The sequence below is a fragment of the Pelodiscus sinensis genome, chromosome 20, assembly GCF_049634645.1.
Source record: "Pelodiscus sinensis isolate JC-2024 chromosome 20, ASM4963464v1, whole genome shotgun sequence".
In the NCBI taxonomy this organism is placed as follows: Eukaryota; Metazoa; Chordata; order Testudines; family Trionychidae; genus Pelodiscus; species Pelodiscus sinensis.
The window spans coordinates 4,178,423-4,322,601 of record NC_134730.1 but is presented as its reverse complement, the minus strand read 5'-3'; the positions used below and the strand labels follow the sequence as shown (position 1 = coordinate 4,322,601).

General features: G+C 47.9%; 1 protein-coding gene across 1 annotated transcript; it reads right to left on the bottom strand.

Annotated features, from left to right (window-relative positions):
• Positions 1-39,092: 39,092 nt before the first annotated feature.
• LOC102446034 (heparan sulfate glucosamine 3-O-sulfotransferase 3A1) lies at positions 39,093-138,460 on the bottom strand. The gene is made up of 2 exons (XM_075903519.1): positions 137,515-138,460; positions 39,093-47,848 (listed from the first exon to the last, which is right to left on the bottom strand). Exons 1-2 carry the CDS (start codon positions 137,937-137,939, stop codon positions 47,230-47,232), a joined length of 1,044 nt encoding a protein of 347 aa, XP_075759634.1. The 5' UTR covers positions 137,940-138,460; the 3' UTR covers positions 39,093-47,229.
• Between the last annotated feature and the right edge of the window lie 5,719 nt (positions 138,461-144,179).

Below are 144,179 nucleotides of genomic sequence, written 5' to 3'. Positions count from 1 at the left end.
CTTTCTACGGCTATGTCTTCACTGCTGGGTCTTTTTCAGAAAAAGACACTCAAATTGTGACCCTTTTTCCAATTCTTTTTTGGGTAGAGGCTTTTCCAACATTTGGCCCGTCTATATAGATATATAAGATATTTCTTCCAAACTTTTCATTATTATATATATATAATAATGAAAAGTTTGGAAGAAATATCTTCAGTCACCTCTAGTTCAGAACGTTATAACTTTGTTACATTGCCTCGCCTGAGACATTCGGACTCCAAGGCTGTTCCAGCTGCCCCAGCCAATGTGCATTCTTTGCCTTTCTAGAGGAAGCGCAACACAATAAAACTTTTTGCGTGATTGGAAGAAAGACAGACAGTCGCTGGGAAATTTAAAGAAATGGGAACGTCTCTCTGCTCTGAGCGAGCCCTGCAGCAGGAGTGCTTGCAGTAAGCTAACGCCCATAAACTCTCTTTACATCCGTTAATAAATTAAAGGATGCGAGCAGAGAGGGAGAGTCTATATTTATACCATCTTTGGAGAGGGTTTGGAATGCCCTGGAGAGGGAAGGGTTGTTTGGCTTCTGCTGGGGTCATGTTTGAAACTGTCTTTCACTCAATCTCTTAAAATCTCACCAGCTCTCAAGTATGATGCTACTATTACCAAGGCAAATAATTTTCTATTCACTAGTGTACTGTACGTCAAAGGCACCAGCTGTCGCCTTCTGTCACTGACTCAGTTGCAAACTACAGAATGGGAAACATATGCAACTTGTATTAAACATTTGTAATTCCAGTAGAGGAGTGCCATTTGCAGAGCGCATATAATTAACAATAATAGTGTCAGTGGTGACAGAAATATTTACTTTTGCTTACACACAGATTTCCTTACTGGCACATTCATGGGTGTCATCTGTTAATGCCCTTCCTCCTGCGTAACATTTCAGGAGGCCCTTCTAGCTTGTGAAAGGTCCATTTAGCTTAGTTTCGTCTTCCGACAGCGGTCAGTGTTGGGTGCCTTAGAGGGAGTGAACAGAACAGGGAATCGTCGAATGATCCACCCCTGTTATCTATTCCCAGCTTCTAACAACAGAAGCTAGGGACACCATCCTTGCCCAGCTTGACTAATAGCCATTAATGGACCTCTCCTCTATGAATGTGTCTAGCTATTTTTTGAACCCTGTTAAAGAGCTGGCCTTCACAACATCCTGTGGCAAGGAGTTCTACAGGTTGACTGTGTATTGTGTGAAGAAATACTTCCTTTTGTCGTTTTAAACCTGCTATCTATTAAATTCATTTGGGGGCCTCTATTTCTTTTGTTAGGAGAATAATAAGTAACATTGGGTATGTCTACACTACCACCCTAGTTCGAACTAGGGTGGTAATGTAGGCAACCGGAGTTGCAAATGAAGCCCGGGATTTGAATTTCCCGGGCTTCATTTGCATATTGCCGGGCGCCGCCATTTTTAAATGTCCGCTAGTGCGGACTCCGTGCCCCGCAGCTACACGCGGCACGGACTAGGTAGTTCAGATTAGGGACGAGGAGTAACGGTAGTTCGGAATAGGAAGCCTAATCCAAACTACCTAGTCCGTGCCGCGTGTAGCCGCGGGGCACGGAGTCCGTACTAGCGGACATTTAAAAATGGCGGTGCCCGGCAATATGCAAATGAAGCCCGGGAAATTCAAATCCCGGGCTTCATTTGCAACTCTGGTTGCCTACATTACCACCCTAGTTCGAACTAGAGTGGTAGTGTAGACATACCCTTACTTATTTACTTTCTCCACACCAGTCATGATTTTATAAATCTCTATTATATTCCCCCCTTAGTTGTCTCTTTTCCAAAAGGAAAAGTCCCAGTTTTATTAATCTCTCCTTATCTGGCAGCCATTCCATACCCCTAATTATTTTTGTTCACAGTGAATAATAGCATTGTCTTCTTTCTGGCCACTTTCAGACTCAGGGTCAGTGAGTTTTACAGCATTCTTCCAAAACTCTCAGCTGTGGTCCTGGCTTTCCTGCAAATAATAGAATCATTGAAGACTAGGGTTGGAAGAGAATTCAGCCGGTCATCTAATTCAACCCCCGGCTCAAAGCAAGACCAAAACCAAATAAATCTTTCCAGCCAGGGCTTTGTCGGGCCTGACCTTAAAACCTCTAGGGACGGAGATTCCACCGCCTCTCTAAGCAACCCATTCCAGTGCTTCACCACCCCCTTAGTAGGGGGCCCAACACTGGGTGCTGTTCTCTAGGGGTATGTCTACACTACCCTCCTAGTTCGAACTAGCAGGGTAATGTATGCATACCGCACTTGCTAATGAAGCCCGGGATTTGAATTTCCCGGGCTTCATTAGCATAAGCGGGGAGCCGCCATTTTTAAATCCCCGCTGCTTCGAACCCTGTGCAGCGCGGCTACACGGGGCTCGAACTAGGTAGTTCGGACTAGGTTCCTATTCCGAACTACCGTTACTCCTCGTGAAACGAGGTGTACCGGTAGTTCGGAATAGGCACCCTAGTCCGAACTACCTAGTTCGAGCCCCATGTAGCCGCGCTGCACGGGGTTCGAAGCAGCGGGGATTTAAAAATGGCGGCTCCCCGCTTATGCTAATGAAGCCCGGGAAATTCAAATCCCGGGCTTCATTAGCAAGTGCGGTATGCATACATTACCCTCCTAGTTCGAACTAGGAGGGTAGTGTAGACATACCCTAGATGTGGTGCCCAACAGAGGACAATAATCACTTCCCTAAATCTGCTGGCAGCACTCCTACAAATGCACCCCCATATGCCGTTAGACTTCTTGGCTACAAGGGCAGAGCTTCTTGTCCACTCTAATGCCCAGGTCCTTTTCTTCAAAACTGCTGCTTAGCCAGTCAGTCCCCAGCCTGTAACAATGCTTGGGATTCTTCCGTCCCAAGTGCAGGACTTTGCATTGAATCTCATCAGATTGGTTTTGGCCCAATCCTCCAATCTGTCTAGGTCATGCTGGACTCTATCCCTGCCCTCCAACGTATCTACTTCTGCTCCTGGTTTAGTGTCATCTGCAGACTTGCTGAGAATACAATCCAGCCCCTCATCCAGGTCATTAATGATAATTTAACAAAGCCAGATGCAGGACTGCCCCGGCACACTCTGCGATACATTGATCACTATGAGGTGACCCCACAGTATATCCAGCTTTCTATCCAGCTTATTATTTTTGCATCCAAGTCATACAGGTTGGACCTCTCAGGTCTTCCACCCTCAGGACCTGACTGGTCCCGGATGAGGGATTTTGCTGAACCAGGGGAGGTCATTTCTGGACCCCTGCCACTGGCCCCACAGCTGGCTACGCTGCCCTGCTGGGCAACCATCACTGCTACGGCCGTGGGACCTGCTGGGCAGATGTCCATGCCGTGATGGGGCTCTGAGACCTGCCGGGCAGCTGCATGCACCTGTGACAGACCGGGCCGTGTCTGGGCACAGCTGAGGGCATCCGCTCAGGGCGAATTGCTCAAACCGTGGCTCCCTGCCCCACTGAGCTACCACGGCTCCCAGCCCCACTGGGCAGCCACACACCAGGTCTCCCGATCCTGCAGGGCAGCTCCACTGCCCTGCCAGCCCTGCAGGGATCCTTACTGCTGGCCCTCCACTGGGACTCTCTGGTCCTGAAACATCCGTGCCAGACCATGGATGTTGCCGGACCAGAGAATTCCGATTCAGAGAGTTTCAACCTGTCCTACTTTAACTTACTGGCAAGTGAGAGCCCGCATCAAAAGCTTTGCTAAAGTCAAGGTATGTCACATCCCCCACTTCCCCATGTCCACAGAGCCAGTTACCTTGTCATAGAAGGCCATCAGGTTGGTCAGGCATGACTAGCCCTTGGTGAATCCATGTTGACTGTTCCTGATCGCCTCCCTGTTCTCCAGCTATTTCAAAATGGATTCTTTGGGGCTCTGCTCCATAATTTGTCCAGGGACTGTAGTTCTCTGGATTCTCTTTCTTCCCTTTTTAAAGATGGGCACTACATTTGTCCTATTCCAATCATCTGGAGCCTCACCCGATCACCACAAGTTTTCAAAGACAATGGCCAATTGTCTCTGCTATCGCATTAACCAACTCTCTCACCATCCACGGACGCATCCGATCTGGCCCCATGGACATGTCCAACTTTTCAAAATAGTCTTTTACCTGTTCTTTCACTACTGAGGGCTTCTCCTCTCCTCCCCCTACTGTGCCACCCAGTGCAGCAGATTACAAGTAGACTTTGTGAAGAATGAAGCAAAACAAGCACTGAGTACTTCAACTTATCCCACATCGTCTGCTGCTAGATTGCCTTCCCCATTTAATAAGTGTTCCACACCGTCCCTCGCCTTCTTTCTTCTTGTTGTTAACATGACTGTAGAAACCCTTCTTGTGATCCTTCACAGCCCTAGCTGCTCCTTCCCGATTAGGACTCTGCATGCTTGAGCATAATAGCTTGAGAGCAACACAAGTCCAACTTATAGGTGGAGAGGCCGTGGAAATGTCCGTAATTCAAGGAGCAGATTGGGCTTGGTGAGGAGCAGAGAGAAGAGGACGGGCTCAGGCCAGGAAGAAAGAGAGTTCGCTGCTGTTGCCACAGAAGAAGCAGCCAAACAAAGTCACCACATTAGAGAAACCCACTTGGCCGGTCAGCAGCTGAAATGAGCAAAGAGCAGAAACAATCGTCTTGGACTATCTGAAGGTGAATTTTAATGCAATCACGTTAGCAATCCTTCTGGGAGCCTTTGGACACTTGTGATGCTCTCAGCGTTGCCCTAATTCTGCTCCTTTTGAAATCAGGAGTCAAATGACCTTTCGATTTCAGTGGTCGCAGAGATGGGCCAACTCTGAGCGCTGCTGAAAATCCCACCCTGGAGATTTATCAGCACAAACCCTGGTGAAAACGGAACTATGGAAGGCAAGTCTCTGGATATTTGCCAGAATGGTTTTCAAGATTATATATGATTGTAAGAACGCCATCAAAATTGGTCTCCATCTGGTTGAAAAAAAAGAGCCTGGAGTCAGTTCTTTGGCCACCTGTAAAACTTTTCCAAAGAAATCCATGACATGAATCCTTTAGGGTGCTGCTCTCAAGCTATTGTCCCCCTGGGTGTCCCACTGGCTTCCACGACTCCACTTATTCCACCAGAGGAGGCTGTACACTTGGCAACAGGCCCGTGAGTGGGCCCACAACTCTGGCACAAAACTTGCCTCCTGAGGGAGACATGGCTGACTGCTGGCATAGCCCTTTATTCTGTGAGCCTCTTACCCTCGGATCCCGCTAGCTCTGTGGTTTGTGCCCACCGATCTCTTTGAGCGAGGTGGGTGAGGGGAAGGATAACTCATCCAGTCTTCCCCTTGCTGGCGCCACAGAGAAATGGATGATTAATTCATTTATAATTTCACAGAGGATAATACATGCTGTGTATTCCTCCCATGTGCCTGGGGCTCAGAAACCGAACCCTCAGCCAAAGCCTGGGTCTGTAATTCCTTTAAAGCATGATGGCATGTAGTTGGTTTTGATTACACCTTATTTTAACCTTGATTAAACCATGGCTCGATTATTCATGTGTCTGGGTATTCATGTGATGTACTAAGTGATTATTCTACTGGCATAGTAAGCACTGCCCAGTATGATCACTATTAGCTGGCTTCAGGCTAAAATAAATAGTAGAAAGAAAGAAAGAAAGAAAGAAAGAAAGAAAGAAAGAAAGAAAGAAAGAAAGAAAGAAAGAAAGAAAGAAAGAAAGAAAGAAAGAAAGAAAGAAAGAAAGAAAGAAAGAAAGAAAGAAGCTCCCTGTGCCAAAACCATAATAACGAATCGAGTTGTTTGTTTTGTTAATTTCAGTAAAGATACGAGTTTGGGGATTTAAACAGTCCGCTTCAGGGGTTGAAGCCAAGCACAACAATCTTGCATTAGCATGTGAGAAGAAGAAATTGCAACTGACAAAAAACAAATGTGAAACCGAGCAGCATAGTTTTCCTGTCTAGTAACAATCACCTGGTTTACATTTCTGTCGTGTAAGCTCCCAAAGCGATGTGAAATGCAGCCATCTCTGGGGTGGAGGGCAGGAAGCAGCTAAATGGTGCCTAGAACTCTTCTCAAAATATGACGAGCAATCCTTTTGGCCAGGAACAATGGGGAACCCTCCTGCTGTCAGGACCAGCACCACAGCATGTTTAGTATGTTGGCAGAGACTCGGCGTCAGATCATGAAGGCTTTGGATTTGGACTTGGTTTATCACCAGCAGAAGGATGGAGGCATGTGATGCGTAGAACACAATGGAACAGAATGAATGGGGACCTATTTATTCTAATCATGTGAGTTTTATGTTGACAGCATCCCCTTGTACCAGGAATAAATATGGAGATTCCAAATTGATTCCGCTCAACATATTCTTACTGTGTACGCAGACTGCTTCAGACACAGGTTCCTGGGGTAATTCAATCACAGAAACACCATGGAGATTTGCAATCTGCTTTGGATAATTGCATCAGATCAAAGGGCTCTCTTTGCATATGTTCACAGGCAGGACTCATTTGCTAGGCAAATTGTGTGGTTAGGGGCAGTAATAGGAGGAAAGAACAAACATCATGCCTGGCTTGCGTGTGGCTCATGTTTGTCATGGAGCCCACTAGTTCCTGGCTTTATGCAAAGCTGGTATGGTGGGCAGGCAGGCTGGCTCCTGACGGGCCACAGCGCTGGAGAAGCTAGGAATTGGCAGCAAACAGACACTGGGCTCAAGGGAAGAAAGAGAAAGCAGTGCTCCTACTTGTGTTAAAAAGAAATTCCTCAGTGCATTGGAATTCAGAAACCTGAGTATTCACCAGGGCTGGTCAGCAAACGAGAATTTCTATGAAAATTTAGACTCTTCTGTGAAACATTTAAAATTTTCAGTGAAACTTCGAAATCTAAATGTTTCTGGTTTTGACCAAAACATTTTAGCATTCAAAATTCTGCTGAAGCACCTTATGGGAGCTGTTGTTTGAGTCCCTCATGCTCCCATTCCCCTCTATAGACTAGGATCCGTGGTTGGACTACATTTATCAGGGTAAACAATGGACTCCCCCCCAAACCTTGTTGAGACGTGGAGCATCATGGGAATATCTGGTTTATGCTGTATCATGGGAAATGTAGTTTGGTGCCATTTCAGGAGGGGGGAGGAGGGGGAGAGCAGCAGCCATGCATACCAGGGCACTGCTTGCTTTTCTTCCTATTTCCCAATCAGGGAGCAAGGAGAAAATACACAAAGTGTGCGAATTACTCCTCTGCCCCCTCCTTCACCAGCCTGGAGTGAGGCATGCACAGAAGCCGTGTACTTTCCCCTTGCTCCCAGACAGGGGAATGGGAAGACAAGCAAGCAGTGTCCCAATGCACATGGCTGCTTACCCCCCCTCCCTACCCCCAGCCTCCCGCCCTCGCGAAATGATACCCTTGGACATTGAGCAACCAAATTATAGCTCCCAGGGGACACTGCGGCAATATATTGAAACTGAATATTTTGAGTTTGGCCAAACACCAAAAGTTTTTTGATTTTCAGAACTTGTGTTTTTTAAAGAAAAATCTAAGTTTTCCAACGAAAACAGATATTTTTTAGAAAAAAAATCTTCAGAGACAGTTTTTATGGAGGGCTTTTAACCAGTCCTAATTAAATGTGATTCTAAGCATTAGAAGGAACCAAAATTTGCCAGGTGACCCGTGTGTTCAATTAATTCAGAGTATTTGAAATGCAGAGTTTTGAGTGTATTCATTCTACAGTTGAATGCACAGCCAGGGGAGGAATGCATGACACACACATAGACACACTTTCTGAAATACAGAGATCTGTCCCTTTGTCCACCCCTGCCCCCTGCTGGACCAATGAGGTTATAGGTGTCCCGGTCCCATCTTTGTCCCCTTGCTGCCCCACTGTGGTCATTCTGCAGTATAACTCTCTCCTGCCAGACCCCTCCCTTCCCATTATATGCGAAAGAGTTGAATTCCTCACACACTCCATTATCCTGGCACAACCAAACACTGACATTGCTTTCAATTAGGATAAGAGGAACTTGTGTACCGAATTTGGTGGTCCTAGCCCTTATCGTTTAGAAGGAGTTATTGAACATACAGACTCATGGATGGACAAACAGACAAGCAGGCAGATGCGCATGTCTAAAATCTATAGATAGAAGAAGATTACAGTGGTGCCTAGAGGCACCAAGCAGAAATGGTTCCCCATTGTGCTAGGCACAGTACAGATCCATAGTGTGAAACAGTGAGCTTACACAAGACAGACAATGGGTGAAGAAAGCAGCTATTTAGAAGATTGGGAACTGAGACATAGGGTGATTAAGTGCTTCTCACTGAGGTTTTGTGACTTCTATCGATCTTAGGAATTTATACGGCCTCCATCACTAGTAGTCAAGTACCAAACAAATTTTATTGTGTTTCCTCTCCCACAATAGCTCCTGGAAAACATGGGTAGTGGTCTGATTCTCATTTCGTAGATAAGGAACTGAGGCATAGAGAGATGGTAACACTCACCCAGTGTTACATGGGAAGTCTATAACAGAGAAGGAATTGAATACAGTGCTCTCAAGTATCAGACTAGCCCACTAACCACAGGACCAGCGGGGGGAACGGAACCATTATCACCTGCACCCATGTCCGGATTAACTCTTCTGGGGGATGAGGGCCTATTAAATTTTGTGGGGCCTGCTAGGCTCTGGGGTATGGCTAAAAATGAGAGTATCAGAGTGCAGGGGGGGCCTGTGGGTTGGGTGTGTGAAGGATCTCAGGGCAAGACTCGGGGATGCAAAGAGAGAGGGAGTAGGAAAATGGAAGGGGGCTGAGGGCAAGAGGTGGAGGTGTTGTGTCTGGGTAGGATTTATCATCTGGGAGGGAGCTCAGGGCAGGAGGTGAGTGTGGGGGTGTTCATCTCCCCCCCCATGTCTGGTGGGGCTCTTTCCTCCCATTCAGCAGAGGCCTTTTCTCTTCCTCCCCATCCAGCAGGGGCCTTTTCTGCCTCCTTCCCTGCCATCCTGCAGGGGCCTTTTCTGCCTCCTCCCCTGCCATCCTGCAGGGGCCTTTTCTGCCTCCTCCCCTGCCATCCTGCAGGGGCCTTTTCTCCCCTGGACAATCTCTTGGGGGGGGGGGGGTGGCTGCCCGCAGTAGTCATTGTGCATTGTAGCTCTCTCTGGTGCTCACTGCCCCCAGTGGACACTCTGCAGTATAGCATCCCTCCAATCTGCCCTTTCCATGTTACGGAAAACAATCCCATTCCAGGCACTTCCTGTTTTTCCTGGCACAACCAAACCCAGACCTTGCTTTAAGTTAGGGGGAGAGGAATCAGCACATCAAACGTGGTGGTCTTAGCTCTTCTCATTTAGGAGGAGTTCTTGAACAAACCGACTGACAGATGGACAAACAGACAGATGCACTGTTCCAAAATAGATAGACAGACTACGCTGATGGACAAAGCACTGTCTGTCGGTGTAGGAACTGTGTTCACTACAGGTGCTCCTTAACGGCCAAACCATGCTCTTCGTTCCATGGAGTCAAGGGACACCGGCTTCCCCAGAGCCGTGAGCTCAAGCCCCGCCCCCCCCCCTCCCCAGGAGCAGCCAAACAGCCGACACAGGCTGTGTCTGAGCTGGAGTTGGTTCTAGTACTCAGAAGGCAGGGTAAGGGACACCAGCATATTGGTGCCAGCTTTTCCCCTTGCCACATTTACTTTGCTCACCGACTGGTTCTTCTCATGAGCTCTTAAAACAGTTTCCCTCCCCCGCGCTCTGGCTCGAAGCAAGGGGCCACACATGAATTATTGATCCTCCTTTTGCAGGATTTCAAACTTAGCCCCATCCCCGTGGCCCCCTGCCCCTACGTGCATTCAGTGGGGGTGAAACTTTTGATCCCAGACCTACACCATGCATGCAGACAGCAGCGGCCTTAGTTCCTGGGGACTTGGATGCAGGTTACAAACCCCAGCTTTTTCCTCCAGTCCATGCTGGTAGGGAAGGCACTCCCGAAGAGGAGGAAGTTAACTCAGCTACTGTACAAACGAGCATAATATGAATGGTGCCCAGGGAGGCATTTGGTCCTCATTAACAGGAGCTCAGTAGCTGTTTTGTCATTTTTCTTGTTTGTCATAAAAAATAAATACAGTTTAATAGATGATCTACCAGAGCAGGTTTTGGCAACAAAACTGGCCATGTCCCATTATAAGCTTGATGTGTGTAATTTAAAGCAAGATGGAATATAAAACCATTTCCAGCTCATAGAGGGGAGAGTGACAGAGATTTAGCTTTTGATTGTGCAGAAATGAAAAACAGCACATTCTTGAGGAGTGTATTAAATCATGCAGCATGTTTTATGGAGTTCGGGCAATAAGCAGCCTATTTCAGAATAATTAATCATGCCCTTTTTTAGCAATTGAAAAGTTTGCATTGTTTTAAAAAAAGATGTTTTATGGGGAAAGAGCAGCTTAAGCACCTTAATAGATTGTATGGAGGCCAGCAAGGAATTTGAAGGGCACTTCCTGTTCACGTGTAGGTCAAAATTACCATCAGTTAGTGAAGATTTAAGAAATGCCCCCCAAAACCCAAGGGAAATGCAATGGCTGATGGGAAAAGACAGGGCTTCAGACCCATGGCATGTACAGATCTGGAGCAAGGTTGGGAAGGTGAGTTAAAGGGGCATTTGGATTTGATAAGCCTCTCCACTTTCACAAAACAGCATTAGGGACTGATTAGCTGGAGCCCAGTGGACTGATCTGAACATTTGTTAGAAGAATTACCACCCCTCTGATTTCCTCATGGTAGCAGCCCGGTGGAATGCTCGTGTTTCATCCTGATTCGTCGGCAGGCTGATTGCTCTTATTTGAATTTCATCTTTAGAACTTACTGTGATTTAAAAAGACAGCACAGAGTTCTGCCATGGAGGAATCTATATGCTGCTACCACAACAACGGAGGCAGCATGTGTATAACTGAAAGCAGAGGGCCAGCCCCAGTTTTTGCTGGTGTAAACCAGAAAAGCTCTGTTGAAGACAGGAGCATCACAACTGATTTATACCAGTTGAGAATACAACCCAGAACGGGGCCCAAAAGAAATTTCACAAATCCTCAACAAGTATAAATCAGTGTCGCTCCATTGACTTCAATGAACCTGGGCTGATTTGTATTACCTGTGTGTCTAGTTCGGAGTGTTACATTCTAATGTGAGGTCGACCAGCAAAGTAGCAGAATAACTCCATGGAAGTCATGGAGTTACTCCAGAACTGAATGGCTTAAGGATATGTCTACACTAGGAAATTATTTCAAAATAACTCAGTTTGAAATAATGACTCCCAAAATAATAATTTCAAAATAGCATGTTCACACTACAGGGAAGCCGCGAAATTAGTCTGAGGCAGGCTCCCTTTATGTGGATCCGTTCCCTCAGCTTAGAGCCCCAGGAAACACTGGGAAGTAAATGAAAAAAAGAAAAATAAGAATGGTCCTGCAGCACTTTGGGGTACATCTAGACTACACGCCTCTTTCGAAAGAGAGCGTCTAGACTACAGCCAGTACTTTTGAAAAAGCGAGCCACTTTTTTGAAAAAGAGCACCCAGGCAGACTGGATGCTCTCTTTCGAAAAAGCACAGTTTGCATTACATAGCGCCTTTTTTCGAAAGAGCACTTTCAAAAAAAGGCGTTATTCCTCATAAAATGAGGTTTTCCGCGGTCAAAAACCTGCTGCGTACTTTCGATTTACTTTCAAAAGAATGAAGCAGCAGTCTAGACACGGGATGTTTTTTTGAAAAAAAGAGACTTACAAAAAATATGAATGGTATCAAGAGATGGTATCATGCGCTTACGTGGGCACAACGTGCTTCTTCGGATGAATAGAGCAAGGGGTTCGGAGTTACAAATAAATAGCAGAAAAAGAGGAGATGGGGAGTGAAAGAGAAGGGGAAAAATCTTGTCACTTTTGAGGAGTAATTAGTTTGAATTACTCTGGGGAGCGGTTACTTCGAAATAGAGGCACCGGAGCGTCCACACCACCGCTATTTCAAAATAACTTTTTCAAAATTAGCATGATTCCTTGTGGAAATCAGGCGTTATTATTTCGAAATAACCGGCTTGGCAGTGTGGACACTCCGCTTGTTATTTCGAAATAACTCCCTAGTGTAGACCAGGTTTCTGTGAGCTAGGAAACTGATTTCTAGTGCACAGTACATAATAATAATAATGGCATCCCAGTTTTGAGGATGAGATGGAAAATCACAGTTCATACCAAAGGATCTTTGCACAGCTCTGTAGGCCAATTTGGGTAGAGCAACATTTCTCACGCTGACCATAGCCCCGTTTATCTGAATCGGGGTCCCCATTATCTACAGATCTGGGTGAATATTGCAGAAATGAATTTATAGCCTGGCTGAGGTACTATCAGCTATTATTAAGGTTGATGACCTCTTCCCATTTTAAGACCCTACTTTCAATTGCTTATAACGTTGCCAACCATTTAAGCATTTGCTGAGGTTTTCCATGCTAGGTATCTGCCTCAACCTGAGATACGTACATATGACAATTTCATCCAAAATAGTTCATCCAGCTCTGATTACGAGAGTAGGGGGAAAACCTGTTGCTTGCCCACTTAAAAAAATTCTAGCACCCCCATCTCTAGGAGAGGGATTTGGAATTTGGCAGAAGGAGGGTGGCCATTGTGGTAGGGATGTGCCTTTCGCTGCCCCTGTGAAAAACTGGCCAAATGTGGCCAAATTCTCAGCCCTTAGAAAATCACAGCTCGCACATGTCCAGCAGAGACTTGCTAGAGCTTAGTAGCTGAAAACGCTGAGGGTTCCATCGTCACTGAGCATGCTCTGTCCCTTCAACAGCGCCATGTGTGACCAGACTGTGTATGCACCATCTCCACAGAACAACTGAGCATGCTCCATCCCCTCACGGCACCTCGTGCTGATCGGTCTATGCATGCGCCATGCCCATGGAAACTGTGCGGTCTCCAGCCCAGGGCTACAGGGGCCACGCCAGACTGGAATGTGTTCCTAGGTCCTCTGAGCCAGGCACCAAAACCAGTGATTGGGACTGGTGGTGGATGGAGGAGAAACTGTGGGCGGGAGGGCAGGGCAAAGAGATTGGGACTGGGAAGTAAGAGGAGAAGGGAGGTGTGGTAGGGGCGTGGACCTGCGAAGGTAAAGGCTGTGGGTGGGGGAGGGGAGGAGTGGCTGGCACGGATTGGGCAAGAAGCCAGGGAGGTGGGAGACTGGAGCAAGGATCTGGGAAGGGATGTGGGGAACATGAGATGGGATGAGAGTGTCTGGGAGGAAGAGGGTGTCTGGGAGCCAGGAAGTGGGGAAGAAACAGGAACTAGCTGGTTGAAGAGACTGAAACTGGCAGGAGAAGCCTGAGGACTGGAGATGGGGAGAAGGCAGACAAAGAGAATTGGACTAGGATGGGGGGAGGTCACAGAGCACAGGGCGGGAGTCACGCTTGGGGCACAGGGGGGGTCAAAAGAATCTGCACTCACTGCCACTCGCACCCCACCAGAGCCTGGTGTTTCACCATCCTCTGCTGTCAGAAGATATCTGTGATACCCACTGGTGGACTGTGTCTTATACCCTTCTGGGGCGCTCCACATAGAGGGTAACAACCTACTAGTGCTGTCAGCTATGGCTGAGATCTATGCAGGGGATCTAAAGATGCTAACCCTGCTAATGACCCATGTGGCATCAATATGAAGTCATGTAGTGGAATTTCAGGATGGGTTTCAAGTTTACATTTTTTTTAAAAGCGAGGAAATGACAAAAAAAAATGTATATTAAAACCATTATTAAGGCTGCAAGTCCAAGAAGTCAAAAGCAGGGAAATTCCAGAATGAAGAGTGACAGTGAAATCTTAATTCATCCCCTTTCTGTCTATGTATTAGGAGACAGTCTTTTATTTCATGATCACTTTGCTACTTTTTTCCTCAGGACCCCTGCCTCATTCAGTGCCCAAGACGGACCTGCTTGGGGGATGAATCAGAGTCGGGTGTAAAGGAGACTGGTGTCAATTGATCCCTGCCTCATTTGCTGCGGAGCTGGACCTGATGAGGCAGAGGCATGTACGAAGAGAAGATGGTGCCATAGCTGAGGCACCTGGATGCTGTCCTGGTGAACGGGATCCTACCCTTGCCTCAGCCAAACAGCTCCTATGTGATGCTGGGGCAATTCTCTTAAACACAAGATTTCACAGGGGGTCATTACTTGAGTGTTCCTCGTTTTCTGGACTTGCAACCCTGGGGTCTGATTGGCAGCAGGGCTGAGGTCAATGGGAGTTGTACTTTGAGCAGCTAAAGTGCAATATAATGCTAACAACTCTGAAAAGTCAGGGTCCCAAACTGGATACCCCAAATCAGGGGGTTCTTTTGAACATCATGCTGCTGTGTCTCAGCTCCCCGTTTGTAAAACAGGGATAGCAGTGCGGCCTCGACTCAGGGGTGTTAGCACAACGCGTCCTCCTTGAGCCGGGCTCTCTTGCCTAACTAACGCAGGGAATATTTTGCCAATGTTTTGAAATCAGAGAACACGACTGATTGCAATTGACAGCCATGTTTTCACCATATTCCGTGTGGTCGGCTGCACCCGTATTTAACCCTGCGTGCGACAGCCATTCCTCTAGCTTGCTGGTCAGATGAATGCACAGGGGAACTGAGGGGACTGATGCTTCCAAAAATCCTCTCCTAAAGCCAAAAGGCTCCCTCAACACCTTGCCTGACTGGCAGCTCAGTCACCTGGAAAGCCATGTGTCACAGGGTGTGGGGGCGTCACCGGGCCCTGCACCCCCTCCGCAGCCAGACAGGACTTTCGGCCGGCAAGTAGAACAGAAGGGTTATTGGTTCCCAGGGACACAGCGTAGCTCAGACTTCTTGTTACAGGAACCAGGAGCCGTCAGTACAGCCCATCTTGGGGAGGGGGGCCCCCAAGCTAGCTAGGCTCCCTTCTCCCCCAGCCAGCAGAATACTAACTCCCTCTCCCAGCCAATACTCCCAGCCCCCCAGGCAGCCCCGCCTCCCGCTTTGTCCTGCTTCCAGGCCCAAGGTGTTATCTGCTGTCACCTGGTCCTTAGGAGGTGAGAGACTGAACATACTTCCACCGTGAGTCGTGCCCAGCTTCCCCCTCCTCATGCAGATCGTGCTGCAGTGCCCAGGGAAACTGAGGCACACACACAGAGTTACTCCAGAACAGCTCGGGACAGTAGAATCACATAAAGCACAACAAAGCAGACAGTGAATGCAAAACCAGAGTGAACACAGCGGACTACAAGAGTGGACAAAACCCTCACTACATCGCACCAAGGCTACGTCTAGACTGCATCCCTTTTTCGTAAAAGGGGTGCAAATTAGACATATCGCAATTGCTAATGAAGCGGGGATTTAAATCCCTTAGGGATAAGGGATCTTTCGGAAAAGGCTTTATTTTCCGAAAGATCCGCGTCTAGACTGGCGCTTTTTTCCAGCAAAGCTCCGTGCCGAAAAAAAGCGGCAGCCATTTTTATGCTAATGAAGCGGGGGAGATTTAAATCCCCGCTTCATTAGCAATTGCGATACGTCTAATTTGCAACCCTTTTACGAAAAAGGGATGCAGTCTAGACGTAGCCCGTGTCTTTCCCAAAGGCCTGAGCAATTAGCGGGGTGGCCCAGGCTACCCGGAAGGTTAATGAATTCAGACTCCTTGGAGCAAAGGAGTTCCAAAGTCAAGGACTCTCCATGGGAAATGGCCTGTCAGCACGCCTGCCATGTTTATAAGGAAGGTGCTCAGTTTCAAGCATGTCTCCTGATGACAGCTGTGGCAGTCCACGCTGGCTCTCCGGAGTCCGCTTCCAAACCATGGAGGGCTTCCAAACTCCACCTGCAAACACGCTGGCAGCCAGTGCAGTGCTCAGGGCCCCGGTGGAGTCTGCTTCCCATGCAGAGAGGCCAGCGCAAGGGTTCTGCTCACTGCACGTCCTCACAAGACCTTATTCAGGACCTTGGAGCTGCCTAGACTCAGTGCTGGGCACTCTAGCTGCATTTTCCACATGGATAAAGTGATGTGCTGTTCTGTGAGCTGCTGTTACAATAGTATGAAGCATCATGCTCATTAAAATACATATCAGGACAAAACACAGTTTGGGGTGTATTTCCCAGTTCTCCTAGGCAGACCCATGCTCCACGTCTCACCTGTGGCACTGGGCCAGGATATTTGAACGGAAGGAAATTGGTTTTCTGTTGAAGTATTTCAGCTTTGGGTGTTTGCTTTTGTTTGATTTGAGGGTTTTTTTATGATGAAAAGTCCATATTTTTGATAGCAAGCACATCACTTCTTGGGAAAAGCTTAGGTCCTTCAAAACCTTCATTTTCCATTGCAAACCAGTATTGATGGCTAATTTTCAGCCAGGCTCAACAGTGCAGTGACATACCCATTCTGCAGTGACAGCTAGGCTATGTCTAGACGGCAGAGCTCTGCCGTGTCCAAGGACAGCATCAGCTTTTTCAGAACAGTTTCCAAAAAAGCAGAAACAAAATACAGGACTATGTAGCACTATAAAGACTAACAAGATGGTTTATTAGATGATGAGCTTTTGTGGGCCAGACCCACTTCCTCAGATCAAATAGTGGAAGAAAATAGTCACTATCATATATACCAAAGGATACAATTTAAAAAAATGAACACATATGAAAAGGACAAATCACATTTCAGAACAGAAGGGGGATGCGGGGGTGGGGGGGAAGGAAGGTGAATGCCTGTGAGTTAATGATATTAGAGGTGGGGAAGGGTAGATGTCTGTGAGTTAATGGTATTAGCGGTGATAATTGGGGAAGCTATCTTTGTAATGGGTAAGGTAGTTGGGGTCTTTGTTCAGCCCCCTGCGGAGAGTGTTGAATTTTAGCATGAATGCCAGTTCACAGGAAAAAGCAGACATGTTCTTTCCGCATCCCTGTATTCCTCATTGTATGAGGTAGAAGGGATGTTCCAAAAGAAGAGTTTTTTTTCTGAAATTTGGCCCTGTGTAGACGGGCCAAATTTAGGAAAAGCCTCTTTTGGGGAAAAAAGTCAGAAAAAGATTCACAAAATGCGAATTGCAATTTGCGTATCTTTTTCTGACTTTTCTCAGCAGTCTAGCCATAGCCCTAGAGAACTCCAAAGGCAATTTGCATTGCCACAGGCCACCCATACAAATCTTACTACACTAGGCTTCTGACGTACCCATGCAATGGGCTTGTGTTTTCAATGTGGTCTCTCTAATGTGGCCATTCATGAAATGATGAGGTTAAATTTCTGAGCAGCAAGCTGAAAATACCTCACTACACTTTCTTTGCGAGTTAAAAGTGGGTAATGGCATCATGCTAGGATGACTGGGGGTGGGGGTGGGGGTTTGGCCCTGGGGATGTTAAAAGATGAGTTCACCTCCAGAGCTATTTATACACAGACATGTACTTTGGTACATTAGGCAATAGATACAGTATCAATTCAGAATAAAACCTTGGACTTTTTTAGTTAAAACTTCCTAAAAAAGCTGCCCTCTAATGGGCTTGTATGGGCCTTCTCACACGGTACATAGCAAGGGCCCGATTCCTTCCTCAGAGTCATAGGCATTGACTCAGTGGGGGCTTTGGAGCTGAAGCACCCACAGAAAAATTAGTGGGTGCCAAGCACCATAGGCAGTCCCAGAGTAGCTCCTGCCTCATCTCCCTCAGTGCGTCCCACCATTGGTGATCAGCTATTCAGTGGCGGTCAGGAGGGGCTAGGAGGAACGAGAACAGGAAGAGGCAGGAGCGGGCAGGAAAAGGTGTAGCAGGGATGGGGGCTGGAGGAAAGGGTAGAGTGGGGGCGGAGCCTCGGATGGAGCAGCCCCCAGGAACTCAAGAAGTTGGCACTTCTGCTCAGATGCATCCAGGGCCGACTGGTGTTCTGGAAGCTGCAGAGCCTTATACTTGGTCCATCGTGGGAACAAGAGGGCAGGAGCCTGAGGCTGGGTCATTAGAAGAGCTTAGGTTCTGGGGCACAGGACTGGGGCTCAGGAGACCTTGACGGCTCTGGCATTACACTGATTGACACCAAGGGAGGAACAGGTCTTGCCTTCATACTAGAATAACTTATGTTCTGCTCTGCTGGGTTTCCAGTACCACACAGTACCTCTGATACGTCTGCAGCCCAATTGGCAAAATGGAAACTTTTTGGGTAACTACAGGGACAAATCCGCAACTGGTGTAAATCACCATCAGAAAATCCCCTGCAGACCTGACTCTATAGTCCGGCCTTCTGCTATGGATTCGTTAGGCTCCTTTCGGAAGGAGGTCGGGCTGACATGCTTTTGTCCTGTAAACAGTTAATCACCACCTCAGTGCTTGCTCCTGCCTGGCTGACTTGGAAATGTGCAATCACAGCTCGTTATGTATGGAGGTGATTAAGTGTGACAGGTCGGGGATCTGGACTTGGCTCTACTAGCTGTCTCTTGCCAAATACCAATCAGATGCTGCATTTTTCCAAAGTCATCTCCTTCCAATGGGTTGGAGGGGGATTTACCTTCATACAAAGACAGGGCATCTCCCCCTCCCCCTTGTCTTGTATTTTATTAATGAGCCAAAAGACTATTTCACAGAAATTGTTGTGCTTTTGATGCTATTCCAGCTGGGGGAAGGGGCTATCTGTGAGAAGGGGAGCACGCCTTCCAAACATCCGCCAGGTCGGGTTGCTTTCCTTCCTCCAACTATAAGAGGAAAAACAGAAAGCAATTTTAAAGAGGTACGTGCATGAAGGATTTCTTCTTCCCCTTCCCCCCAGTCCCTTGCTGATTTGGTTCAAGCCAACAGATGAGTGATCAATAAGATTGGATACACAAAAACGGAAACTGAGCCCAACCCTGGGCCTTTAGTTCTCTAGGGATATGTTTTGTGGATTAAAGGTTAACTTTGCTGCTCAGGGAAACTATCTAAAACACTTCCCCTGTCATGTGGCCCATGGCTATTTTCCTTGTGCCAGGGATAATTATGGCAGGCTAAGAAATGAGACCTTTCTCCTTTGATTCTTTCCTCTGTCTGTCTTGGTCTGGCTTTTGCTTGGATAATAAGTGGTCATAATGCTCTGTGTATTAGCAGCAGAATGCCTGCCACTGGTTTTAAAGGTCTCTCTGAATTATTATTATCCTCCTCTCTGCTATTGTCACTGGTTGGGTGAATGCAGTAGAAAGTATCTGCTGATCATATTTGTGTAAAGATGCAAAATTTCATTCATAAGAATGTTTGTGGAAAAGGAGCAGCACCGTGAATATACACGAGCATTCGTGCAAATATGTACCCACACAAGTATTCCCCTCTGAATACTGCTCTGGGAGCCATGCACATAAGTATTGTACACGGTAGCCTGTATTAATTGCATGGCCGCTTTATTACGTGGCACCCAGAGAAAAGCAAGGAGGCTTTCTGCTAAGTTCAAATTCATGTATTTCAGCATGACAGTGGGGAGTCTAATTTAGACATCAAGGGCCAAAGTGTGACTTCACCAGGACTTTGAGATTAAATTCTCTCCAGGGCGCAGGGCCTGTGTATGAGGGTCCATTCAAACCCTTCTGTGCACTAGGACGCAAGTGATGCATAAACCAGGGCAGCTGCCTCTGCATAGAAGGAAAAGGGTTTCCCCCCAAATGTATATAAATGAATACTCCAGCCAGTGGACGACAGCCTCGGTGGATGTGACGTGCCACGGCTCCACTGAAGCTCAGGATTGGGTTAGTAATACTGCATCATTTTTCTCAATTGTTATTTGTATTCCTGGGCCTCCAGCTAGTCATGGCCCAAGACCAAAAGACACTCTCTGCCCCCCAAAGCCCTTATAATCAAAGTTCGTGTAAGTAAGTAAATGTTTCATATTTACAATTAAAGCTTGAACTTGTTGACAGATGCTATCCATATTCTGCAAAAAATAAATCGACTAAAATGAAATTCCTGTTTCGTGTGAAAGTTTCCATGTATTTTTGTTCAGTTTTTCAATTAAACAAATTAAAATAGCTTGGGGAAGAGGAGAAGGCTGGTTGCCAAAACCCTAGAAAATTTTGAGAAAAAAAAAGTCCATTTTGGTCAAATACCCAATTCTCATCCAAAAAGATTTTGACAAAAGAATGAGGCTCCGCTTCAGACAAATAGCTGCTGCTTTGCTTTGTCTTAACATGTGTTAGGTCTGTTATGACTTCAGATTTTATACCGGTGGGAGCCTCCTGGTGCCTTTGAAATGGTGCCTTTGTGTGTGAAACCAGCAGGGGTTATGCAGAGGTGAGACCTGAATCAGAGGCAGGCCAGCATCTTGTTAAGTAAAAAGGAGTAAAACAGACCAGGAAGTCGATTGGAATAATAGACTCTGCTGGTATAAATAACTGAATCAAAACCATTCCTGTCTGAGTGGCTCATCTGACAGGCAGCATATACAGATCTACTTGTGACATGCAAGAATCCAACTGGGCAGTGTATTGTGCCTCCAGGCAACTAAAAGGGGACAGGAATGGGTGACGCACAGCCTGGCTGTGGTAGGCAGCTCTGTTTTCCTCTGCTGCCTGGCTTCGCCTTTAATTTACTTCCCACACTTAGGGTACATCTAGACTATATGGCTGCGTCTAGACTGGCATGATTTTGCGGAAATACTTTTATCGGAAAAGTTTTTCCGTTAAAAGTATTTCCGCAAAAGAGCGTCTAGATTGGCAAGGATGCTTTTGCGCAAAAGCATCCGTACCAATTTAGACGCGCTTTTGCACAAGAAAGCTCCGATGGCCATTTTAGCCATCGGGCTTTCTTGCGCAAAAAATTAAGGTGCCTGTCTACACTGGCCCTCTTGCGCAAGTATTCTTGCACAAGAGGGCTTATCCATGAGTGGGAGCGTGAAAGTATTTGCGCAAGAAGCACTGATTTTGTACATTACAAAGCCAGTGCGCTTGCGCAAATTCAAGCTTCCAGTGTAGACAGCTGGCAAGTTTTTGCGCAAAAGCAGTTGCTTGTGTGCAAAATCTTGCCAGTCTAGACGCATCCAGTCTGTTTGTCGGAAAAAGCTACTCAAAATGCGCTCCGCATTTTGCGTAGCTTTTTCCGATACTTTTGGCAGAAGAGGCTTTTCCAACATATGGCCCATCTAGACTGGGCCAAATGTTGGGAAAAAAACCCTTTTTCAGAAGCCCCGAAATGAGGAAATGTAGAATGAGGAATACCGGGGCTTCCGAAAGAGTGAGTTTGTTCTTCTGCAAAAAAAAGTGGAAGAGCAAATGCGTTCCCTTGACATGGAAGAGTTTTTCCGGGATTGGTATCCTGGAAAAACTGTATAGTCTAGACATAGCCCTAGTGTGGTTCACTGTCCCATGTGGTGGCACTTAGACAACTTACAGTGAGAGATAAGAACAAGGGAGCTTTACAGCCTCATTTGAGAGGCTTTATAGGTCAAGCTGTAGAGACTCCTAGCCTACACTCTAGGGCTACGTCTAGACTGGCATGATTTTCCAGAAATGCTTTTAACGGCAACGTTTTCTGTTAAAAGCATTTTTGGAACAGAGCGTCTAGATTGGCACGGATGCTTTTCCGCAAAACCACTTTTTGCGGAAAAGCGTCCGTGCCAATCTAGACACAGTTTTCTGCAAAAAAGCCCCAATTGCCATTTTTGCAATCGGGGCTTTTTTGCGGAAAACAAATCTGAGCTGTCTACACTGGCCCTTTTGCGCAAAACTTTTGCGCAAAAGGACTTTTGCCCGAACGGGAGCAGCATAGTATTTCCGCAAGAAGCACTGATTTCTTACAGTAGGAAGTCAGTGCTTTTGCGGAAATTTAAGCGGCCAGTGTAGACAGCTGGCAAGTTTTTCCGCAAAAGCGGCTGATTTTCCGGAAAAACTGGCCAGTCTAGACACAGCCTAGAGGTCCCAAGTTCAAATCCATCAGGTGGTAGTTACACCTCCATGAATGGTGTGGGCTGGTCAGTGGGGCATACCAATGGCCCAAATGAGCAGGCAGAGAAGCCCAGGGTGGCCCAATGGGAGTTGAGAAGAAAGGCGACTAAACTGAGTGAACACAGGGACAATCTAGGCTGGAGAGCAGGAAAAGTGTCCTAATGGTGCACTCTGGCAGAACCCCCATTGATTTGAGCCAACAGAAAGGAGATTGGACAAACCACTGAAGCTTACGCTCCAGGGAACAATCCTGAGGCGGCCAAATAGGTCTACACCCACTCTGCCCTCTCTGAGTCTCATGATGGACCCTTAGTTGAGGAGCCATAGGCACCTTGAGTGAAACGGCCCCACGGAAATGAAAGCTTCCAGCAAATGGCAATCGTCTAGACACAGGGGCTGTGTCTACACTGGGCCACTTATTCCGGAAAATCAGCCGCTTTTCCGGAATAAGCTGCGAGCTGTCTACACTGGCCCTTGAATTTCCGGAAAAGCAACGATGCTCTACTGTACAAAATCAGCCGCTATTCCGGAAAAACTATTCTGCTCCCACTCGGGCATAAGCCTTATTCCGGAACACTGTTCTGGAAAAGGGCCAGTGTAGACAGCCCAGTAGTCTTTTCCGGAAAAAAGCCCCGATCGCAAAAATGGCGATCTGGGCTTTTTTCCAGAAAAGCGCGTCTACATTGGCCACAGACGCTTTTCCAGAAAAAGGGCTTTTCCGGAAAAGCAGCCTGCCAATGTAGATGCTCCTTTTCCGGAAAAACTGAAAACGGAATAGTATTCCGTTTTAAGCAGTTCCAGAAAAGGGTACCAGTGTAGACGTAGCCAGGGTGAAATTCACTCATGGGCTATGGGCTGGCATTGGGCTTATAGGCTGCAAGGCCGATATCTCCCAGTCACACGAAGAGGTGCTGGCCCTTCATCCAGAGGTGACTTGCACCTTCCTGGAAACACAAGCACATTTACACTTGAGCTGGGATTTTGATCTGTTTGGACCCATCATAATTTAGCAATTTCATGGTAAGCCAGGTACCTGGCTGGCATAAGGAAATTCAGCTCCCTTGACTTCAGTGGTGAACTTGGCCTCTGGCGAGGAAGAAGTTGTATCACAATCTCCAGGGACACATTTGGATTCAGAAATTAAACCGCTCCCATGTCATAAACACAAATAAAACCAGCTCTGTTCTTGGCTAGTCTACTAAGAGACCGTTTGTTGGCAAAATGTCTCTGAGGGGTCCTCACAGGGTTCCCAAGATGATCTATAGTTGTGCACTCAGTTCCCTTCCAGTAACAAAATCCAGTACTCCAGTCACTCAGATTGTAAAGTGGCTGAGAGAGGCCACATGCAAAATTAATTCTCTCCTGTGCCAGTGGAATGGAGTGCTACCGCCTGCTCCCTCCCCGCATGCTGCTGTTGCAGGCTCACTGCAGGGGAGGAATTTCCTCACACAGCTCTTTCATTTTTCTCTGCTTTAGTAACCTTCTCAGTTGATGAGACGGGGGTGAAGAGGGGAGCAGAGGGCAAAACCCCTGAGCTTCCCAGGCCCCAAAGTCCAATGGGAGGCAGAGCTTTGGCTTACATGACCTGGCATGTCACCCCTAGGACACACTGTGGTTCTGTACTAACATGCCCTCCTGCAGGCTTTCCCTGCTGCCTTGGAGCACTGCCACAGGTAGGAAGCATCCAGAGGCTTAAGTTGCAGCACATCCCTAAGCTGCATGAAGGCGCAATGGGTCAATAAGTTGCTTCCCCACCTGATCCAGCCGCTGGGTCAGCTCACAAGTAGGCAGGTTTGCAGGGACTCTTCGAAACCAGAAGGCCCAAAGCAGCCTCCTGCTCCAGAACGCCGGATGTCAGCCTGGAGCAGTAAAACAAAGGGATCCAATTATGAAGCATCACACTTGCTTCCAAGAACGGACACATCTGTGTAGCACGGCCTGACTTGACAGGTCAACCCCATATGCAGCGGGTCTTGCCAGTGGGACTGGAGTCCTTAATTCCTGGTGAAAAAGCTGAAGGTTGAATTGAGGCCATAATATTCCTCACAGGACCTTGCGGGTTCTGGTTTCCGCACGTGGGCCTTTAAGGAGCTTTTGATGAGAATTTTGCTCTTCATTGTACTTCAGGGCACCACACAGATGTCCAAAGTCTGGCGAGGCGGCCTTTCTCTTTTTAAAAAGCAAAGCGGGATCTTCTAACGGCATGGTGGCCGCCAAGTACAGAACCACAGGCTAAGTCTACACCGGCATGATTTTCCGAAAATGCTTTTAACGGAAAACTTTTCCGTTAAAAGCATTTTTGGAAAAGAGCGTCTAGATTGGCAGGATGCTTTTCCGCAAAAGCACTTTTTGTGGAAAAGCGTCCATGGCCAATCTAGACGCGGTTTTCTGCAAAAAAACCCCGATCGCCATTTTTGCGATCGGGGCTTTTTTGCAGAAAACAGTACTGTGCTGTCTTGCCTGAACGGGAGCAGCATAGTATTTCTGGAAAAGCACTGACAATCTTACATGAGATCGTCAGTGCTTTTCCGGAAATTCAAGCGGCCAGTGTAGACAGCTGGCAAGTTTTTCCGCAAAAGCAGATGATTTTGTGGAAAAACTTGCCAGTCTAGACACAGCCACAGTGTGTCCTAGGGCTGACATGCCAGGTCTTCAGGGGGTATAAGCCAAAGCTCTGCCTCCCAGTGGACTTTGGGGCCTGGGAAGCTCAGGGGTTTTGTCCTCCGCTCCCCTCTCCACCCCCGTCTCATCAACCCTTTTCAACGTGAAGGCTAATCTCGGCTTTTTGTTAAGAAAAAATGGTGCCCATTTCTGACTCTTTCCCAATGGAAATGGAATCATGAGAATATGACCTAATTTGCCATGATGTGTCGCTGAAAATCACAGGCCCCATCAGACTCACGCAAGAGCAAACAAAAACCCAAACCCAAAACAAAACAAAAAAATCCGTCACTGACGTGGCCCCTGATTGAGAAGGAAAACGACACGTCCCACATTCCCCTCACACACCATAAGATTTTGTGGGCTCCAGCCCTAGAGGGGAGGGATGGCAGCGCTGGAGCACCATAGAGGGCTCCCCAATGCTGAGGAGGAGCTCTGAGCCTTGGGGCTGGATCCAGGCAAACCGGAGGCTGCATCCAGTCCGCAGGCCTGAGGTTCCCCACCCCTGTCGTAAAGCCCATGACCGTAGGTTCTCTGATTTTCTGCAGTGCTTGTGGGAACCTGAATCAAGGTATGGCTGTGGAGTGGCAAGAAATCATCTCCCTTGCCCTCCCCCGGGTCCTAAGGCCTCAGCCAGTGTAAACTGATGCTGCCTCACTGAAACCTACAGAGTTCTGCCCCATTACACCAGGACTGTGTCTAGACTGGCCAGTTTTTCCGGAAAATCAGCTGCTTTTCTGGAAAAACTTGCCATCTGTCTACACTGGCCGCTTGAATTTCTGCAAAAGCACTGACTTCCTACTGTAAGAAATCAGTGCTTTTTGCGGAAATACTATGCTGCTCCCGTTCAGGCAAAAGTCCTTTTGCACAAAACTTCTGCGCAAAAGGGCCAGTGTAGACAGCTCAGATTTGTTTTCCGCAAAAAAAGCCCCGATCGCGAAAATGGCGATCGGGGCTTTTTTGCGGAAAAGCGCGTCTAGATTGGCCACGGACGCTTTTCCGCAAAAAGTGCTTTTGTGGAAAAGCGTCCATGCCAATCTAGACTCTCTGTTCCGAAAATGCTTTTAACGGAAAACTTTTCCATTAAAAGCATTTCCGGAAAATCATACTGGTCTAGACACAGCCCAGTTGAAGATCTAGAGCAGTGGCTTCAAATCCGGACGCAGCATTCGATCCCATTAGCCTACAAGCCAGAGCAATGCTCTTCGAGCAACACCGTCACCATGTAGTAACTCCACCACCGAGACCACCAGAGTCATGTCTTTAAAAGCTAGAAAAATGCCTGTATCTTGAGGGAGGTGATTCTGTAGAGATGCAGAGTGTGAGGGGCTGGCTAGCAACACAACCGTGAGGCGTGTATATTCTATTTCGATACCCCGGAAGGTAGGCCGTTGATTACAAACACAGAGGCTTTTCAAAGTGGAAAGCAGCCCCTGATATTCCAATACATGCGCTAGACACCCACTTCCCAACAACACAAAACACGCAGGCCGCTTCCCTCCACAGCCCCGTTTCCACCCCTTGTAGCTAGTTAAAGGAGAGGACTGTAAAACGGGGCCCTGTGCGTTTAAAGAGGATGAAGCCGGTTGGTTGGTTGGTTTTTTTCATTATCCTTATTAGCAAGCTGTGTTTAGCTCCAGACACACAGAGGCAAACAGCTGGCCGGAGTCTGAGCGGAGCCAGTGAAGTACTGACACTCCTTGGTGTATGCGCTCTGAGGAGTCCCTCTGTGCTCGCTCTCTGCCACAGGCAGAATGGATAAATAAAAGGCTCCTCATTTATTTATGATGCAAATAGCTATTGTGCATTCAGCTTTAAGACTCGATTATTTATTTAAAGCCGCTTGTCTCAGGGGCACTGACTTTTTGTGTACACAAGACATCTGTCTGGTGTTATTACCCGTAAACGGCCATTTTGTTTCGCTGCTTGTTGCTGTGACTATTTTCAAAAGCCTGCAGTGAGAAGGGAAAGCTTCGCCGGGGCAAGGGGGGATTCACTGAGGCCCTACTACGTTGTGCGAATAGCCCGGCCAGCCCCACTACCGATTATAATGCTGGCATCACGGCCCATCCTGTGCCACTCGCTGCACTGCCCTACACGTCCGTGAGGTAAGAGAATGGGAGGCTCTGAGAACAATCAGCTTGGAATTCCAGTCATGGACCAGGCCCCTCTTGTGCTAGGTGCTGCACAAACACAGGACAGATGGGCACCTCCCCCACAAGCTAATCTACGCATAAGACAAGAGGAGGCTAGCGAGAGGCAAGGAAACAATGAGACAGAATTGTGTACAGCATAGTGCTGATGTTTTCACCCAGGGAGCCCATTAGTTCTGTACCTGTGTAACCCACACACCTAGTGTGGTTCACTGTCCCATGCAGTGGCATTTAGACCACTTACAGCAACAGCTAAGAGCAAGAGACCTCTACAGCAGTGTTTCTTAAACTTTTTAAGATGGAGGAACACCAAACAACATATCTATTTTTTATGAGGAACACAAGGATTTCTGTTGAGAAAAAAAAAGGTCGCAGGGAAAAAGGGCCAGGGGAAAGTTATTGAGAAAAAAGTGTTGGGGGAAAGTTATTGAGGAAAAAAAAATGGTCACCTGGCTCTTTAAGGGTGGCCATTTTGAATTCTGTTGTTCTCCGCGACACACCTCGGACTGCCTTGCGACACACCTGTGTGCCGCGGAACACAGTTTAAGGATCACTGCTCTACAGCAGAGGCTGAAAGGCAGCTGGCGTTTAGCTCAAACAGTAGAGACTCCACGGGGTGGCAGTTACACCTGCCCTTTCGGGGTAGCTGGATGATGCTGTTAGCAGGGCCTCTTGGGCTGTGTCCAGACTCAGGGGTTTTTTCGGAAAAAGTAGCCTTTTTCCGAAAAAACTTCCCCTGCGTCCAGACTCAAGCCGCGTTCTTTCGAAATTAAATCGAAAGAACGCGGCTTTTCTTTCGATGGCGGTAAACCTCATTTCACGAGGAAGAACGCCTTCTTTCAAAAGTTCCTCTTTCGAAAGAAGGCGTTCTTCAATGTAAATAGGGCTTCTTCGAAAGAGAGCATCCAGACTCACTGGATGCTTTCTTTCGAAAAAGCAAGCTGCTTTTTCGAAAGTTCAACGTGCAGTCTAGACGCTCTCTTTCGAAAGAGGCTCTTTCGAAAGTATCTTTCGAAAGAGCCTCTTTCGAAAGAGGCTTGCAGTCTAGACATAGCCTTGGGCTTGCCTTATTCTTAGCTGGTGGTGAACAGAACCATGGCTGGTTGGTAAGTGGGCTATGAAAAAGCTCCTTTGTTTCCCTAGTAAAGTAAAAGGGACAGTTGCTGTGGTCATCCAGTCTGATGTCCTGCCTAACACAGGCCAGATGACTTCTCTGAATTAATTCTTGCTTCATGTCCCACAGCTGTGGTAGAACTAAAGGGGCCTTTTAGAAAAATATCTCACCTTGATTTTGAAATGTCCAGTGATAGAGAGTCCACCACAGACTTAGGTAGGTTAATTACCTCACTCATAAAGTTTTGCCTCTTTATTTCTAGCCTGAGTTTGTCTAGCTTCACCTGCTAGATATTGGAGCTTCTTATATCTTTGTCTGCTAGATTGAAAAGACTTCTACTATCAAATCTCTCATCTTTTCATCATTCTCATGGCTCTTTTCTGACCTTCTCCAATTTATTAACCATTCTTCTAGTATTAAAGTAGTGCTCACAGCAATGCTAAAACAGAGGGAGGTAAAATAACTTCCCAATTACTACTCTATGTCCTCCAGGTTATACATCTTAATATCTGTTTAGCCCTCATTGTCCATTATGAACATCAATTTATTTTCAGAAACTGAAATAACTTTCAGGAATTTATTTTCATGGGATAGTCCCTCGTTCTATGAGTGTGGCCTTCATTCTTTGCTTCTAGACATATGGTGTTACATTCAGCCATATTGAAACACTTAGGCTATGTCTAAACTGGTGGATTCTTGTGCAAGAACATCTTGAGAAAGAGTTCATAGAATCATAGAATACTAGGACTGGAAGGGACCTCGAGAGGTCATCGAGTCCAGTCCCCTGCCCTCACAGCAGAACCCAGCACTGTCTAGACCATCCCTGATAGACATTTATCTAACCTACTCTTAAATATCTCCAGAGATGGAGATTCCACAACCACCCTAGGCAATTTATTCCAGTGTTTTACCACCCTGACAGGTAGAAACTTCTTCCTAATGTCCAACCTAAAACTCCCGTGCTGCAGTTTAAGCCCATTGCTTCTTGTTCTGTCCTCTGAGGCCAGGAATAATAAGTTTTCTCCCTCCTCCTTGTGACACCCTGTTAGATACCTGAAAACTGCTCTCATGTCCCCCCTCAATCTTCTCTTTTCCAAACTAAACAAGCCCAATTCTTTCAGCCTTCCTTCATAGGTCATGTTCTCTAGACCTTTAATCATTCTTGTTGCTCTTCTCTGGACCTTCTCCATTTTCTCCACATCTTTCTTGAAATGTGGTGCCCAGAACTGGACACAATACTCCAACTGAGGCCTAATTAGTGCAGAGTAGAGCGGAAGAATGACTTCTCGTGTCTTGCTCACAACACACCTGTTAATGCATCCTAGAATCATGTTGGCTTTTTTTGCAACAGCATCACACTGTTTAGCTTGTGGTCCATTATAACCCCTAGATCCCTTTCTGCCGTACTCATCCATAGACAGTCGCTTCCCATTCTGTACGTGTGAACCTGATTGTTCCTTCCTAAGTGGAGCACTTTGCATTTGTCCTTATTAAACTTCATCCTGTTTACCTCAGACCATTTCTCCAATTTGTCCAACTTGCACAAGAACATGTCCACACAGCCATGGGCTTTTGCGCAAGAGCATCCATGGCAGTGTGGACGCTCTCTTGCGTAAGAATGCTCTGATGGCTATTTTAGCTCTAGGCCTTTCTTGTGCAAGAAATCCCTACCGTGCATCCACACTGCCTTCTTGTGCAAGAGCTCTTGTGCAAGAGAGCTACACTTGTTAGAAAAGAGTGTAGCTCTTGCACAAGAATCCCTCTCTTACCACGCTTTACTGTAAATCTTCTTGCGCAAGAGCGGGCGGGCAGTGTGGATGCTCTGCAGAAGAATGGCCATTCTTCAGCAAGAACCCGCGCCAGTGTAGACATAGCCTTAGGCTAAGTCTAGCCTGTCCCCTCTTGCGCAAAAGAGTATGCAAATGAGGCAAAGCCGTGAATATCGCCATGCCTCATTTTCATATTTAATGAGCTGCCATTTTGCGCAAGGGGCTTTTGCCGTCTACATGCCTCCTTTTTGCGCAAAAAACCCTCTTGTGCAAGAACTGTTCTTCCTGAAAAAAAGCAGCAGAACGGCTCTTGCACAAGAGGGTTTTTTTGCGCAAAATGGCGACTCATTAAGTATGCAAATGAGGCACGGCGATATTCACCGCTTCGCCTCAGTTGCATATTCTCTTGCACAAGAGGGGGCAGTCTAGACGTAGCCATATTGTATGCTTATGCCTCGCTTAGGAACGAACCAGACTGCTGTGTATCAGCTGGCAAGTCTGCAAAACATCATGTGGACAATTTAAGAAGCAAACAAAACATCTCCCTGCTGCCGCCCCTAGATTCCCACTTGTGACAGATGTAATCAGCTGCAAACCAATCTCTTGACCTTCAGTACGATCTCCCTGCCAGAAGGAAAAAAAGGCTTTTTAAGCTGGGAAAGCCAAGACACAAGAAACCAGAAGGTGTCTTGGGGCTTCTGGGGAGAGGCAAGGGCTTTGGGATCTGAAGGAAGTTTCTGGAGCTCCCATTCAAAATAGTCAGCGGCCGTCATGTCTGCACTAAGAGCACCAGCTACAGACAAACCCCATAGGAATAACCAGCATGTCTCCTGAGTGAGTTAATGTTGACGCCCAACAAACCCACAGGAGACTAGGACAGTGGTGGGCGCCTGACAGTGCCCAATCTAAAACATAATGCCAACTAAAATAAAACAGAGGGGGTGTGGCAGGGCTGGGCCCCTCACTAAGGCTACCAGGAGGAGCACAAAGACTCCCATTGTCTAACACAGGCCGCTTTGATGTGCAATCAGGAAACCCCTTTAGCCAAACAAACCGTGGCCTGTGTCAGCCTCTGGGGACACGGGGATACATTCTCCAGGCCCTTTGGTCTGTGTGTTTAGACTCATGCCGCACTGAATCTCGTCTAGGGAGAAGGGCCGTTGCGCGAGGCTATGAATAGTGGCTTTCATCGGCTGTCATGTCCCATTATGGCCGGCATGACATGGAAATGCACTTGCAGTGGCCTTGCGGCTTGGGAGTTCGGCTGGGCCCTGGGAAGGGGAATTTCCTCTGCATCCCGCGGCACAGAGATATCGATCCACGCTCTTCTTTTACTCCATTGAGCCTCTCAGATTTGAACCTGGAAGCGTGACTCCCCTGGAGCTTGAGGGCCACTGAAACCCACTGGCTGTGTCTAGACTGGCAAGTTTTTCCACAAAAGCAGCTGCTTTTGCAGAAAAACTTGTCAGCTGTCTACACTGGCCGCTTGAATTTCCTCAAGAACACTGACGATCTCATGTAAGAAATCAGTGCTTCTTGCGGAAATACTACGCTGCTCCCGTTTGGGCAAAAGTCCTTTGCGCAAAAGCTTTTGTGCAAAAGGCCAGTGTAGACAGCTCAGATTTGTATTGCTCAAAAAAACCCCGATTGCAAAGCACTTTTTGCGGAAAAGCGTCCGTGACAATCTAGACGCTCTTTTCTGCAAATGCTTTTAATGGAAAACTTTTCTGTTAAAAGCATTTGCAGAAAATCATGCCAGTCTAGTCGTAGCCACTGAGTTCAGGGCAACAGCTGAAGGCCTGGAGGGGCTTGCAGAAAACCCCCGGCCTCTGTGGGTTTTAGGCTGTTTGATATGGGCAGTTCCCAGGGGTTGACACAGTTCTGCAACTTTCTGAGGTGGAGGCTGGGATCGCGAGCACAGCGGTTCTGAGATCTGCTCAAAGTCTAGGCTGTTCTGCATTTCAAAGAGAACAGTCCCCCTGTTCGCCAGTGCCACCCTACATGTGGCTGAGTTTCAGTGGTTGGGTGCGTGTCGCTTGTACCGAACGGCAGAATCTCGGAGGAGAACACAGGAGTGCCCCAGTAGCATCAGAGAACCCTAGGGTCAGAAGAGTGCTCAGTAGGTCATAGAGGCTTCTCCCTAGCCAAAGTAGTGGGGCAGGCACTCACCCCACAGCACCTCCTGCTGGTCACTTGGGGACTAGCTCATTCAGCCCCCTTTTGGCCAATGTCTCACCCACAGTTACCTATTTTTCTCCACCACTGTGTTAGGACCCATGTCCTTCCCAGGCCATGGCGTCCTCCCATCTGGGTACCTCCCTGTCACAGTGCCCCCACAGTCTGGGGTCCTCCCCCTCTGGGAGCCCCCAACCCTCACCGCAATCGTCAGCTAGCCCCTTACCTTAAGGGCACACTGCAGTCTGACATGGCCGCTCATCGTTGGCAAGGTGTGGACCTGCTGCCGTTGCCTATCCTGGCTGCCTCCTTGCAGCCCTAGTAGCCTCGGACCTTGCTTCAGGCCCTGAAGCTTGGGACTTTGTCTGGCCACAACGCCCCAGTTCTGCCTGCCTTTCCCCAGCTCTGCTCTGCTCTGTGTCAGGCAGGCATCAGCTTCCCTGACAGCTTCCCTCCACAGCAAGAGTGAGTCTGTCTCCATGCCTCCCGGAGCCTTTATTTATTCTCAGCTGGGCCCTAACTGGCTCATACCAGCCACAGCTGCTGGCTCCAGCCCTCTCCTGGGCTGGGTTTTTACCCCTCAAGGGGCCCGTGTGGGGCAGACGCCCCATCAGATGGACCAATCCCAACTAAATCATCCCAGCCAGGGATGTAAACAGGCGGTGCTCAGTGCAGAGCAGTTTGAAATACTCTTACTTGGGAGCCTAAATGGGATTTAAGGGCATTACAAATCTGCCCTCCTCACCACACCATGGATGGACCAGAGATCATTATGATTTTAAATACCAGAAAAAGACACCCCTTGTCATTCAGCATGGAAGGCTAGCCCTAGACTTAGACACACAGCCCATGGGAGAGCAGCGAGGGCAACCCCTACAGCCTGTTGTAACTGTGTCTGTCAGGTCAGTTTCAGAAGGCCAGGGAATCCCATGAGACTAGGGCCAGGGTCGACCACATTGGTTTGCATATACAACAGTAAATTCCTTATCGGTACGAGATCACATCCTAGACAGAGGCAGTGTTGGCTAGTCGATAGGGCACTGCATGGGGATGGAGGAACTGGCTCTGCTACTGTGGCTGTAGGTAAGTTGCCTCTTTGTGCCTCAGTTTCCCCAACTGTGAAATGGGAATCAATGTGCTTGTCTCCCATGCTAAGCACGTGGAAGTTCCTGTGTGGAAAACAAGGAGCATTGTTGCTTTTCTTACAATACTGAATCAACCCATTTTTTTACACAGAAATTTTAGTGCTGTCTTGAAAATTCTCAGCTGGAAATCAACATGGCAAGAGTCAGTGTTAGCATGATGGGTGGTGGTGATGTATTGTCTGATGCTGTGGCAGACAACTGTCAGAGAACAGGGAGTGAGATCACTCCTTGGTCTCTACAGCATCTCACCAGTGCAAAGCCACAAACCACCCCACCCATGTCTCAACCCACAGCACACAAACACTCACATCAGAAAGTCACCTGATTGTGTGGCAAGGAGACAACCAGCAAAGCCACACACACACATACCCCCCACAGCGCTGTGCACTGGGGAGCTTTTAAAATGAATTGTGCCAAGCTCATCAAATCCCATTTCAAATCTGTCGTTACTTTCATGTCTGCCAGACATAAATGTTAATGTCGCCTGTCTACTTTCTTGCTGGAGACGAGCGATCTGCTGTGGGAAGACACAGGGCTGCGGCTACACACGTGAGATGAATTTTCTGCATGGGGGGCCACCAAAGGAAGCAGATGGGGTTTAGGATAACAAATTGGACAAGAGATAAAAGGTAGATGGGAGATTCTTGGATTATGATGCTCAGCAATTTTTTTTTATTCTGGTGTTGGGTTATTGGGACTTTTTTTTTTGGACGAGGGAAGAACATTGCTCTATTTCATCTATAAAAACTCGTGAGCGACGGAGAGGGTGAGCAGCCGGCAGGGCCTGGTTTTGCAGCCCTGGCCCTGGCATAGGGTCTAATTGCAGTACCAAGGGCAAGTCCTGACATAAAGGCAAAGTCGGGGAGCTCTGCAAGACTGTAAGGCAGCAGACTACACGGAGGAAGGAAAATAGGTGGGGCTCCATTGATGCTGCAGGCTGGAATTGAGCCGGGAGGGAAATGGGGAGCAGTTGGAGGTTCCCATAATGGGAATGGGTAAGCAACATCAGTCACGGCTAGGGGACAAGGAAAGACAGGCTATCAAGGACTCCCGTAAGGCTGGGGCCAGCAGGCAAGTGAGCCCTACTGAATCAGCCCTCGTTTGCCTGGTCTTGACCCCACCCATCTATTAGCGGAAGCCAGAGACCCATCCAAGATGAATGCAGTGATTCCCAGCCCCACATGATGGCTTGCAAAGGGCCTGATGCCAAGCCAAGTGATGCCAAAGGGAATCTTTCCGTTGCATTCAATGGACTTCAGATCGGTGTAGACCCTGTCTCTCCGTCCCGTCTCTTCCGTCCCCATTCCCCTCTAGTGGATGCTACGGCATGGCATTTCTACTTCTTAGGGGTACTCGGTCTCCTGGTCTTCTATTCAACTACTTTCTCCAGCACTGGATCATTAATCGCTGGGAACTGGGAAGTAACACAGCTGCTCCAATGCTCAAAGAAAATCCAGATCCACATATATTTCCCAGAATAAAAATTCTGTAAACACGTCAATTGCCAAACAGTGAACAACTCCTGAGAATATGAATGACTCCCCAACGGCTGATGAATTCTAGCAGAGACACTTATTCATCTGGAAGTTCACACTGAAGAATGCATTATTTACTACTTTACTTCTGTTTAAAAGATTTTTGGGGTCCAGAAGCAATGTCCAGAAGCAATACCCTGAGACCTGGTTGACTAATCGCTACCGATAGTTGGAATGACTAGGTCCCAAACTGCAAATTGTTTGTCCAAACATCCCGGCATATTGCAACAGATGGGCTCTGCATTTGAGGAGTTCAAGAGCAATCAGCAACGCAAAAAGGAGGCTGATGCCAGCACTTGAAGCAGGTTGGTCTCTATACCTTTGGAAAAAAAATCAAGTGAGAGGTAAAATACCAATTGCATTGTCACAGCAGAACCATAAAGGCAGCTGTTTTTTCAATGATGGTGGATCGTTCCTAACGACCTCCGAGGAGCAGAGGAAATGAAGGGACTGATTTTCCACTCTTGCTGGTTCCTAGGCATCTGTTTTGGTAAGTACAGTGGGGCGCCTGACAGAGATGAACATATGATGCAATCAAAGGAGGGCCCTGGTGAAGCAGAGTTCAGCAGTGACACACAATGGCTAAGACTGCGTGAAGCCTTTAGAAGAGGGGTGACATGCAGGCACGCCGCACAGGCATGGCCTGGCTCTTTTTGGGCAGAGCTAGTCTTCCAAGCTGAGGTTTGACTGCAATTCGGGGGAAAATACCTGTGCTGCCTTTACTTGGCCCAGCATTTCTAAACGTGCCAGTGCAGCTGCAGCAGCGCGGTGTTAGCACAGGCTAGCAATGCCACTAGGTACACAGATTCAGGCCAGGCTGCTGCAATTTTACTGCTGCCTTCAGCCACACATGTGCTGGGACATCCAGCCAAGTTGCAAGCACACCGCTGGTAAACGTGTAGCAAAAGCCTGTGTTAGAATGGGACCAAGCTACAGAACAATTTTGCTGTTTGAGCCTGGAGGAAAGGCTCAAGGTCTTGTGTGTAGCATTATCCCCCAGAGATCAAATAACTACAGTGAAAAGTATCTGGACAAGTCGAGTGTTCTCATGATTGGCTTTTCGTGTCAACAGGAGCTGAGCACATGCTGCCCAGATGGAGTTAGGATGCTACTGCTGGGGGCAGCTATCGGCACACTTCGTCTGGCCTCGCAGCTCAAATGAGGCACGGCCTCGCTTAAATCATTGGTATGGAAGGGGCGCACTCCATGGCTGACTGCAGGGAGCCCAAGGGGCTTGCTCGGGTGGCGTTCTTACTGCTGGAGAGCCCCGGGGTGCGCTGGGCCATCCAAGTCCACAGGCCCCTCACACGCTTCCCTCATAGGGTCTGGAAGAAGGATAGGCCGGGCTATCGCCTGTGACTGTGGCCGGATAGTGCCTCCTTTCTTTTCCTTTTGCTCCCAGAGAACTGGTGGCAAACCTTGGACCAGATGGATTTCCCAGGGTGTTGCCAAGGAATTGCTTGTCTGGCCAGTAGTTTGGCCCAGAGAGTTCTATGGGGGGGGGGGGGGCTAATCTGTGACACCCCCTCCCATTTCCCTTGTGGTGCCATCAGTGCATGGTTTATACCTAGCACTAGGCCGCTTTCACTAAGAACCCAGGCCATGCAACATCCTTGCCTTTACCCAGGTGGCCAGGCCCCATTCCAGGCAGGCACGGGGAAAGCAAACCGGCTGACATTCGATCCAAACAAAGCAAAGCCAGGCTGGCAAACTCTGACAGAAATATGTCGGGATGGGGGCACATGATCCTGCATTCCCCCTCCCTCCTAGGGTTGCCAGATGGTTTAACCAAAAATACTGATCCCCCCCCCCCCCAAAAAAAAAAAACCACCAGGGAAAAAATTCTGTTGAGAGAGGAAAAAAGGGGGAGACCAAAGTAGTTGAGAAAAAAAACCAGCATTAAAACAGCATGACCCCTTTCAGAGTGTGTGCAGAATCAGAATAGGGATAGGAACAGGGGAGTGGTTGAGCACTAAGACCCAGGGAAGGCATTACTTCTCCTTGGTCTTTAGGCTTTTTGCTGGTGGCCATTTTGTTTTCTTGATCAAGCCAGAATGCATCTTCCCTATGGAACCAGGTAAGCAGGGGTTTTGGGGGAGGGGGTCGGGGGGGGGGAGAGGCCAGGGGCTGGGCCCAGTTGCTGAGTGTGTGTACGATTGTCCAATCCTAAGCATTCAAAAATCATGAGTCAGGCCCATGAAAAATCATGAGATTGGCCCCAAAATTATGAGATTTTCAAAAAATAATAGAGTTTGAGCTCCGTTTGTGCTTTGTTTTTTGGATACTTTAAATCAAGATTTCAAGCATTTCTCTACAACTATGAGGGCTAGAAATTTGCTTTTTAAAATGGAAAGTTCAGGTTCTTATTTATTCACATGAGTTCAGAAGCAGCATCCAGGCGAGTCACAATCAACTCTTAAGATATGGTGGCACGGAAAAGCTTTGGGCATTATTTTAGTTAGAAAGCTGGTTTGATGTCATGTCAATAGGGCGGGTTAAAAATTTTCTGTCCAAAAAAGCCCAAAAACTTGGACAGAAAATTGGGTTCTTGATTAAATGAAAATGTTCATTGAAATTATCTGATTTAATCAAACATGTTTTTTTGTCAAAAAATTTCAAAATGTTCAAAATTTTCTGTGTGGCGCTGAAAACATTTTGTTTTCATGCTTGGGGTTTTTTTGGTCTGTTTGTATCTTTTGCCATTTTCCAACTGGTGCTACACAGGACCAAGATTTTCAAACTTGGTGCCTACAAATGCATTTAGATAACTAAAGCCTAGATTCACAAAAGTACCTCAGGCCTGGTCTACACTGAAAAATTAGGCTAATCTAGCTACTTCAGTCAGGGGTGTGAAAAATCCACACCCCCGAGCAACAGAATCAAGCTCACCGCGCTCTCAGTACAGAGCTGCACAAACAGAAAAATTTCTCTTTTAACCTCATGGGCAGGTGGATTGCCTGGACTGACCAGAGAATTCCTCCCATCAGCGTGGATTATGTCTACACTGAAGCAGTGGAAAGGCTGCAGCACTCTAGCATTCCAGGTGTAGACAATCGCTAACTCCCAGCAAATGGTTTTTCAAACATGAAGATTGCTCGTTGGTGGTAAAATGGCCTTAAACGCTGGTGAAATAATGGCGCCTGGGAACATGCAAATGAAGCCTGGGATATTTAAATCCTGGGCTTCATTTGCAAGTTTGAATGCCTACGGCCGTGTCCAGACTCAGGGGTTTTTTCGGGAAAAGTAGCCTTTTCCCGAAAAAACTTCCCCTGCGTCCAGACTCAAGCCGCGTTCTTTCGAAATTATTTTGAAAGAACGCGGCTTTTCTTTCGATGGCGGTAAACCTCATTTCACGAGGAAGAACGCCTTCTTTCGAAAGCTCCTCTTTCGAAAGAAGGCGTTCTTCAATGTAAAGAGGCCGTCTTCGAAAGAGAGCATCCAGACTCGCTGGGTGCTCTCTTTCGAAAAAGCGGATTTCTCTTTCGAAAGATCCGCCTGCAGTCTAGACGCGATCTTTCGAAAGAGGCTCTTTCGAAAGATGCTTTCGAAAGAGCCTCTTTCGAAAGAAGCCTGCAGTCTAGACATAGCCTACATTAGCCACCCTAGTTTGAACTAGGGTAGCAGTGTAGACATACCCCTAAAGAGTTGGGCTAGGGATGAATAAAGAAGAATTCCATGCCCTTGGGAGGTACAAATTTCAAGTGTCGAATTTCTTAAAACCAGGCGACGGCGGCATTTCCAATGTCTTTTTTTTAAAAAAAGAACTAAGAAACTATATCTATGCTATAATATATAACTATGTACAGCAGGAGGGACCATAGGAATAAACTGGGTACGAGCGGGCGAGGAGAAGCTCTGAGGTATTTACAGTTATTTTTAAAGTAGGAGGAATACTCAAGGGAAGTAAAAACGAGGAAGAATGACAACTTTCAACAATGGAGATCTCACGATAAGGAGGGAAGTTGAAGAGATGTAGTTCACTCCGTCTGCAGCCTGAGGCAGTTGAGAGGAACTGGAGGGGGCCGGACTGCACGCTCACTGAAAATGGCGCGAACACCGTGAGATGCCACCGCACATGCGTGGTCCGGCCGGGTACGGCTACTGAAAAAGTCTCCGTTATGTGGCGCCGGGGCAGCCCAGCACCTACAGTGGAGCACCCATGGGGACATCACTCGAAGAAGAACACAGGAGTTCTGGAACTACCTTCCCTGTGCTAATCATGCAGTAGCCGTGTCTCGCATTTGCAATGTCACACCCATTGAAAACTCAGGAAGCCAAGCCTGTTCGCATACAAATATCTTGGGTAATAAAGCAAATGAAGTGAGCTATGGGTAGGCAGATTATTATTTCAAGTCTAAGCACAACTATTTCTTTATATTGTGCTTGCCCTGTGGCATGTGAGCCTTCCGAACACAGCACAATTATTTCTTTATTTAAACTAAATTCCCCACTTACAATCTGGGGAGTCTTATTTGGGTGGAGTGCAGAACCCACATTGTTAACTCCGGATAACAATAATTAAACGAAAATGAAATCAAAGCAGCTTAGGAAATCAATGGAACATTTTTCTGTTAAAGCCAAAAGATTATATTAAACTTCTGTGGTTTAATAAACTATTATGAAGTTTGGGAGAATATTTTTCCTGGGACTTAATCTGTTTATACATCTAAAAAAAAGTAAACAGAATATCACTTTACTTGACCACACAGAGAACCTGATACATCATGGCTGTGCTGCCGCATATGTTTCTTGGTGAAAAGTTTCCACCTTGGGTTTCGCTTAATGGACCTAAAGTGGTGTATGTTCAACTTCTTATGCCATGTGTGAAACCCTGGCTCCACTGAAGTAGGCTTCAGAAGGCCAGAGCTCATCCCTTTGTGTCTTCAGAGGAGCTGCACTGATTTACACCCACTGGACCCTGACCTCCACGCTGTAGTTTGTCATTTGGCGGACTTCCCTAAATCAAAGACGTGTGAGGTAGACCGATTGCTTAAGAAGTGTGAGGCATTCAGGGCCAGATTTTTCAAAGGTACTTAGTTGCCTAACAAGCAATTTTTCATTTGGGTGAACTGAAACAATTTGTGCATTTGGGTCGGTTTTGGTCAATTGTTTCAGTTGTAAAAGAGCTATCAATCCAGCGAAGACACCTAGACAGTTTGTTGCAGCATTTCTGAAACAAAACTTTTTGTTTAATCCCCTCCCCCATTAAAAAACCCCTCTCAAAATCACAACAAAATATTGTATCTCAGGCGGCCCAAAGCTTTTTGGGTGATTGTGCTCAGCATTTCATGTTGTCTTTTGCCACCAGTTTGACCAATTTGTTAATCATGCTGCTCTACCTCGTGGGACTGAAGCATCCAGACACTTCAAAACCCCAGTAGGTATCTCTCTGCATTTGTCAGGGCCTACACACCTTTAAAATCTGGCCAACAGATAACGTGGGCCACAGAAAAGCATATTTGATATAAGAGGCACAACAAATTTACACCAGTAGGAGAGAAAAATTCCCCTTTGTTTCAAACCATTTTATACTTCTGAATGTACATTCTCATTATTTTTAAATGACGAAAACACATACAAATGAATAATTTTGCATTTTAGCATAGATCATATACCTTCCCACTCACAACCATCAACAAAAAGACAGCATAGCTTTTCAATACCCGTAAACTTTATTAAATGTGTGCTTCTTCAGTCTTAAATTAAATAAAGATTAATCTGGTCCATACAGAAATAGAACCAAAGGGAGAAAATGAGAAAAATCACAAAGCAAAGGCAAATCAGAAAACATTATGTACAAACAAGAGATTTTTTTTTCTATGTTTAAAAATACACGGACATGTCTCCTCCCCTGGAGAACTAACCTAATAAATGCTAACGTATGAAGGGTGCAAAAGAAGAGGTTGGCTATCAGAGTTATTTAAAATAAATAACTTAAATTCAGGATATACATTTCCATATACCAAGCACGTCATTGCCTGAAATATAACTTACGGTTATATCTGTCCCCTGCTGACATATCAGTTGCATTAAAATACAGGAGCCTCATTTCCTTGGAATCCCATGACATATTGGTGTTTGGGTTCATATCTAGTGTTTAAAATATTTGGATAAGACTATTCCTTGTGAGGTTATTATATACCCCCCGGCACAGAATTAGCCCTCTAGACGAACGTTGATACAGCAGCTTTTTTTCTAGGACACAACAACAAAAATCCTCTCAGCACATCAGTGGAAAGGTCGCAAGCTCCCTGCAACGTAAGATCTGTTGGTCTAACCTGTCACACCCAAGCAGCGAGATCCCAGTTCAGTAGCAAGATGCCTGATTCAGCAAAGCATTTACACATGTGCTTGAATTCAGCATGTGCTCAGTGCCCACCTTCTGAAAGGTATTTTCATGCCTCATTCTCTTTGAAATCCACGGGAGTTAGGTGCCTAAGTGCCTGAGTCACTGGGCCTACATGCTCTGCAGAATCGGGCTGGACTTAAGCACATGCTTAAATGCTGAATGGGGGCTTCTGAGTCCAATCCCAATCCTGCAGCAGTCGATGGAAAGATGCGCTGGGTGTTTTGGTACCGTGACACCCAAAGCTGGGCTCTGATTCGGAGCAGTGAGCGCCCCCTCCCCGTGTGTCGCACGACGGCAGTTGAAGGGAACTCCATGTGCACAAATCTGATCACAAGGCTGTCATTTATTTAAAATAATGGGGGAGCCAATCGTGTTCTCATGTCCATAACTCTCACCTGGCTTGGGTCCAACATCTCACTCATTTTACCCCAGCGCATGGCTATTAGTCACAATATACGCACACCTCAGAGCCTGTCAGGAGCCTGGAAGCGCTTTGTGTACAGGTTGGACCTCCCTGGTCTGGCACAGGTCTAATTGGACCTCCCTGGTCCGGCACAGGTCCGGTTGGACCTCCCTGGTCCGGCACAGGTCTGGTTGGACCTCCCTGGTCCGGCACAGGGCTCTAACTAGTGCCCAGGATCCTGCTGCTGTGCCAGGCAGCTCCAATTACTCTGTGCACTGGGCTCCCACTGCCCTGCTGCCATGAGTTGGGCTCCTGCTGCCCTACCAAGCTGCAGGGCTCCCAGGCGCTCTCTCTCCATCGGGACTCTCTGATCCTGGAATATCCGTGATCTTTCCAGACCACAGACATTGCCAGACCAGAGAGTCCCGGTTAAGAGAGTTTCAACCTGTACGTTGCTCCCAGATCCTCAAAGTTATTTTAAAGCTTAACTCTCACTGAATTCACTTATATCCTGGCCTGCATATTTCTACCTGCCTCTGGAAATTTCCACTACATGCATCAGACGAAGTGGGTCTTTGCCCACGAAAGCTTATGCTCCTACACTTCAGTTAGTCTATAACTGAATAGGATTCCTCGCCGCTGAATTCACTTAAATATCTTTCAGGAGCTGAGACTTAGATTGTGGTGGATTTCAGCACGATTTGCAGGCCTAACGTTCCTGAGGCGATTAGGAAAATGGCAGGCTTTAGTCAACTAGTGGAGTTTTCCAAAGCAACAAAGTGATTCAGGAGCATCGCACGTCCATGGTCTGGAAAGTGGGTCAAAGGAACAAACGACAGGTGCTCAGCGTGCCTCCACACCAAAGCTGCATCACAACACGGCCATCAGCGGATCTGAATGCAGAATGCACAGCAGAACCTGTACTCACTTTCCTCTCTAGAATGAGCGCCCAAAGCAGGGAAGCTGCAATAACAGGGCATGGCCTGTACAACCCGCCAGAACCCCAGGTAGTTACATGGACAGCTAGCTTGTGTGGGCACGGCTTCATTGCTGTTGGTCCTCAAGCTAGCCAGGGTCACACCTTCCTAGCAGTGCAGATGTAGCCTCAGCCATTGCTAACCAGAGCTGAAAAAACATAAATGAGTATGAGATTTCAGAGCTAACTCAGTGATTTAGGAGCACAAATCCTATTGGCTTTCAAGGCAACTTGTCTTCCTGTGTGACTTAGGTGCGTCTCAAAATCCCACCCAGGAAGACCAAGACAGCAAATGGGAGCTTAACTCACAAATCCCTTAGTTCATGTCTGCACTAGGGCTGTGTCTAGACTGCATCCCTTTTCCGTAAAAGGGATGCAAATTAGACACATCGCAATTGCAAATTAAGTGGGGATTTAAATCCCCCCCGCTTCATTTACATAAACATGGCTGCCGCTTTTTTCCGGCTCGGAGCTTTGCTGGAAAAAAGCGCCAGTCTAGACGGGGATCTTTCGGAAAATAACGCCTTTTCCGAAAGATCCCTTATTCCTCTTAAAAAAAGGGATAGTTCGAATTTATGAAGTTCAACTTCTGGGCACCTAATTTTACAAATTCAAAGTTCTGTGTCCTCACTATAGGGAAGGGTCACATTTAATTTGAGGCAGGCACTGTTAATGTGGATGCGCTACCTCAGACTCAGAGCCTCAGGAAGCACTCAGGAGAGCTGAGGGACGCTTCCCGGAGGCCAATCAATTCAAATTAGCGGCACCAGAGCATCCACACTAATGTTATTTCAGACTTACATGTTTAGGAATAACGTCACTCCCCGTGAAAAGCAGGACTACAGCTTTCCAATTCCGCCGCCCCTTATTCCGGAATAACGGGCTTGGTAGTACAGATGCTTCGCTTACAAATTCAACCTGGCGTGGGGAGGGGGCTAATTTCGGACTAAGGTCATTGTGTAGACCAGGCCTTACAAATCACCTCTAGCGCTCCTTCCACATCTTGGCCAGGATGCCTCAGGAACTTATAGCCATTGGAATCGCCAGTAGTGAATAAAATGTTCAGCCCTTATAAATGTTTTTAAATGAGTATATATTCCACTGCCAGGAAGTTCAAAGTTCAATTGACTCCCTGTTGCACAGTAATGCAGCTTTGGGGGTGGGGAAAGCATTATGTAATATAAATATACGAGTGAGCTTCTTACATGAGTCAGAGCTGTCTGGAAACACAATCTAATAGGCCACATTTCACAGAGAGGGCTTTCATTTCCCTTCAATGTGTCCTGTGTGTGTTGGAAATGTGAAAGGACCATAAATACTGTAGCTCTCCCTTAAAAGCAGGGGAATTGTCACCAGACCTCAAAAGTGCCTTTTCAAAGTGCTAGGTATGGGGAGTGAGATATTCAGATACTTGGGTCCCCTTCATCTGAATGGACGGGGTATGGCCAAAACCAAAAGAGACAGCTTGAAAACGTCCACTAGTGGTTTGGACAAAACTTGCTGAGACTTTGCTTTTCAACTAGTCTTAGAGTGGTAGCCATGTTAGTTTGTCATTTTAAAATCAACGAGTAATCCTGCGGCACCATTTTTTTCAACTAGGTTTCTGATCTGCGGTACACTGAAATAAATAGGAACCTTTCACTGAGTGCGGTGGCTTTTGATCACAGTTTAAATGCCTGACTAGGGCCAGGATTTGATTCACAAACTGAAACATGCTCTGGGTACCAGAATCAAGTTACCCTGATGACTTTAGCCTTTGGTGAACTTCGAAATGCATCCATCCTCAACCCTGCAAAGAACCAGCCCCTGCCTTGCTGTTAAAATTAACAACTGCGCTATCTTTGCCCAGCAACAGTTGTGCCTTGGAACTTGCGGTGTAAGATGGCGTGGTCGCCCGAGATTGCTGTTCAAAAGATAGCTGTGCCAAACCAGTGGCTTGAATGAAACAAAGCGAGTGCTTCACACAGATTACGTTGTCAGGTGAGGTGATGACAGCAAAACACATAAAGAAGGGCCACTTGGCTGGTTCTCATATCACTCCGACTAGCTGAGCACGATCATTCAAAGTACCGCGCTAGATACAGCATTTCAGTCTGAAATTTCATTAAAATAGTCCAGTAAAATATCAAACTTCAGGAGGAAAGGAGACACACAATGTCATTGATTTTTGTTAAACCAGCTGCCAATCTGCTCGGATTGATTCTGGGACTTTGGGGAAGAAAATGGAAGCATAGAGGAGGTTGATAGGGAAGTAGAACAAGGAGAAAAAATTAACTAATTAAATTAGCTTTTCTGCTGATCCAAAAGAAATCGCCCGGTTGAGCTTTGGAGAGAGTCTGTCTATGGCAGTAACCCTGGGGCTGTTGTGACCACAGCTGGCCAGGATCGGAACAGGTGAGCCCTGTAGTTGCCATGACCCCAGCACTTTGCCAGATGGCAGTGAGAACTAAGACATAAAGGGAGCCAGTGTGTGCTCATGCAGGCGCGGCAGCATTGCTTTGGGCTGGGCTGCATTTGACCGATCTGATCCCTACTTTTTGTTTGTTTGATTAAGACGGTTATAATTCATTTACCCAGAAATTCTGTGCCACTGGGTCCTGCCAATTAAAGCCAGAACATTCTGAAACAAGAGCGGAGACAGGAAGTGACCCTGTTGGCGGACGGTGCCGGGGGCCTGTGACTCTTATGCTGGGTGGACTGCAGAGAAAATGACTTGACAGTTTTTTAGCTCCCTCCTGTTTGCTTGTGGGCCAGCTGTTATTGTATGTGGAAGAAGGAAACCTGAGCTCAGGTAAGACTTTAGGGGGGCAACAGGCGGGAGAAAGTCATGGAGCCAAAAGCCTTGCCGATGTTAATGTAGTGATTTTAATTAGATTGGGAAGCGCCTCTGGTTTGTGAACCCACCTGGGCTTGCTTCTGCCGAAGTGAGGGGGAAAGGTCTCTTGGAGCTGTTCAGATTTTCTCTTAATCTGGCTCAGAGAAAAGCTGGGACATGGGTTCTACGGTGGGCTGAGGAGAGCCAGGAGCAGGTGCAAGGACTGTCTCTAACGTCTTCCTTTTTACCCGATGAGCTGTTGGTGGCAGATGGGGCATTGGCAGCCCCGGACTGTTTCCTTTGACTTCAGAACAGGTAGGCAGGAATTGGAGGGACCAGCTGTAGGGCTAGTGGGTAATTTTACACACAGCACCGTGACCTCTCTGGGGGTCAAGTCATTATCCTCCTTCAATTCCCTCCTTAACGCTCCTGGGCAGAGATGCCTAAAAAGCCCACAAACAATCTTGACAACGTTTAGGCAGCTGGTGTGCTGGGATCTGCTTGTCACGCTGACCAGGACTGTCTCTATGTTACCCAGGGCTGCCCTGGCTGTCTCCTTCCTTTGTCTTGGATGCTGTGGTCTTCGTGGCAGGGACCGTGTTTTGGCTCTGTTAATGCAGTCCTGATCCCTGATGTACATAAGCACTGCCAGGACAAACTGCAACAGGAATGTACAGGGCCTAGCACAACGGGCTCCTGATCCGTGACAGGGGCTTCCAGGTGCTACTTGATTACAGTAATAATAATCTAACGAGGCTGCTGACAAAAGGGCCGAGTTATGTGATCTGGGCACCTGCCTAGTTAATGGATTGTTCCCACCAACTCACTGGATACACGCCACAACAGAGCCATCATCTGAACACAGGAACGGCCAGACTGGGTCAGACTTAGCAGTGCAGTCGTTAGAGGCCCATCACGCTCTTGTGAACACGGGATTCCCTTTCCTCCCCAAACGCCAGCTCTTACCCTATTATGCCATATTAAGACTATCCAGGACATGGGATGTCCCTCACCACGATTTCCCACGGAGGCCGCAGCCTCAAAGCCTGTGGACAACATCCAACGGGGGGCATGTTGACTTTGTGACACAGGAGTTTTGAAAGGGGGAGGAGATGGGAAAAGCGGCATGAGAGCTGGTTGGCTAGAAAATGGCCTTTAAACACCAATCGCATTTTCATGTCAAAAGATCAGTTTTTGTCAAAATCTATTTCCTCCCTTCTTCAACGTTCTGCAACCAAACCCCAAATTCATTCAACTTTATATTATATCCACCCCCTTTTCACCAGTAACTGGAAAATTGCCTTTCCGCTTTTTGAACCAAACCCCACAACATTTTCCATGACAAATTGATACGACAAGAGAAAAAACATTTTTGATCAAAATTTTCCACAGGAAAAACTATGTCCTGACCAGGCCTGTGATTTTCAAAAGTAATTCGAGACCATAAATTCCATTTTCAAAAGTGACTAAGAGACACATTTGAAAGGCATTTGGGCACCTCCCATAGGAGTTAGGCACCTAAATAAATTTAAAAAATCTGGCCCTATGTCACAAAGGGCCAGATATATAAAGGTATTTATGTATTACAGTGCTCACTTGTTGCATTACCTAGCTGATTTAGGGGCCTAGACCACATTTTGAAAGGTGATTTAGGCATTTAGGGATCTCAAGCTTAATGACTGGTAATGGGATTTTGACTTTTAAGAACCAAAATCCCTTTTGATAAGACTTAAGTGTCTAAATCAGTTAGGCACTGCACGGCTAAATACGGCAATGTCCACATTTTAAAAGGGTTTTGGGCCTTAGAAATCTAACCTCTATTGACTTAATGAGAGTTGGGCTCATCTATATGCCTGTCTTATTTGAAAATGGCATTTAGACGCCTACATTACTTAGGCACATTAAAAATGGTGCTTCTTTTCTAAAGAAACAATGTCAAATCCTGAAACCACTGACGTAAATGACCAGCACCCTGTTGAATTCAACAGCACCAAGCGTTGGCCCACAGCCTTTTTGCCTCGTCCAGGGGAACAGGCACCAACCCGCAGCTAACAGGGAAATGAAATCAAACCAAGCAGAGACATTGTGTCAAAAGCAACAAACAGAATGAATAGTGTTTTCAGCACAACTCTCACATTTTTCTATTTCCTTCTCTATTGATATGTAAAAATATATTTATATATGTATATATATTATATTATATTATATTTTTCTTTTCTTAAATAATTATTTTTTTCAGCCTCAGTCCCAGCCAAAGTCGTGCCCAGTCATCTGGTAGAACTTCATGTTGAAAGGCCGGTAGAACTCCCGCAGTCTCTGCACCACCTCCTGGTCGATGTTGGGGTGGGTCCGGCCTTTCGTTTTCCCCAGGCAGTGGGGTTTGCTGCTGCCCTCGGCCTTCTTCAGGCAGGGGAAGCCCTTGGTTTTGTTGAAGTAGAAGTGTTTGTCCGTGATGATCCTCTTGAGGCCCAGAAAGTCCTGGACCCTGCCCAGCTCCCCGGCAGGGTCGCTGATCAGTCTCTCCCCGCTGACAAAGAGGATCTGGCCAATGGGGAAGTAGAGGAGCCAGTTCTCCAGGTGCTTGGCGTAGATGCCTATCTGGATGGCGCTCCAAGAGGTGTCGATCAGGCCTGTAGTCCTGTTTTTGAAGGTCAGGCTCTCAAAGGTGGGGATATCGGGCTTCTTCGAGAGAGTCTGCGTGTAATCGGAGATGGCTCGGGTCACGGGGTCCCGCACCACCACGATGAGCCTGGTGCCCTTCGACATGGCGGAGATGCGCGCGGGCGCTTCCTTGGTGACAAAGTAGCTGGGGGTTTTCTCCATGGTGATCTGCCCGTCAAGGGTTCTGGGCATCAGGTCCCTAGCAGGGAGAGACAGAGAGACAGAGAGAGTGAGATATTAATGCAAATATTACTGGGGATGGCACACGTGAGTCCAGGGCACCGCATGGCTCGAAGGATGACAACGTGGCAGGGAGTCATTGCCTTTTTCCTGGTAACAGAGGTTAGCGCCACCTCCTCCTGCATGTTGGGTGAAGGGGAAGGACTATGATGCCCTAATTCAGTCTGGTGCCTTAAGCCAGTGTTTTCCAATTTTATTGGGCCACGGAACCCTTTTAAACTGAAAAGAATCTTGCACAACACCTAATAACAGTCTTATACATGGTCTAGAACAGGCAATCGCAGAGCTGATTGACTGCGCGCACAGCGCTGAATAGTGACATCATCACCCCCACTCTGGCTAAGCTGGCATTACACAGGGACATCATGGCAAACACAAATGACATTTTTTTTCAATAAAATTCATAAATTCTTAATTTTTTTTTAAATCATAAAATGTTATTGTAATGGAATTTTCTTGCAGAACTCTTATTTTCACTTTGCAGAATCCCAGGGCTCCGCAGAACACCATTTGAGAAACACTGCCTTAAGCAAATGAGCAGCCCCATTGACTGCACTGGATCTATCCATTAAACAGTTCCATGGGACCTCCGAGTTGGGTCAATAACTGAAATGCATTGGGCAGGGCATACGGATTGCCTCTCCCTAGCCATTTAGTATGGAGTGTTGTGATGGCTGAGACAATACTACAGGGAGCATGAAGCTACTCAGGGTGCTAGGGTGGAGAGACTATCAAGGTGGAAACGTAACAGACAACAACGCAACACCACACTAATGGAAGTCAATGCAAGAGTAATAACTCCTGATGAGCCAACACCTGAGGCCCAAGCCACCTGAACTACAACTCCTGTGAGGCACTCATGACTCGACTTGTTTCTAGTTTGGAGCCCTCCCCGACCCCCAAATCCCAAATCGCCAGAACTTCTACGAAGGACTTTGACGGGAACTGGGTCAGGTTCTTGGGGCGTGTCTACATGGAGAAAGAGCCTGGAGTAACTATTCAGTTCTAACTCCCCACAGGGACACACTCTGGCTATGTCTACACTGGCATGATTTTCGTTAAAAGAAGTTTTCCGTTAAAAGCATTTTTGGAAAAATCGTGTCTAGACTGGCAGGACGCTTTTCCGCAAAAGCACTTTTTGTGGAAAAGCATCCGTGGCCAATCGACGCAGTTTTCTGCAAAAAAGCCCCGATCGCCATTTTCACGATTGGGGCTTTTTTGCGGAAAACAGTACTGTGCTGTTTACACTGGCCCTCTTGCGCAAGAGGGCTTTTGCCCGAACGGGAGCAGCATAGTATTTCTGCAAGAACACTGACAATCTTACATGAGATCGTCAGTGTTCTTGAGGAAATTCCACCGGCCAGTGTAGACAGCTGGCAAGTTTTTCCGCAAAATCAAATGATTTTGCAGAAAAACTTGCCAGTTTAGACACAGCCTCTCAGATTAATCTGCTTTGGAATGGGTTAAGCTAATTCCCACAAACACACTGTCAATGAAGAAACCAGACTGAAAACTGAGCAACAGCAATGACAGGGTGAGTGGATCCACACAAGGTTAGTTATGATACTGCCCATTTACATGCAGCGGGACTACGTTCTAAAGGAACACGGTCCAGGATTTATTGGGCTTCTAGCTTTTTTCTGAAGAGGCTACAGTGGCCCAATGCACCCAGGGTCACCTGCGATAACGTCTTCTAGTATCGTACAAGCCAGACCCTCCTAAGGGGATCACGCTTATATCTCTAGTTACACAGAGAGCATGTCCTCACTGCAGAAAAAGGTAAATTCTTAATGTGGATTAACACAGCAGTGAAAACACAACGTATTCAGGAGCATGGATTGAACTCGAGTTGCTAACCTGAGTTAATACACTTGAGCCTCCGGGCTCTGGGTGTCCCTAGTCTGGGAACACCCATAATACGGAGGAGGAAGCGGCGCTGTGTGCTGCTGTGCCCACTCCCCCGAGCTGCGGAACAGAAAGGCAGTGACGTGTTTCCCGTGCGGCTTTTCCCCGCTGCTCTCATAGAAGGGGAAGGGGGGGGGTGCGAAGCAAAGTGGGCCCCCGGGAGCAGGGTTCCAGTTAGATGCCCCACCCCCTCATGCACAGACCTCATAGCATCCACCCTGGCCTGGCAAAATCTCTAATCTGCCTTACCCCATTGCCCAGGACTGCCAGATTAAAGTGGTTCAAGTGTAGCTGAGTTGCCTTGTCTTTTAACCTCAGTTAGCTAGCCCAAGTGTAAGAACAACCCGAGATGAGGCAGTACCTGAGGGGCCTCTCTCACAAGAACTGATTTTCACACTCATCGGCATGTGGAGCAAAGGCTGGAGCAGGCTCTGACTCGGGAGGAAATGGTTTGAAAACATAAGAGGGAATTTTCAACCCGCCCCGCCAAGCCTTTGCTTGCTACTGCACACTGAGAACCAATGTAATGTATACGTTACTAGAGTCCTGTCCTTTTAATTCCTCCTTGCCCACATTGGGATTTCCTGCCTTCTGCTTGAGTTCTGTCAAATATCAGGGAGTCCCTGTAACAAAGGCACTCTCTTCCTGTAGGGTATGAGGAATTTTAAAGGGCCTGGACAGTCTTTTGCTATCTTTTGGGGTTGTTCAGGAGACAGCACAGTGATTTCATCTAGATGTAAGCGGGGGAATGGTCCCGCTATTGTGGGGAACTTTCCTGGCTTCTATACACCCCGGTGAAATGAACCAGCGAAAGGATCTGAGTCCCCGCTCCCACTTCCTTTACCCCACAGCTCCCCTGATCCTGAGGGCTCCCCCTCCACTCTCCTGAGTAGCAGAGCCCTCAAAACCCCAACAAGGCTGGGCCCAGGTTTCCTGGGGCTTAATCCCTGACCTTGTAGTCACTAGGGGCAGGAGTTAGGGTGTCCCCACTCCGAGGTGCTCTCTTTACATTGCAGGCCTTCTTGGCCCAGTGATCATTTCATCAGGTTCAAAGCAAATACAATTTATTAAACATCAACTGATTAAAGAGAAAAGAATAAGAAAAAAATGAGAATGGTTAAATGAGAACACACAGCCCTGCTCTGTAGCACGGGGACATCAAAACAGCAGCCTGCAGAGTGTAAGGACAGTTCACAGTCTCTTCCTTAGAGGCCCTGAATGTGCTGCAGGGGGCTGCAGGCTGGACACGCTTGCTCTGGCAGTGACCACACGGCCTCAAGCTCTAAGTGGCCAGACCCCTCTCCCAGTCCAGAGCCTCCCCCCACACTTTGCAGGTCCCAGCTGCTCACCACATCCAGCTGCAGGCTGTGCTGCTTGGCCAGTCTCTAGCTCCTTGCGTTGCTTCTCTGTTCCTTTTGGCTCTCTGAGCACTGCCAGTCTGCTGCTCAACACAGGATCTGCACTCCTTGAGCTGTGTGTGTCTGGCTCTGCTGCTCAAAAACTGCTCCTCAGCACAGCTTGCACTCCTCTTAGCAGTCTCTCAGCTCTCTCCTTGCTCAGAGAGACCCTGAACAATCCCAGCTCACAGGGAGGACGGGTCCTGGCCTCTTGCTTTTCTCACTGGCCTGTCCAACTTGTCAATCAGGCTGACCTGGAGTGTTGGCTGCTTTCCATTGTCTCTGGGGTCTGTCAGTCTCATGGACCCTTCCCCTTTTGATACTGGGAGCTGGCAAGCCAAAAAACTCCCATCGCCATGAGCGTGAACTGGGGTGGAAAAGCAAAGGCAGCCGTTGCCTCTAAGAATTCACTGTAGTGCACAAAAGGCCAGGGAAATCAAGGTGAAGGATGCCCTTACAAATGCAATGCAACGCTGAGCCTAAACTCCGTGAGGTCCCAATACAGACTTCTATATGCTGGGCTTCATATGCAAGGCCTGCTTTCACTGATGCTAGGGAGTATTTTGTCTGTGTCAAGGCTGCAGAAGTTAGTCTCATATGTGATGCACTCTCTAGTCGAAGAGGAACACGCTGACTGCACCAGCCTGAACTATGAGCTCTTTTGCCTGAGTCAGGGTAAGGCAGAAACCTGTACTTTTCCAAGTTGAAAGTGACCAATTTGTCTTTTGTTCTGATCAGGGCGATGGTGGCTCTTACAGGGGAGAGAGGAGGGAGAGGTGGATGTTTTGTACCCAGAATTACAGGGCAAATTGAAGTTGGAAACCTAAAGCCAAGTCTCCTTAATGTGTAACATCAAAGCAGAAATCTCACCCACTGCAAGCTGCCCTTGGAGACCTCGGTGGTGAAATTGTGAGTGTGGAAATGATGCTGACCCACAAAATACTTGATGAAGGCAAGAAACAGAACAAAACCAACTTCTACTGGCTTCTTACAAGTACCGGGGCTCTGCAGGGAAAGGAACTGGTATGAATCAGCCATGGCATGGCTCGCTTTCACGGAACCCAGGTGCATTTCACATTTTGAAGAACAAGCATAGGAAGCCATATTACCCTAAGAATACTGACTACTCTAAAGATAGGAAGGATCATCCTAAGACTTAGGAAAGCCAGGTCCAGCTCCTTGCTCCAATACAGGCTTTCTGTGTGACCTTGGGAAAGTTATTTAGTCTGTGCCTCAGTTCTCCATCTGTAGCCTGGGGATAACAGTGCAGTCCTACCTCAGTCAGTACAGTGCTGGGGACATGTAAATATCACAGGCAGAAGTCAGTTTCACTCTTTGTAATGATTTAGGCAAGCAGCCCTTAGGAGCAATCTATGCTGAAGAGGAACGGGATCATTGCAGAGGTGTGATGAGAAATGGTTCTGAGTAAATACGAAGGCATCTAAGCAAGCTTGCAGGAAGTCTAAGTTAGTTATAGTGCATCACAAAAGTGCCTCAGTGTGATCAGACCCACTTGACTGTGCTGGGCGCTGTCTAGCTACAAAGTAAAAGGCAAGCTCCAAATCTAGAAGCAACCTGAACAGGCAAGACAAAAGGTGGGAGAAGGGAAACGCTGTTACCATGATGCTATAGATGGGGAAATGAGGCAGCAGAACAAGTGACTTGCCCAGGGTCACACAGAGGATCTGTGACACAGCAGGAAATTAAATTTAAAGCCTCCTGAATCCATCTAGTACGCTGCCCACAAAAGCATTCTTCTTGCTGCCACGGAAGTTAAGCAGCCACCAGGGGTGACCTGTTTGACCCCCTTAGACTCACGCCAGCTTACACGGTCACCTCTGAGCCAGCCGAATGTCTGCACAATGCCAGCTTTTCAAATGAACCTGTCCTGGGCCAAGTGAGACGCCACCTCCGATCGACCTTTTCTCAATTCTCATTGGAAACCGTGCTAGCTGCTGTAAACGAGCCTGTTCTTCCCAAGGGACACTGAGAATAAACCGGAGACTGTGCGCTGACATTGTTTTACCTTTGTGCAAGGAAGCACACACAATGACGCCACACTGTTTGCCCCTGAGAAACACAGGTTGTAATCAACCCAACAGCTGACCCCTAGCCTTTGACCTCCCTTGGGCACCAGAACTAGAGTGCCACAATGAACCGTCCCCTGCCTCTACTGCCGTGACGGTCTGGCAGTAGCAACATCTGGATTGGAAACCTTACAAAACACCAGCAAAATTAAAGCCATCGATCAAGAAAGTCCCAACAAAAGCCCAGGTGGAGTTGTTAGGTTACAAGTGAGAGAGAAACGACTGATTGCTTCTGATTGTGTGCCACGCATCACAGATGCTTGGGCTGCGTGCCGAGAATGGGCCCTCAACACGCCCGAGGGTTTGCTGGACAAGGCTGTTTGTGTGACTAGCTTTCCTCACACAGCCACACGGATTGTAGCCATGCCTAGTGCGCAAGGACTCTCTTATGCTGAGAAAGTTCAATGTCATCAGACGCATGTGAAGCCCTGCATGGATATATAGTAAAAGGCAGGCCCCAACGACAGAATCAATTAAAAGCTAGGCCCCGCCCACTCTATTAGCCTCATTTAGCACAGACACTCTAATTGACAATATTTTTCCCCTTCTTTTTCCCTCCCCAACCCTTCTCCGTCTCTGCTGTTTATTGGTACCCATGACCCCTTACTCCATTCATCTGGACAAGTGGGTTGTGCCCACGAAAGCTCATGATCCCATCTACCTGTTGTGTTAGTCTCTAAGGTGCTGCAGAACTATTCGGTTTTTTTTACGTTTTTTCAGTTACAGACTAACACGGCTCCCCTCTGAGACGGAGTAGGTGTGCAAGCTTTGTGCTGTAGGTTTGGAAGCAGAACACACCTTTAAAGGTAATTAGAAGTGTTAAGGTGGCTGGAGAGAGGGCATGCAACCTTGGGAACAGCTGTCTCTCTCAACTCTCTCTGTCTCTTCCGGGGTTCATATTGTGGTTAGGTTCTGCAGGTAGTCGCTAGCTGAGTAGGTTTCCCCTGTCCTGGGAAATTGCTGGCAGTATCTGCTTACAGTTGTCCCATTTCATGGGCTCAGTGTCATCCCAAAGTCCTAGGTTTTTGGACTCTGAGGCAGCAACCCTACCTTCAGGTGGGAATCTAAACGCACACTGCAAGGGAGCACAACTGGAACTTGTAATGCAGCATTTGTTTCAATTGGCATGACTCCTAGGAGCCCCAGTCATGGAGCAAGACCCTGACGGGCGACGCTCCGTGCAAATGGCAAAGAGGCTGCCCTGGCTGCAGAGCTCAGGACCGAGAACACATAAGGAACACGGCCCCGATTAATTCCATCCCACCAGGTGGTCACTCCAGTCTCATGAGGCACAGCCATTAACACGCAGTCAGAAAGGGAGCGAGTAGGTGCAGACAACTGAACAAGCAGAGTGATTGCAACCAGGCTCTTGCGAAGACATCGCTGCTTGTAGGCAGCAGACACTGGGGTTTTGAGCATCATTTCACAGCAGCCATGAAATCTGTGAGGCAGAATGAGGTCCAAGGTACCTTTCCTGTTACAAGCCACCGACATGGCAACATTTCTAGAGTACCTGACCGCTCCACAGCACCCTGTAAGGCAGCAAAGTATTTGTTACCCCCCTTGCAGATGGGTCCTGGAGCCCAGAGTGGGTGCAACTTCTAAATTCACCTGGGTTAGGAGCCTTAATCCCATTTTTGAAAGTGACTTGGGCATTTAGGGCCTGGTTCATGATTTTTGAGTGCTGAGGTTGGCAATTCTGCAAGCTGCCTGTCTCCGGCTACCCAGAAAGGAAGAAGGCTGGCTTACAGGTTACAAGTTCTTTGACATTTCTAGGACTTTACCTTGACTACATTACAACACAGGAATTGCCAGGCGGAGTCAAAGCAGTGGTCCACCCAGTCCAGTACCTTGCCTCTGATATTGGTCTGTTGCAAGCGTTTCAGACAAATGTGCAATAAACCCCACAGTGGGTGTTTATTACCAAGTTAATGGGGAAGGCTCCTTCCTGACCCTTATCAGTTGGAGGCTGCCTGATGCCCAGAAGCATGGGGGTATGGCCTCAAGGCACAGTGAACTGAGTAACATTGGTTTAACAGCCCCCACTAAACCACAAAACTGATTTGAATGAGAATGCCAACGGAATGCTGCAGGACGTGCTGAAAATGTGGGGCAGAGGCTTTCAGCCTGAAACGCGTTTTTTGACCAAAAGTGAGCTACAAACTCCTAGAGAATGAGAGTGGGATGGAGGAGATGGGGGCTGATAATGGAAATGCTGACTCACTCCGAGCCGCGAGGATGCAGAGGGCCCGGATCCAACAAAAGTTAAGCGAGAGCTCCCACCAAAGCAGCTGTGATAATTACCAACATTCGCTAATACTTTAATTAGCCTGATGGTTGCATGGTGTCCCCAGGCGATCCTAGGGGAGCACACACTGACGCCTACGTTCAGAAGCTCCACACAAGTGTGGCTAACGAACGTGCATACACATGACAAGACACCACTGAGTGCTGTTCGCAGTGTGGGGGCGGGAGGTAGCTGCCTCCCCCCCGCCATCCAGCAGGCTCAAGCGCCGCATGTTAATGCAACCCTTAGGGGGTGAGACAACTTTGGAAGGCGGCTCAGCTTGCCATGGCAACAGCCTGGACTGCCTCTCACTGCTAGCTAGGCCGGCCCTTCATGGGCGCCCAGTTCCACAGTGAGGCTGAGGGAAAGGCCCTCTCATGGCCTGGGCTGAGAACACTTTAAACCGCAAGGGTAACCCCACTAAAGCCAATAGCTCCAGAGGCCAGTTGGTTCCACTGGGACATGATACAGCACAGCCAGCCAGTCAATCAAGGGGACAATCTATGATCCGCAAAGGGAGGGGCTACTGACATGGCAGCCCACCCGTGCAAACTCAAAACTCTGCTGACTTCTGTGTGTTTTGGTAACTCTTCCAATCACAGCTGCAGCATCTTGGTTAGGAGCTTAACTCTTTGAGATCCTTCCAGCACAAAGCGCGCTCCTGTGCCCAGACATGAGCATGTTCCTTTCTTCTGGGGTCGGCAAAAAATGTACTGGGACCCCCTGGGAACACACCACTGCCGCTTTGGGGAGACTGGAAAATTGCAAAGGGCATCTTTTATGGGCATCGGCCGGCTCTGCGGATGGACGCTTCTGGATTTTATTGCAAAGGAACCACTCAAAGAGACCCGCCCCGCTGACATGATTTGGCAAAGGTGCTCACAAATTGGCCCTGCCCAAAGAAAAGGGTTTTGTTATTTTAATTTTAGTGGGGCTTCGGCTCCTAGTTCTCTGCTTAAAAGAGGAAGATTTCCCCAAAAGGGAGCCTTTGGGATGCTTGTTCTTATTGCAGTTCAGTTACTTCCTCTCGTCTCGGCCTGCCAGGTCCTGTTCTGCACCTGAGCCTAGAACTGCTCAAGAACACGGTGGCTAGAACAGCCCCTCTGTCGAGCTCATGCCACAGAGGCTGGGGGATGTGCCCCATGACCGAGGCGGAGCCTGCTGCCTCTAGGCAACCATCTCCATTTGGTTTAAGGGGAACACAACCTCTGGCTGCTGCAGCTCCGTGGCCTTCGACGGTCTCAGAGACTGTGGCCTACCAGGGCTGTGCAGTGGAGTTGTACCACAGGACGCTCCCAAACCTTTCCCATCGTCACCAGGGGTCATAGCATGGAAGAGGCAAGCGCCTCAAAGCAACTTCCGAGCATGCGCTTTTGAGTCCCTTTGGGCAAAACGATTCTGAGTGTCCAACCAGAGAGGAGGGCCTGCTTTTCACAAGGACGACAGGCCACATTTGTAAAGGCTTTGAGGCACCTACAGAGAGAGGTACCTTGTGAAATTTTTCAAATGTGTCTCGATGCCTAATTACCATCACGCCCAATAGCAGCTAGGTGCTTTTGGTAATCGAGCTAGGGCCTTATCTGCATCTTTAGATGCTTATACAGGTTGGACTTCCCTGGTCCGGCACCCTCGGGGCCTGGCTGGTCTCGGACGAGGGATTTTGTTGGATTAGCCTGGAATTTGGACCCCTGCCACTTACCCCCTTGGCCCGGCCGCTGGTCTCCCAGCCAGCTTCCCACCTCCTGCTCTCCCCGCATCACGGCTGCGGCTCTGCCAGGCAATTGCGTGCACTGTGCACCGGAGCTTGGGACAGCCGCGTGCGCTGGGGCTCCCTGGGCAGCCACACACTGGGTCTCCCAGCTCTGCTGGGCAGCCCAGCTGCCATGTGCTCAGAGGTCCCACCATCAGCTCCCTGCGGGCAGCCCACTGCCCTGTTGGCCCCGCAGGGATCCTTACTGCTGCCCTTCCACTGGGAATCTCTGGTCTTGTAACATCCATGCTGGACCAGGGATGCTGCAGACCAGAGAATCCTGGTTAGTAGAGTTTCAACCTGTGTATGTTTAAAAATCTGTCCCTAAAACCTTCTAACTCTTCCCATCCAAGGTGGAAATGGGCTCAACCCCAGCTCGATCAGATGGGATCTCAGTCTGAAATGGCAAAGTCCCCCGTTAGTATTTGTCTAAGTCTCATGTGAGATGCTTTTTGTGTCCGGAAGAAAAGCTGGAATCCTGGGCCAGATTTTCAAAATGGTACAACACCTAAGAGCTACCACTGAAAACACTGGGAGCTGCTGAGTGCTGAGGACTGCTGGAAATCGCGGTGCTTACCTGGGATCGATAAAGTGCTGAGCAATTTTGAAACTCATAGCATCTTCCAAAGGAGCAGTAGGCAAGAATTCAATAGTCTTCAGTCCTTTGTGCTGTATTCATTCTAGCAGGAGCACAGGGGTAGATGTTGAATTTATACCGGTTTCGGAAACAGTCATATATAGCAGAAGGTAAATTTCCCCCCTCCGCAGTAAGCGTCTGCCATCAGATCCCAGCACTGAGACTGGCGCTGCACTGTCAGGGCTGGAAGGTGGGATGGAAACAGCTGCTAGCGCCTCCAGTCTGTTATTGTCCTTTTACTCTAAACATGAAGAATGGGGAGCCATTAGCAATAAAGCCAGCAGAAGCGGAGCTGTGCTGGGGACCAGATCCCGGATGGCGGTGGCTTGTTTCAAATAGCAGCGGCAGCCTGGTGTCTGTGCATCTCTCACCTGCTGCCTCCTGCCCTCACTGAAGCAAAGTGACGCAGCAGCCTCTGCTCCGAGGCCAGCCCGGCCGCCTTCTTCACCGCGGCGGCAAGAAGCAGAGTGCCCCAGTCCACTGTCGCAGTGACGGGGCTGGCCTGGGAGATGGTGGCAGAGCAGAGCGGAGGCTACCATGTTGCTCCACTTCCCCCGGCTCCCGCTACGGTGAGTGGCGAGGGACCGACCCCTGCTTCCAACCCCAGAACCATGTTATGGACGGGACGGCTCTGCACACATCTCCTGCGGGCCACAGGGATGTGCCAGCAGTGGCATGTAGCCAGCAACTGGAAGCTGCTCTAGCCCAGCTGTGCTGAAAGTGGTGGCCATGGGGACTGCTGGACAGGAGTTAAATCTCCTGTGGGTGGCAGGTGAGGCCGAGAGACCCCACCTCTCCCTGGAACCCTACCGGAGGTAGTGCCATTAGGAGAATTTGAGGACTGGCACTGCCCCTAAGATAAACTGAGTTTGAGACCCCTGGTGGAGGTCACTCGAGACCTGGCTGGTAGCAACTAAGAGTCAGCACCATGATCTATATGCAGCAAAGTGACTGTGACATAAATTGGTAGTTTTGTTCAGTTCCTAACAGACAGAAAGGAGCTAAGAAAACATCGTAACTGGAGCCGCTGCTGGGAGCCGGCGTCTTCGTGTGGCTGACGTAAAAGCAGAGCAACAATTATAATTGAACATTCAGGTGGGTAAGCCAGATAATCACGTCTGGAGCAGCAGTGCGTATTGCTGCGATGCCTCCTTCGTATTTGGGGATCGGGTGCTGAGCTGTTCCATGTTCCATTCTGGGTAATCACAGGCTCACGCTGAGGAGTCTTTAACTTTCCACTTGTGCAGCGAGTTTCCACATCTGCTGTGGTTTGAGCAGATGCCCAAAGTAGGTTACCCATTGTGCCTTCTGAGTTGGATCTTTCTTGAGGTGTCTGTGACGTATGTGAACTCCACTCGGCTTTCCAAGGTTCAACAGTTACGTTGAAGAAGGTAAAATGCCAGGGTCCAAAAGGACTAACGTGGCTTCCTGTGGTGGTGAGGGACGTTGTTAGGGTCTTGGTGGACAGGAAGACGTGCTTTTTCCACGAGCCTCTGGAATTCCCACAGACTCGCTGGGAACTGCTGGAAGTGAGAGGGATTAACTAGCCCATGAGAACTAACGAACCCTCTCGGCCCTAGGTGTGAGCTACAGAAGTACACTGGTGTATGAACTCCACCGAGGAAAACAGGCCCCCGCCGTAAGCATCAGTAATCTGTCACTGGCATTACATGGAATCTATTACCCTCTAGCCGAGTGCTATACAGTATTTCATGTAATTAGCCTCCCAACTCTCTAGAACAGGGCTACTCAACTTTGGACACCCTGGGGGCCACAATGATACAACACATGCCCAGGACTGCAACTTACGTGTGGTTGCATATACATACAAATATATATGCAAATAGCTTCTTTCACAGTGATGGGTATGAATACAAAGGCAAGATGACACAACACACAGGCCCCATTTAAATCAGTTCTGCTGATATTAATAAAATGTAATATTTACCTGATTTCCACCCATATGACGGCTCTTTTAACGAGCAACGACAGTCCAGGAATTTAACTACTAAAATGCACCTCAACAGCAGACCATTATATAGACTGCTTTTTTGTTTTGGCTCCCACCGTGGGCCACAAACAGGCCACAAGGGGGTTGGGGGTGGGGAGCAGGAGCCAATGGTGGAGGAGCTGGTTTAAAAGCCAGTTCCCCCTGCCTCCGTCTCTGTGAGGGTGGAGTAAGGGTGCAGTGGGGAACTAGAAACCCTTCCGGCTTTGAAATGTAGCAAGAGCTGGCCAGGCTCTCGCTACATTTCAAAGGCAGAGGTGCCCTTATCGATTAATCGAATAGTCGAGGCAAATTTCATCGACTATTCGATTAGTTGATTCAGTTTAACATCCTTATTCAGCACCCCCATAGCCCTAAAGCACCCCTCTGCAGAGGGGGGCAGGGCAAGAGGATCCATGCAGGCGCGTCTTCCTGCATCCCATCTCTGCATTAGCAGGCAGGGGAGCGGAGTTCCAGCTGCAGAAGGGGGGCAATGACCCCCCCAACGTCTGTCCGGTGCACCAATTCCAGAGGGGACCAGTTGAGCCCCAGGGTTAGGATTTGCCCCCTAGAGACAAGGTAGGTTCTTAGCTACTGATGCTGATGATAAATCACTCTCAGTCATACACAGTGAAGATTCAGGATCATTTTGCTGCAGTTCCACGGTTTTCATTAGAGTGGCAAAAACCGGTCCTTTCGCCCCTGTCTTGTACATTTGTAAACAATGGCCGACATTTTTAGATGGACTCTCGTCCTGGAGAGCTTTACCAACTGCAGATAGGGAAGAATTACTCTCGCCCATGGGTGGACTGCAGCCACCTCTGCGGTGGAACTTGGCAGATGTTGAACAGTTGCACAGCACGGCTGCACAACATCTTAGGAGAGGAAGTGATACAACTAAATATCCTACATATTTGTTACCAGTCTGCCAAGTCAGAAATTTGCGGTCAGGTTTTCAGCCCCACGCTTGGGTAAATAGTCCCAGTGAAGTCAATGGGGCTGGGCACAGGAGTAGAAGACGTGAGCATGGTCAGTCTGTTTGCCTGATTAGCACATCTCCTGCCACCCATCTGGATAAGCCTGGATCTCCTGCATTCCCATGCTATCAACTCGCGGTTCAGGTCCATTCTCTGAGCACAGGGGTGAGGCGGTTGAGCTGGTGGACTCTGTTTGTCATATGTGCAGGAGAAGCCTGACTGTAATCTAAGGATTTCTCAAGATCATACCACTACACGGGATGAGCCGTACCTGCAACATGCACACATACAGGGCCTGCCTACTAACTTGCTAATGCACACATCCGAGCCTGTGCTTTTACTGGGTTTACACCATCTTGTATATGTGTTTACACCCCCGTGAGCAGTGCAAGGAGCCAATTGTGAGCCAGCGGGGCTGCTGCCCCTTAAAGATAAGAGTTTGAATTTGTATTGTGACAATCTTGGCCATTGAAAGACACAGCCGGAATCCTTCCTCAGCGTTCACTGTTCAGGTGGCTTCCGTTCCAATGAAGAATAAATAGCACACCTAGCACATTTCAGCCATGGATCTCAAAGCATTTTACAAAGGAAGTCAGTAGCATTACCCCCATTTTACAGATGGGAAACGTAGGCACAGCACAGTAAAATGACTTGCCCAAGGGGACTGGTAGGCACATAGAAGAGTCAGGACCAGAACCCAGATTTCTAGAGTTCCAGTCCAATGAGTTTTGGGTGAGTAATGGCTTCAGCCCTGGATCAATTTGGAATGCACCCAGGAAAGACATTTCTTGTACCTTAAGGAAACCCATCAATAAAGACTTGCACCCATTCCAGGATAGGGTTCTCCACATCTAACTCCTGGGCTGTGTCTACATTGCACGCTTCTTGTGCAAGAACAGTCGTTCTTGCGCAAAAACTTGCCGGCTGTCTACACTGCATGCACCTATTGTGCAAGTAAATTTACAGTTTAGCGTTGTAAAACAGGGCTTCCTCCTCGGGCTTCCTGTAGTCAGCGCTGGTCAGTTTCAGCAGAAGCTGACTTGGGGACGCCTGGAGCAGAGCAGCTGGGGTGCTGCTGGGTTGCTCCAGTAGCGCCGCTTCTCGGTGCTACTGGACCAACCCAGCAGCACCCCATCTGCTCTGCCCCAGGCGTCCTGATTCAGCCGCTGCTGAAACTGACCAGCAGCGGCTGAATCAGGACCTGGGGCAGAGCAGCTGGGGTGCTGCCGGGTTGGTCCAGTAGTGCCCAGAGCGGCGCTGCAGGACCAATCGGCAGCGCCCCAGCTGCTCTGCCCCAGGGTCCAAAACAAAAGCCTGGTCTGCTGGGGGGGGGGGGGGGGGCACACTAGCTGCGCCCCCCCCCCCCCCAGCAGACCAGGGACACGGGGAGCAGAGCCGCAGCGGCAGCGGGGTGCCGCGCCTCTGAGGCTTTGCTCTGGCAAAGCCTCAGAAGCGCGGGAACCCGCCCGGTGCCCCTGGTCTGCTGGAGACGGTCACCGTCACCTCGACCTCCGGGGCGAGAAAGCCCCGTTCGTAAGTGCGGATCCGACATAAGTCGGATCCGCGTAAGTCGGGGACTGCCTGTAGTTAAATTCCTGGACTGTCATTGCTCATTACAAGTGCTGTCAAATGGGTGGAAATCAGGTATATTTTGCATTTTATTAATATCAGCAGAACTGACTTACATGGGGCCTGTGTATTGTGTAGTCTTGCCTTAATTTTTGTATTCATGCCTGTAGTGTAGTGTAGCTATTTGCATATATTTGCATGCATATACAACCACACTTAAGTTGCGGCCCTTGGCATGTGCTGTGAGTATCACTGTGGGCCCTAGGGCTTCCAAAGGTGAGTAGCACTGCTGTATGTGTTGTGTAGTTCATTCTTCGAAGCTTCAAAAAGGTGGACCGTTACTTTCACAGGCTTCATCTGGCTCCCACACCAAGGCTACGTCTAGACAGGCATGATTTTCCGGAAATGCTTTTAACGGAAAAGTTTTCTGTTAAAAGCATTTTCGGAACAGAGCGTCTAGATTGGCACGGACGCTTTTCCGCAAAAGCACTTTTTGCAGAAAAGCATCCATGACAATCTAGACGCGCTTTTGCGCTAAAAAGCCCCGATCGCCATTTTCGCGATCGGGGCTTTTTTGCAGAAAACAAATCTGAGCTGTCTACACTGGCCCTTTTGCGCAAAAGTTCTTTTGCCCGAACGGGAGCAGCATAGTATTTCCGCAAGAAGCACTGATTTCTTACAGTAGGAAGTCAGTGCTTTTGTGGAAATTCAAGCGGCCAGTGTAGACAGCTAGCAAGTTTTTCCGGAAAAGTGGCTGATTTTCCGGAAAAACTGGCCAGTCTAGACACAGCCCAAAAGTGTTTTTTTTTCACTTATTACTGCTAAAGCCCATCACACATAATTCCCAATGGGATTCCCAAGTCTGATCCCAAACGGATAACAGAAGGCTACGTCTGGACAGCAGGATGGATCCCTTGTTCACTGCTCTGTTCTGAATACTCCCTTTGAAGCAGCTGGCACCGGGCCCGGGCCGAAGACAGGGCATTGGGCTAGACGGACCACTGGTTTGACCCAGTTTAGCTGCTTTTATGGCCTTTGATGTTTGAACAACATGGGATGGGACTGAACGTCCCAAAACAGCAAACCTCATGCACCAATTGGACTTCTCTTTGCTACCCGCAGAGACACGCAGGGTGCATGTATCCTCTCTCCAGAGCACGTCGCTGCCAGTGACATCAGTGTTACAAATGATTTCATCGGATGCTACTTCAGCGGGAGCCGTAGTGATGTGTCTTTGCGCCGCTGGGTGACAGCAGGGTTAAAAATGAAGCCTGCTTGTTAATGCAGAATTATCACGGCTCTGCATATGGGGCAGGGGGAGATAAAACAAAACACATTTCCTTGGTGCCGAGAAGGAGCAACATACTCAGCTTTAGCTTTAAAACACAGCAGCCCACTAAACCCACCAGCGTGGGAGAAGGGGGAATGGTGTTTGGAGGCCCTTCGCCCCAGTTTCATGGTGTTTTCTGCCTTGGTTTGCTGTCTATCTACATTTCAGATATTACCCAACAGGTGAATATGTTAGTGGCCCATTGATGGACTGGATCAGAGTGGGAAAATCCAACAGAAGCATAGAAACGTTGCTGTCTCCAACCACCAGGTAATTTCCCTCTTCCTCATAGGGATGTGAACGACTAGTCGACTAGCTGATAAGCAAATGCTTATTGGATAGTTGACTAGTTGCTTCCACCCCCCTTGCTGCCTCTGTCAGAAAGAGGAAGTGGTGAGAGGGGCGGAAGAGATGGGGGTGCTTCAAAGCGGCAGCGCCGTGTAGAGCTCGGGGCCAGACCCTGGGCTCGAGGCAGTGCTGCTGCTTTGAAACGCCACATGCAGCCTGGGGCCAGCTGGGGAGAACCCCGCTGACCCTGGGTTCCATGTGGCAGTGCTACTTTGAAACACTGTGGGAGCATGGGGCCAGCAGGGGACTGCTTGAGTCCCCCACTGGCCCTGTGTTCCCCTCAATGCTTTCACCTTTGAAGTGTAGCAACAGTCCTGGAGCTGTTGCTACACTTAACAAAGCGGAGGTACCTGTACCGACTAATCGAATAGTCGATGCAAACTGCACCAACTATTCGATTAGCCAGTTAATCTAAATTCAACATTCCTAATTCCTCATGCACAGAGGTGAGGAGCACCAGGCATAGAGCTCAGTGGGAATTTTTCAACACAACGGTTTTTGGCCAGAAAATGCTGATTCATTGAAATCAAAACTTTTCAGGGGAAAGGGTCATTTTCACTATTTTTTTTCCTGGAAGATTTCTCATGCCCCAAGATGAAATTACTGGCTAAAACCAGAGAGAGCTCTAACCCCTGGATGATGAAATCAGTCTCTCCCTCTCTCTCGTGGCCCAATGAATAGTGAATTATTTATACACAAAAAACAGCTTTGACATGAAAAACTGAGCAAATTTCACCCTGTGCTGATTAGGGCACGCCCTTGGGATGTGGAGAGCCAGGTTCAAGTCCTGCCTCTGTCTAATTTGGAGTAGGGACTTGAACATATGTCTCCAAGCTGAGTGTTTGAAACACCAAGCTACTGCCTGTCCTGGAGTTTGGGTCTCTCTCTCATGTTTAAAGACAATATTGGAAGGTCTCAATCCTCACTCTGTCCCTTCCTCACGCGTTCTTTTGCAAAAAAATGTCAAAGTCAGTTTTGTCCCAGCGCAGAACAGGACATTGCTTCCGTGGTTCCGGTCATGTGTGGGCTTCACTGATTGCAAAGCACCTTAGAGAACATTCAGATGGATCCAGACTTTGAACTGAACTTTGGAATATTTACAGAGCCTAGAGAGATGGGTGCCCAAAGACCTTAAGCAGAGGCATAGGTGTGTCCAGCATTACTTCTCCCATTCCCAAACACATCTTCTCTAATCACAGAGTTCGGCCAGCACGTCTACATTTCCCTCCCTGCATCCTTCCTCCAGAGGCAGCTTGTCCTTGGTGCATGCTGAGGTAGTCGCTCTGGGAAGCAGCATGGAAATACAGAACCTTCCCCAGAAAGAATGGAATAACTGGGCCTTAGCCATATCAGCCGCCTTCTCAGCAGGACCTCCAGGTCAGGCCTCACACACACTGCTGGGAGGGACTGGCACTGATACTGTCCAGAGATGACTTCGATTTCCAAGTTATTTCTTCCTGTCCCCACGCTAAGCTCCCTTGCAGGAATACACAGTTGCTCTTTCTCTTCTTTCAAACTGTTTTTAAGAGATGACCTTTCCGTGCTATTTCCTTGAACACAAAACCCTTTATCACCAGAGATTTGCTTTCCCCCACAGCTCCCAAAAGCAGGATTAAAATTTGAGCAAGATCAGACAATGAAAGGAAAGCTGCTCTCTTGTGACTGTAGTTACCATGTCTCTATGGTTTGTGTATGTACTGGAACTAAAGCCAAAGTCTGCCTGACCATATGAACCTGTCCCTAACATTAGGCGGTATGGGTAATATTTCCCATCAGACACTCTCTCTTGGAGTGACCCATCCAGCGAGGCTATCAGTTTTCTTTGATTAATTACTAGGGCATATGTGAATGACTTGAACTTACTTCTTTCCCTTACCTTGGATGACAGATGAAATCAATCAATGAAAAGAGGCATTCTAGCTTCTAATAAAGACTCCGTGGGAATGAAAAAGTGAAATGATTGTGGAAAACATTCAGCGAACTCAAAAAGGAAAAGAGAATGAGGAGTTGTATGCGTTAACATCAACAGGGAGTCTGTCCATTGGTTTTAATGGAAGTTGGATTGGGCAACATCTGTGTAGAACGGGGTAGACAATTTTTGACAGGGGAGGCCACTCCAAGATTTTGGAAAGTGGTTGAGGGCCGCACTCTTCCATAATATTACGGAGGAGATGCGGGGTCTGGAATGGAAGTTGGGTGCAGAAAGGAGCTTGGAGTAGGTGATTGGGGTGCAGGAGGGAGAACAGAGTCTGGGAGGTAGTTTGGATGAAGGAGGCAGTTGTGATCTAGGGCAGGTGACTGGAGTGCAAGGGTTTGGGATGTGACCCAAGGTAAGAGGGGACTGTGAGCTGGGGCAGGAGATTGGGGTGCCAGATCTGGGAGGGAGTATGGGTGCAAGAGGGGGGCAGAGAGTTGGAGAAGGGAGGGACTGGGGTGCCAGAGGCAGACTGTGGCCAGGAAACTTCCCAGCCAGCAGCCAAACCAGCCTGCCTTCCTGTAGAGCTAAAGCTTGCAGAGCTTAAAATATGTCTCAGCCAGTCTACATGGCCATGTGCTTGTGTGAATAGCTGAGCCGAGGAAAGGAGTGTGGTTCTTCTTGGCTGCCTGTTATTCAAACAGGCATCTCCCACTGGTCAGTTTCTGGCCAGAAACTGGCCAACAGGATTGTGCTGGGGGCAGAGCAGCTCCTGAAGCTTTCCCCCTCCTCTCCAGTTTTGAAACAAAAATGGGGCCCAGCGACCGGGTTTCTGAGCTGTGTGCGGGGCAAGCAGGGGGACCTGCCTGGGGCTCCCAGCTGCCTCCATGGGCCGGATCCAGTGGCTTGGCAGGACAGATCCAGCCCACAGGCCGTATTTTGCCCAGGCCTGGTGTAAAAAGAGAGAAGAGAATGAAAGTGAGGTATAGAGACAGACACACTGATCCACTAAGCAAAGGGCTTAAATTAAGGTGGCAGTGACTGTCTTTTCGTTCTGTTTATACAGCACCGAGCACAGTGGGTCTTGTCCAAGACTAGGGCTGCTAAGTCCCGTCTGACTGATCTGAAACGATGGTCTCTCCAAAGAGAAAGCTGCTACTGCTGCTAAGATTTTACGTTCAGTTTCAATTCAGAAACATCCACTGGAGCCAGAAGGTACATTTCTGACAATTAGCTACAGAAGTGAAGCAGAACCTTCGATGGTGTCAGGAAAAAAGTGCAGTGCTGTTGGTTTATAAGTGATACTAGGGCTTCCCTCAGCAAAGGGCAAAGGACGTCCTCTAGCAGGGACTCAACATTTCAAGCATCTTATCAGGCAGGAGGTCAAGGAAACAGATATAGAATTTGGCAAGGAAGCCATCTGGCCCGGGTCCCCCCCCCCCACACACACACTTCCATATTCTAAATCACCTCACTTAACTCATGATCAGTTAGGGGCAGGTCCCGATTTCAGCTGGGCTGCAGTAATTTGAGGTAATGTATTATATTTTTTTAAACTGATCCAGAGCATCTGTAGTGGGTTTCTGACCAACTCGTGCAGATCTTTGTAGAAATTAAAGAATTCTCTTAGTTTCTTTAGGTGGTGCACATAATTTACCATGTTTATTCCTGGATGGTCATGATTCCACATGTAGAGGTCTTTTGTCTTAGGGAGCTAGCCAGCAATTTGTCAGTGTTTTCTTCTGATTCCCAGAAGTCCGGCCTGAATTGAAACAGAGTGAATTCAGCCAGTGCCTAGATGCTTTTATAAGTATAGACAGTTAATCAGGGACTACGGGAAACCTGGAGAAGGGACAGTGGCAAAAGACAAAGCTAGTTCTTCTACCTTTTCCTAAAAGACTATCACAGTTTCTCCATCGTCTCTCTGCTTGGAAGATGTGAATCTTAATCATTCCAACCTCAAACAGGCCTTGAATGTCTCCTCTAATAGCCTGAAGAAGAAATTGACTGTTTGTTTGTCCCGAGGAAGAGTCCGATTTCTTTTCCACTTTTTTTCAAGTGGCGATTTAATAAAAGTGAAGAATGAAATCTCCCTCTACATGCCTATTTCTCACCCAGCACTGCTACTCTTTGAAGAGCTAAAAAGGACATGATCAGCTGCAGCAACTGTATTAATGGAGGAATCACAAAATTAATCAAGTCAATGGAGATCACAAAGAAATCTACATGAGAAGTGAACCCATGAGCCAGAAAAAAAGCAGGAATCCCTACCTGCTGCATGTATAAGCCCCAGATTTTCAATGTGCAATGTCAGAGCCACTCTAGAAGAAGTGGGTTGTACCCATGGAAGCTCATGATACCATCTACCTGTTTTGTTGGTCTCTAAGATGCTGCTAGACTACGCATTGTTTTTTAAGCTTTTCTAGTTACAGAGTAACTCAGCTACCCCTCTGACATTTTAGAGCCACTCTAGTTTTGTTTGTCTCATGACCCTGAGCCTGAGCTTTGTCCACAAAAGGTTCCTCATTAAAATCTGCAATAAAATCAGGGATATGGGCTCTCCATATAGCTCAGTGAAAGGTTTCAGTATAATCAAATCTAAGCTTCTACACATGAGCCACGACTGGTTCAGATTCAGTTATGGTGAATTTCCCAAGCAAAAATCGGTGCTGATTGTCTGACTCAGCGACTGCTGCGCTTTACAGAAGAGGAGGCTACCTCTCTCGATCTGGATGAGAAGCAACAGAACATCACTTTTCCGACTCAGTCACAATCTAATTTAGCTGCCCCATCCAGGGTCATGTGCTTCTCCCGGAAGAGCAGAACAGCTGCCTTTGCTTTCTTTAACAGCAACTATACTCTGTTTGTGAATTGTGGCTTGTTTACCCACTTTACATTCCAGGAAAAACAATTAAGAGTCAGGGCCAGTCGGCGGTGTTACAAATTATTTTTGGATGTCTGGTCTCACAAACAAAGGCGATGGAATGTTTGTGTCACTTGCTCTATTATATTCCTTCCTGCTCCCCATAATGAGATTCCTGTGAGCGGAGGCAGATAAGGATGAAATCACAGATTTTAGATTACTGAGCCAAATGCTTGCCAAGGACAGGGAGAAGAGCACAAAAAGGCAAGTTCAAGCAAAAACATACAAACATGTATCATACACGTAACAACTCTTGACTGAGCAGAGTCGGCAACAATTATCAAACGCTTAACACTATAAACCAAACTCAATCCAATTGTGGAGGGGGCAGGTTGGAGAGACATACCAGCCAGGCCAGGAGCTCTGCCATCTTCCGTTAATATTATTAATTAATATTATTATTAACAGATATTCTATTTTTCTCTATACTGTAAAGAGATAATATGAAATATTTATTAACTGGTAAATCAATTACATGCCTGTATATTATCCCCCACTTGGCACTGGCTTGCCAAACCAAATACCAGAGCACTGGTAATTCAGCGTGGTGCATGGAGAGGTCTTATATGTTGCGTAGATTACTTTCCCAGGACCGTATGCTCCCTCCCCCTTTTAATTTACAACAAAACATTCAGTTTCTCTCCCACATATTAAATAAACAAGTCAAATTGGGAGAAATCAAATTGCTCTCCCGAATGATCAATTACTGCTCAAGAACACGCCAAACAATTCAATTGGACAAGCCGTGTTTCTGCATTACTTCATGTTTATTGACTTGGGGTTTGAGCGTATAAGGTGTTGGGGTGAGACGGGGGGTTGAAGAAGCTGGGGAGGAGTTCGGGGTGAGGGGAATGGGGCACAAGGGGGAAATGGCTGAGGAAATGAGGGGGAAGGCAGTGGCATGCAGGATCAGGTGAGAGGGAGGACATAGGAGGCGACAGGGCAGAAATCACTGGGCATGTAGCTCAGCTGCCTACACTGATCCTCTCCACCGGTCCATAGGGGATATAACGTCATTGCTCAACTCCTGTGCAGCTTTCCATGACATCTTGCAGGGAGTGGAGTCGACTCCCACACGTCCGGCACATGCTGGGTTTGAGGATCCCAGCAGTCAGGCATGGAGACGCGGCAAGATCTCCCCTGGCACCAGCTTTTAAAAGAGGTGTTGGAGCCCTCAAATGTCTACAGAACACCAGAATGCTGCACCCCCTGACGGTGATCTCTTTGGTGTACCACGCTGCCACCCAGCCCCTGTATAGTCACAAGCAAACGGCTCGTGTCGATTAGGGATGCTGCAGAATGATTCATTAATTCCCCTGCATAACCACGGGAGCAGAGGCACTTACCACTGCAATACACAATTTAAACAACCCCTTTCCGTGAGCCGATCACGCCCCCGAGATCAATTTGGGATGTGCTGTTCCCTTCATTCCCCTGCAGGGTACTTCATATTCAGCCATTCGATGGGACTTGACAGATCGGTCCCAACAGTTAATAAAGTGTCGACTTGGGGCAGAAGAAACACCCCAAATCAAGTGTAAGCATGTTAGTCACTGTAACTGTATAAGCTCCTAAGTACAGGTAGACCATACATAACAATTGGGATGTAAGAGTGATATAAAAAAGAACAGTGATAGAAATGTAGCCGTGTTAGTCTGGGGTAGCTGAAGCAAAATGCAGGACAATGTAGCACTTTAAAGACTAACAAGATGGTTTATTAGGTGATGAGCTTTCATGGGCCAGACCCACTTCCTCAGATCAAATAGTGGAAGAAAATATGGTTGTGACTATTTTCTTCCACTATTTGATCTGAGGAAGTGGGTCTGGCCCACGAAAGCTCATCATCTAATAAACCATCTTGTTAGTCTTTAAAGTGCTACATTGTCCTGCATTTTGCTTCATAAAAAAGAACAAGTATTCAATTTACTCCGGGCTATTTGAAAAAAAACAACAACAAAAAAAATGACTCTGCTTCTGGTGGCTTCTGGAACACGTACAGTTCCTCACAAACCTGGATGTGAAACTGAGCTGGAAACTTTATAAAATATTTGAGTCCTCACTGCTTAGAAAGTTCCTTTGCCTTGCTATCTCCGTTCAACCACATCTTTTGCAGAACCTAGAAAAACATCTCTTTTGAAATCCCCCTAGAACAGTTCTTTCCCACAAGCGGGCTGCATTACTTCTCCGTTTACAGTAAATCTGACAATCAGTGCGCAAGGTTTGGCATCTGAGGCTAGCTTAGGAGCCAGAGACCTAAGTGCTCTTTCTAAATCAAATTTAAAAATCATCAGGCAGGCTAAGCACTTTGGAAAGGAGCCAGGACACAAATTCTTCCTCTGCTCCTTCAGGTCTTCCTGAAATTCTCAAATCATTACAGCAAGACTCTTCTTGGAGGTCTGCAACTTCAAGTTTAAGAGAAGATAAGTCTGCGCGGCTTCTCTGCACCTGGGTAGAACACGCTTGATCTTCTATGGATGGTCTTCCTTCTGCTTGGTTTACCGGTCTCGTCAGCCCTGACAGAGTCACTTGCACATTTGTGGCCCTGATATGTACTGTGTCCTCATTCTACCACAGCCTTCTCCAGAATGGCTACCGTAGACCCAGAGCGCTCAATAGCGGCATCTTCTACGGGGGATGCGGAGCCTCCATTCTCATTTTCTGGCTACTGGTAAAGCTCCTGGTAGAAATTTGCCTGCTGATTTTCCAGAGGTTTTGGCTTCAGAGGGGTAGCGGAGTTCCCACAAAAGCTCATGATCCCATCTACAAGTGTTGTTAGTCTTTAAGGTGCTTCAAGACTATTAGTTGTTTAAGTTTTTTCCACAGATTACCTGTTCCTTTCCTGGGGCAGCTGGTCAAGTGCCCTGGACTCTGCATGGAAATGGATGTCAGTATTTGGCTGTCGAGCTCAAGGGGATCAGCTCATCCATGTCTCACAGCCCTCCTTAGAGTCCATCAGTGCTTCAACATTTTCACTAATATGGTGTGATGCGTTCAAAGACCACGTAGCACTTGTGAGCTGTCGTCTTACGAGAGAAGACTGAGCGTTCCCATAGAAAAGTCATTGTGCTGGGAGTCGGCAGGGAGGGAGTGGGATGTTTACTCATCTCTCTTAAGGGTTTCTATAGCATGTATCACCTTGGTTATAAATGAAACTACATCCCTACCATACTAATGGGGCTGTCTTGGCGCTATATGCATGGCAAGATCTCCATTTTACTCACTCAGGGATTGCCTTTCGGGCCTGCCGCCAGATCAGTATGAACATGATAGCCACATCAATGATAATTCTCCCTCCAATTTTTTAAATTATGGATGTAAAAACCACGTGAAATGGTTAACTGATTTGTTTAACTCGTTAACCCACTTGGCCATGTTGGGGGGTTACTCTGGCCTCGACACCAGTGCACTGTGGCTGATGGGGGTTGCTCTGGCCCTGCCAGCTGGGGGCTGCTCCGGCCCTGCCAACCTGCCGTGGCTGGTGTCCTGCTGGCTGGGGCACTGCTCCCGCTAGCCAGGCCCTCTGGTTAACTGGTTACCCATTAAGCATGCTGGTAAGGCTAATGTGTACCAGGTCAACAGAGAAACAAAAGACAGAACTATGCAGCACTTTAAAGACTAACAAGATGGTTTATTAGGTGATGAGCTTTCGTGGGTCAGACCCACTTCCTCAGATCAATATGTGGAAGAAAACTGGCATGACCATATATACCAAAGGGATACAATCAAAAAAATGAACGCATGTGAAATTGACAAATCAAAATTTAGACCAGAGTAAGGGTGAGGGGGGGAAGGTTAGTGTCTGTGAGGTAATGACATTAGGGGTGATAATTGGGGAAGCTATCTTTGTAATGGGTGAGATAGAGTCTTTGTTTAGAGCCATACATGAAGTGCCTCATTTAAGTATGAATGACAATTCTGAAGCTTCTCGTTGACGTCTGAAGTTAAAGTCTCTTTGAAGCAATATGCATGTTTTAAGGTCATTGAGGGAATGGTCAGTCTGGCTGAAATGGCAAGCAACAGCTTTTTCTAAGAGAGAGAGTCTTATATCTCTTTTGTGTGCATTGATTCTTTGGCGAATTGTCTGAAAAGTTTGTCCAATGTACATAGCAGATGGACACATGATGGCATAAATTATATTTTTGGATGAACAGGAATATGTGTTCTTGATCTTGTAATAGGCATGGTTAGGTCCAATAATGGTGTCAGCAGAGTAAATATGTGGACAAAGCTGGCACCGGGAAAGTTCCAGGGTTGGTATTAGTGTGGTATGTCCTGTAGTTGTAGGTAAGAATCATCCTGAGGTTAGGTGGTTGTCTATAGGTAAACGGTGAACCTTTTATATCCCTGTTTTAAATCCCACCATCATCAGGAAGAAACTGAGAAACAAAGTATTTACACACCAATTCAGATTTAACATAACTCGACACAACAGTAAACAAATTTAGAAATGCTATTGTGCTCTACCCACATCTTATGCTCCAGACATAATTGCATTTTCTCTACTCAATGTGTTTTAAAATGTGCTTATTGTCAAAGAAAATCTCTGTGCAAAAGTGACACCTCGTTCCATTCATCTGCTTCCCATGTGTTTTTGAGTCAGATCAGACTTTTCCTCCACTGATGCAAAACATGAGCACTTCTGATCCCATTAGCACCACAGACTCAGTGCAGCTACAGGAGAGCAAACTGGATTTTACTCTGCACCACCAATTAACTCTCACTGTCTGCTAAATTCCAATTGCAAAGTCTTTCGGCCCGATCCTATGAGGCGCTAGCATCCTCAAGTCTACCTAAGGTGCTATCACCCTACTCTCTGAACACCTCACCTCCCAACTGTTCATGTACTTGTCCCGAGAACACTCAGCTGAGAGACAGAAGTGCTACTATCTCCCACTGTATAGCTGAGAAACTGAGGCAGAAAGTGACTACGTGTCAGATTTTTTAAAGGGATTAAGGCAGCTAAAATGCAGACAGGCAGCAAGTGCCTAATTACCAAAATCTCACTCGGTGCCGATTTGCCTCTTTAGGTTCCTACATTCTTTTACCAAAAGGTCACTCTGTGATGGAGCAGGGACTGGAATCCGGGTCTCCCAAGTCTACTCTAACCACAGGACCATCCTGGCTGGCTGGTTTGATAAGAGCCCTGGCTGAGTTTGAGGGGCTGGTAGTTAGAAAATTCTCTGACTCTTACCTGGAACAGCAGAGCTAGAAATCCCTGCGTGGGATTAAGGACAGGGTCCATTTTGAGAGCGTTACAAAGCAATACAGGCCGGGCATCTCTGCCCACTGGTGCTTACAATTCACTTTCAGAGCGAGGCGCCTCCCTTTTCCCTGCTGAAATTAAACTGATCTGTGCTGAAATACAGTGACTGATGTCAGGCGCACCCAGAGACATCTTTATGGAGGATGATGCCTCTATTTATTCAAGCAAGCTTCAGTATTTATGTATCTCATTACATCTGCAGCCTGTAGCATCTGTTTCCACGCTATATCTGTCAAGCAACATCTTATCAGCGGAGCTCCTTCTATTCACTCCGCTCCCTCCTCTGCTTTCACCTCACCGATAAGTAACCCGATGCTTCTTCCAACCTCTTTTTAAATAACAGAAGGGAGACAGGGCTAAAGAGACAGCCTGAAAGAGCAATGCAAACGCTTGGCGTGCTCTGCACACATCAGAGCGGCGGTGCTTGACAGATCCTCGGGTGAAGTCAGCCCCCTAGTTAGTTAAATTATGATAATAGCTACTGCTATCTTATATTCACACAGTGGCTTTCAGACACAAGGCTCTCAAAGCTCTTTACAAGCTTAGCAGGCACACACACTGTGGATCCCTTGTGCACAGACACGTTCCACCCGCACTTATACCAAAGAAAATCGGGACTTCGGTGGAGCTTCTCGAGATCTTACAAAGCTTCTCTAGGCCAATGCACTGCCCCCAAGAATACCTGCAAGCGAGGGTAGGCTGACCAAGCACACATGATTCAAGGGTCATTGCTGGTCTAGTCTAGTTCATTTTCCATGTCAGAGGAAGAAGGGTGATCTACCGGTCTTAGTATAAAACAGGGAGCCTGGGATTCCTGAGTAAAGCCCCGGCTGGGATGATTGAGTTGGGTTGGACTCCTGGGGCCTCTTCCAGCCCTTAGATTTTAGGATTCTCTGTTACGCGAGTCACCTCGTTTCAGTTTTCTAATCTGGGAACTGCAAATTGCACCTGTCAGGCTTCACTGGCCCACTGAGAGGACTGAGCAGCCAATGTTTATGCAGCATTTTGAAACGGAGGAGCTCTCGGTCAGTGCACAGGGTTAGAATTCTCCCAACATGGACATGCAGCCACCACCTCTTATCGACTTGAGAGACTAAGGCCAGAAGGAACCATCCTGATAGCAGAATGGTCCAACTAAAATCCCCCTAAAGGAGTTTGGTAGGAAGACTTTAAATCCCCCAAGCAATCTCCAGCCAGAACTCTGGGATATAACCCACCCCCCTACTCCTGCATCCAGTGCCCCAGCACCTGAAATGACCAGAAGGGGCCAGAAACACATCAGAACTGAGCCCGCTGGCAGTATGCCAGCCCCTCGCAACTTCCTGGCATAAGTGCTGCAGAATGAAGGCTGCCCAGGCTGTTCTCTTAGGGTATGTCCACACTACATTCCTCTTTCGAGAGAGGAATGCAAATGCAGAGGAATGAAACTGCAAATGAAGTAAAATACCCTGTTTTGAAAAAAGAAGCGCTGTCCAGACGCGGTTATTTCGAAGGAAAACCTTTCTTTCAAAATTCCCCTTACTCCTTATAAAATGAGGTTTAAGGCTAATTTCAAAAGCAGGGTTTTCTTTCAAAATAACGCGTCTAGACAGCGTTTCTTTTTTCAAAATAGGGTATTTTGAAATAGCACCCAGATGTGATTATGCAAATGAAGCGTGGGAAAGTGAAATTCGCGCTTCATTTGCAATTTCGCTCAGCTGCATTTGCATTCCTCTCCTGAAAGAGGAATGCAATGTAGACATGCCCCTAGCTTCTGCATTTCCAGGGAAGGTCTGAGAAAACACAGCCCCAAGATGGGCCCGGGCAGATGGACTGTGCAGACTGACTGAGCCCTGCCACTCTGTGATCCCAGGCAACGGCAGCTGTTGCTACCCTGTGTTTGTGTTTGTGTAGTGACATTTTCAGTGACTAAACAGCCCCAACTACATGCAAGATGAACCTCCACAACCCTGGGTTTCTGATTCAAATGTTTGGTCAACGCCAGCCTAGGCGAGATGAGGGCTCTGAAAAGCACAGAGGAAGACAGGACCTGACAACAGATCCACGACCCCAGGCTAGAATCTCTTGGACCAGGCGCCAAACCCCTGCATCGAGCCAACGCCTCCTTCGCCCCTGGGAGACCCTCACGCGGGGCTGAGCAAAATGTTCCTCAGCAGGCTGGGAGTGAGCGCTTTGGCCCCCGCCATTCTTCAGTCCTTAGTCTCAGCACACAGCCTGCCAGCCAGGAGGCCGGTCGCGTCACCGGCTCCAAGACCAACACCACCTTCAACACAGGCCACCAGGAAATGGAAACGTTTCCACGGCTCCTGAGCCAGGCGAGCTCTGTGGCCTGCGACGGATCCCCTCAGGCATCAAGGTAACCATTTCTTTCCTCAGGCTTTGAAGCTAGAGAAATAGCTGGGCAGCTTCCTCCACCACCAGGCTGTTCGCCTGCTAACCAGAAGGGTGCATGGACCGCTGCCCTTTAAGAGACAGTAGCAGCCGTCCACTGGCAACAGGAGCCTTACTGTAAGATAGGTGGGACGTGCCTTTTATTCCTCGCACGCGCTCGTGCCATTCAACAATGAAGCGGTCTTTCTTCTCTTCCAGGCCTCACCATCAATGCGCCCCTGCTGAATAAACAGCCACACATTCAAGGGAAACGTTCCCTGACTAATGCCACCAGCTCGGTGCAGCTTACAGATTTGACTTGGGTGCCACCTGATCCAAAGTCCGGGGAAGCCCGTTGACTCCAGCTCGGGCCCCTGGGAGGTGGGAAACCAGGGCTCTACACCTGGGCTTTGCTTTGTGTGTGGCCCCACACAAGTCACTTAGGGCTAGAGGCTGGTGCATTGGAGGTTGCTCCACCGCGATACAGGGCCAGGCAGGGGCCAGGGAGGGGCATGCCACCTGGAGTTCCTGGGGACAGGGACGGCTATACCCCCGAAAAGAGGGAGCAGCATGAGCTTCCCACCACGGCTGCCAAAGTCTGCAGGCCTGTATGCAGTGGGAGTATGAAGGGTGTGAAAGCACCCCCATACCAGCATGCTCCGGACAGCTGGGGGAAGGCTGGAGCTGGTTTCCTCGTGTACTTGGGGGGTCATGAGGATGCATTCACACCCTTGTGGTCCACATTTATAAAGAATCCTCCCCCCCCCCCCCCCCCCCCCGCCACACACACACACAAATTCCTGCGTACAGGCCTGGTCTGGAACTGCAAATGAGACGGATCCCTGCAAAGGATAGGGAGAGGGTACAAAGGGAGCCAGTCTTCTCCCATCTGTGATGGGGACAGGCAAATCTTGCTCCTACTCTGCTTCCTACCTGTCAAATCTCACCTCCCTCACAAGCTAATTTAGACTAGTGAGGGAATTTGCCCTAGTGGATTGCAATTGGACTAGTCTAGGACTCAGGACAGCTGAATTCTATTCCTGGTTCTGCCACTAGGCTGCTGGAAGACCCTGGCTGGGTACATTACTTTCCCCTCTCTGTACCTCAGTTTCTCCATCAGTATAATGGGGATAATGATACCTAACTCTCTTTGCAAAATGCTTTTATTTTTACTGATGAAAGGTGCAATATGAGAGCCAGGTATGAGAGTAATATGAAAGACATTTTCAGGTTTATGGTACCTGCCAAAGAATTAGTATTTCACAAAGATTTTTAAAAATGGGTGCCTTCAGTTAGGTATGGACTTAAGAGCTCAGATACATATATAAGTAGCTGGATTTTGGAAGGGATTTTCAGTGGGAGCTGCTGAGATCTCAGAACTTTTGAAAATTCCCTTTTGGAATTTTTACTCAATATTTTTACTTTAAAAATTTAAAATTCAGAAATTCTGGCCCTGATCTAGAATTGCTGAATAAAACAAGGCAGGGTAGAGGGATTATGTGGGGGAAAAGATCATTGTGACCCGCTCTGTTAGTAATGTCAGTCTTAAGAGATAACCAGAGGAGAATGAGGGAAAAGATGAGAAGCATCTGAAGGATGTAAATACCATGTAGTGAGAGGAATTATTTACAATGACGTATGGGAGAATAACTAGGGGCGACGGGAGGGAACAAAAAAAGCATTTAGCCTATCAAGAAAAATTTCCTCACAATGAACTCAGTAGCTTCAGAGCGGTAGTTGAGGTAGTCTGCAACAGGAAAACCTTAAAAAACAATAGCGTAATAGCACCTTAAAGACTAACAAAACATGTAGAACACTACTGTCATCTGAAGAAGTGGGCTGTGCCCATGAAAGCTCACAATACCATCTACATGTTTTGCTAATCTTTAAGGAGTTACTAATTTATTGTTGTTTTTTAAGTTTTTCCAATGAACTCAATGAAACACTAGACAGACTCCCAATATTGCTTTCCACAAGCAGTCAAATTTCATCAGCCAGGTCCCCAAAAATCTTGTGACTGACTTAAAAAATCCTTAATTTGTATTACCAAAATATTTCTGGGTTCTGTTTATTTTTGCTACTTGGCTGAAATTTTTAAAATTGGTCCCTTTTCAGACTCTCCTCTGCTGACAGCTAGAAACTCCTTTTCAAAAAGGAGAGAAAAAAAGCGAAGTTTTTCATCTAATCACATGACCCCAGGAGCTGAGTCTTTATGAAAAAAGCCAAATATTACGAGACTCACGATAAAAATCACAAGAATTAGCGACTTTGGGAGAAGCGCTGGGAGCCCCATTGCTTGGCTCTAGTAAATTGGCTAAAACACAAGCGAATCTCCTAGAACAATCATTCTTGCATTGGCCAGGAACCAGTCTGGATGGCAGAACTTTCCATCCTGGAGACCCAAAATGCTCCGATTAATCAGATGTGTGGTTTTCAGTCTCTTGCCTCCCCAAACACAGACCCGCTCCCCTCGGCCCCACTCAGCTGCAGGGGTTGTACAACCTCTCCAGGCGCATGAGCTCCGATGTTTTGCTAACAACAAGATCCTTTCACGAGCCGAAAGCAGCTCTCTCCTGCTCCCTGCAACACCCTCCCAGTCCCCCAACAAGCAGAACATTCAGGTCTAGAACATGGGGCCTCCCCTCCTCCCCAAGAGAAAACACAAAAACGCTCACAGACTCTGGCTTGGGAAAAGCAGTAATTAGGTTGAGGGGAAATAAACTGCTGCTTCAGCACTTTGCTCACGGCTGGTCCTACAACAATGACGCCCCCTCCGCGGAGGAGAAAGGAACTCGGCCTCCATGCACCGAGGAGCTCGCAGGGCTCGCCGCTGGCATGCAGGGCTCATTAGTTCACACCCGGGCGATAATCCCAAGCCCTGGACAAGCCGTTCACAGCGTTTCAAGAATTCCATCTGGGAATCGGAGCTGAAAGGGCCTTGTCCAAGGGTTCGGCCTCCAAATGCACTTAGGGCTTAATCCTGCTGTGATCCTACCTTCCAAGGGGGGGCGAGGTGTTAAAAGGAGGGAAACGACACCCCTTTGTCACAGGGGATTTAGAACGGGAAGCGATTTACCGGACGCCCGGGTGGCTATTGTGGGGGCGAGTGTCCCCCACTGGGGCGAGAGTGTTCCAGTATCTCCGTGCCCAGTCCACAGAGGAGATGGGTTGACGAGCCATTAAACGCGGTGGCTCAGGCGGCAACGGCTACTACTTTTAGCTCGTCAGCTCCCCACTGCAACCCCTGCTGGGTTTGTGTCCGAGATAGAGGCCATTGCACACATCGCAATCCTCAGATTTGCGCTCTGTGAGAGGCGGGGAGGGAAGCGAACTGTGATGCTACGGGGGCAGGGAACCTCTTCTGCGTGAGGGGCCACGGACTCACAGACAAATCTGTCGGGGGCCGCACACAAGTGAGAAGCAACTCCCCTCCCAAACTCCAAACCCAACTCCCACTGACATGGCCCCTGGCTGAGAAGGAGAAAGACGCATTCCCCTCACACACCAGGGGAGACCCAGCCTAGTAGATTTTGTACTCCAGCCCCGCGGCGGATCAGCGGTTACCCCCACTGCAATCGAGCCACTGGGCTGGGACCAGAGAACCGTGGCCACTGGAAGCTGCAGGGACGGTGCCTGCGCAGAGCCAACATCAGCCAAATGTCTTACAGCCCACAATCAGCTCACGTGTTTGCCCACCACTGCTCTGTAGTCACACAACAGTCACATACGGAGCGTTCTACAAGAGTAGGGAAGGATCACAAAGCGTTGTACACTGATTGACTAATTAAGCCACATGCGGTATGTCTACACTACCCTCCTAGTTCGAACTAGGAGGGTAGTGTAGGCATACCGCACTTGCAAATGAAGCCCGGGATTTGAATTTGCATAAGCGGGGAGCCGCCATTTTTAAAACCCCGCTGGTTCGAACCCCGTGCAGCGCAGCTCGAACTAGGTAGTTCGGACTAGGCTTCCTATTCCGAACTACCGGTACTACCTAGTTCGAACTAGCGGGGTAGTGTAGACATACCCATGGCTACTGTAGGCAGTGCCCTGGCTACTTTAAGTAACTATTATTACAACTGTTTTACAGGTGGGGAAACTGAGGCAAGCGATGGGTAAGTTACTTGCTTAAAGGCAGAGTGCAGCTCAGTGGAAGAGGTGGAAACAGACCCCAGAGTCTCACTGTCCCTCACAGAATCACCTAAATGAATTCTCTAGATCGAGGCAGATATTTTTCTCCATTCAACCCATCCCGCTGCAGCACCGTGGGACTCGGCTTGTTATCATGATTCAATCCTAGCCACTCCGTTTATCGCTGTAAACACCCTCACAAATAAGAAAATATCCCAGAGAAATGTTGCATCAACCTCAGTTTTTTACCAGGCTCCAAAAACAAGGATATGAACACAGGTCTCCAGCCACTGAGATACAGAGGAGTATTAACATATCATGATCCTCATCTAAGAGACTTATTGCGTTTGATCTACTATTGGCATGTGAAATACACCAGCAGCTTAGTCAGGAGAATTGACTGAAGAATCTAAGGGTGCATCTACACAGCAGGATTAAAGCCAAAATAAGCTAGGAAACTTGAGCACCGGCAATTGCGTAGCTTAAGTCGAAATAGCTTATTTTGGATTTTGGCGCCGTCCACACAGCAGGAAGTCCAAGTTAGAGCGCTCTTCTTCCAACTTCCCTTCCTTCTTGTACAATGAGGGTTACAGGAATCAGAGTACAAAGTCCTTCAGCTCGACGTTATTTTGAAATGATGTCGAAACAACTGCTTGTAGTGTAGACGCAGACGGTGTTATTTTGGAAAAATGCACGTTATTCCAAAGTAACACTGCTGTGTAGACACAGCGTAAGAGTTTATCGACAGAGCTTGTCCTGAATACCTCCGTGTGCAAAGTGCCCTGCCCAGCTGCACTTTGCTTTGAATCCAAGGCTGGGAGGCAGAAATGACCTGGGGTAAGAAGCAAGATGATGCCGGCGAGGGAAGCATTTATGACTAACCACAGTGCAGGTTTCTGGGCCGGTTTACATCTGGCCTGCTGTCTGCATGTGTCCTCGGGAGTCTTAAAACCCTCCCTCTCCCCGTGCTGTGTTGGGTAAAGGCAGCGCCTATTTGGACAGCAGTGATTTCGGTGTTATCTCTAGCCAGACTGCTAAACAGAAATACCCTTTGCCTGGGTCTCTCGAGCTTCCGTCCTTCCCTTCTATGCTTGCCCCGATTTTGGCAGCTCCTAGGACGTCTGTGACAGGCACTCACTTTTCTGAATGATCCATCAGGCCTGACGTCTAACATTGCCAAGGGTCTCTACTAGACCGTCGAGTGATTAAAAAATGTAATTGCGATTAATCACACGATTAATCATGTGTGCCTCCCCTTTGAAACATTGCGGCGGCGTTTCAATGGGGCACCGCTGCCCCTTTGAAGCACAGTGGTAGCGTTTCTAAGGGGCAGTACGTTAGGAGCCGGGGATCAGCTGGGGACTCCAGATGATCCCCGGCTCCGCTGTTGCAAAGCCCTTTTGAAGCACCGGAGCAGCACTTCAAAGGGGCTTTTCGACGGCTCCTAATGCGCTGCCCTTTTAAAGCACCAAAACAGCGCTTCAAAGGGGCAGCGCAAGGGATCAGCTGGAATGTCCGGCTCCGCGTTGCAAAGCCCCTTTGATGTGCTACTCCGGTGCTTCAAAGGGGCTTTGCAACAGCTGATCCCCGGCTCCACTTGCGCTGCCCCTTTGAAGCTCCGGAGCGGCACTTCAAAGAGGCAGCACAGCATTAATGCCTGCGATTAACACGTTAAAAAAATGAACGTGTTAATCCTATCCTGCGTTAATTACAGGCGTTAATGCAGGACAGTGACAGCCCTAGTCTCTATGCATTTTCAGAACTGTCGGCCTCATTCCAAGAGGAAGCAAGCACCCTGAACCCCCCGCGGTCTCACTGCCTCACAGGAAAGGGTCCTGCGTCGCCAGCACCATTTGCTGCAGCACCCGGCTGCGCCTCAGAGCTTTCCTTAAGCTACAGGTCTAATGGCTTTTGAGGCTTAATGGGACACCCAGGGCAAGGCAGCTGTTTCTTACTATTGCCTTATTATTGGATCTGACATGCCAGTGACTTGCTGATTGACCTGCTAAAGAGGGGGACAGAACCCTAAGGGATTAGGCCAGGGGAAGAAGGAAGGCAGAGGAGGGAGGTGGGAAGGGAAAACAGTACTGATCACAGCTAATTACAGATTACAATCCCCCTCCCTAATTGCTCTGGTTAATTATTGATGGGCAACGCTTTTCCTTTCAGGTTGTCAGGTAACCTGAGAGCCCCAGGGTCCAAGCAGGCTCCCAGCCGTATTTTGTCATCTCAGGCTAGTAACAGTGGCCACACGAGGAATAGCCGGGGTCCCGCCATCCTCCAATTGGCCTGGAAAAGGGAAACGTACCAACCAGACCCCAAAAGGAGGATATTTCGGGAAGCGCATCTGGGCATCTCCCAGAGACTGAGGGCTCCTAAGTGCTATTGACAAGCAGAAACCCTTTAATGCCATTAGCTGAGCAGCCCATTGATTTTCCTTTCTTTAACAAGGAAATCATTTGAGTTGATCTAATCTGAGCACTCAACACAGCCCCGCTCCTGACCGGCTGGGTCTCGCCATCACTTTTCAGCGTTCGCGCTCGCAAACAATTCAAACTGCCCTGGTCGTTCCTAACATTTGCTGAAGCTGCTGGCATTTTCCCTGTCCTGTTGGAGAGCGATCCTCTTACCACAGCTGGACGAATGTAATCCACGGCCTTCAAACTCGCACATGCAGGGGCTTCCCACAGCTCTGCCTCCTGTGCCCGGGCTCCACCCTTTGTGGGAGTGGCGGCAGCAGTAGGAATTACTCCGAGAAATGCAATCCACCCAGCTGATGGGAGACTTGCCACCGCTTCTCTTTAGCAGGCCGCTGTCCCCATCGCCAGCATCAAGACCTCCAGTGGTGTGATCAATACATTGGAGCGCCCTCATGTGAGCCTGGAGCTCAAGGCCTTAGCCACAGGCCTGTTGGTTAATCTGCCCTTCACCTACCATATACAGGCGGCCTCTACCCAAGCTGTTCTCTCACCAACCAATATGCTGGCCTGTTGATCTATCCATCCCTTCCCCTAGGGGCATGGGAAACAAGGAAATGGCATTTTCCTGTCTGTCATGATCAGTGGGTGAAGTTAGGGTTGGGGGAGGAAAACTCCCGACCCTGCCCCATCTGCATAGGCCCTGCCCCTCAGAACGATGGGGATGTTGGAGGGCACATGGCCCTAGCCCCCCCAGCCCAGAGCACGGGGAGGGCGAGTGCTGCAGGCAGCAAGACTCTGCCCCCAGTATGCCCGTGGCAGGTGTTCTGAGGGCGGAGTGTGGGCGGAGCTAGGCTGGTGGTTTGGAAGGCAAAGCCTTCCCCTGCCTAGCGCGTCTGCTGCTAATCTTGGAAAGAATGCCCCTCGCCCAAGACCACGGGTCTGTCAAACAGAATGTCGTTGCTTGTTGGCCCCTGCCAGAGGCAGGCTAACAGTAACAGCTCTTCATACTTTTTGCCGTCTGACTTTAAAGCCCTTTAAGGAACAGCTGAACGCAGCTCTCCCGGTTCCTGGAGGGGGACTCAGAGGTTAAGGCGCAAATTTTCACCGGCGGCCACTCACGGTTTGGGGGCGTGAGGCCCGAAGATTCCATTCAGGTACCAGGCTCCCCTCTTCGAGCATTTTAGCTCCTCCGTCTTGACCATGCTGTCCGCAGCCCCAGGATGGGGAAGGGATCTGCCCCCCCCCCCCCCGAACTCAGCGCAGAAGCAGGGATTTAATCGGAGCCCCGGTGGGTGAGGGCGGCCGAAGCTCTTCCTCTCACATCAGTCATTTGCTAACTCTTTAGAGCAACAGCCAATTCTAACAATCAAAGCAAATTGGCCCTGCTTCACTCTCCTAATGTCACCAGTGCAGCTCCCAAATTAGAAGTGATTTCTCATTTCCCGACAGACCCGCCTGGATACATTCAAGTTGCTGGTTGGTTTTGTTGTTTGCTTCTTAATAAAAACTGACACCAGTGGTGCGGTCCTATGCCGATGCCTCCATCATTACGTAACCCGCTGATTCCCCCTGTGCTTGACAAAAGCAAAGGAGGGGCCCCCCACGGCTTCTCTCGCTGCCTCCGAGCGGCACGTTGCGCACACAGTGAAAGCATCACAGTGAACTAGGATGGAAACATTTTACACGCGGGTGTCCATGACGATGCAAGCTGCAAGGAGCAGGCCAATCAGCTCAGAGGCTGCCATTTTCTGTTCTTTTTTTAAACGTGTTTTTAAAAGAGTAGCCTGAATGGAGTCCCAGTTAAAGAAACTGGACTGACAGCTCTGGAGAGGTGAAGGCAGATCTCTGGAAGCCTCTGCTGAACCACCACACAGGACAGGGCATTGCAAGCTTCTGCCAGGGCAGTGGTTGGTATAGGAGAAGAACACACTCAGATTTCTGGGCCTGAATCAACAGCCCACGTCTGAATCCCCTGCCTAAACTTTGTGGAAGTGTCCGATTTCCACTCCTGGGTGGGAATTTTGCAACCGACTGAGATGTTTCTTCACCTTGCAGTAGTACCTAGAGGCGTCAGCTAAGATCGAGACCCAATTGTGGCGTTCATAAAAGTAGTAACAGACAGCGCCTGCCCTGAAGGCCTTGTAATCTAAACAGGAAAGATAGATCCAGCATGGGAGGAAGGACTTATTACTATCCCCATTTTCCAGATAAGAAACCGAGGCACTCAGCTATGAGGTTTTTAAAGGCATTGCTTTGCTCAGGGCATCAGTGTAAATGATTTAGGCATCCAAATGTCATTTTTTTCTTTTCAAAAGGGATTTAGGCACTCAGACTACATGAGATTTTGGTCTCCTATATGCCTAAATCCCTTTTAGAATTCAAAAACAGGCTCCTAAATCAGTTAGGTATTGCAGCACTAGGCACAACAATGTGTCCATATCTTTAAAAACCAGGGCCTAAGTGAGTTACTCTAGGTCACAGTGGGAGTCTTTAGCAAAGGAGAAAATAGACCTTAGATCACTTGAGTGTCACAGGAATGCCTCAACCTCAAGACCATCCTACCTCTCGGAAGGATACAACCCCAATATTCGAGATCCAAACCCAGCCAAACTTTTGGGCATTAGAAATCCTGATCCACGTTGTTTTACTTGAGCCCATCTGTTGTTGGGTCCAGCTCCGCCCTCCACCCAAGGCAGAATAACTGTTGGAGGCAGACACTATCGCACATGGACGGGGGGGGGGGGGAATGTTCATTTTCACTCACCCGGGGGGAGGAAGGAGACATATCACAAAAAGAAAATCCCGCTTTGCCTTAATTTGGGAAGCTTACGTCCAAGGCCGGACCAAGCAAGTCACCTCAGAAAGGAAGGCTGAAGAACTGTTTATTATTTGAATGTCTCTTACTAGGCTTCATTTTTTGATAAATTAGCTTCAGCTTCATTACTTCATGATATATTTCCCCTGACATTTAATTATACTTACCCCAAACACATTAAGCCAATCAGTCTGAACAGCTTCTTATTAATATGCAAATTTCTCTTTTGAAAACCCATGAATCTGTGAAAAATCTCTTTAGGCTTCAATTAGGTCCACTCAGGAAGTTGTGTACCTCACACAGACATTCGCTCCATTCACTGCCTGGATGAGTCAGCAGTCACTAATTGTTCCAGCTAACTACTCTGGCAGCCGCCTGTGGTTGGGGAAGGCCGAGATGGGGGGTGAGGGGCAGGGAAGAGGGAAAGGAGAGAATGGAACACAGATGCCGAAACAATAACAAGATATAGTGAGGCCACTATTAGTGGTGGATAATTGGGAACCACGGGATTTTGTGACAGCGCAAAAGGTCGTGGGCATCTGAACGGCGCAGAGTGCGCACACCGCAGAGAGAGATGGGTTTCTTTGGTTTAACATTTTTGGAAGAAAGTTTCCGTTTTTCTTTTCAAACTGACATTTTGAGGTCAACATTTGACCAAAATGTTTGGATTGTATTGAACCGAATTTTGGCCAAAATGTTTGGATTGTATTGAACAGAATTTTGGCCAAAATGTTTGGATTGTATTGAACCGAACCATCAAGCCCCTTTTCCTAATTTTTTTACTAGACATTTACATTTTTTAGAACATAAGAATGGCCGTACTGGGTCAGACCAAAGGTCCTTCTAGCCCAGTATCCTGTCTGCCGACAGTGGCCAGCACCAGGTGCCCCAGAGAGGGTGGACTGAAGACAATGATCAAGCGATTTGTCTCCTGCCATCTCTCTCCAGCCTCTGACAAACAGAGGCCAAGGACACCATTTTATCCCCTGGCTAATAGCCTTTTATGGACCTAACCTCCATGAAATTATCTAGCTTCTCTTTAAACTCTATTATAGTCCTAGTCTTCACAGCCTCCTCTGGCAAGGAGTTCCACAGGTTGACTACACGCTGTTGTTTTGTTCCATTTTGGAATTTTTCTGTGAAGTAACAGAATTTCTTGCAAAGTAAAAAAAATCTGGTTCCTGCCCAGCTCTATTTGAAACCCAAAAGGTCTAGCCACTAAAGGGGGACAAAGTCACACTGGGTCTGCAAGACATTCACCTGACCATTCTGACGGCTGCTGAAAGCCACCTGAGGTCAGCAGGAACTGAACTGAGATTCACATTCTCTTCTCCCACAGGCCACGGAACCAATAAGAGAGCAAGAAGTAGTTACTAATGGATACACTAATGCTAGCAAGCTAGTTCATGAGGACACAGTCTTAGGCCTCATCTACACTTACCAAGACATTGGTGCTGCGCGGATTGATTTAGCGGCTCTAAAGACCCACTAGTTTGACTGCCGATCACGCTCCTGTTGACTCCTCGGGATCAAGAAGAGTGAGGGGAGTCTAAGAGAGAGTTTCTCCTGTCAACCTCCCACAGCAGAAACACCACCGTAACGCAAACTAAAGTATGTCAACTCCAGCTATGCTATTCGATATTGCCCCCTAGCGTTGACCTAACCTTACATTACCAGACCCTTCAGGGGGTAGCCGAATTAGTCTGTACAGGATAAACTTAAAAAACAACAAATGGTCTGGTAGCACTTTATAGACTAACAAAACACGTAGATGGGATCATGAGCTTTCGTGGGCATAGCCCACTTCTTCAGATGACCGGAGTTTTGAGTTTAGAATGTGCAGATCCAAAATAAATAGGGGAGAAAGGGGTGGGGGGGGGAAAGGAAAAGAAAGGAAGGGAGCAGGAAACAAGGAGCAGAAGGTATGAAAATATCAAAGGGAAAAACAAGTAGGCAGAACTGGTAACCTATACGCACCTAAAGATTGGATAGTTAAAAGAAGCAGGACAGCAATTAGATAGGAAGGGTACTAACTCAAGAATCTACACAAAGAGCTGTTGGCACCTTCATTAAATGTTAGGTTGATAATGTCCCAGCCATCCGTTATCTCGATTGAGGAGGTCATCAGTGTGAGAATTGAATTTGTGGATGAACTGGAATTCTAATGCCTCTCTGTGTATTTGGCTTGTAGAATTGGTTTGTGACAGGACAGCCACCTGGAGATCTTTTAAAGAGTGATTAGGTAGACTGAAGTGTTTTCCAGCATGTTTCTGTATGTTCCTTTTACCTAGATCTGATTTGTGTCCATTGATTCTTTCCCGTAGGGACTGTCCAGTTTGTCCAATATATATAGCAGTGGGACATTGCTGGCATTTGATGGCATAGATCAAATTACTGGATGTGCAGTTAAAGGAGCCTTTGATTTGGTAGCTTATGTTATTGGCTCCAGTGATGAATTCGCTTATATAGATATGTGGGCATAGTTGGCACTGCAGCTGATTGCAGGGCTGGGTTCCTGGATGCTTATGATGTGGTTGTGTAGCATGGTGACTGAAAATAATTAGTTTCAGGTTGGGGGGTTGTCTGTAAGCGAGAATAGGCTTTTCCCCAAGGCCTCTGAGAATGAGGGATCATTTTCCAAGATGGGTTGCAGATTGTGTATAATGCGTTGGAGGGGTTTGAGTTGGATGAAATAAGGGGATGGTTGGATGAAATAACATGATCTTGGTAACTAATTGACCATTCATTTCCAGTTGGAAATAGGTCAATGGAGGGATGATAGGAGTTGCTATAGGGAACTTTCTGGGTGTCTGGCTGGTGAGTCTTGCCCACATGCTCAGGGTTTAGCTGATCGCCATATTTGGGGTCAGGAAGGAATTTTCCTCCAGGGTAGATTGGCAGAGGCCCTGGAGGTTTTTCGCCTTCCTCTGTAGCATTGGGCACAGATCACAGCTGAAGGACTCTCTGCATGTTGGGGCCTTCAAAGTATTGGAAGGCTTCAATATCTGAGACATAGGTGAGAGGATTATTCTAAGAGGGGTGGGCGAGATTCTGTGGCCTGCACTGTGCAGGGGGTCAGACTAGATGATCATAATGGTCCCTTCTGACCTTAAAGTCTATGAGTCTATGAGTTGTGGGCTGTAGGTAATGACAAGTGGAATTTTTGTTATTTTCTTTTTTGGGTCCGTCTTGAAGTAGTTCATGTCTGGGTACTTTTTTGGCTCTGTCAATCTGTTTTTACACTTCTCCAGTGGGTATTTCAGTTTTAGGAATGCTCTGTAAAGATACTGTAGGTGTTTGTCTCTGTCTGCGGGATCGGAGCAAATCCGGTTGTATCTTAGGGCTTGCCTGTATACAATAGACTGAGAAATGTGTCTGGGATGGAAGCTGGAGAAATGAAGGTAAGTGCAGCAGTCGGTGGGTTTCTGGTATAGGGTGGTGAAAATTTGTCCATTATTTAATTGTACTGTAGTCCAGGAAGTGGATTTCTCGTGTGGACTGCTCCAGGCTGAGGTTGATGGTGGGGTGGAAGTTGTTGAAATCCCTGTGAAATTCTTCAAGACTCTCTTTTCTGTGGGTCCATATGATGAAGATGTCATTGATGTAGCGTAAGTGAAGTACAGGTGTTAGGGGGTGAGAGCTGAGGAAACGTTATTCAAGGTCAGCCATAAAGATGTTGGCATATTGTGGTGGCATGCGGGTGCCCATGGCTGTGCCGCTGACTTGGTTATACAAATTGTCTTCGAATTAGAAATAGTTGTGGGTAAGGACAAAGTCGCAGAGCTCTGTAATCAGGTGTGCAGTGCTGTTATCAGGGATGGTGTTTCTGATGGCTTGTAATCCGTCTTCATGTGGAATATTGGTGTAAAGGGCTTCTACGTCCATAGTGGCCAGGATGGTATTTTCAGGTAGATTACTGATGTTTTGAAGTTTCCTCAGGAAGTGTCGTGGAGGTAGCTAGGAGTGCTGGTAGCTAGGGTCTGAGGAAGGAGTCGATGTAGCCAGATAATTCTGTGGTAAGTGTGCCAATGCTTGAGATGATGGGCCATCCAGGATTTCCAGGTTTGTGTATTTTGAGTAGCAGATAGAAAGTTCCTGGTCAGGGATTAGGGGGGGGGGGGTGTTGGTGTAAATTTGTACCTGAGTAGACGCATCTGCACTCACAGCTCAAAGTATCTTGGAGATGGTTTTTTCCAGTGTTTTTTCCATCTAACCCCAGGCTAGTACTACTGCTGAAGAGAAGGGTGAGGTGGGATTTGATAGCAGCCTTTAATCACCTGAAGGAGGGTGGTCCAAAGAGGTTGGAGAGAGGCTGTACTCAGTGGTGACAGACAGCAGAATGAGGACCAATGGTCTCAAGTTGCAGTGGGGAAGGTCTAGGTTGGATACTAAGAAAAACTATTTCTGTAGGAGGGTGGGGAAGCACTGGGATGGGTTCACTAGGGAGCTGGTGGAATCTCCATCCCTAGAGGTTTTTAAGTTCCAGCTTGACAAAGTCTTGGCTGGGATGATTGCGTTGGGGTTGGTCCTGCTATGGGCCTCGATGACTCCTGAGGTCTCTTCGAATCCTACGAGTCTATTATACTGGGACCACAAGCTCCTGTGTGTAAATAATTAGTAAACTTGGCCCCATGAGACCCAAACTTGGCCCCACCAGACCCATTCCCCATCTGAGTTCGGGGACTCCTGCGCCAAGCCTCCCATTAGATGTGTGTGCATGAGAGAGAGAAAGACAGAGAGAGATTATGAAGGCAGGAGAGCTCTGAGGCAGAGATTTCTGTCCCTTCAGTCCTGCTGAAGACAGGCGGGGACCAGAAAGAGTGAATGATGGGCTGAGTGTAGGGTAACCAGAGCACAACTGTGAAAAATTGGGACAGAAGCTCAGGGGGTAATAGGCACCTATAGAAGACAAAGCCCCAAACATCAGGACGGTCTCTGTGAAATCAGGACATCTGGTCCGTCTAGGCTGAGATAACAGAGCTGGCTCCTAAATTGCAGAGCTCAGCTGGACTACAAGGCCCTGAGCAGCTGCCTACTTTCTCTCCACTTGGACCCCAAACCCACTTTCAGTGAGGCTTGGCCAGAGGCTGAGCGTAGCACAGCTGAGAGAAAGGGAAAGATGGCCTATGATCTCTGCAAGCTGTCATGGCCCCAAAGCTCGGCAGCGGAGCCCACCTGCTCAGCCCACGGCCGGGCTGCAAGCATCCACCATCCTGGATCAGCAGTGATTACGCCAGCCCATTAGAGAGAAACAGCAGAGGGGTGCCCCACAACACTCCAAAGCCGTCCTCCCAAAGCAGCACAGGCAGGGCAGGAGATCTTATGAGACGAGTCTTTGCTGGATTTCAGGGACTTCCACCCAAGCCGGAAAAAAGCCATGAGACCGGCTTTGCCCATTGTAATAGGGGACGTATGCGTCTAGCCCCAGTGCTGAGATGCATGGGGTGGGGTAAAAGACATTGGAAGAAGAGCTACTTGAAAAATGAGTCAGGCCCATAGGGGGAAATGTCCTTTTCCCACCAACATTTAGCTTTCTACCAAAATAACAACACACAACAATTACACTCAGAATTTGGAATATTTTTCCAACCATCTTTTGTCCAAAGTTTACTGGAACGGTCTGGGGGTGGTTCATCGAGAGCTGGGGTTCAGTATTTGAACTTGGGATTCTTATTTTAGTTAACCAGGTCATCAATCCCTCTACCTACTGCGCATGCATCGTAGCTACTCTTCCCTCCACCCAAGCCATTCGCTCCTGGCTCACTGCGAGGGGGCACTGTTTAACTTCATGTCTGAGTGAAATGACCCTTCCAAAAATGCCACGGTGCTTTCCTCTAGGCCTGAGATGGTCTCTCAGCAGCCACTCTCTGTGGGGCAGGCCTGCAAAGAGTCCCGAGGTGCCGAAATCTCCCTGCAGAACGCTGGGATGATAAGCAAGAAAAGGCAAGAGTTTTTCTGCTGCCGCCCTGTCTGGAGGGGACAGCCGCACACTTATCCACTCCCAAGGCCAGGAGCCAGACAGAAAAGCAACCTCTCAAATCCCACAGCCCACAGGGCACAGCTGCCGGGTGTATATTCAACTCCTCTTCCTCCTGAGGGACTGCTCAAAGTTACACCTTTGTCCTTAAAGAACTCACCACGGCAGCTGCAGGGAGGGAAAGGGAAAGACCTTGATGTCTTACTTTCCCAAGGTAAAACGATTAGAGGATACAGCAGCCAGCCCGATGGCAGCAAATATAACTAGGCTTCTGACTGCCTAGTTCCAGCAAGCGAAGGCATCTCTGCTTGGGAGCTATGGAAAGGGGCAGTAAAGTCTCACATCAGTGCTTAACGAAACAACGGGCCTGTTTTCCATGCAGATACCGAGTGACCAGCATGCACTTTGCATTAGTCAAACTGGCCCTATGTCAGGCCACCTCAGTGGGGATAGATCCAGAGCTCACTTTGTAAGATGCCACTTTCAATTCCTCTCTCTCTATTGCACTCCTCCAGGAGAGCTGTCTGCTGTTGCTGAGATACCAAGGCAGCAAAGGGAACCATGGAAATAATTCCAAGGAGCGCCGGGACTCCAACGTAACTCACTGGAGGAGGATATCAGAAGATGTCCCCACTTTCACAGTCCTGCTGACTGCAGCGCACACTAAGTACAGTCTATGCCAACCTGAAACGGGGCTGGAGAGAACTGATTGGAAGAAATGGATGCAATCGTTTTCCATCAAAAAATTTGTTTAATCAAAATCAAAATGTGTTGTGGGAACAAGGGGAAAGAATCCAAAATGAACTGCTTAATTTTGATGAGGTGAAAAGTTTGATTTTCACTATCAATTGGATTCATTTTGTTTAGACTTATATTAAAACTCAAATGATAACGTTGCATTTCCATTTGATATTCTGTTTAATCTCTTAATATCTCAGCCAAACCAAAATAAATCAAAATGATAAAATCAAAACAAAGTATTTTTACCTCATCAAAACAATTCACCATGATCAGAGGAAAAAATGCGTGGACCATCTTTTTCTGCAATTTGAATTGTGCAGGACATTTCGGCTTTTCGATCTGATTAGTACGGTGAAAAAAATTCAAAATGTTGGAATTTCTCCACAGACTGGAAATTCCGGTTCCCGATCAGCCTGGAGTGCTCTCTTTCAAGACCAGGCATTCAGTTTATCCCAAGAGTAGGCACAGCAGATTGAAAGAGAGGGGTGTGAGTTACAGAACACAATTCAAGGATGTGAGCAATTAATCGACTTGACCAGCGGGGAACTGGTGACGCTTCCGCCTTTGAAATGTAGCCTATGGGGGCCGTGTGCCCCGCCGGCCCCGCGCTCCCAGCGGCGCTTCCACCTTTCAAATCCAGCAAGAGCTGGCAGGGCTCTTGCTACATTTCAAAGGCAAAGGTGCCCTTATCGACTAATCGAAGTCGATGCAAATTACATTGACTATTTGATTCGTTGATTCATCTAAATTTAACATCCTTACCAACTTGCCTCAAACCTAACCTGGATTTGGGGCAGTGAAGAGAGTTCGTTCCTCCCAGGTGAGTCAGAATGTGAGCTCTCGAGGACGACCAACACGAGTGCCAATTCCTTCTGTAACACAACCGTCTGTCCTGAACGCACTGCGCACAGCGTTTGCCCATAGACAACAGCCACCTGCCTCCACCCATCTGTGCTGGCTCTGAACGAGATTAATCGGGGCAGAGAGGGGACAGGCTCCTCCCAAGGAGCCAGCCAGTCTGTGTCAGGGCACACAGCTTGCTACCTGGCCCTGCAGCCATCTCCCCACACCACTGGCCCCAGCCAGGGAAAGAAAAGGCAGCTTACTATGAACAGGAGCTGAGGTCTGGATCTTTGTCTTTCTTCCAGCGGGAGCCAATTCTCAGCACTTCTCGTTGGAATAATAAACCAATTAAGTTCCTGCTGTTTCCTTTCCATGGATAGACATGATGCCAAGGCTGGAATGTTTAAGTACAAAGTTCAGGGAGGGAAAAAATACAAGCTGGGACGAAGAGGAGGGATGCAAGATGGAGGCAAGAGGAGGTAACAGGTGGGTCTAATACACACTCATACTGCAGTCGATGGCCGCTTCCAGTGCCCTACCTCCAGCCCAAGCCTGTACTCTGCCAAGCAAATCCCCCATGGTTTTTCCTTTCTTCCCATCACGTGCAGGGTCTCAGCTCTCTTCCCGCTTCCTCTTCCTAGTCATGCACATCTTGCATTGACCTAGGGCACATTTTTTACGAGCATCATGCTTTTAGGCATTCGTTTCCAATCCCCATTTGTCAGTTCACCGCATCTCTTGATTTTCTATGACCCATCCCCAAAGGGATGGAGTGCCAGCTATTTGAAATGATTATAGGTACTGCCTGTGATGCCCGGGAGGCCCCATTTTGCAGGCACGGTACAGACACAGAGTAAGAGAGTTCCTTCTCCCAAGGGCTTAAAACCTAAACAGACAAGTCAGAGCTACGAGCACATTTTGCATGTGAGAAGTGAGGGCTGGAGCCATTAAGTGACTTGAACAAGGTCACAATAAGAAACTGCAGCAGTGTCAGGAATGAACCCCAGCTCTCCCCAGTTCCAGGCCAACGTTTTACCCACAAAGCCACCTTTCCTCTCCGCTGACCTGACAATTGCTCCATCATTTTTTGCGCGGCTCGGCTTGTCTTTGAGGCGGATTTGCCAGCAGTTTCACCATCAGAATCCTTGTTGGTTTCCAAAGAACGATGGAAAAGAGCCAGCCTAATTCAGAGAAGAGGGCTGCAGCACTAGAAGCAGAAAACAAGATCTTCCCGTGCCCCATGAGGCTTAATTTCGACCCAGGAGGAGAGCCAACACTAGAGAGGAAAACGGAATTCCGTTTCTAGCCTTGAGACAGTGATCTGTCCATGAACTGGCCCCGGGCTGCCAAGCCATTCAACGCAGGCCAAACTACGGTGAGAACTTTCAAGTACCACTGACCTCAACCAGATGTGAGCTAGTAACTTGAAAGTCAAGGGCAAGTAGGTTGCAAACAAGCCACTGAGACACCCAGCACTGCAAGCGCACGCTGCAATTTCTACTGTGAAACAGACTCTGCCAGGTCGGCTGTTGGCTGAGCAAGCAGCGTGCCAAAAGAATCCGATACCCCTCCTTGCGATCAGCCAGGGATGGGGAGGGGCCTCCCCCACTCTATATAAATATATGCAAGATCAAATCTGTTAAAATTATATCCACCACTTTGTTTTCTAAAGGTCCCAGTTTATCCTGGGTTAAAAGAATAAGGATAGCAATGAGGCAGGCTAGGAACACAATCCCTTCCTGTATAAACAATGTAGCTTTCGCTGACTCGAAGTGCATCATATGGCATATATTTTATGTACGTTTATACATATATTTTTCAAACCGGCTAGAGACACAGAGTGATCCTATATCATCTAAAAACAACAATCTTATTTGGACTTCTGGCAGCTTTCCCTGCTAGCTTCCCTGTCACAGCTGCCCCCCATCTTCCCTGCGGGCTGCCAGTGTGTTCGGTCCTCTGCCCCCATTATTTTTCACAAAGGCATATCAATCACTGTGGAAACTCTTATTATCTTATTTTCCCTCTGCTTCCCTCTTGTCTGTTTGGAGAAAAATTAATGCATTTGTCTCAGGAAAAATGCGCCGTCTCTATAATTCAGTTTTAAAACAAGCACAACTCGCAAATGGAAAAGCCCGGGGTTGGTGACTCATTTTTCATGCAAGTAATTGAACCCTTCCCTTCGATTTTTCCTTTGGGTGTTAAAGATAACTGATGCCTTTCTGGAATTTGCGGTGATCTCGTGAAAGACAGAAAAGCAAGGCAGATCGCACACGACCAGCTGCATGTTTCAGCATCTCTCTGGAAAAGCGGCTGAGATTTTGCAAGAATGATTCGTGATTTGGGGTGCCCAGTTTGAGACATCTTATAGGGGACTAGTTTTCAGTAAGTCGATAATCAGAGCATCTGTAAAGAAGACCCCTGTAAAGTGATTCAAAGCAGGCATCCAAAAACTGCAGTGGCCCAAGTCATTAGCCATCTTGGAAAATCTTGAGCCTCTGTATACATCCAAATATCTGATGTGTGGAAAAACAAATTGGTGGACAGAAGAACATAACATAAGAATGGCCAAACTAGGCCAGAGCAACGGTCCATCTAGCTCAGTATCCTGTCTTCTGACAGTGGCCAATGCCAGATGCCACAGAAGAACAGGGAATCATCACATGATCTCTCTCCTGTCATCCATTTCCAGCCTCTGACAAACAAAGGCTAGGGAGATAATTCCTACCCATCCTGGCTATAGCCATTGATGGACCAAACCTCCATGAATGTATCTAGTTCTTTTTGAACCCTGTTAAAGTCCTGGTCTTCACAACTTCCTCTGGCAAGGAGTTCCATAGGTTGACTGTGCTGTATGAAGAAAAATATCCTTTTTTTTTTTAAACATTCTACCTATTAGTTTCATTTGATGACCCCTAGTTCTTTTATATTATGGGAAGAAGCAAGTAACTTCCTTATTCATTTTTTCCACGCCAGTCATGATTTTATAGACCTCTATCATATCTGCCCCCCCCACAGTGTCCTCTTTTCTAAGTTGAAAAGTCCCAGTCTTTTTAATCTCTTTTCATATGGCCCTCAATCCAATCCCCTGATAATTTTTGTTGCCCTTTTCTGAACCTTTTCTAATGCCAATATCTCTTTTCTTAGATACTGTATGCAGTATTCAAGATGTAGGCGTACCATGGATTTATATAGAGGCAATAAGATATTCTGTTTTATTCTCTATCCCTTTTTTAATGGTTCCTAACATTCTGTTCTGTTCACTTTTCTGACTGCTGCTGCACATTGAGTGGATGTTTTCAGAAAACTATCCACAGTGACTCCAAGGTCTCTCTCAAGTAGTTATAACTAAATTAGTCCCCATCATATTGTATGTATCATTGGCATTATTTTTTCTAATGTGCATTACTTTATATTTATCAACATTAAATTTCATTTTCCATTTTCTTGCCCAATCACTTAGTTTAGTGAGAAAACATGATGCAAACCAAGCTACTTAATCTTGACCTCTCTTTCTGCATAAAAGTCTCTCTCCTCTATTGATGCTAATTGTAGTTACACTTTGTGTACCAAAACTGAGCATTGACCCACAAAACGGTGACAGAAATTCATTTAATTCTTTTGACACTGTCTCTCATTGAATGCACTCTGGTCTTCCAAACCTGAAAAGATACAGCCAGTTGTAGACTAATTGACATAAATGTAAAAGCTTCAGAGGAGTAGCCAAATTAGTCTGTAACTGGAAAAACTTAAAAAAAAAAACAATGAATGGTCTAGCAGCACTGTAAAGACGAACAAAACATGTGGATGGTATAACGAGCTTTCATGGGTATAACCCACTCCTTCAGATGAATGGAGTATTAAAAGTCCAGTTCCAAAATAAATAGGGGATTGTGGAGGGAGGGGGGAGAAGGAAGGGAAAAATAGTGAAGTATAGTGTTCAAGTCACATAAAGCTGCACATCCATTAATGTGATCCATGCCATCAAATGCCAGCAATGCTCTCTGGCCTCTGCCATGTATATTGGCCAAACTGGGCAGTCTCTACAGCAGGGGTTCCCAACCTTTTTCAGTCCCCGTACCTCCTTGGCTTTTAGTAAACATTCCAGTACCCTCTATTCAATATGAAAGGAAATAAATTCTAGATTCTAGAATCCACAACTTTTTTCACTATCACTACTCCTTTTGGAATATTTCAATTAGGATAATCTAGTTAGTTACCAAATATTCCCCAGACCCCCCTTGACAAGCTTCTCGTACCCCCTGGAGGTACACGTACCCCAGATTGGGAACCCCTGTTCTACAGGAAATAATGAATGGACACAAATCAGATATCCAAAAAGGCAACACACAGAAACCCGTTGGTGAACACTTTAACCTGCCCGGGCACTAATCAATGGATCTCAAAGTCACCATGTTGTTTCAGGCCAATTCCACAAGCCAATTTCACAGGGCAGCCTTGGAATTTCACTTCATTTACAAGTTTGGGACCCATCACAAAGGTTTGAATAAAGACATCACCTGGCTAGCACACAACCCTCCCTATCCTAATGACTTAACCAACCAAATAAGAACTTAAGAACAATTTGCAACTTCTCTATCAGCTTCATGTATCATAGAATATAGGACTGGAAGGGACCTCGAGAGGTCATCGAGTCCAGCCCCCCGCCCTCAAGGCAGGACCAAGCTCCGTCTATACCATCCCTGATAGATGTCTATCTAACCTGTTCTTAAATATCTCCAGAGAGGGAGATTCCACCACCTCCCTTGGCAATTTATTCCAATATTTGACCACCCTGACAGTTAGGAATTTTTTCCTAATGTCCAATCTAAACCTCCCCTGCTGCACTTTAAGCCCATTACTCCTTGTCCTGTCCTCAGAAACCAAGAGGAATAAATTTTCTCCTTCCTCCTTGTGACACCCTTTTAGATATTTGAAAACCGCTATCATGTCCCCCCTTAATCTTCTTTTTTCCAAACTAAACAAGCCCAGTTCATGAAGCCTGGCTTCATAGGTCATGTTCTCTAAACCTTTAATCATTCTTGTCGCTCTTCTCTGTACCCTTTCCAATTTCTCCACATCTTTCTTGAAATGTAGCGCCCAGAACTGGACACAGTACTCCAGCTGAGGCCTAACTAGTGCAGAGTAGAGCGGCAGAATGACTTCACGAGTTTTGCTTACAACACACCTGTTGATACAACCTAGAATCACATTTGCTTTTTTTGCAACAGCATCACACTGTTGACTCATATTCAACTTGTGGTCCACTATGACCCCTAGATCGCTTTCCGCCATGCTCCTTCCTAGACAGTCGCTTCCCATCTTGTATGTATGGAACTGATTGTTCCTTCCTAAGTGGAGCACTTTGCATTTCTCTTTATTAAACTTCATCCTGTTTACCTCTGACCATTTCTCTAACTTGCTAAGGTCATTTTGAATTATGTCCCTATCCTCCAAAGAAGTTGCAACCCCACCCAGTTTGGTATCATCTGCAAACTTAATAAGCGTACTCTCTATCCCAATATCTACATCATCAATGAAGATATTGAACAGTACGGGTCCCAAAACAGACCCTTGCAGAACTCCTCTTGTTATCCCTTTCCAGCAGGATTTAGAACCGTTAACAACAACTCTCTGACTACGGTTATCCAGCCAATTATGCACCCACCTTATCGTGGCCCTATCTAAGTTATATTTGCCTAGTTTATCAATAAGAATATCATGCGAGACCGTATCAAATGCCTTACTAAAGTCTAGGTATATGACATCCACTGCTTCTCCCTTATCCACAAGGCTCGTTATCCTATCAAAGAAAGCTATCAGATTAGTTTGGCATGACTTGTTCTTCACAAACCCATGCTGGCTATTCCCTATCACTTTATTACCTTCCAAGTGTTTGCATAGGATTTCCTTAATTACCTGCTCCATTATCTTCCCTGGGACAGACGTTAAACTGACCGGTCTGTAGTTTCCTACATTCTAATTTACTACTATTTTTTTCCTTCTTTCTTCCCCCTCTACCCCATCCCCTATTTACTTTGGAACTGGACTTTCAATACTCCATTCATCTGAAAGAGTGGGTTGTACCCACGACAGCTCATGATCCCATCTACATGTTTTGTTAATCTTTAGGGTGCTGCTAGACCATTTGTTTACATAAGTTTAAACGGCAGGATCCATATATCCACCACAGACGTTCATTCCATCTCTAATAAAGGCACAGGGTATGGACGCAGCTTGCAGGGGGGGGCTCCTTAGGGAGCAGATTTAAGTGTGGGGAGCTAAGTGGGGAGGGTGTCTGAGTGCAGAGATCGGGGTCCAAGTGCAGTGATTTACCCTGCAATTACTTACCTCTCTGCTGACTGCTCCACGGGCCCAAAACGATGTGCCTACACTGCCGCTCTTGTGGCTTCCCTTTGTTTCCCTACCAGAAAGGCATTTTTCTGCAGTGCAAGACATGAAATCTTGATGGGACATGAATTCTGCACAGAATTTCCACCAGGAACAGACTGGGAGAAGCACATTCCTGTTTCCCGCCTCCAGGGCAAGTGAATGAACATCACGGGATTTCAAAGAGCAGGAGTGAGGAAAAGCACATGAGAGGAACAGTCATTCGTCCAAACATGAGGAGATGAGCTGTAGGCAGAGGAGCACTTGAGACAGGGTGTGACACCGGGAGCGTTTAGAGGGGATGGACGGCATTAGAGCCACTCGAGTGCCAATGCCATTGGAGTGTATTCCAAAGACGCCAGTTTCTCTTGTATAACACGTGAGTATTTGGGCATATCGGGAGATGGCTGTTGGGGTCCCTCCCTACCTCTGCATGAGAACTTTGCAAAGGGAAACATCCATTTTAGTGGCTACTTGGCTGAGTGGAGCATGGGCAGCCGGGAACCTGTTCTAGCTCCGATAAGATACAATTATAAATTGAAGATAAAAGACTGGATTTGGACTCTTCTCTACTGTGTGCTTCTGTTCAGTCTCATTTCTAATGTCCCAGGCAATGGAGTTTCTTTCCCTATCCTCCCTTGGGAGACAACTGTATACACCACTCTATAAGATCATTTTCCCATATACTTGTTCTTTCCCCTTCTCTCATCCTAGGTAGACTTGTTTGAACCACACGGAGCAATTCCACGTCAATTTTCAGCCTGCAGAAAATACTGTGACATGCCAGATATTCTTTATATACAGATCTGGGCTCATCAATTGACAGTTTTATCATAGAGCCAGATATCTAAAAGGAATCCCCTTAGAGAATATATATTTTTCCTACATTATGCTGAGAAGAGACTTCTTTATATCTCACTATATATTTCATTCTACTGCTGCCAGGCAAAAAAAAAAAAAAAATCTATTTGTACTATAAAAAGAGTTACTGACCCCGGGTTGTGATCTAAAGTATATGGAGTCACACTTTTACCCACGGAGTCATTCTTCATCCTTCCGGAGCCAATTCTTTGCCCTTTTGTTAAAAAGAACTTAAATGGCTAGGGAAAGGCTCTGTTTCCTTGCTCAGTGGCAAAGAAGGAAAGGACCCTAGGATAGGAGGAGGAGGGACCTTAATAGGCGCTCCACAGCCTGATTTGCAAATCCGGGCTAAGGAAAGGGACGGAGCAGCAGCGAACGTGCTGACCACTCACGGCCTCACCGCCACAAGCCCCGTGGCCTAGTGATGGATTTTAGCCACAGTTCAAAAGGTTGCAGATGAAGAGTCGTTCTCCCAAGTTTCTCTTCTCAGCTATTTCTGCCCCATACCAGGGAAGGCGTCACTGTCTAACCTTCTATCCTACGGAATCCTGCACATACTAATAGGGAGAGTCCTGTGCACAGGGGGCCTGGGCTTTCTGGTTAACAGCAGAACGAGATGCCATGAGTGGACTATTCTGCCTGCAGTGGCACCGACAGTCATTGTCCACCATTAGAGGCCAGTCTGGTCTATCCGCTTATGCCACATTCATCCCCGCTGGGTCTGCATACTGGCGCTAAAGGAAGCAGAGCCCTGCCTTGGGGACGGAAGAATCCCAGGCACTGTTACAGGCTGGGGACCGACTGGCTAAGTAGCAGTTCTGCAGAGAAGGACCCAGGGGCTGTGTCTAGACTGGCAAGTTTTTCCGCAAAAGCAAGCGATTTTGCGGAAAAACTTGCCAGCTGTCTACACTGGCCACTTGACTTTCCGCAAGAACGCTGACTTCCTGACGAAATCAGTGCTTCTTGTGGAAATACTATGCTGCTCCCGTTCGGGCAAAAGTCTCTTTTGCGCAAAGCTTTTGCGCAAAAGGGCCAATGTAGACAGCTCAGATTTGTTTTGCGCAAAAAAGCCCCGATCGCAAAAATGGCGATTGGGGCTTTTTTGCGCAAAAGCGCGTCTAGATTGGCACGGACACTTTTCCGCAAAAAGTGCTTTTGTGGAAAAGCATCCGTGCCAATCTAGACACTCTTTTCAGCAAATGCTTTTAACGAAAAACTTTTTCGTTAAAAGCATTTGCGGAAAATCATGCCAGTCTAGACGTAGCCAGGGAGTACAGAGAATGAGAAGCTGGATATGAGTCAGCAGTGTGCCCTTGTAGCCAAGAAGGCTAATGGCATATTAGGGGGCATTAGGAGCAACATTGCCAACAGATCCAGAGATGTCATTATTCCCCTTTATTTGGCTCTGGTGAGGCCACATCTGGAGTATTGTGTCCAGTTCTGGGTCCCCCACTATAGAAAGGATGTGGATGCATTGGAGCAGGTCCAGCGGAGGGCAACCAACATGATTAGGGGGCTGGAGCACATGACCTACGAGGAGAGGCTGAGGAATTTGCGTTCGTTTAGTCTAAAGAAGAGAAGAGTGAGGGGGGATTTGAGAGCAGCCTTCAACTTCCTGGTGGAAGGTTTCAAAGAGGCTGGAGAAAGGCTGTTCTCAGTAATGGCGGATGGCAGAACAAGGAGTAATGGTCTCAAGTTGCAGTGGGGGAGATCTTGGTTGGATATTAGGAAAAACGATTTCCCTAGGAGGGTGGGAAGCGCTGGGCTGGGTTCCCTAGGGAGAGGGTGGAATCTCCATCCCTAGAGGTTTTAAGTTCCGGCTTGACAAAGTCCTGGCTGGGATGATTGAGTTGGGGTTGGTCCTGCTTTGGGAAGGGGGCTGGACTCAAATGCTGAGCTTTCCCAATGATTATTTATGCCCATTTTAAAAATGAAGCAACTAAGGCAGAGAAGGGAAGTGATACGGCCAGTCAGTGGAGGACAGCAAGGATTAGTACTTAGGGGATCCTAATTCTAGATCTCTGCTCAGTCCTCTAGATCAATTCTGCCTCTGCAGATAACTGTAACTGCAACTGCTGGTGTCCAAAGGCATCAACAATACATCAATGGGTAACACTTTCAGCAAGGCCTGATTTACACCTAAACCTTACGTCAATCTAGCTATGTCATTCAGGTCTGAGAAAGCGAATAAGGAATAGTTTACTCTTCCCATAATGCAAGAACTAGGAGTCACCAAGGCTGTGTCTAGACTACATGCCTCTGTCGTCAGAGGCATGTAGATTAGACACATAGACAAAGGCAAATGAAGCCGCAATTTAAATGATCGCGGCTTCATTTACATTTACATGGCTGCCGCGCTGAGCTGACAAACAGCTGATCAGCTGTTTGTCGGCTCAGCGCGCTAGTCTGGACGCTCCCGCGCCGACATCAAAGCCCTTTGTCGGCAGCCCCGTTATTCCTCGTGGGATGAGGTTTACTGGGGCTGCCGACAAAGGGCTTTGATGTCGGCAGGGGAGCGTCCAGACTAACGCGCTGAGCGGACAAACAGCTGATCAGCTGTTTGTCGGCTCAGCGCGGCAGCCATGTAAATGTAAATGAAGCCGCGATCATTTAAATCGCGGCTTCATTTGCCTTTGCCAAAACAACAAATCTACATGGCTCCGTCGACGGAGCCATGTAGTTTAGATGTACCCCAAATGAAATGAATAGACTACAGGTTTAAAACAAACAAAAGGAGGCATTTCTTCACACAACTCACAGTGAACTTGTGGAACTCCTTGCCAGAGGATACTGTAAAGGCTAAGACTATAACAGGGTAAAAAAAGGAGGCTAGGTCCATCAATGGCTATTACCCAGGATGGGCAGGGATGGTGTCCCCAGCGTCTGTTTGTCAGAAACTGGGCATAGGCAACAGAGAAAGAATCATTTGATGATTCCCTGTTCTGTTCATTCCCTCTGGGGCACCTGGCATTGGTCACTGTCAGAAGACAGGATACTGGGCTAGATGAACCCAGTTTGGCCATTCTGATGTTCTTATGAAATATTCACGCTCTGAGCAATGTTCTTCAGTCAGTCTAATCCCCGGCTAGGTCGACCCACCATTCCAGAGAGATGCATTACCTACATCAACAGGAAACTCCTTTCCATCAGTGTAGGGCATGTCTGAACGACAGCACCATAGCAAATGTATCATGGCTGTGTCACTGGAATGGCTGCCATGTAGATGTGATCTCAGTCTGGCTCCTTTAAGGTGTCTCAAATGTGGCAACCAAAACCATTAGCCCCTTTTGAATCCTCTAGCCCTGATGTTTGTGAGCAATCTCCTTAAAGGCCCTCTTGTGCCATCTATTCCCTGGTTTTTCTTCTATTGGCAGAGACTCTGGTTTGAAAAGAGGCTCTTCTTTGTTTCCCAGAAAGCTCCATGTTCGCAACAATGCTATTCTTCCTGCAGCCTCCAGTTGTGCTGTTAAGGAGGATCTCAACTCTGGGAGACCAATAAGAGGAATCCAGGGACGTGGCAAAAAAGAACAGAAAAAGAACCTGTTTTCATGCAAATGTTCCTCATAACAGTAGTAATAACTGAAAGATCAGGGAAGACGAGCCATACGTGAAACACCAGCCACGATGCTGCTACAGAGAATGCTTCCGAAGGGGACCCACCACGGCCTCCAAGCTACATTTCACCCTCCCAAATCAAAGCAAACTGGAAACCGATTCCCGTCAGCTGAGCCACCAGCACAATGGAACCTGGTGTGGCATTGTTTAGCAACACGGCACACACGCGGCGCGCTATTGTCCCTCCTTTGATTAATGAAGCGATCGCACAACCAGGGCAGTCCATGCCCAGCGCCTTGTTACTGACCCACACCAGGAAATTCCCCTGAGAGCATCAACTGGCCCAGCCCTCCCCTTCCCTAACCGTGTCAAGCGATTGTTTATGAAAAGATGAATGTGCCCAATAATCCCGGGTGAAGGGCGCTGATGTATGTGATGTTAATGAATGAAATAATCCGTTGGGTAATAACCGGCCTGTATATTTGTCAAGAGGGAACGAGGAGGACATTAGCATGCTACCCCCACAGAGCCGTTATCTCCTGGGCTTATGTTTGACAACCGCCCTGAGATGGTCCAGGAATGAAATACGGAGCAGCCCCCAGACATAATTAAACTGCCAGGGTGGATGTACCTAAATGAACTTGATAGCTTAATGATACCAGCAAGCACGGGAGCAATGCCGAGGGTTGGAAAGGGATGTGCATAATGAACGCAGACGTCAAGGCTGTCACTGAGTAGCCCCCTTAGGGGAACGGTGTCATGAACAGCGATTCCCGGAGCCTCCTTGTTATCATAGCAGGACTTGCCTTCTCCTCCTCAGGCACAGAGGCCTTTTAGCTGAGCCGGGGTGGCTTGTTCTCCGTGCCGGAGGCTCTTTCAGCACGTGGCCTCTCCACTTAGGCCACCTTGATCGCCTGCCCCTGCCAGTTGCATTGACTCACACGAGCTACGGCGCACAAGACCTGGCCCGGGAGCCAGGGATCCTAGTCTCTGCTCTATCAGCGAAGCTTTAGGCAAGTCATTCCTCCACTACCATCCCCTTTCCTCGCTCCTCTGGGGGATTCCAGAGAGAGTGGGGAGCTTCAGGCCTCCTGCCCTCTCTAAAGGGTGGTTGGGGGATGGGAGACTCAGGGCTAGAGCCGTCCTGGAGAGGGGGCACACTCCCAGCCTGCCCCTTTCACCTGCCTCCTGATTTCTCTCTCTTCTGCATGGTTTTAAGAGAGGCAATCCCATTCCAGGCACATCCCCTTGTCCTGGCACAAGCATTCCCTGATTCTGCTTTACATTAGGATCAGAGGAAGCTGGATACTGAATTTGGTGCTCCTAGCTCTTACCGTTTAGGAGGAGTTCTTACCGTTTAGACGGATGGATGGACAAACTCTCTCAAATACATGATAACTGAATGCAGCTAAACACTGCAGATCTAGCCATGGATCTGCTGAATGGACCCGACTGCACCTGTTCTGCTGCTGACACCAGAACACCTACTGCATCCCCAGTCCCACAACGAAGGCTGAAACAGCATTCCTCGCTTTATTACCATGCTGCAGACAGCTTGCTGGCAGTCTGACCATGGCTCACCAGCTTTCCAACCTCAAGCCTCTGCCAGTTGGGCTACTGAAGACTCTTTCTTAGCAGTCGCCAGTAGTAAGGCTTTTATCTTCAGCGAACCAACCCCTGGAAGGCAGGAGAACAGAGTGTGTGTATAACCACACCAATCCGCAAAGTAGTCGCTTGGCACGAGACATGAGCCCTCAATAGGCACGAGACATGAGCCCTCAATAGTACAGAGCCAACGCACATTGGCACAGGAGAGCAAGAGATACGTCAACTTTCACCTCCTGTTCTTCATGAATATCAAAGGCCCCCCCATGTCTCCAGGGCTAGCAACCTAGTTTTGAAAGGCCTCAAAATTATTAAACTTTTGAGACAAATAATTACTAGCCTCCAGGCTGGAAATGTGCATAGAAAGGCCAAGTGGAGAACTCCATGGAGTACAATCATTGATCCTCCGCTCACTGTGCACGGGACGTGTGTTACGAGGGGGCTCATACATGAGGCTACCAGAAATCAAGCTGAGTAGATTCACTATTGATACATCACACTCACACTAACAAGGGTTAAAAGAAGTCTTCCTAGATCTCAGCTGCACGGGAAAGGTTAAATACACAGGAAGGGGGGGCCAATTTCGGTTTTCCCAGCTTCCTGGACTCAAACATTTGCCCCCCTTCCCTTCCACCAGTGGAACCTAAAGAAAAAACTTCCCTAACTCAGAAAGTTCTTTGCATTGTGGAATTTGCTTTCCCATTTATACTCCGGGGTCCTGTTTTGTCAGCGAGCAGCCACCTAAATTAGAAGCTCACTTACTGTCTGGGGGTTCATTTAGCTAAGCCTCATAATCACTTATTTAGGACACAGAGTCTACAAGGAGAGTGGGATTTACTCTCCTCGGCAGGTGCGCGCTAGTTCAATAGACCAGCCTAATGAACAATCAGGCGCTCTGTGGTGCTAAAGCTCCGCTCCCTGATCAAAGCAGGACCGAAGCTCTGCTAAGGAAGGGAAGGAAGGCCCCGAACAGAACTACCGCGGCTCCAATTGGGCTGCTTGGAGCAGATTGTTTTTAACACCGGGGAAAGTGTTTGAAGGGCCCAGGAGAAGAGGTGGCTTGTGCAATCTCAGCCACGCACCAGTTCCTTGCAAATAAACCAGATCCATTTGCTGCTTCACAGAATCCCAGGGTTGGAAAAGACCTCAGGAGGTCCTTGAGTCCAACCTCCTGCTCAAGGCAGGAGCAACCCCAACTCAATCAGCCCAGCCAGGGCTTTGCCAAGCCAGGACTTCAAAACCTCTAGGGACCCCAGCCCCCCCTCCCTAGGGACCCCACCCCAGTGCTTCCCCACCCTCCTATGGAAATAGCTTTTCCTACTATCCAACCTAGACCTCCCCCTTGTGTGTCAGGATTCTAGAGGAAGTGGGTCTAGTGCAGTGGTGTGCAACCCAAGGAGGTTGCAGCTGTCTTTTTTGGGGGGGGGGGGGTCGAAACTTTGACCCTGGCCAACCGCCATTTTCTTTTCCTGGCTCGGTGCCCGGTCGGGGGTGGAGGGAGTGGAAGGGGAGTGGACCAGCGCTTTAAATTAAAGGGGCTGCAACAAAATGTTCCTGGAGCTTCCCCCCCCCCCCCCAACAAAAATCTTCCTGGCCCTGGAGGTCGCGAATTAAAAAAAGTTGAGCACCATTGGTCTAGTGGATAGGTCACTCAGTTAATCAAAGCAAAACCAGGATTAGAACCTAGATCTGACTCTCCAAGCCCGTACAGTATTGTCTCTCCAGGTGTAAGTGCATTGTAACATACACGAGATGGGTCCCCGTGCCTACAGCTTGCTTAGGAGTGCTCTAGATGAGAGCCATAAGAAATACACTCACATAAGAATGGCCACACTGGGTCAGACCAAAGGTCCATCTAGACTGGTATCCAGTCTTCTGACAGTGGCCCAGGCCTGAGGGAATGAACTGAATAGAGCCAGATCTCTGTGTGAACAGAAACACGCCCAGACAACCCCTAAACACACACTGGAGTCTTACGTGGCAGGCCACAATCACCTATTATTAAAAGTCATGCTTCCATACTCCCTCCTTTTGAGAGGCAATGCAGGGATTCACATGGCGCGCGGCTCAGGAGGTAATTGCCGGTTATTGCTCTAATGGCTCCAATTTTAGCAGCAAATGAGCAATGTACAGTATCAGTCTTATTAAAGAAATAATCGTGGGAAATTAAAGTGCCCACCGCAGAGATGGAACATTTGTCCCGTTTTGCTAGACAGAGCCATGCCAATGCTGACATTTGACAGCAGCAGGTGGGGACTGTGCTCCTGCTATCATTGCAATATATTTCAACTTAAAAAGTTCAGCGTGCGCGTAACTAACCAGCACAATATGGATCGGCTTGCTTTGCAATGGGTGGCTTGCCTGGGTGACTAAAAAATCAGTACAAAGCCAGCACGGGAAATCCGGATGGGAACACGTCCTATCTCCCTCTGAAAGGAGATAAGGAAAACTGCTTAATGAAAAAAAGAAGACAAAAGGAAAGTCCAGCCAGTTTCGGGAGGAAAAAAAAATAACAATCAACAGATGCAATAGCCCCTCGTGCCTTAGGGAAAGTCAACTTGGAACACAGCGTGTTGGAATTAATGTAGTAAATTGCAAAGCAAAAATGAGCTATTAAGATGGGCTAAAAATAAAGAACTACTGTCCGGGCCAGAAAAGCAAAGCGATGGTTCAGAGAACTCTAATCTAAATCAACAGACTCCGAAAAGCAGAAATTGCTTACCCAGGAATCGTTCCCACTATTCAGGATGGATAACGACAATGTCGAGCAAACCCAAATGCAGACGGTGCTGGGCAACACAGGGGAAAAAAATCAGGGGTGTTTGGTTGGCTTTATACATGCAAGGAGCCACCTGACAACTGAGATTATGGAGGAAGAGATGCTGGGTTCATTCAAGAGCAAACTGTGCCCAATCCCAAGGAAACGGCCTTTGCAGCAGAATGCCACCGCGTCACGTTTGCCAGTCTTTACAGATATGAACACCCGGCTCCTAAGAAGCCGTCTGTTAGGACAGGAAGCATTAGTCTCATTTAGGGCGCCTCGTGTAAGGCTGGTTTGTCAGGTGACGTCCCCAAGGTCACAGAGCAAATCAGTTGCAGGGATTAGAACTCCATCACAGTACAATATGTGCCATTAACATTCGACAACTGACAATTACTTGTCCTCTGCTATTGATTGCAAATGTTATAGGGATGCAAAGAATAAATTCTCCAGGCTAGATTCTCAGCTGGTAAAATCCACTGACTTCGATGAATCTAGACAGATTTACATCAGAGGATCTGGCCCTCACTTCCAATTATTTAACAACTGCACTCTTCCGTAAAAATATCCCGGCCCCATGCAGCACCTTTATGAGAGAGTAATGGTGATTCATTACATTAAATAAATGCCGCCAACTCCCTTGGGATTAAAGGCACTTTAAATATGGAGCCTTACATTTAGAATCGTTCTTTAATACTGATTAGATTACAAGGCAAATCCACTTTTTAAAACATATTCTGGTTTTGATTTGCCTAGTGAGAGATGTTAAGTCTGGAGTGTCTGGAAATCCACTTTTACTGAGCTTCAACCGACAGGATTTTAATGGAATCCGAAATATTGGGCTAATCAAACAATGGAACACCCAGCCTCACATATCAAATCCCATCCACCCTCCAAACCAAACCAACCCGCTTGACAAGGGTTTTTTTTTTTTTTATAACGTTCGATTTATTAAAATGTCCTGGAACAAGATAAACCTTCTGTCTCATCTGCCTCACGGGAGGAGCCGGGAGCTCTCTGATGACTGGATTAGTCAGGCTGTCTAGTTTTACTTGGACAGCGCCTCCATCTCCCGCAGCTCTCTCAGTTGTATGGAATCTTCTAGCACAATGTTTCTTAAACTTTGAAAGACCGAGGAACACCAAAAAATAATTTTTTTTTTTATGAGGAACACCAAGGATTTTTTGTTAAGAAAAAAACAAGGTCACCTGCCCCTTTAAGGGAGGCCATTTTTAATTCTGTTCTCCACGGCACACCTCCAACTGCCTGGAACACAGTTTAAGAAACACTGTTCTAGCAGGACGGGTACAACGAGTCAAAGCCTGGCAGAACAACCCGGCGCTCTGGTCTAGCAGACGGGGCACAGGCCTGGGATGCAAGGGAGCCAGAGTCTGGCTCCGCCACAGACCTTCTCAGCCTTCCATGGTCCTTCCAAACATCTCCAAGTGCTGAGCTCAGCCTGCAACTCCCATCCCAAAGAAGTGTCCCAATCCTCCCCTTCACCCACCTGGCTGAGAGGCCAAATGGGCCATACTGACCGTCAGTGCTCTCCAGATGTGCTCTGCCTGCCCGCCCCCGCGAGCACCCACAAAACATGGGCTGTGACCTCTCTGGTAAGAACTCCATGTCCCTCTCCTCCCAGGCCACTCAATTCTTTCATCTGCTCGTCTGCCCAGCTCATGGCCACCTCGTTGTGCCAGAGGCTGTATGACCCTAAATATGAAAGGCCCCATTCTCCTCTCACGCCCTAGGGTGGACAGGTGACCGGTTTTTGCTCCGATAGTCTGGTATTTGTGGCCCCTGTCCGGTAAAATAAAACAGAAAATACGGGACATGTACATTTTTCTGTTTTTTCTTGGCTGGAAGACAGGCTGGGACATTCTTTCCCTGCTGCATCTGGCAGGGGGAGCGTATTGATTTAAAGGCGCTGTGACCTTTTTTTTCCCCTCAACAACTTTGATCCCCCGTTTGTGTTTTTTCTCTCCATTTTTTTCCCTGCCATGTTCAGGATTTTTTGTGAAAGAATCCGGCAACCCTACACGCCAGTGCAAATCAGGAGTGACTCCACTGAATACAACAAGTGACAGCAACGTAAGCCAGGCCGAAGGGAGAGGGGAGTGAGGCCCAAGGGCACTGTGCAAGGCAGGGGACATTTATGGGACCTGAGGAGAGAAGATTTGAACTCAAGGAGGACACGCTTGTGATGAACAAAGAGCTTCATCGGACGCCTATGGAAGTCAATGAAACGCCTCCCCGTGATCTGCAGGGGCGGCCACTCCGGCTGGAAGTGCACTGGTCAGAAACAAGCAACACCGGGGGAGAAGAAAGGGTCTGTCATGTAAAATAAAAGACAGGTGGCCAGGCTAGAGGGGAATTCCTGCATGGTTCCCAGCCTCTAAGCGGGCATCAGTGGAGGTGCTCCCAAGAGAAAGCCAGAAGCCGGAGCCCTCTCACTGCACAGGGTTCTTTTCTTCTAACAAAGCACCGTAATAGGATAAGTCAAGCGTTTAGCCCCTGGGCTTAGAAGATCAGATAGAGCTCTGCTTCCCATCCACCTCTTGGCTGATAATTTCCCTGGAAGCATTTATCCAAGGAGGCTAATTGGCTTGAGCAATTCTTAAATGCATTCACCATCTTTTGCAGATCCCCCTGCAGATCCGGAGCGGCAAGGTAATTTGAGCAGCTGAAGGACTCTACCCCATCCAGGGGAGAAAGCAAAAGAGCAACAACAAAAAAATCTGTATTGTATAGTCCACTTTAAACAGTTGCAATTATCGGCAGGGACAAGAGAGGAGATGAGCAATCTAGGAGGAGGAGCTAGGTATCGAATGGCAAGGAAAATGCTGGATTCTCTTTCAAAAGCCGCACAGTCGCTCGTAGCAGTCACCGGACTCAGACGGGGAGTTCCAGGCCAAACCTAGCTCTCACAGGGACTGCATCTATGAGAGAAAAAGGGAAAGGGAGGGGCCAATGGCAAGAACTTGGTTAATTGCTTATGTGAAATTCACAACCAACTCTATTCACAACCAACTCTACAAGATGGGATCTGGAGAGAAAAAAGCCTCTCTGAATGGTTTGGGGAACTGGGGGCGGAGGGGGGAGGGGAAGGGGGTTTCGCAAAGCTGAAACCGTCCCCAACGTGGGAGTTAATACAAGCAGGGTGACATTTAGCAAAGCCTCACATGCCAGAGCATCAATCTTGGCCTGACGAAAAGAACCCCCCCAAAAAAACCTCCCCATGAAAGAAGGAAAAATGTGTCCGTGTCGCCATCCATTTTGAAACACACAGCAAGGCTCGGGCACATCTGCCCAGTAGGCCAGCTGAGCGTCCTCTGTCAGACGTGTATCCTGTCACGAGTGCAACCAATGAGGAAAACCCTGACGAAGGGGAGAACAAAACCCGACCCGGCTCCTGACATTTCAGGCCCTCCACGTCTCCTCTGATCTCCCTAACTTCCTGGGATTTAAGAGCCCTAGAAAAATGCCCAGTGTAAAAGACAGATTCAAAAACTGAAGAAACCCAATCCCGATGCAAAAAACTTTAGGTCCTTCAACCTTTCTGTCTTCATTCCCTCTTCCTGCCCCCCATCTCCCTGACGGCCAACCTCCTGGATTTATGGGCTGTAAGTTTTGGTATTCCGTGCTCATGGAAAAACACTGGAAAGAGTTCCAGTGGGCCAAACCTGAGCCAAAGAATCAAATATCAAGGCACAAAACACTAGGCACCAGAGTTTCTATAGACCACAGACAGTCCCTGCGTAACTGTAAAAATTCTTATATTTACTGTGACAGTATTTATTTTAGTTTTTTTTTTTTTTAAAAGAGAGAGCGATAGAGAGAGAGAGATACTTTCGACAAACTTGCGTTAACTGCAAGGCCTGTGCTTTTTTTTTTTTTAAACAGGGGAATTGTATATCATAAAAGGGTCATGAACACCACCAACGAAAGCCCACCAGCTGTCTGCTAGGGTACAAAGACTTGCACTCAACTCTAATGAATCCCTTTGTCAAATCCTTTGTTGTCCTTTTGGGGCAGGTATCCTTGCCACATCATTACACACAGTTCAGCCCGCCCCTTGCTGGAGAGGGACTGTACCAGGGTGTAGTCAGAGGCGAGGGGTAATGAGATGGAAGCTGGCGTAACTTGCAGAGAGGAGCTGAAAAGAGGGAAGCAGCAGCCCAGCAGAGCAGAGGGGGTAAGAAGGGGCATGGAAAAGGCGATTCCCCTTCCATTCTAGTGTGCATCATTTTCCAGACAACGCAGCACTGCCCCATAGCGCACCCCACCTTCACCCCCCCCAATGAATCCCATTTCCCCACCAGCCAAAGCACTGGGTCGGCTCAGCCTCTGCAGCACCTGCACAGCAGGGATATCGGCACGTTCTAAGGTTTCCCTACGCCCCAGCTAGTCCCTGCGGCCAGGATTCCAGCAGGGCTTATGGCAGGCGGCGGTGCAACCCATTCCAGCACCACAGCAGCCCGCACAAGGTCCAATGAGTTTGGCAGCATTAAATGACACAAGCAGAGACGCCTTCACACCAGCCTCTAGATGTCGGTACACGTCAATTTCACTCGACACACGGAGACAACTGTACAGAGAAGCAAAGTAAGAAAAACGCTGCTTGAGAACGTATCGAAGTTTGATTGGAGGATATTTACTTAGATTTGAGGATGTGATGTTGATAATTTGTGTTTTAATAGTTATCAAGCTTTAAATGTTTTGAATCTCAGCATCTACTGTCATTAAATAATTGTCTGACCCTCTCCCCAGCATTTTCCGTAACTGTGAAAACTGAAATTGACTACTAGAGAGAGAGATAGGGAGGAAATGCTTACTACCTATAATTTTGCGCAACTGTGGCAATTTAAACATGCTTTAAAATGAACACTGATATTGCCCATCAAAATGATAAAAATAAAAATAAAAATCAAACTCTACCAAGACTACCCATCAATCGCTTGTGAATTTGGCCCACTGAAACAAATCCTGCATTTAAATTCACTAGGCTAATTCCAGAGTCACTTGTCATTTTAACCCAGATTTACCTAGTGCAGCCATGAATGGAGTCTTCCCCAGTGTGTCTAAGAGTACATCTACAGTGCACGCTTATTTCGAAATAAGTACAGACTAACTCAGCTACCCCCGAAACTTCTGTTCCAGAATAGTTACTCCAAAATAGCTTATTTTGAAATAGCACGTCTACACTGCAGGGAAGCCTCAAAATTAGTCCAAGGCAGGTTTCCCTAATGTAGACGGGCTATATCGATTTAGAGCCCCAGGAAGCACTGGGAAGGAATAGCTTAGAATGGCCCGGGGGAGGGGCTATTTTGAAATAGCAGCAGTGGAGCATCCACACACACCTTATTTCAAAATAGCTATTTTGGAATAGGCGTTATTTCTCATAGAATGAGGTTTACAGATTTCAGAATAATCCGTCCGTTATTTTGAAATTATGTGTAGACACTCACACTGTTATCGCGAAATAACGGTGCCATGTAGACGCACCCTGGATCTCTCATCCCACTCAGGTTATACTGACTTCCTTTACCACTTTCAATTAAAGGGTGTGAACAGGACAAGCACAGGCACATGGATGTGCTGAAACTGACCGGCGGCACTCAGAAATTACACAGCGGATTAGAGCTGGTCACCACAAATTATTCTTCAGTTAGGAAAGGAGGATGGTTTTATAGTACAAAAAAGAAAAATTTAAAAACAGCCACAACATAAGAAGATGGTTCTCAATGTGCTGAAGAACCTCGAAGATGACTTGAAAACCAGCAGCCTTCTGTCTAGCCCAGGAGGGCTGGCAGGTCCCACAACTGCTAAATCAAGCAAATGGCTTTCACTTTCCACAGCAGCAGGAAACCATCTGTTAGTGATTGCTCTGAATCACGCAGACAGCCTGGAGCGGGGGAGTTTTAACACCTCGGCAGGGTAAGAGCCCTCTTTGGGGTGTACCAGTTGCTGATGGGGTGCGTGAGATGAAGGGTGGGGTGCAGTAACCAGAGATTCTCCTCTTGCAGCCTTTGATTTTGGAGTGTGTGTTAGGAGCGTGTGTGAATCGGCTGGAGAAAAAGTATGGATTGGTTTTTAAACCGTTTGTTTTTGGATGAAGCCAAAGACACTTGAATGTCAGCATTGCACAGATGGGTGAATCAGAAACGGAGACAGCCAGGCAGAAGCCGGGTTCTGAAAGTTCGCTGTCACTTTGCCAAATGGCCTTCTAATCATCCGTAATTAGGAAACGATGAACAGATGAAGCCTATAAAACACACACTCACCCCTGATATCGGCAAATAGAGCCTTCGTTTTCAGCTGGAGTTCAGGAATTTCTCCAAGCCCTGATATGCAATTCCAGGCACAGCCCGTCAGCTCTGAATGCAGCATCATTAGACCGGGGCTTGTAAGGCATCCTGCAAGCGACATGTGTCCTGCTGCCTCAGTGCAGGCGGGGATGAGTGGAGGAGGCCCAAGCAGTCAAATGAAGCCACTTTGATGGAGCTGCATTGGCTACTGGTGCGGCTGAATCGGACTCGAGGCGATCGGCACCATCCAACTCAATTGAACGCTTGTGCAGGGTATTTGGGATAGAGTGCGATGCCCGTGTGGGGCCCCCTCAGAGACTCTGCAGCCAGCTGCCTGCATTTCCTGCGGTTCTTCAGTCCGGAAAGGAAGCGTATGAACGTACGGCCTGAGAGGGGGTCTCAGCATGGGCTGCATCCAGGCATTGCAGAAACACGCGCAGCACAAAATGCACCCACTGTCCTTTACTAACACACCTCCCTTGTCACCTGGAGGTGCTGAGCACGTGTGGCTGGGACACTAGGCTCCGCCTTCCCAAACCACCAGCCTGGCCCTGCCCACACTCCGCCCCCCTGCTGTAGGCATTCTGCGGGGGGGGGGGGGGGGTGTTGCTGCCCTCAGCGCCCGCCCTCCACGTGCTCCAGGGCCAGGGAGGATGGAGATGCACACCACCCACCTTCCCCATGCGCCAGGGCCAGTGGCTTGGGCCCATGCCACTCATCCTCCCTTTGGTGCTGGGGTGGGGGAGGTTGGGGCCGTGTGCCACTCCACCTCCCTGTGGGGGGGCAATCTGGCTCCGGTGGTGGTGGGGGGGGAGAGAAGTCCGGGCAGAAGAGGTGGGGTTGCGGATAGGGCTAGGGGCTTGCTTCCCCCCAGCCCTACTTTCACTCAGCCCTCATGGCACAGCCTCCCTCGGCCAGCAGCTGGCCCTAGAGCTAAGCTGCTGAGGATTTCAGTACGTACACGAGGCGATGACGATGAAACGCACACACTGTCTGAGGTGGACCTGGGCCTTTCAACCCAGGGAGAATTCCCCACTTCCCGCTCCCTAGCAAAGGTCACCGAGATCTCTGAGCAGCAGGATTTGGGTTCTGGGGCTGTTGATCTGCAGCGTAGCGGTGCGGGCTCAGCCTACGCCTGGCCATCTACTCCCACTTAAACAAGCTCTTATCCCAAACTCCGCAGGCCTGAGGCAGCCAGCATGGGCCAGCTGCAAGTGTCGAACGTCTAGACAGACCTGAAACTCACTGCTGCAGGCCTTTCCCTGCTGTGCACACCTACCCGCAGCATCTGTCCAACCCAACGAGCAGTCCTGTGGCAACTTACAGCCTAACACATCGATTAGGGCATGAGCTGTCCTGGGTGAAACCCTCTTCATCAGATGAGCTGGAGTGGACATGATGCTCACGTGATGTTTGTTCCCAGTGTCAGCCTGCGAACGCTTGGGGAAGCAATCGATGGAGAAGTCCCAACTCTCGTTTCAACCATCCCACGTTAGGGATGTAAGCGACTAGCTGAGTAGTCGACTACCGGATAGGCTTATCAGGTAGTCAAGGGAGAAGCAGGGGCCGGTGCTGGGGGGAGCCAGCTTTTAAGTCTTCACCGTGTGTTGGGAAGGGAGGGGGAGGGAGGGGAAGCAGAGCCGTAGACATCTTGGATCTGGTGCAAGCTGGGACTGTTCAGTCCCGGCGGCTCTGACTACATTTAAAATGCTAGCGAATGCCACCCCCTGCATCAACTAATCGAGTTCTCGATGGAATCTCCATTGACTTCTCAATTCACTAATCGACTGTTACTTAATATCCCTAGTCCACGTGGAATAATTCTTCTTGTAGGGCTGGTAGGAGGGATCCCATGGACATGGGGGCACCCTGGTGCACAGCTCTGGCAAGCGCTGGCTGAGCTGTGGCAAAAGCCAGCAGGGAGCTACTGAACAAGCTGCTTGAGACCTGGGTTGCAATAGGACGGTGCCTGTCAGAAATGGGAAGTTACTTTCACCATTGCCTGTGGGTCAATGCAATGTTCAGTGACATGCTGGACATATTCCCTCAGTCGGAGGCAGGGAAAATGGGCTGCCAGGTTGCGCTGAGCTAATGGTGGGAGGGCAGATGAACAATGTTGTTGGGGGAGTTGAGTCGCCAGAGTGGTAGTACCTTGGGGCATGTACTGTAGATAGTTCATTGTCCTTCAGCAGGGAAGCAATAGGAGCATTGCAAATGGCTTGTTCTGCCTTTGCAAAGTCCAGTCCCACGGCAGTGTGCGTGGAAGCCTGGATTTTTAGGAGTCTCTAGTTTTACCTGGCTGGTGCCCTGGATGCCACCTGGCCTCTCCAAGACCAGAGCTGCAGGACTTGCGTTCCCAGAGTTCTCCGAGTGAGCCAGCAAATAATTGGTGAGTTACGTCCTTTCACCTCGCTTCCTCTTCCCGGCCAGGGGCCCGCGTTGGAAGATACATTGTCATTCAGTTTCTCTGAAGGGAAAACAACAAGCCTGACTCCGACCTCGTCTATATTAAGAAGCGAGCCCTGGGGTAATGGATGGGCTTTATTTACACCAGTGCAAACTGCTAATAGATATGCTGCCCTAGAGTAACATGGGACTGAAACAGCGTTAGTTTCCTTTAACTGCTCCCCTCGCAGTTTGATGCACAGTTCTAGCTGCGGTCAGGTTCTAAACATGGCCAAGTCCTTAATCCAACCCCAACAAGACTGAGCCGGAATGACGACCGAGTGAGGACTGCAGAGCATGCCCCCATGAGAGAACCGGAGCAAGAAGAGGCTATTTTTTTCCTGAATGTTGGGTGACCCTGGACCGTGGGTGCAGTGCACAGATCTCTCCTCCCCGCTAAAGCCTTCAAATGTCTCACGTGCCTGCTGGAAAACTCACCCCTTTGCGGGAAATAATTGTCAAGTTAACAGTGGAGACTGAAGGCCCAATCCTGTTTCCACCCGCCGCCATGTTGAAAGCAATGGCCTGCAGCCGCTCTCCCTGCCTATCTGCTCCCGTTGGAACCCTCCACCTCGCTCGCTCTCGGGCCTTTTCCAAGGCACAAGCCAGTCTTTCCCCTCTCAATTGCTCCTGCAGCGGAGGCTCCTTGACACCCTGACACTGTTATTCCAAGGATTAAAGGAGATAAGGGCCAGTTACTTGAGTACACAGAGCAAGAGGGAGGCATGTGTCTGGTGACAAACACTGGCAGACTCTGTTGTCAAGGGGCACAGCGGAACAGTCGCTTTTCTTACTAATCCCCTACCAAGCCCCGGAGAATGCACTTGCCTCCACCTCCACACGCCAGGCACAGTGTTAATTAACTCAGCTGGGCTGAAGGGGAGGGGGATTGTGCAGAGAGAGACTCGGGCTCTCAGCATAATGGCCCAAGCGGACGGTGGGACCCCGCTGCCCAGGCTGCCTCCTGAGGTCGCTTCCGACCCTAATGTCCAAGGGTTCTTTGAAAGCCACATCCCTAAATATCGGAATGCCCCTCCCTAGTCGTGTTCCGGTGCCCTGACCTGCGGCAATGAGGCCGACTCGCCTCACTGTCCTACACGGAGCGTTTCCCAGCTTGCAAAGGTGCTTCCGGGAACTCCAAGAGGTCTGCTGTCTCCACTGCAAGGCATCGGGGGGCTGGAAAGAAAGGCCGGACGGGCGCTGGGTCGTGGGGATAAGCCGGAGAAAAGCGCCAGTTTAGACGTGATTCTCCGGAAAATAAGCCCCTTTCCGGAGGATCTCTTATCCCCAAGCCGGAAAAAAGCGGCAGCCATGTTAATGTAAATTCCGTGGGGGATATTTAAATCCCCCACGGATTTTGCTATTCCAAAGTGTCTAATCTGCATCCCTTTTCCGGAAAAGGGGTGCAGTGTAGACACAGCCATCTAGTTTAATCTTGAAACCAGATAGATCTTTTGCCCCCACTACTTCCCTTGGAAGGCCGTTCCAGAACCTCACTCCTCAATGGTTAGAAACCTTCGTCAAATCTCAAGTCTAAACTTCCTACTAGCCAGTTTATATCCATTTGTTCTTGTATCCAAATTGGTATTAAGCTTAAATAATTCCTCTCCCTCCCTGGTATTTATCCCTCTAATATACAGGCAGTCCCCGAGTTACGGGGATACGACTTATGTCGGATCCGCAGTTACGAACGGAGATTTTCTCGCACCGGAGGACTGGAGCGGCGGGACTCCTGGTCCCACCGCCCGCCTCCTCCAGGGCAAGAAAAGCTGCTCCCCGTCTCCCTGGTCTGCTGGGGGAGCCAGCAGACCAGGGAGACGGGGAGCAAAGCAGCGGAGGACCCGGGCCGGACCCGCGGCACTGATCTGGAAGCGCCGCGGGTCCGGCCCGGGTCTTCCGCTGCTTTGCTCAGCGTCTCCCTGGTCTGCTGGGGGGGGATGCAGCTAGTGCCCCCCCCCCCAGCAGACCAGGGAAACGTGGAGCAAAGCCCGGGGCCTGTGGTAGAGCAGGTGGGGCGCTGCCGGTTGGTCCCGCAGCACCGCTCCTTGGCGCTACTGGACCAACCCGGCAGCACCCCAGCTGCTCTGCCCCAGGAGTCCTGATTCAGCCGCTGCTGATCAGTTTCAGCAGCGGCTGAATCAGGACGCCTGGGGCAGAGCAGCTGGGGTGCTGCTGGGTTGGTCCAGTAGCGCTGAGGAGCAGCCGCGCTACTGGACCAACCCAGCAGCACCCCAGCTGCTCTGCCCCAGTTGTCCCCAAGTCAGCCGCTGCTGAAACTGACCAGCGCTGACTACAGGAAGCCCGAGGCACAGTTGCTCTGCCCCGGGCTTCCTGGAATCAGCTGCTGATCAGTTTCAGCAGCGGCTGAATCTGGATGCCAGTTCCGACTTACATACAAATTCAACTTAAAAACAAACCTACAGTCCCTATCTTGTACGTAACCCGGGGACTGCCTGTATTTAAAAAGTGCAATCATGTCCCCCCTCAGCCTTCTTTTGGTTAAGGTAAACAAGCCAAGCTCCTTGAGTCTCCTTTCATAAGACAGGTTTTCCATTCCTCGGATCATCCTAGTGGCCCTTCTTTGTACCTGTTCCAGTTTGAATTCATCCTTCTTAAACATGGGAGACCAGAACTGCACACAGTATTCCAAATGGGGTCTCACCAATGCCTTGTATAATGGCACTAACACCTCCTTATCCCTACTGGAAATACCTCGCCTAATACATCCCAAGATCGTATTAGCCTTTTTCACGGCCATGTCACAATGGCGGCTCATAGTCATTCTATAACCAACCAGGACTCCGAGGTCCCTCTCCTCCTCCGTTACTTCCAACTGATGTGTCCCCAGCTTATACAGGCAGTCCCCGGGTTACGTACAAGATAGGGACTGTAGGTTTGTTCTTAAGTTGAATTTGTATGTAAGTTGGAACTGGCGTCCAGATTCAGCCCGGCTGAAACTGACCAGGGGCTGACTACAGGAAGCCCGAGGCAGAGTTGCTCTGCCCCGGGCTTCCTGGAATCAGCCGCTGATCAGTTTCAACAGCGGCTGAATCTGGACGCCTGGGACAGAGCAGCTGGGGTGCTGCCGGGTAGGTCCCCACAGCGCCGCACCTCAGCGCTGCGGGGACCAACCCGGCAGCACCCCAGCAGCTCTACCCCAGGTGTCTCCAAGTCAGCCGCTGCTGAAACTGATCAGCGGCTGATTCCAGGAAGCCCGGGGCAGAGCAACTCTGCCTCGGGCTTCCTGTAGTCAGCCCCTGGTCAGTTTCAGCCGGGCTGAATCTGGACACCAGTTCCGACTTACATACCAGACATGCCCCATGCCCATTGCCCGGGTGCTCAGTTGCAAGATTATCTGCTTTTGTCACTGAACGCCTTGAATCTGGATTTTCCAGGGAGCAGTCCTAACCATCACAATGACAAGAGGGTAACGTGCAACTATGGGTCTGGGTTGCCCAATCCAACACCAGATGCACTGGAGGTAGCACTAAACACTCAGGTGGCTTTAGTTTTGTCTTCTGGAGGGTGTAAACCTTTCTGATTGTCACCGTCATTCAGCTACTACCCTGAGAAAAGCCATGGAAAAGGTTGTACATAAGAATTAATATTCATGCTCTCTGAAAGGCCAGGGTTCTGCTAGCACATCACTACCCCCCTTTGCCATTACACACAGCTTTTCACGCACAAGGATTCTAAATTGTTTTGCAGATTACAGGCAAAGGATCACTTCCCCATCGCTGAAATTCTACCAGCCCTGGGCTAGCATCCAGGAGTCAGCCACAAGCCACCCATCAGTTTGTGAAAGGGGACGAAAGGAGAGCACAGCCAATTGGAAGAGTGGGGGCCGTTTTTAGGGACAGAGACTAGAATTACCTGACCTGGCTTTCAGCCAGGGTGACACTGTGTAAAAAGAGTCAGGAGAACTTTGAACGAACCCAAGCGTTAGGACCACAACATCCAGGATACAGTGAAAGGTGGCCCCTTCGACTGCAAACTGGGAGGACCAGGCCAGAAAGACACTCTCCACCAGAAGCCCACCACCACGCCTTGCACCTGGATTTTCCGGGGAGCTGTCCTCACCATCACAACGACAAGAGGGTAACATGTGCAACTATGGATCTAGGCATCAAGAGGGCCTGTGTTATAACCCCAGCTCTGCTACTGACTCACTGGTCGACTGTGGGCAAGTCAATGTACCTTTCTTCCTCAGTTTGCCCATCTGTACAATGGGGATAATGAGAATTCCAGCTACCTGATGAGAGCTGTGAGGACTCATTCGTCCATGTCAGAGTGGTTACTTTAAACCTTGAAAGGGCAATGTTTGAGCCCAGTGGGAAAGTCATTGTTGTTAAATGAGCGAAGAAACAGAGTTCTAGGGTCTGCACAAATGTTAAGACACTGCTAGAGTTGTTACTTATTATTCCTATTGTGGTAGCCCCCCAGTCGTAGTCCGGAACCCAATGTTGCGTCATGCACACAGCACCGTCCACTGGGAAAACTCCTTTCTAAGTGTTGCTGCTTTCTCTTTGCAGCTCTGTGCCACCTACCACCGCAGGCCAGGAAGGCACCACAGACAGTGGGAACCGGCACATCAGAGTTCATCCTTGCCCTGGATGGCCCTGCGATCTGAAGGATTTCTACGTGGATCTCAGTTCATTGGTGCGCTGGCGGGACACAGCCTCCGCGGACCTGAACCCCACTCCTCCCAAGTGAGACACCAGACTCCAGCCTAACCCAGCCACCGCTGTAATCAACAGTGACTCTTCCCATGAACTTCACGGGCAGTTAGCATGAGCCCTTCGAGTGCAAACTGCCCTTTGTAGCCAGTGGGACAGTCGGCAAATGGGGAAAATGTCTCCCCAAATACAAGAAAACCCAACGCCCTACCTGAGCCAAGGGGGCTGCAGTTCATTAAATCTGAAAGGGCTTTAAAATGTCCCATTCACCGGTGTATGTGGAGTTTGCTGCTATTCAACATTTCGCACTGCCTGGCATCACTCTTTATAGTGCTCGCCTTCCTCCCGATCACGGTGTTACAGCTTGTCAGAAACCAGAATTTCCTCCCCGCAGGAAAGTCCAACAGTTCAAAAACTGCATTTGTTCTAAATTGGAATAACAGCAACAACAAAAAAGTCACAATTTCTCATGGAATAGAAACACCAAAAACTGTAACGTGGGACCAATGAAAAGAGGCCTGTTTGGTGCCACTGAAACACTCGGATGTGAAAGAGCATATCAAATGCAATATAACAAATTAAGATCAAAGCTGAAACAAACCAAAATATGAAATGAAAGGCTTTGACTGTAACAAAACGGAACACGAACGTCAAAATGATTTGTTTCAACACTTTCCCGTCAACGTCATTGAGAATCAACACATTCCCACCAAAAACGTCAACATCAATGAAGCTGTCTTTTCCCACAAACAACCTGTTCTGATGAAAATTTTGCCACCGACTCTCCCCAGTGCTGCGGTGTTTGAACGGCCCGCACCGCAGAGTAATATGTTTGAACATTACAAACAGAACCCTCCTCACTGAAATGAAGGAAAAAACAAACGGTATCACAGTCAGCCAAACTGCAATCCCAGGAGCAAAACTTTCATTGAAATCCAACTCTCTCCCATGTACTTTCCCAACAAAGCCTTTGCTGAATGGCGTTTGGCGTTTGCTTGAAAGAGCTCCCCTGAGCCTGAAATCAACAAATGTTTTGTGTACTGGAAAGACTGGACAATTTGGTCTAGGTTCTTTTCTGTTTGTTATTAAATTCATGTAACAAACATTAAAAACCCCCAAACCATCAAAACTTGGCATCTAAACCCCCTGACGGTACCTCTTTTACAACTGACAGACTTTCAAGATGGTAAAAGTTTTAGCTAGCCTTGGTGTTTAACTATCAATAATACTCCTAGAGGGATTAACCACTGAAAATCTTTGTAGTTCCTTTTCGCCTGGTCTACACTAGGACCTTAGTCCAAAATTAGCCCCCCAAGGTCTATTTTTTAAGGGATGAATCCACACTACCAAGCCCGTTATTCCGGAAAAAGGGGCTGTGGTATTCAAATGCTGTAGTCCTGCTTTTTATGAGGAATAATGCTATTCCCAAATGTGTAAACCCAAAATAACGGTAGTGTGGATGCTCCGGAGCTGCTAATTCAAACTACAGTAAACTTCTGATAATTAGGCACCTTTAGGACCCAGGGGGTGCCGGATTATCAGATATGCCGGACTATCAGAAGGGGGGGCTATGAGGGGTCGGGGTGGGGTGGGGGGATGCTACCCCAGACCCCCTCATAGCCCCCCCCCCTTCCAATAGTCTGGCTCTGCCCCAGGAGTCCCTGGTTCAGCCGCTGCTGGTCAGTTTCAGCAGCTGCTGAATCGGGGATGTCTGCAGCAGAGCAGCTGGGGACGGGGTGCTGCCGGGTTGGTCCCGCAGCGCCGCTCCTCGGCGCTACTGGACCAACCCGGCAGCACCCCAGTTTCTCTGCCCCAGGTGTCCCCAAGTCAGCTGCTGCTGAAACTGATCTGCGGCTGATTCCAGGAAGCCCGAGACAGAGCAGCTCTGCCCCGAACTTCCTGGAGTCAGCTGCTGGTCAGTTTCAACAGCAGCTGAATCTGGACGCCTGGGACAGAGCAGCTGGGGCGCTGCTGGGTTGGTATGGTAGCGCCAAACCTCGGCACTGCGGGGACCAACCCGGCAGCACCCCAGCTGCTCTACCCCAGGTGTACCCAAGTCAGCTGCTGCTGAAACTGATCAGCAGCTGATTCCAGGAAGCTGGGGCAGAGCAGCTCTGCCTCGGGCTTCCTGGAGTCCGCTGCTGGTCAATTTCAGCAGCGGCTGGTCAATTTCAGCAGCGGCTGAATCGGGGACAGTTGGGGTGCTGCCGGGTTGGTCCCGCAGCCCCAAGCAGCAGCGCTACGGGACCTACCTGGCAGCACTCCAGCTGTTCTGCCCCCGGCTTCCCCGATTCAGCCGCTGGTCAGTTTTAGCAGTGGCTGAATCGGGGAAGCTGGGGGCAGAGAAGCTCCAATGGTCCAGCTGCCCGGAGCACTTCTGGGTTCCTGATGGTGCCGGACCATCAGGAGTGCCAAACCATCAGATGCCGGACCATTGGAGTTTTACTGTAATTTGCTTCCAGGCATCCTCCCACAGCTCCCCAGAGGTAGCGCATCCACATTAACAACGCCTGCCTCAGAGTACATTTGATTCTTCTCTGTAGTGAGGACACGGAAATTTGAATTTGTAAAATTGGGTGCCCAGCAGTTGAGCTCGGTAAATATGAAATAATCTCCCAGTGTAGACATGGCCTTTAAGTCTTAAAATGTAGCCTTATGAGTTTGGGTGCAAACTTGTAAGATGGCAGGAGTGTGGCTGAACAGAGAACTTGGCCCACAGAGAATATGCTGCAAAAGAAGCATTAGTATGTGCTTTGCCTGGCTCTACGCTATCTACTCCCCTGCCCCACTGCCCTGTGCTCACAACACTACGGGCCCCTGCACCTCAGGCCTGGGGCTCTTACTCGGGAGGACGTAAGAAACAGCCCCTCCGAAGCTCTTCATCCCGGATTGCAGCTGGACCTCTCCCCCCATGCAGTTTTCTACCTGGTTCTGCGTGGGGCACGCAGCCAGCCCGAACACGGCCTTTCCGATATGGGTTCTATCCCCTGAGCAAAGCCCCATTTTACTTCAACAGGTGGACAGCCTGTGGGTCAAACCAGAGCATAGACCACTTCCTTAAACTAGGCGGAACCTCCCTGCTTCCTACAGACCATTATAGGAAGTTAACAATTCAGGGGAAAAATAAACCAAGGATGCTGAAGCAACAAAAACTATAAACTTCTGCTACCGTTCAAAGAGGATGAACTTTGATTTCAAGCACTTGAATTTTAAAATTGAAAACAGGCTTTATAAAATGTTTTCCTCCTCTGATTAGGAAGATCAAAAGATTGAAGAAAGCAAGAAAGCCATGAATGCTACCCGGTGAAAATCTCATTTAAATATCCATGCTGCAATGAATTGGTTTATATATAAAAAGACTGATGGGGGCAGAGGACAGAAAGAAAAGACAGTGCATTTGAATAAACACTGGAAGAATGTTTGCATTGATAACAAAATTAGGAAAACCCTTAAAAAACTGAAATGCTTTATTCCCAGGTGTAACACTCAGCTGAAATTGCTGCTGTAAGCAAGTATTTAAAAGGGAGGGATTTAAAACATACTGAAGAGCATTTTGCTTTAAGGTTTTCAAGAGCAGGTTAGCCAAACACCTGTCACGGATGTTCTAGCCGTGGTGTCCAACATGCTAACCACATGTGGGTATTTGGCCTGTTAAGTATGGCTTCAGAGCTTGGTCGGACATCACAGGTCTAGATAATTCTTAGTCCGGCCTCAGTGCAAGAGACTGGACTAGATGACCCATCAAGATTTTTTTCAGCCCTACAGTTCTAGGATTGATACGATTCTGTAGGTCCCAATTTATGACATTTACATCCAAATGAACAGGACAATTCTCCCCAGACTCAGTGGGAGTTAGGTCAGGCCCATCAAACTCAATGTGATCATTCAGCTCCTGATTTATAGGCCAGAGCTGCATAAAGATGCAAGTAAGAGGCAGGCCAAGGTTTGAGAGTTCTAGACCAGCTTTCCCTTTCTTGAACCTGGAGGTGCCAATCTTCACATCTCAGATTGCCATGGCAGGCCAATGGAGCACCACACTCAACATACACTGCACCTGTGTTCAATACTAGGGCAGCTGAAATCAGCGGCATTCCAAACGAGCAATATTTGGGCACCTCTGCTGTACTTCATCAAATAACGAACCATTCACAAGACATCAATGCCCAATGCATTGCATCCTCTGGCTTCCAAAGCGTGGCATTATCCCACGGTGCAGTGTCCTATGCCGGAGTACTAAACCAGTCACAGGGGCTGTAGAATCCCGGTGATCGGGGGAAATTTAGGCAAGATCATTGCAACAGATGGTGCTGCAAGACTAACATTATAAACTTCTCTGCAAAGAAAAGAAAGCAATGACCTTGGCAGGAACAAAAACAGGCATCTTTCTTTCTTTTTGCAGAACCACGTAGCTGACGAAATAGAAACACCAGGAATAATTAGACTTCCACAAATATATTCATTTACTCTCTAGTTAGAGGCCTGATTCTTCTTACTCGCAGGAGGAGTCACAGTGAAGCCAATGGGCTTATTCATGTGAGTAAGGACTCCTCATAAGAGTCCGGTTTGCAGGATTAGGTCCCTTAGCTTACAAACTGTGGGGAATCTTTTGCATAGTTACTGAATTTCCCTGAAAGCAGATTTACCCCCAGAAAGCTTGAAACAAGACACCCGGGGTAAGAAAGCTAGTGAGTATGCCACTGAACTGCAAGAGCCCAATCTGCACGTGACTAATCTCTCTGATTTACTCCGGGCTCCTCATGTGAGTAAGTGCTGTAGGGTTGGCCTGAGGAACAGAACTACAACTGCAACCTAATCCACTTCCCTCCCATAATAGAGGCACTTAATGAGAATTTGCAAAGATTTATGACCATAACAATCTCTTCTCCCCTTCCCCCTTTCGCCTTCTCTTTCGGCATGCATACAGTTTGGGTTACTCCGCAATTCTCTAGGGAAAGCAAAATGTAATTAGTAGCTAAGCGGTGTTAATACAGACAGGAGAGAGATTGGACGGCATTTTTATCCTCACGTTTTCTCATCACTTGTTCCCTCCGCAGAGCAATTGGGAAAGAAACTAACTACTCCCATAGGCCTAATTTCTCTTATTGTGCTTCAGAAGATATGGGGCTGGAATCCTGGCTCCAGTGAAGTGAATAGGAGTTTTGTCATGGTCACAGCGGAGCCAGGTTCTATCCAAGGACTAAAGACACGACCCGACGGCAAGAGCCCCCGGAAGGCAGTCGCGCTCCCAGCCTAAATGTGGGACAACTGGTAACTGAGAGTTTGTAGCTCAGCTACTTATTACAAACGGAGGTAAGTGCATCGCTCTCCTGCTGGCTCCAGGCATGCCTTTACAGTGTGCGACTCACGGTACATCTACACAGCAGCTGGGAACCGCACTTTCCAGCTTGGGTCCAGACAAGAGCAGACTTTGCTCAAGCTGTCAGCAAAACCAGCAAAGGCCTGGTCTATGCCAGGGATGCGAATGGGTAACTGGTTAATGGGTGATGGTTAACAACTAACAGTTTCATGGGAGCACCCATGGGCGGAGGGCTGCTCCGGCCCCATGCGAGGCTGCTGACTCCCAGCTCACACGTGCTGGCAGCCAGCAGCCCAGCCCAGGGCCAGAAGCAGCCACTGAACCAGTTAACTAATTAAACGGGATTTTACATCCCTAATCGACTGAAAAATTACATCAGCAAAGCCGTGTTGGTCAGGGGCATGAAACCACCAAAGCCCTGACCGATACAGCTGTGCTGACAACCTCCAGGGTCTCCACAGCTATGCCCAGAGGTGAACGTAGACGGAGGAGCCCTCCTACAACGCTCCACGAAGAGCTGGCGGAGCTGCGGCAAACGCCAGCCGGGAGCTATTTCAAGAGCTGGCAGGAACCAGCGGGCTTCCGCCACTACAGCTAACTTTGTTTGGGGATGTGCCGATTCTACACTGAGGAAAACCCTTTTCTGTCAGTGCAATTTCCTACTGTAGAGATACCCCCAGGCTACCTGGCTAAGTATAACTCTGCCTGCCTCTAACGTGCATTCTTGGGTGGTTCACTCAAGCCATCAGAGTCACCTTGCTATTTTTAGGCCCCATGTGCAAAGTTATCACATACACGTCTACCTGTAACCGCCACTAGGCAGATTTGAACCTAGGACCTCTGGAGCTTAGTATAGGAGTTTCTACCCTCTGAGCTAAAAGCCAGCTGGCTCCCAGCCCATGCTGTAGAGGTCTCTTGGTCTTAGCTGTTGCTGTGGGCTAGGTGCCACACTGCATGGGACAGTGAACCACACTAGGTGCATGGGTTACATACCCATCCTGGAAAGTGCCTGGCCCCACTGCTGTGTAGACATATCAGGCTTAGTGGCAGGAAAATGGACTTAATCCCTTCCCATGACAGCCACATGGTGTTTTGACACTGATTTCCAAGGGACGGGTCTCTGGGAGTTTAGCCCAAGAAGTCTTTGACCTATAAAGGCCAGATTCTCAAGACTGCTCAACACCCACAAACAGAACTGCATCTTCAAGAGAGTTCCACCCCCATTTAAGCACCCAGACGTGAGGCCAAGCTTCTGAAAACTCCCAGCTCCACATGGGAAACCTGGTTGTGAGGTCACAATGGGAACTATTGGCTGCAGAGCCCTTAAAAACATCCAACCGCTTGTGCTACCTAAATGGGAACCAAGCTCTTCTGAAAATCCGGCCCTGTCACACCCCCATCCTGCTCAAAACGACTTGTTTTCCTCAATGGCTTGAAATAAAAGGAACCCCAGATAGTCCAGCCTCCCCACGGGCGAGAAACCGAAGAGAGTATTTATGTGAAAAAAGCAACAACAAAACAACTCTCCATCCTTTGACTTAGCCCCCAAAACTTATCCACCCAAAATGAGCCCGGGTCCCCCTAAGTATGTGGAATCAAATGTTGCTTTTTTAATCTTCCCCCACGTATATACACTAGATGGCGCTCCACATCACGTAGTGAAGAGACGCGAATACCTCAAGACTCCCAAGCAATGTCAGACCCTGCAAACGCAAGAAACAAGGGGAGGGAGCGGACGGTGAGAGAGAGACTGGTCTCTTTCTGCTTTCTCCCAGGACTATTCATCTATTCACACTCAACGAGTCAGCCTTCGCCCTGATTAGGACTTTCCCTGCAGATAACATAGTGACCTGGGGCCAAGTTCACCGGCAGACACTGGCGGTGCAAAGCAGACATAAATCTGGTTCAACTGAACAGGCAGAGCGGTTTTATAGCTGCTTCCTATCTTAGAGTGGCGCAAAGCAGCTGGGACATTCAGGTGAATCTAGCCCTGCACAGGCCAGTCTCCCATGCAAGATAAACCCCCTGTGGGTAGCTCTCCTGCCCCAGCCCCACAGGCCCACCACCAGCGCACATGCCACAGCTACAAAAGCAGGGGGACGGTTTTCCTCACTGCAAAGGTGTTTTGCCCCCAGATAAACCTCATACTAACCTGATGGTCACTTGGTAACAGGAACGCCGATGACCAGCTTAGCTATTTTAGGTATGTCTATGACCCCGCCCCACAGTATCTGAGCCCCTCACAATGTGTGCTTATCCTCCCAACAGCCCATGAGGCAAGAAGGGGCTATTACCCCCAAGGTACAGATGGGAAACTGAGGCACCGAGTCACAAAGCAACTTGCCCAAGGTTACACAGGAAGTCGGCAGCAGAGCAGGAAATTTATTCTCCTCTCCTGAGACCAGGCTAGCGCCTGAACAACACTTCCCTTCTCTGACAATGTTCATCGTTTTCTTATGCTGCATTTGAAGACAGCAGCCTTCATCGCCCATCTGCCAAATTTTCCAACAAGCTCCTTCATGCTGTCCCCCAGGCTTCCTTTAAATGGCTGCAAAGCGACCTCACTCACCTCCTTCAGACCTCTCTTTTGCCACCAGGCCTAAAAAGTCTCAACAGTTAGGCAGCCGGTGTGCTCAGACCACTGCCCATCACGCCGGCCAATACCATCTCACTGCACGCCCCTCGTGGTCTGACCAGCGGTCTCTTGTTTTGTACTGTAAGCTCTTGGGGTCAAGGACTGACTTTTTGTTCTGTTTGGGTGTGTCTAGACTACATGGCTCCATCGACGGAGCCATGTAAATGAGTACTAGACATAGGAAAATGAAGCAGCGATTTAAATAATCGCTGCTTCATTTACATCAAAATGGCCACCACGCTGTGCCGATCAGCTGATTGGCGGCAGAGTGGGGCAGTTTGGACGCGCCGCGGTCGACAAGAGAAGCCTTTGTCGACCGCTCCGGTATGCCTCGTGAAATGTAGACATTTGTGTAGCACCGAACACAATGGGTCTCTGACTGGGGTTTGTAAGCCCTACTGCAATACAAATACACAATTCAGGGCTCCCATTCTGCCAGGGATGCCTCTGTCTTTACTACCTCAGCTACGCAGATTCCAAAATCACTGTTGACAGCTATCCTGTTTGGGAGACAGCAGAGTTCATTGAACAGGGTCACTGGAGCCCCCCCTAAAAAAAAAAACATCCAAAGTTTGGTTTCACGTAATCGAGCTTTCTTAAACTCCAGCCTCCACAACACAAACTGACTCTTGGATCAGAAGAGCCAGCCAAAAACAAATGCCTCCACCCTTGAACACAAGGATTGGGAAGCTTACATCGGCTTTAACGGCCAAACTTCCAACAGTGAGCGGACACTGGGTATGTGCATAAAATTTTTTAAAAAAAAGAATCAATATCAAGCAAATGCCCAAATGTCATTATCAGGCCGCAGAGAGTGCCAACTACATAAAGGCTGGCGGTTCCAGCATTGGGGAGACACATCAACATCTAGAAACGAAAGACTGTCAGCCCAGCTGTGTGATGGAAAGAAAAAAAAATCTCACTTACCCTGAGGAAATGTGTATGGTACATAAAGTCTCCCTACCAGGCATAGCAATTTGACTGAGGACAGCAGTGGCTTACAATTGCTAAAGCATTTCCCCTCAGAGAGAAGAGGGCATTTGGTGTTTACATCAAGTAGTTTGCTCTGCAGTACTTGTCTCATGATGGCTCGGCCATCTGGTGTGATCCTATTTCTCAGGTATTGCGGTAGTTCTTTTCAAACATTTCCCTCTGCGTAAACACATAATCCTACCCAAACGACATCCTCTCCCTCTGGTCATTGGCCGGGTGGCAAACGACTCCCATTCCGTTCCTTTGCACCATGCTGTCCAGATGAGCGCTGGCCATATGACCTGGAGGCTCACATTTCATCTCAAACTGTGTGACTTGGGGCTTCAGTCGGAGGGGCTAGGAAGCTCACGGCACAAGGAGGCCCTTTCCAGCTGTTTCCAGCTGCTATGAACTTGCGTTCCCTCCCATCCTTTTCAGGAACGGAACAACTCTCGGCTTGCATTGACCCTCAAGCATTATTGATCGCCTTGGAAAAACCCAAGAGGATATTGATACGAGGGACACGGGGCATCCTAGATCTTGAGACAGGAAATCCCCCCCCCTCCACCCGTCGGGTAATCTTTCATCTCTTGCAGAACACTGGAGCCTAATGACATTAGCTCAGCTTTTCTCTAGTTCGACTGGCAGCAGCATTACAAAGGCAGGGAGATTAAAACACATGAAATAAACAGGACCTGCATGACTGACAGCAGAATGACATTCCGACGGGTGGCGCACGGCTAGCAAAGGATCAGAGAGAAACAGGGAGGCTCACAATGCTATCAACGAGCAGATTCCTCTTTCAGACATTTCTTACTCGAGTGTGGTAACCCCACAGACCTGATGTTTTCCCCAGGCTCTCTACAGTCATATGTCGGGTAGGAGGAACGGTAGCTCTATGAAAACATAGGCTCACCTGCTACTGAACTCTGTCAACTCAATCGACATGTTCAGGACCCGAGCAGAGACTGCTGTGTTTTAAAGTCAATGAGGCCATTGTGGGCCATGTCCCCTCCTCCTCCCCCTTATGAGCTGCGTCCTCACAAAACTGAAATGGAGGAAGCTGTGGCAGGCACTGAACGTCCCTTGATATTCGACCGACAGGCAAACGCACATGGAGGTGTCACACCTCTCAAACACAGTCACAGAGGTTGGTTTTAAATAAACCTCATGGCAGGAGAGCTGCCTTTTAAACAGATGCAATGCGGTCTAAGAAGAGAGGTGATGATTCCCCGATTGAACGTACAGCATTTTAGATACATTTCATTTATTGTCTAGAACCACCGTAGGTGTTGAGATGTCAGAATTCTGCTACAAGTTCCCTGCCTTCGGAGTCTGCTATCCTACAGGTATTACAAATTAATTCATCGATTACAAATAATCCGATCTTACTGCACTTCTGGTATCTGGCTCTCCAAACACTGATGTCTCTAGTTAAAAGATTTCGTGATAACATGCAACTGCTACTAAAGTTCATCTTTTATTCCAAATAGATGTTCTCCCTTTATCGTCTGTGGTCAACGTTGCTTCTCTTCTCAGCCTGTGAGAGGCACTGTTGCGACAATATGCAGTCGAATGGAGTCTAATATACAGTCTCTCAAGAAGCCAAAGACAGCAACTTCATGAAACATGTAAAATCCACTGATCCCTTCCCTCCCCTTTAGGTCTGCTATTTAGCTGCCACTGTCAATAAACATCTACAAATATTAGCATCTAAAGGCTTTTCTCTTTCAGCATAATAATTCAGACCCATTTGGTTACGTTTTAGATAAGGCATTCATTGCCCATGGAGATTTCCTAGAGCCACCAAAAGGGAACTCAAGTGTTTATATCCTGTAATGATGCTGTTTAGTCTGCCTGTTTGAAAATAAAAATAAATCTGAAACCTAAGATGGTGACTCCAAAGACCAACAATCAAGAGATGCTAGCAGACATATGGCAATAGTCTCGGTATTCGGTTCTACTCAAAGGTTACGGCGAATGCATGTAAAGATTTTTTAAAATAATGTATTTTAAAGGGCCATTTAACGGACTGCTGACTTTCTGATCATGCAGCTCTGACATCCTCGGAGCTCCATGTTAGTAAGGATTACTCGCAAGAGTAACGGTGGCAGGATTGGGTCTGTAGCAATGAAAAATCCCACACAAAGAACGCACTGTACCAGCAAAACGGTGAAACTCAGCACACCAGACAGCAAACGAACTGAAGCAATTAATGTAAACACTCAAGTATCAAATGGTAAAACATGGTGATTACATGAAAAGCCTGGAGGGGAACTCCTCACTTGGGCAAGAGCTAACAGATCAAACCCACCCTCTGTGGAAAATTAACCCCTCCTCACTGAGAAATCTATTGGGCAGTAATGTATGTGCCTGGTATATGGTCCGAATCTGTAGTCCTTGCGCAGGCAAAATTTTCAGGAGAGGATGGCATTTTCAGTGCCATCTCCTCTGCAATGAATCAAGGAATCTACAGTCTAAGAAACAGATTTCATGAATTACCCACCATAAAGAATGGCAGACCTTGTCCCAAGCCATGTGTTTATTTTTCAAAGTCAAGAGTTGATTAAAGTTCTTGAGATGTGTTTTTAATGTTTCCTTTCTGATATAGGGTCAGTGCACGGAAAATTGGATAAGCGCACACTAAAAATATCATTCTGTAAATAGCTTCAGCCCTCACAAGAGGAAATCTTTACTCATAAAAAAACTCACCCCGCAATCTGAGCAAATATGGTGTATTCTACACATTGTGATACATGGAAAGATAGAGGTCTCTTCCCTTGGCAAAAACATACTGCACGAACACTCCAGCAAGACTAACTACAATGATACTCCTGATTTCAGTATAGTCTTCACAATCTTAACCAAGTTCCACCCTCCACTAAAACATTAGTCAGAATTAAATGCCTATTAGATACAAGTTTTAGGGTGACTATTTTACTTATTTGCCAGATGCAAAACCCCAGTATTTCTATTGTGCAAAAGGAAGACAACCTATTCTTAGATCCAACAAGTCTTTTTCATATAAACTTGCCAGAGGACACAACTTTATTAACTTTAAATTACTACGAAACGTCAGGGAAAAAAAATCTAACTAATAACACTGGAAATACTGCCTGTGGCTTTAATTTCTGTTTTCTCGTTGTCAAGGGCTCCCACTTATTTTCTTTTCCTGTAAATGAAAAATTAACTATTTAAAAAAAAAACCATCTTCACATTTGCTTCCTTTCCTGCCTTTTTGGAGATTACTATCGCTAATGTTTTATTATTATCAGACTGCTTAAAATGATACAGGTGTAATTTACAGCATTATTCATACTTCAATGGAGGAAATATATTTTACTCTAGATTCTTAAGAGCTGTTCATGTTCATTTGCTTGATTTTGTAATAAATGTTATCAGGTATTTCCACACTGTGAGTTACTTAAAAATACAGACTTAGCTCATTTTCTTAGGAATTACTACCTGCTGCTACAAAGACAACAGCAAGTTTAAGGATACTCTGTTTAGAGACTTTGCTGTACATGATACTGTCCTCATTAAAAAAAGAAAGATGAGCCCAGCATTTTACAAAAACCAAAAATCAAACAAAGGCAGGGCTCTGTAGGGTATTGCTAAGTTTTCAACTACTCCACAGCTTGGTATTTCTACAATGAGATTTTATTTAAAAAATAAAAAAAGTTCCGTTTTCTTGCAACGAGACTTATTTTTAAGATCATCTAAAGAAATATTCGACTCAGGCCGGTGTCTAAAATTACCAGCCAAATAAACGTTCTCAATTTTACACACTAGAGCAATCCCATCATGTGTGTGAAGTTATGTATACGTGTGTCGGCAACTTCCTTAACTCAGCATTCCACTTCATTTTTTTCACATCTGTTAGATCATCACAGTAGAAAAACCATGAATTATAGTATCTTGAGCCTGACTTTCAAAATATAGTTTGCTATCAACTTAGGCCTAGTCTACACTACTGTGCTAGGCTGACATAATGGAACATATGTCAACCTAACTCTGTAAGGCCTTGTGTACGCTGATCCCCCTCCACGTCAAACTACCCTATGCAACTTCAGCTACAAAAACAATGGAGCTGAAGCCAACGTACATACTGGGGTGTTTTCCATGCGGCAAAGTGGAGTCAATGGGAGAGCACTCAGAAATCGATTTATCGTGTCTAAGCAGACGTGATAAATTGACTGCTGGTGGATTAATCACTGCAGTATCAATCACCGCATAGTGAAGACAAGGCGTGAGTGTCTACACTGAAACGTCAATTCTTCCATTGTAACTTGTCTACTAACTACCCTGACGTAATAACGCCACATCTGCATGAGTAGCACTTAGGTCAATTTATCAGGTCATTGCAGCGTAAATTGCAGGGTCCTGGACTAATCCCTGCCTCCCCCAACCCCACTTCTGCTCTGCCTCTTCCTGCCCCTGTTTTGCCATCTCTTGGGCCCCACCCCATCCATTCCCTCAACCCCCACCCTTTCTCTGTCCCTGCCTGCCTCTTCCCATCCCTGCTCTACCCCCACCTTTTCCCAAGCTCCACCCCTGCCCCACCTTTGTTCTAGCCCTCCAGCTGCTGAGTGTGGGGGCGGGCCAGATTCCTGCGGCCAGCGCCAGGTCCGCCTACTAATCCTCCAGGTCACCCTGAGCCCATTAGGCCCCCCAAAGCACAGGGCCAGGACAGCTGGCCCAAATCATCCTATGGATACTGCACTGCTTACATCAATGGTTACTGCTTTTCAGAACAGTCCCACAATACCCACACTGGCAGTGAAATTGATGCAAGTGCTGATCACAGTGTGGACACATGGAACCGATTGAATAGCTGCAGAGGCTGTACCTGGAAGTATGTCAACTTAATTTTGTAGCGTAGGTTTGCTCTGAACCTTAACAAAAAAAACAAAAACAAAAAAAGACCACCAACAATTTCCTAAACATTATTATATGGTCCTTTCCTTCCTTGATAAGAAGGAGGTCTGATACCCATTGCGTTGTTGGTTGTTTTAATCACTAAAGAAATCCTACAAAGAAAACAAGCCAGTCACTAAATGAATCACATCATCAAGGCTGAAAACTTTGGAGCCCGTTTCAAGAGCTAAGCGTCCCTGAGAGGAACTCTCCCTATAAAATGAGTTGTCTGTGGCCTCCACACACACGGTGCTCCCTCTGCACTGACATAGCTAGGATGAGTGCTGTTCCCACGTTCCCTCCTCCACCCTGTTTCCGCTTCACTGATGGAATTGTGGATAAACGAGACTTGTGGATTGTGTGCCGTGACCTGATCCTGACAGGCATTTGGGAGCGATGGAGGGGGGAGAGGCAGAGGAAGATTTGAGGGTCAGGGTTGGAGGGATTACTGTGGGGCTGACATGTGTCTATGGGAATGAGGGCTGGGGTCAGGGCTGTAGGATGTCTTTGGGGATCAGGCCTAGGATGCTATGGGGATCTTTGGGGATCAGAGCTGGGAAGCTGGACAATAGAGATCAGGGGAGAGGGAGTCATGAGGCTAATGCTAGGGGGATCTGAGGATCCCATGGGGATCCAGGACTAGGAGGCACTATGGGGATCAGGACTATGGGGTGTCTTTTGAGATCAAGGTTGTAGGCTATGGGGATAAGGATTGGGGATGGGCTTGGGAAGCAGATCTGGGAGTTATGGGGGTTCTCTGGGGATCAGGACCCGAGGTTACGAAATGGAGTGTCTTGGAGTGGGGGTTACAGACTATGACGCTGGGATGGGTTTGGGAAGCAGGTTTTGGGGACAGGGCTATGGGGTGTCTGGAGATGAGGGTTATGGGCTATTGGGATCTGGACGGGGGTGGGTATGAGCAGCAGGTCAGGGGATTATGGGGATCAGGAGGAGGTGGATTTGGGCAGCAGGTCAGGGGGCTACAGGGTGGGGATTGAGGTACGGTCTATAGAGATCGGGGGCGTGTTGGGCAGGAAGTCAGGGGACTATGGGTGGAAACTGGGGTTATGGGCTATGGGGATAGGGAGGAGGTGGGTTTGGGCACCAGGTCAGGGGGCTACAGGGTGGGGATGGAGATATGGTCTATGGAGATTGGGAGGGCGGGTTGGGCAGCCGGTCAGGGGACTAAGGGGGGGGGAACGGGATTGGGGTAGGTCTATGGAGATTGGGGGTTGGACAGCAGGTTGGGGGCTACGGGGTGGGGATTAGGGTACGGTCAATGGGGATCGGGAAGGGGTGGGTTTGGGCAACAGGTCACAGGGCTCTTGGGGGATGGGGACTGGAGTAGGTCTATGGGGATCGGGCCAAGGGATGGGGCATCAGGTCAGGGGACTACGGGGGGCTGGGGATCGAAGTACAGTCTATGGAGAAGGGGGGACTGGGCAGCAGGTCGGGGGATGTGGGGTGGGGATCAGGGCAGGGACCCGCGGTCACGCCCCGCCCCGCCGTACCTGTACCAGGCCAGGCCCCGCTCGTAGCCGCGGTCGAAGAAGTGGGGCTCGGCCCCCACGGCCCGGATGTCGGGGTGCACCCGCAGGAACTCCAGCAGCGCCCGCGTGCCGCCCTTCTTCACGCCCACGATGATGGCCTGCGGCAGCCGCTTGCTGCCCTCGCCCAGCAGCAGGGCCAGCGTGCCCGGGGGCTCCCCGCCGCCGCCCGACCCCGCGCCCCGCCCGGCCGCCTCGGGCCGCTTCCTCGGCGCCCCGCTGGGCAGCGCGGGGGAGCCCGCTCGCAGGGGCCCGGGCCGGCTGGGGCAGCGCTCGGCCAGGCAGTAGCAGGCGAACAGCGACATGAGCAGGGACAGGAGCAGCAGCAGCAGCTTCCTGGAGACGCTGCGGGGCAGAGGCTCGGGGGCGGGTGGGCCGCTCCCGGCCATGCTAGCCCGAGGGATCTGCCCGCCCCCCAGCCATGCTAGGCGGCCCCCCCGCCCCGGCAGTCAGCAGCCAGCGGGGGGGCGCGGGGCTGCCCCGGGCCGCATGGTCCCTGGAGCTGGGAGGGGGGCTCGGCTTGTGCCCCCCCCGTCTCTTAAGGGTGATGCTTCAGGGGGGCCTCATCTGCCGGCGGCTGGGCTGGAGGGGGCCCGCGGCCAAGCGATCCGGTCTGGCGAGTCGCTCCGGGAGTGGCTGCGCGCAGGTCCCGCTCCAGTGCCCGCCGGGACCCCGGGGTGGGCACGATGCAGGCAGCCCCCGGCCGGGGCGGGGGTGTCTCTGCCACCCGACGGGACGGCGCCACCAGGCTGCTCCCTTCACCGCCTCCCCCGGCAGCGCGGCCACCTGGGCTGAGCAGGAGACCCGCCTCGGGCCGGGGGCTCGCTGCTGTCCCCGCCCCGCTCGCCCTCCAGCTGCTGCCGCACGTGGAGCCGGAGCAAACTTCTCCAGTGGCAGCGAGCGGGATGCGCCCCTGAGCCGGGGGGGGGGAGGGGGGGTGCAGCCCTCGCCGGTGACCCAATGGCGTGAGAGGGGCGTGGCTTGCGCTGAACGCCCCTCCCCTAAGCGCGCCTGTAGCCCGTGGGAAAATCCACGCGGGGTTTGTATCAGTCTCCTTCTCACCCCGAGCCCCTTTCCCCAGCGCAAGCACATGCCTCTTTGCATGGAGGAAGCCCCGTTAGCATCGTAGCTGGGGATTCAAGGAATCTGGGGTCTAAAGAAAGGCCGGGGGGGCTCGGTAGAAATGATTCTAAAGCCCCCTCGCCTGCGAGAATGAACGATCTGCTTTGTACTGAATGTTGACAGCATCGGGTAGGATTTCTGAACGAAGAATTGTATCTCTGCTCCAGCATTCTATAGGAGAGCTTAAACAGAGAGTTTAGACCAGTGTTTCTCAACCTTTTTTTAATAAATTACCCCTTTTAAAAAATTAGAAGTACCCCCAGTACCTATAGTTTTCAGACACACAAAATTCTTTTCTACCATTGCAACACATTTGTTTAAACAACTTAATCGTAGCCGGGAGGGTGTAAAAAGTACAAAAATAATAAAACGCTGTAAACCTTAAAACAAAAATTCAGTTTTCTCCAAATTTCAGTTGTGTCGACCAGACTTCTCTTGAGAACCCCGAAGGGTACTTGTATCACTGATTGAGAAACACTGGTTTAGACAGCCTAGAGCCGGCTTGGGCACCCTTTTCAAGCCAAACTCATCAAAATTCAGAACAAATGCCCATTTGCATGACTGAAAATATACAACTTAATGTTATTGATAATTGACATGCTGATGAACAATAGCCTAAATGAAACATTGTCCCCTCAGACTTTATTTAATGGGACTTCTGCTGTCACATCTTTTCACACATTTCTTTGAAGTTTACATCACGGCTGGTCAAATTCAGGTTCATGCACACATTCAAGCTACTGTGAGTAATGACACATCATTTTAATTTAAAAAGTTGCATGTGTTTTGGGAATGATAAAAGAACCATATTTTGATCCATACTGAGCAATATTTGGGTGCAGAGCCATAGGCTGCAGATCCCTGATCTAGAGAAAGGATCTAATCCTATTAGATGCTATAGGATATAGATGATTTCTGTAGAACCCTATTTTAAATGATCTCCTAGAATTTCATAGGGAATTGTAAAATTCTACAGGTTAAACATTCTGTAGAAAGGTTCTCAATTCCTTCTTAAATCCCCTTTTCCATACGGGCTTCATATCAAGACAAGACTATCCATAGCTGGCTGTATACCCACCCATCCACCTAGGTTTTCAGATAATATCCATCACCATGGTTTAGGATCACAAATTTCTGATTTAGGCCCTGATCCTGCAAACATGTATGCACACAAGTATCTTTACATATAGGAAGTGATCTCACTGAAGTCAATGAGATGTGTAAAATGAGGCACCTGCATACTTTGCAGGATTCTGGTCTGGTAGGAGGCAATTTATAAAGTTCTGAAACCAGATTCAGATCCAGGAGTTATTTCAATCGACCATACTTATGCTTTCAGGAGAGATTTGCATGCTTGGTCCTCCAGTTTATCATAAATATACACATATTGCTTTCAGAGTGTATTAGTCTCCTCTGAGAGTAAATAAAATGTTGAAATAGCTATCAGCTTCATGCCTGGAATGCCTGATACTAGGAGGTCCATTATTTCATTGCCTGTGGGAATGTCCTTTTAATATGAAATGTTTGTCATAGACTACAGAGTTGTTAAACACACTTGCACATGAAACACTGGACTTGGATCATTTCTTGTTAATTGGGTGCTGATCTTGCTAAGCAATTAAACTTTAGCTACTTAGAAGCGGCGCTTGTGTATTTTGAAATTATTCAACGAAGATAAAAAATTGCAATGAATATTATTTAGCTGTCTGCAGTGTGGGCTGAATTATACAAATGTGTCTGTAAATAGAAAACAGACTGCAATTCATAACAAATATTTACAAGGAATCATTTTACTAGGTCTGCTTAGAAATTTGATAACTTTTTTTTTCTTTTTTAGCAAATAAACATCTTTAATGTATGATTTTTAGCTCTAGACCCCCTCCTCATATACAGTAACCAGAGATGATTGTTTACCTAAAATCAGGGAACTATGTTATGGGCCACAGGCAAGATTTATTCAAGTATTTAGGTACTCAAAGGTACATTTAAGTGCACCTACTGGTATTTACTAACAGATTTACCTGACGTGGCTTGAGTCCTTAACTCAGTTAAGGGTTTTTTTTCTTTAAATAAAAGAATGTACATGATTTATTTAAATGATTATGTTGTTCAAAAATAGTGTTACTAGTTAATTTTTATTTCGCATTTTTTAAAAAAGGATTGTTACATTTTTCTGTATTTTTTCTAGTAATTTTTTAAAATGGGAATTCCATCATGTGTGATTTTTTTCTTCATTCCTATAAACTCTTACCATTCGGTGTGTTTTAACAAAAAAAGGGCTATAGTCAATGTGATTTCCAATAACTTTTTCTTCTAGTTTTCAAGCCTCCACATTTCTCCATTTTATCTTTTTTCTGTAAGGTTTATTGAGAAGCAATCCTATTCCAAATTCATCCTTTTTTCCCCCGCTCATCTTGGTTTAATCTCTTTTAACATTTGCTCATTTACATCAGTTTTGAGGACTGTACTTGATTGTTGATTCTGTCTCTTTTTTTCTTTGGTTTTATGAGAAGCGAGCCCATTTTCCTGGTACAATCAAACCCTTATGTTGCTTTAAGTTATGCTCAGATGACGCTGTATACTGAATTTGGTGGTCCTAGCTCTTACTGTTTAGGAAGAGTTTTTGATCAAATAGAGAAGCCAACAAACTCTCTAAAATATATGTAGACTAAAGAGTCTGGACAAGTTAGGCACTTAATTTCAGCTAGACATCCAACTGCATCCTTAAGTCCCTACGGGCTTTGAAGTAGGAATAAGAGATCCTCCGGAAAAGGGCTTTTTTCCGGAGGATCGGGGCCAGTGTAGACGTTCTTTTCCGGCTTTTCTAAAAGCTGGAAAAAAGCGGCGGACATTTTTATTTAAATGCCGCGGGGGATATTTAAATCCCCCGCGGATTTCCCTATTACGACCTGTGAAATTAGCATGCCCCTTTCGGAAAAGGGGCCAGTGTAGACGTAGCCTACATGTTTTGGTAAATGTGGCCTCCAATACAAAAGCTATAGAAGTCAGTGAACAAATTTAGCTGACTTCAGTAATATTGAAGCAGATCCTATATATCAAATCAGATCAATTTAACACAGCTTGAGTTCTTTGTCCTGGCTGCTATGTTTTTTCAGAGCAACCTACATTTTCACTATGAGTAACTGTTATTTTATAGCAGACTGAAGAAAACAAAATCAAGAAAGAACAAAGATGAAGTTCCCATGAGAGAACACATTGGCAGAGCGGGGTGTCTCAGGTGAGCATGCACAAATCCCATTGAGAGTAAAAGACATAGAACTGCAGACAGAGCTTGACACTAATTAGGGTTCAGTATTAAGTGTTATTGGTATTTTTATTCTAGATTTAGGCATTTGGGTGTAAACTGCTTAATACTATACTTTTATTAGATGAGTACAGTTTATTTTTTTATATTTGTGAATGTATGCACCTCCGCTGTTTCAGATGTAATACAAAATAAATATTTTTCAGGGTAATACATATTATTTTTCAGTTTACATTCCAGAATAAGAGGTGTTTCACATTTTAGTTGCACTGAACACAGCAATATTGATACACATTTTGCCATTATGACAGAGTAATCTATATTTTTGTTCTGTGCTTTCCCCCTTTCTTTTATAGTTTATTGCTTTTTCTATTGAGCTATCGCAAGCTTTTGTATTATCAGCCATCACTATCTGCATACCTTCCACAACAGTGACTCCCCTAATTCCTTAGCAGACTTCATGGAATCTCTGCCTGTTGTCTGTGGGTTATTACAGGAAGACTTATCTGGGGTAGGCTTCTTGAAAGGAAACACAAGAGAGTACTGGACATAGTGAGCATTATACCAGTTATTAGGGGAAAGCTTTTTTGAGTTTGGCAGGATTTATGAAAGACTGTAAGGACTCTGCATTCATCTAATCTTCCCTGGAAGTTCATTCTACAGCCAGATCACCTTGATTGATTGCTAGTGTAACCCAGGGTATATCCACATTTCTTTGTTTCACTTTCTTCTTCTCCTCATCATTTAAATTGCTCATTCATTTTTAAAGATGTGATAAATAAATGAAAAAGAAGTATACAATCCTGCAGGTGCTTGAGGGACAATTCCTGAACTGGTCACAGTATTTCCCCCAAAAGATTCCTTGTTTTCAGCTGAATTCCAGAAAACAATTTTTCCCCCTTAAACCTTACACGCAACCTTTCTTGGAGGGAAAAGGAAAGAAATGGAGGAAGTTCATCATGAAACCAATTTTAGTTCTTAGGATTTACGAGGCTTGATCTAAAGCCCATTGAAGTCAATGGGACTTAAGCATGTGCTTAAAGTTCACCCTGTGTAAGACTTTTGCTGACTCAGGAACACTGTGTTTCATCAGTAACTTTCAGAGCGCTTTTCAAGGGTGGTTGAGCACCACTGTCATCCTTTTTACGGATGGGAATTGAGGCATCGGGCAGTTACATCAGTCCTCCAAGCTAGCCTGGCAAGTCAGAGCACAGCTGGGAACAGATCTCAAGACGAGTTATTCTCAGGCCTTTGTTCTTAACACTGAGCAGCAGATCCTGGCGCTAATGCTCCGCAGAGAATTCATCAGACGGCCCTGCTTGCATTCACTCACTAGTCTCCTCCACATCTCCTTTTAGAGGTCTTCAGCCATCACATACGTGGCCCCAGCCCATCTCAATGACATGACTGTAAGTGTCCGTTTGGGTGACTTTTCTGGCAGTGAGCACAGTTCTCCCATTGAAGTTAAGAGCAAGACACTTGCTGACTTCAATGGGAGGAAAAGCTGATTAGTGATTAGGGGGATCAAAAATTAAAGGGGCCTGATTTGGAGGCTTCTTAATGAGGCCTGATTTGCAAGCAGTGCTGGGCGCCCGCCATCTGAGAACTGGGTCCCAGCGGAAGGGAGTCAGGTGCCTGGATGCAGGAGTCCCATTTGCCCATGTTCTCTGGCTTAAGAGGGTTTGCTCTACGCTATTTAGGCATCTGTGGGACGGCGAGTTACGGCACATTATGCCTTGGATTCACCGTGAATGGGTGGCCAATTACAGCCCCTATTGGAATTTCACTGGTTTCTTTTTTACTAGCGACGCCCATAATGTCGATACGACCAGGCGTTCAACTGGAATTTGGGGGCGAGGGGCCAAGGGCGCTGGGGGCTAGCACCTCCTGACACCTCATTATAAAGCTAGAAGCCAAAGGGAGCCACGTGGTGTGAGGAAGCTGCCCCAGAAGAAAACATCCCATTGTCCCAGGGGAGGTGGGGTGATGAACAGAGGAGAGAGAGCCAGATTGATAACCAAGGGGCAGGCTGACCCTGAACCGGGCTGTGTAACAAAAGCCCCTTCATTGAGGCTGAATAGGAACAATAGCTAATGGGGATGGGCCAGCAGCAGCCTGAGGATTTGAGAGCCCAGAGAAGAGGAGTCAATGGAGGGTCCTGTTTTACCCAAATCCTCTATTGATCTCCGTAATCTCCTGGGCTTTCCCCTCCTTGAAACTGCTCTGAAAGTTCAAGGACTTT

Bases quoted from the DNA above. Each gene is read 5' to 3' on its own strand.
- LOC102446034 (XM_075903519.1), bottom strand. From the start codon at position 137,939: ATGGCCGGGAGCGGCCCACCCGCCCCCGAGCCTCTGCCCCGCAGCGTC. The intron at 47,849-137,514 runs GTACGGCGGGGC...TCTCCCTGCTAG, and splicing joins CGGGGCCTGGCCTGGTACAG to GGACCTGATGCCCAGAACCC.